We start from the raw sequence: 116,000 nt of genomic DNA on the forward strand, positions 1-116,000 counted from the left end.
AGAGGCAGGAGGGTCAAAAGTTCAAAGTCATACTCAAGCTACAAAGTAAGTGTGAGGCCCACCTGGGCTACATGAGACCCTATCTCAAATATAAAATGAATGAATGAATGAATGCAACTTTAGCTGGGGAAACTGTCCTGCCAGCTCCACAGAATGCACCAGGCAAGCCCACATTCTTAGTTGCTGTTGATCTGCACTCTCTGAAGCTAAAGGATAGAGGACCAATCACTGTTACTATATACCCCAGGATGGGTGGATGTGCTCCCGAGCCTATTCAAGATAAAGATGGGCTGGGTGGTAGTGGTGGCACTTGTTTTTAGTCCCAGCACTCAGGAGGCAGAGACAGGCGGATCTCTGTGAGTTCAAGGCCAGCCTGTCCTACAGAGGGAGTTCCAGGCCAGGCTCCAAAGCTACACAGAGAAACGCTGTCTTAGGAGGAAAAAAAAAAGATGAAGATGGAACTGGGTTTTCCATGACCGCCATCACCCCCTGCAAAGCTGTCAAGGTAGTGAGTGCTGCTGAGGCCACTTGTTGTCACCTGAGGACCAGAGAGGGCCTCACTTGGTGGCTTTGGTCAGGGCACCCCTTCCTCAGTATCCCCTTAAGAGCTCAGGGTCCTGGGACCCCAGGATCTGAGTTTGCAGAAATGGCTGAATGCTTAGACCTGTGACATCCCATCTGTGGCTCTCCGTTTAGGCCAACACAGAGCGGTTTGAGATGGAGAGCTGCGGGGTCAACCATGTCGAGGGGGGCTGGCCCAAGGATGTGAACCCCAGGAGCTGGAGCAGACCATCCGCTTCCGGAAGAAAGTGGAGAAAGATGAGAACTACATCAATGCCGTCATGCAGCTGGGCTCGGTTAGACTTCCCCCCAGCTCCAGCTGTCCCACCCCAGTTCCCGCAGCTTGGACGGTGCCCAGGCTGTGCCGGGCCCCAAGTAGGCTTCTGTGGCTTCCAGCCAGGGAAGGGGGACCTCACTGCTGGCTACAAAGGCCTCTAGCCAGACAGGTTTAAGAATGAAAGAAGAGGGCTGGCAAGATGGCTCGGTGGGTAAAGGCCTTTGTCACCAAGGCTGATCACTTGAGTTGGAGCCCTGGGACCCACATGACAGCTGGAGAGAACTCACTCCTGTAAAGTATCCTCTGACCTCCACACATGTGCAATGGTGAGCACATCCCCCCTCCCAAACACAGGCACACATGCAATAATAGTAATTAAATAAATAAGATGCAGGGAGACCCTTGGCAAAGGGTACCCCAAAAGAGCTTGTCAATCAGTCAGTAATGCTCACTCATGCACAGAACTGAATTTTAAGTCTCTGCCAGACACAGCAGACTGTAAACTGAATCTCACATGCTTCCTGTCCCAAAGAGTCTGTGATTCACTCTGAGAGTCCAAGACAGACAGACAGATTTTGCCAGATACCATTAAAAGAAACTCTGTCGGAGACATGGGCTTGCTCATTTGCTCCATAAGGAGTGAATTTCCTGCTGAAGGAATCAAAGAAGGCTCCTGGAAGGGTGTCGGCTTGGGCTAGACCTTGCTGAACATCAGAAATGACAGGGAGGACCTTTGGGGTAGTTTGTCCTTGACATAAGTGCGATGTGAGCCATGCTTGTATGCCTGTGTCCCCAAGAACCAATTGTAATTCTTTGGAGGTGATGCTTCCCCCACGGAACAAGGGCAGGGACCACTCCGTGTTTCTTGTCCTTCTCAGGCTGTAAGATAGCCCTGCTTGGCTAGAACAGAGCTCTCTTCACCCCTGAGATCTCCGGGTGTCTCCACAGATCATGGAACACTGCATCAAACAGAACAATGCCATCGACATCTACGAGGAGTATTTTGATGACGAGGACGGTGTGGAGGTGACCGAAGAGGCACCGTCAGCCAAGACCATCAACGTCTTCAGGTAGCCCCAGAGGGAGAGTGCCAGGTCCCCTAGAGCTGGAGTACAGGTGACCTGCTCGTAGGAGGATGCTGGGAACCATCTCGGGCTCTCTACAGGAATCTGATACCCTCTCTGGCCTACACAGGCACCAGGCACGCATGTGAGGCACATATGTACATGCAGGGAAAACACTGATATACGTACAATAAATAACTATTTTAAAAAGTCATTGCTCTTAGCGAAATTGAGTAGGAGTGCAGAGAGTTCTCACGTCCCTCCCACCCTGACCGCACAGCAAACCTCAGAATTTCTATCAAGCCAGTGTGGCGTTTCACACACCTGTAGTCCTGGCACTCAATAGCCTGAGACAGGAGGACTGAAAGTTCTAGGCCAGTCTGGGTTACAGACTTTGCAAAAAAAAAAAAGATGGTACACACATGTAATCCCAGCACTTGAGAAGCAGTGGCAGGAAGTTCAGGAGTTCAAGGTCATCCTCAGACGGATATGTAGGGAGCCTGAGGTGAGCCTGAGCTGCATAAGACCTTGTCTTGAAATAAATAAACAAACAAACAAACAAACAAACAAATAAGAATCAGCTAACCAAATCTCCACTATGCAGGGGCCATGGTTTCCACTAGGGGCACTCTTGGACCTCAGTCTGTAGATTTGGACCAAGGTCCAATGCAGAGCAGTTTTTTCACTGCCCTAAAAAGTCCTTCCTGCTTTCCCTGTTCATTCTTCTGCCTCCAACTCCTGGTGCCCGCTGATCTTTTTATCATTGCCAACTTCTACAGGACACACGATGCTGTATTCTCTGTGGTCCAGTTAGTCTGCCTTCTTTACTCACTAATGGGCTTGTTTCTCTGAACCTTTTCTTTCTCTCCCCCTTCTCCTTCCTTCTTTCCCTCCTTCCTTCCCTCCTTTTCTTTTCTTTCTTTCTGAGACAGGGTGTCCTGTAGCTCAGGCTAGCCTAGACTCACTATGTAGCCAACGCTAGCCCTGTATTCCTGATCCCTCTGTCTACCTCCCAAGTGTTAGGATTAAAGCCCTTGTTTTATGCTGATAACTGTGGAATCAGGCTCCCAGTCAAAACTTTCATCAGGAAAAAGTGTTTAAACTAGGCCAGTATGGTAGCACATGCCTTTGTACACTGGTGCATGCTATAATCTCTATACTTGGGAAGTGGAGGCAGGAGGACCAGAAATTCAAGGTCATCCTCAGTTCAAGGCTAACCTGGGGTACATGAGATCTTGCCTCAAAAAATATGTATATATTATTAGCCTAAACTTCATTCATTTGTTTCCCTGGCTGTTTCCTCTTACGTTCTAGGTAGAACCATTGAGACTGGTTTTCCATGTAAGGGAGTCTTGTCAACTTTGGCTTTTCTGTGGGGTTTGCTTTTATTTATTTATCCATGTATCTATTTATTTATCTATGTATCTACTTATTCGTTTATTGAGACAAGGCCTATCTACTCTGAAGACTAAACTGAGGCTGAGGATTACAGGCAGGAGCCACCTGTCCTCCAGCTTCAACCTTGTTAAAATAAGTTCCTAAGTGAATGTGGTTGCTTAGGTCCACTTGGATTTTTTGAAAAGAATTCTGATAAACAAAGATTTGGGGAACCCTACTCTCCAATCCCCTGCCTTCCCCGCTCTCCCTCCAGGGACCCTCAGGAGATCAAGCGGGCAGCCACACACCTCTCCTGGCACCCTGATGGCAACAGGAAGCTGGCAATAGCTTATTCCTGCTTGAACTTCCAGCGAGCCCCTTGGGCATGAGCCACGAGTCCTACATCTGGGACCTGGGTGAGAAACAGGTGGTTCCATCCACAGGCCAGGAGGGCTGAGGGCCAGGTCAGAGGTCAGCAAAGCTCAGGGAGCCGAGAGCACAAACAAGGGATCAAAGTCACTCCATGGTGGGGACCAGGTGCAGGAGGAAGGCTCTTGTCTCCTCCCTGTGTGGGAAGGGGCAGGCACACCTCCACAGAGCAAAACAGACCACAAAGTTCCCATCCACTCTACATTTACCTTCCACACTGGGGATGAATTCTACGGCCTTGTGAGTGTTAGGAGTTGTTACTCCCAGCCTAACTCCAGATTGTTCATCTGGGGCATTAAGATCCATGGGATCCCGGATCCATAGGCTCCCCGTACCAGAAGGATTCCTACTTGACCAAGAGGGGCCCTAGTGGAGGGAAACCATTCCCCTTTTCTGATACTCACCTTTCACCCGTGGCAGACAGCGACTAAAAGACCATTTTCTACAGGCAGAAATGGTAATGACGGTAAATGTGTAGGCACAACTCGGAACTGACACTCCGATCCTTTCTGCAGCTCATCAAATTCTGACAGCAGGCCACCCTCGCCCGGAGTCGCTCCAGTTTCAACCCTGGTCCTCAGACCTGGGTGGAAGAAATTGACAGAGAGTAGATTATTTAAAAAAAAAAAAAAAAAAAAAAAAAAAAAAAAAAAGGCCGGGCGGTGGTGGCGCACACCTTTAATCCAGCACTCAGGAGGCAGAGCCAGTGATCTCTGTGAGTTTGAGGCCAGCCTGGTCTACAGAGTGAGTTCCAGGAAAGGCGCAAAGCTACACAGAGAAACCCTGTCTATAAAAACAAAACAAACAAAACCCTACAGATCGATGCTGTTTGTGGGGAGGGCATGTGTGTCACGGTGCACCTGTGGAGGTCGGGCGACAACTTGGTGAGGTCATTTCTCTTCCACCTTTATCTCAAAGGACTCTTGGGTCACACCAGGCTTTGCAGCAAGTGCCTTTACTATTAGACCATCTCACTGGCCCCAAGAGTAGAGTTGATGTAACACCTCAGTGCCGTTAAATCACGGACCACCTGGGGACTTGGAGTTGGCTGAAGCAGCCAAGGAATGACAAACAGACAAACACAGAAAGACAGACACACACACTGAAAAGCTGAGGCAGGCAGTCTGGACTCTCTGCTGGGGACACCTCAGTGTCCAGGAAGCTCTGTGTGTTTGCTGTACAGAGTTGAACAGAGATGTGAGGTTATTGCATATGGCTGAGCAAGGATCTGGGGTTAGCACGTACAGCTGAATCAAAGAGGCAGGCTTAGGTAACCTTGGTAGGAGTGATCTCTGTAGGCGCGCTGTCTTCAGTCTGTAAATACTGAAGAGGAGAAAGCTACGGCAGACATTCTCTGCACACACCTCATTCTCAGTCTGCCTAAGGAAGCTTTACCGGTTCCCTCTTAGCCTCACTCCCAGCAGGGATGCGGGGGAGGTGAGGCTTTGCCCTTCCTCCCTAGGTCTGAGGCTCTGGGTCCTGGGCATGGCTGTGCCTGTGTCAACAGCACACACACACACACACACACACACACACACACACCACACACACGCACACACATTCACTCAGGACCTCACTCACTTGGACTTCCTCCACTCCCTCTGCCTTAGATCAAAATTTCATTTCATACCAACCTGGGAATGGACGAGAACTGGAATTCAGTGTATGAATACACACCCAAATCCTGATTCTCACCCTCACTGCCCCCAGATAAAGCCACTAGCCAAGATTCAGGCAAGAGAGGCCAGAGGAGAGGAAGCATGCTGATGCTGTATTTATCCCCCGCTGCAGCACATAGAATCAGTTAAACTGATCGGCCCGGTCCTTCCTCTGTGTAGGCCTAATGGATTCCCCCCCCCTCTTTATTTTAGAAAACCCCAACAGACCAGAAATTGTCCTGAAGCCGTCTTCCCCTCTTGTCACCCTGGAGTACAACCCCAAGGATTCCCACGTCCTCCTAGGGGGCTGCTACAATGGGCAGATAGGTAAGGAGACCCCCCCGCCCCTGGCCAGCAGCCAGGCAGGGCGCCGCTAACCCACAAGTCCACCAGGGCTCAACCTGGACTTAGCAGGTCATTCCGGAAGCTGACACTGCAGTCCCCTGGGAGTTTGCTGACACTTTGGGCTGGCCTCCAGTCATAACCATTCAGGTAAGTCTAACGTTAGCAGGCAGCAAGAAGGTTTTAAAAATCATAATTCAGGCCAGGGAGATGGCTGTTTTTAACAAAATCTCAGTCGTTTATTTTTACCACTCCAGATGCTGGGTGAAAGCCTGCTAGCTCAGAGAGGCAGAGAAAAGCACCCAGCTGACCTCCCTCCTCAGCCAAAGCCTCCCGCCTTGTCCAACCAGGCTCCTCAAACTGAACGCCCCCCTTTTACTTCCTGTGCGTCTCTCTATCCATCCTCCTGACTGCCTCCTATTCTCTATGGTTTTTTAAATAATCCTATATTCACATCCTGCCAACCGGTTGCTTGCTCTGCCTCTTGACCTTATGGTCGACTTTATTAAATTCCATTTACAATGAGCAGAAAGCTCTTGGATTAAAGGTGTGTGCTAAGGCTGAGCCACACCAAACTTGAAACAGGTTTTTCCAGTAAATAATGCGATCTTGGGGGTTCACAGTGTGATCAAATATCCTGGAACAGATGGTCCCATTGGTAAGGGTGCCTGCCATTAAACCTGATGACCTGAGTTGACCTGTGTGACCCACATGGTGGACAGAAAGAATAGTTGCCCGCTGACCTATACGTATTGCCATGGCACGTATGTATCCACACACGTATACATACATAATAAATAAATAAAATGTAGGGGGTTTTAGTTTGTTTGGTTTTTGGTTTTTCAAGATAGGGTTTCTCTGTGTAGCCCTGGCTGTCCTGGAACTTGCCCTGTAGACCAGGCTGGCCTCGAACTCAGAGATTTGCCTGCCTCTGCCACTGAGTGCTGGGTTTAAAGGAGTGCGCCACTACTGCCCCAGCAAATGTCATTTTGGGATTTTGAGTTTTTTTAAAAAGAGCTCAGATAAAGTCAAGGACCAGGACCCAGCCATGGAAGAATGTGAGGGCCATTGTGGAGCCCCTCTAGGGAGGGTGTCTGGGATGAGTGTGGGTGACGTTAGGGAAGCGTCACTCCTGTATTGCTGTGATATAACATCTGAGAGGCAGGACTTAGGGGAAGAAGGGTTCCTGAGGGAACAGTACTTGGTGCTGGAAAAAGTGGGCTGCTCCCTGGTGGTGGGAGGAGCTTGCAAAGGGGGCTTCTCACTGCAGGAGAAGCAGATGGTTTGGGCCTTTACATAAGGCGGTCCCCTCAGCAACACACACACTTCCTCCAGCTAGGTCCCCATAAACACCTGGACATGTTTTGTTTGTTATCACTTTATTTATTTGTTTGTTTATGCTACATTTACACACACACACACACACACACACACACACACCACACACACAGAGAGAGAGAGAGAGAGAGAGAGATAAAGAGAAAGAGAGAGAGAGATTCCTTTTCTATGGTCCCAGTGATAACCCGAGGTACAATCTGGGACATTTATTGGGCTTCCTTACAGAGCACAGAGAGAGGGGTTTCCTATAGGGAGTTTGGGTGCTCCATGCTCCTTTCCCCCAACAAGCCACCCCTGGAAAGCCTTTACCCAGCAAGGATGAGAACTTGCCCATAGCTTCACAGAGAAGCCCCTTCCCCAACTCTTCCCCCTGGCTGTATACTGCAGCCTCCAGCACATCCCCCACCCACCCACCCCAAGCAGTTAGGGCGGCAGCGCTGAATACAACAGGCCATGGGCAGCGGGATTCTCAGGGGAGGGTCTCCTGACTCCCTCCCCTGAGTATAAGCAGTCAACAAGCCCAGCTGGGATAACCCTTTTGTAAGGGGGCACAGCTGAACTCCCCAAGGTGGCTCTGATGGGGAGGTGGGGGTGAGGTGGGAGATGGGCACTTGAGTGTGGTGGTGAGTCTGTGAGAGTCAACACGTGGGAATCCATTCTCAGGTTTCACCATGTGTGTGTGTTCTGGGGATTGAACTCAGGCTTGGTGACAAATACCTTTCCCCGGGGACCTCTCTCAGCCCCCAGGCTTTTCTTTATTGGAAGCTAATGAATGAACTCAGTCATTCTGTTCTGCTTTGGCAGTGTCTGTTCTTCTAGGACTTTTCCATTTCGTCTAGGTCACCCAGCTCATTGACACATCATCTGCCGTCCATGATTCTTGTATGCTTTTAGTCTTGGGAGCTTTCTTATTTTTGTCTTAGTCGATCAAGAGAGTTTGTCAATTTGTCAATTTTTTTAAGAACCAACTTTATTAAATTTCTGAGGTTTTTTTTTTATCTTTCACTTATATTTTACTTCAATTGTTATTCCATTTTCTGTCTCAGATGTGTGTGTGTGTGTGTGTGTGTGTGTGTGTGTGTGTCTGTGTATGTCTGTATGTGTATATGTCTGTGTGTTTGTGTATGTCTGTGTGTGTGTGTATGTCTGTGTGTCGTGTGTGTCTGTGTGCCGCACGTGCCCAGGCTGCTGATTCTGTTGCCTCCACCTCCCAAGTGAGGGTTCGCTCTCCACTTCCAGCTTTTGTGTTTTATTTTGTTTGTTTGTTTAAGACAGGACCTCATTGTGTAGCCCTTGCTGACCTGGAACTTACTCTGTAGACCAGGCTGGCCTTGAACTCACAGAGATCTGCCTGCTTCTGCCTCCTGAGTGCTGGGATTAAAGGCACACCACCATTCCTGACTATTTTTTTTTTATTATTTTTCATTTTTTTGGTGAGACAGGATCTCCATATGAAGCATGTATTGGACTTGAACTCGCTGTGTAGCCTGGGCTGGTCTCAAACTTGCATTAATTCTCTGCCTTCAGCTACTGAGCTCTGGGATTATAAATCTGAGCCTCTGTGCTTAGCTTTGCTTTGGGTTTAATTGTTCTTGTTTTTCTGATTTACTTTTATCTTTTGTTGTGGGTATGTGCCCATAAGTGCAGTGCTCTTGAAGGCCTGAAGAGGGCATCAGAGTTACAGGCAGTTGGGTGCCATCCTCTGCAAGAGTAGTAGTATACACTCTTAACCACTGAGCCATCTCCCCAGCTTCCTGGTGTGTTTTTGCTTTAAAGACAGGGTCTTACTTTCTAGCCCAGGCTAGCCTTAAACTCCTGATTCCCTGAGGAAAAAAAAAGTCCTGGTCTGTCTCTCAGACCTAATGCATCCCCCGGGGAGCAGCCAGTCTGTGTCACAGCTATGGGCTCCATACATTTCCCTGCCATATCGTCCACTGTCTGCACCATAAAGACCCCAGCCAAGCTGCTGTCCTGACTTACTCAGCAGCCCTTCTCACTCATATTCATGACCCCTCTCAGTGGCTGTTCACACTGGCTCAGAACAGCTCAGCTCTGGGGTCCCCCTGCCAGAGGAAGGAGACTCCAGCTGTGACATCTGGGATCACAGGACCCACCCTGGAGTGCTGCTTTGCAGAGCAAGTTAGTCAAAAAAAGTGCATTTCTGGGCCTGGCCTGACCAGGACAAAAGTCTTGGCCTTGGGGGCTACTAGGTCAAAGCTTATGAGCAAGTAAGTATGTTTGCTGGTTCAGGAAATCACCTTTCCCAGAAATGGCTCTGGGTAAGCATGTGGCCCTTGATGGCCCTCAGGAGGAGGGCAAAGCCAGATACATCAGGGCAGGAAGCAGGCAGGCTTTATGGGAAAGATGGAGTCACAGTAGAGGCTTGAGCATGCCCGTGAGCTTTTCTTCTCCTTCCTTCCTTCCTTCCTTCCTTCCTTCCTTCCTTCCTTCCTTCCTTCCTTCTTTCCTTCCTTCCTTCCTTCCTTTCGTTCTCTCTCTCTCTCTCTTTCTTAATTTATTTTTAATTGTATGTGCATTAGTGTTTTGTGGGTCCTAGGAACCAAACTCCAACGCTCTGCTAGAGCAGTAAGTAAGCACTCTTAACCACTGGGCCACCTCCCAGCCCCGCCTTTAATTTAGCATTTAAAATCCTGTACATGTGTGTTTGTCTCTGTGCGGGTGTGCAGGTGCCTGCGGAGGTCAGCGGAGGTCAGCGCATCAGGTCCTCAGCAGCTGGAGGTTACAGGGGGTTGTGAGCCACCCAGTGTGGATACTGGGAACAGAACTCTGGTCCTCTGTGAGAGCAGCATACATTTTTTTTTTTTTTTTTTTTTTTTAAGATTTATTTATTTATTTATGTTCAGTGTTCTGCTTGATGTGTCCTTTCAGGCCAGAGAAGGCACCAGACCTCAATTCAGATGGTTTGGCCCGCCATGTGGTTGCTGGGAATTGAACTCAGGAACTCTGGAAAAAGAGCCAGTGCCTTAATCTGAGCCATCTCTCGGCCCCAGCATACATTCTTAACCAATGAGCCATCTCTCAGACCTCTTTTTTTTAACTTTTAATTTACATTTTTAAAATTTATTGTGTTGGAGGGTGTGGTAGTTTGAATGAATGTAATTGACCTCCATAATCTCATAGAGCATGGCAACTATTAGGAAGTGTGGCATTGTTGGAGTGGGTATGGCCTCGTTTGAAGGAAGTGTATCACTGTGGGCGTGGGCTTTGAGGTTTCCTATGCTCAGGATTACTGCCCAGAGTTCAGCTGACTTCCTGTTACCTGCAAGATGTAGCACTCTCATCCAGCACCGCATCTGCACTGCACGCCGCCATGCTCCCCACCATGATGATAATGGACTAAGACAGAAGGGGTACATGTATGCCACAGCTTGCATGGAGAGGTCAGAGGACAATTTGAAGAAGTTGGTTCTTTATTCCCATGTGGATCTCAGGAGCTCAACTCAGGTTGTCAGGCTGTGGTAGGCACCTTTACCTGATGAGTTACCTCACCAGCCCTCTTTGTTTATTATTTTGTTCATTATAAACTTTTTTTTTTTTTTTTTTGGTTTTTCGAGACAGGGTTTCTTGTGTAGCTTTGCGCCTTTCCTGGAACTCACTTGGTAGCCCAGGCTGGCCTCGAACTCACAGAGATCCACCTGGCTCTGCCTCCCGAGTGCTGGATTAAAGGCGTGCGCCACCACCGCCGCCATTATAAACTTTTTTAGACTTATTTATCTTATTTTTGTGCATCACGTGTATATCGAGTTGCCAGAAAAGGTATTGGTGGAACTGGATTTATGGATGGTTGTGATCTACCAGGTGGGTTTTGGGAATCAGAACCCAGGTGGTCAGGCTTTGTGACAACCTTTACCCCGGAGCCATCTCTTCAGCGGCCCCTGCTGAGTTTCTTGCAGCATCATGTTCATGCGCAGGGAGATCCGCCCACATTCTTACCTGGGGACCTTGCCTGGGCTTCTTCTGCCTTGGATCCTGGCCTCACCCTTTGCTTGGCCGGCTCCACCTCAACCTTAACTCCCTGCCACTTTCCCTACTGACCTTTCTGACGAGCCCAGCCTCTCTACCTTCCCGCCCGACTCCTTGCCTCTCGCAGTACTGAGCCTGGTCCATTCCCAGGAGCTTCACCAGGGTGTAGGGTGATCTTAGGACATGCCTGGGGCACGATGGAGTGAATGAAGCCTACACTCCAGGAGTTCCTGCATAGATTATGTGGGGATGGTAGAAAATGTAGGCTGGTTTGAATGTAGCCCTGATCCTAAAAATCCAAACTCAGAGAAGCAGCATTCCTCCAGTTTCAGCTCCTTTGGGAAAGATCCCATTCACACACACACACACACACACACACCACACAACAAACACCAACTGCCAAACAGCTCTCACCTCAAAAGGAAATGAGAGACCGTTAGTTCTAGAGTCAAATATGAATGACTGGTGGTCCAGAGCATGGACGTGTTACACAGATACTAAGTAACAATGCGAAAACAGTTCCACAAAGTTCTTCGAGCTGCACAACCGAAAACCACTAACCAAGGCTTTTTTCAGAGAGAGCTGTGGAGCCAAAACACAACCAATGAACACTCACCTCCCTCTGCCAAGTATCAGTGAGACTAACAGGCAGGTGGGTTGTAGCAGTACAGGAAGCCTGTTACAGGTCTCACGTGTTATCTGACGACATTCTTCTGACCGAGTCTCACTATGCAGCCCGGGCTGGCCTGGGTTTGCTATGTAGACCAGGCTGGCCTCGAGCTCGGAGTCTCAACTCTCCTCAGTCAGAGAAAAAGCTTTACCGCAGGTTTGTTTAGTTTGCTTTTGGGAACTTCAGTTCACAGCCTCATCTTTTCCCCTGTCAGCCTGCTGGGACACCCGGAAGGGCAGCCTGGTGGCAGAGCTGTCCACCATCGAGTTCAGCCACCGAGACCCAGTGTACGGCACCATCTGCTGCAGTCAAAGACGGGCACGAGTGCTTCTCAGCGTCCACGGATGGGCAGGTACCACCTGGCTGGACCCCGGGAGGAGGGAGGGCCCATGAAAAGCATGCAGAGAACGTTGCCTTCCAATCTGTTTTCCGTCATTTCTTTTATTGTATAGTGCCGGGGCTGGAACCCAGGGCCTCATGCATGGGAGGTGTTCTACCACTGAGCTACACCCTCCAGCCCTCTCCCCTTTTAAAAAAAGAAAGGAAGAAAGAACGAGCGAGTCTATTTGGGGACACTAGTGTGTACCATAGTGCCCATGTGGGTACCAGGGATCAAACTCAGGTCTTCAGGCTTGGTAACAAGTACCTTTACCTGTTGAGCATCTCACTGACCTAAACTTTCCCCTTTTTAACACTGAATAGTGAATAATCTCAAAGATTCAAGGGTCCAAATAATCCAGAAGATTCTGAAATGCCTCCTCTATCCACAGCCTCCCAGCCCCTCCCTGGGACGCCAGTTTTCTGATGTCTGCCCTGAGATGCTCTCTGCATAGTCCAGCAAACACCCATCTTTCTCTGTTCTTCCTCCCTAACTTGCACATTTACACCTGTGTGCACTTGCTGTGTTCCATGAGTCCACTCAGCAGCTGCTTCAACTTTCATGAAGTGTGATTTTGTGCCTGTTGACGGCTTGGTGTGGGTACATCATGCTTTGTTTAAGAAGATTTTCAGAAAAGGAACAGTGAAAAGTGCATTTGTGCCTAGATCCCTGCACACTTGCACAGGCTGATCTATAGCATGTGAGAATGCTAGCTCGATTTAGTTGTTTTTTGTTTTTTTGTTTTGTTTAGCGATACGGTCTCACGGTCTCACGTAGTCCAGGTTGGCCTTGAACTGATGGACTTACTGCCTCCACCTCCTGGATGCTGGAATTGCAGGCACGTATCACCATGCCTGGGTCCTGTGTTAGTTTTCATCTTGCTAGATATTGCTATATAGGGAGAGAGTTGTGCCTGCATCTGAATTGTACAGTTTGCCTTTGTGGTCTTACAAATACGTCTGTTTCTCATTGGTCTCACATCCTTTGAGGCCCTGGATGGCTTGGGGGACAAAGCCAGGGTCCTCCAGGTCTCAGTCACCTTCCCATGCCAGGTCATGTGGTGGGACATCCGCAAGATCAGCGAGCCCACCGGGTGGTCATCATGGGCATCTCCAAAAGGAGCAGCTGGAGAATGCCCTGGGAGCCATCTCCTTGGAGTTCGAGTCTACGTTGGTGGTGTTTCTTGCTCTTCCTTCCTCATCTTCACTTGCTGGGGGCTATGGGCAGGTCGGGGGCCGGTGTAGGAGATGCAGGGACAGAGGCCCCTCCCACCTGAGGCAGACTTACTCCATGCAGAGGCTTTACCGAGATGTTCCAGCAGGGGGCAGCGAACACCTCCAGAAAGACCGCCGCTCTCACTGGCTTGAGGCTGGCCCTTCCCAGCCGGGCAAGCTTTAAAACCAGAAAGCAGTTTCGGGGAAGGTTGCTGGCCAAGACCAGTATCCACACAGCTTTGGCTTCATTTGAGGCCCTAGGCTGATCACTTCCCTTTCCTCGGGGAACGAAAGAGGTGTTGGGGAAGGAAAGAAGAGCTGCGGAGCCTGGTGGGAAAACAGAGCACAGACAATTCTCAATTGCCAGGCAATTCTCAAGTTGACAAGTAATGATTAGGAAACCGCCAAGCGAGGAATGGCGGTGCATGCCTGTAATCCAGCACTTCCAGGCTGGAGGCAGAAAGATCAGGCGTTCAAAGTCATACATAACAAATGTGAGTAGGTCCTGTTTGAAAAAAAAAAAAAAAAAAAAAAAAAAAAAAAACAAACAAGGAAAATAGAAACAAGGGCTGGTGAGAGAGTTCAGTGGGTAAAAAATTTAATACACAAACCTGATGGACCTGAGTTCAATTCCAGGATCCCACTATGGAAGAAAACTGACTCCCGGAAGTTGTCCTCTGACCTCTATGTATACATAGTATGCCTGGTATTCATGTATACAAACACACATATCATGATGATGGTAATAAATTTTTTGAAACTTGCCAGGCCTTGGTGACACACCCTTTATCCGTACTGGGAAGCAGAGGCAGGCAGATCTCTGAGTTCTAGGCCAGCCTGATCTACCAGAGCAAGTTCCAGGACAGCCAAGACTACACAGAGAAACCCTGTCTCAGGGGGAAAATAATAATGAAATAAAAACTCCAAATTAAAGCCAGAAGCAGAAGAATCATTGAAAATTCAGGACCATCTGGGTCTATGAGTGTTCTAGGCAGCCAAGAGCACATAGTAAGACCATGTCTCAAATACACAAAACCAAAAACGAAACACAATCAAATCACAAAGCTTGAAGTTGAGCAGATCAGTCACAGGAAGGAGTCAGAAGCAGAAAACGAACACTCTCTCACTAAATAAGGCAAGAAAATCCTGTTTCCAGGAGGTTCCTGGCTTGGGCTGGCTCCTCCTCTGTATCTTGCTGAGGTTTTAGGCTTGTTCCCCCACCTGCACCTTGGGGGTGTCATTTGCTCAGGGTCCTATCCTATCATTCCTAGGACCTTGGGTGGCTCTGACCTCACACCTGCCCTGGGGACCCTCAGCCACTGACCAGAGTTCAACGCTGGGAGGATAGGTGGAAAGCAAACCAGGTGCCCTGCCCAGTGGCAGAGGAGGAGCCTCTGGGCTCAGGGCCTATGGGTGGGGGAGCTCAGTAAGACCTTGTGCCCAGTGCTGGAATTTCTAGGCCACATGCTGAATATAATGTTCCCTCTTCTCCACGCTAGTCCCTGAGTACACAGCCTTTGCCAGACATGGGCAGCCACCGTGCTCCTGTGAGACCTTGACTTTATCTGTTTCCCCACACACAGGAGGAGTCTTTGGTGACAGGAAACCCTGGCACACGGTAAAGCTGGAACTTGAGCCCCCGGCTCTGATCCTATCTCCACCCCAATGTGATGTCTGAGACAAGCAGGCTGGGTGGCTTGTCCCTGACCACTTACAGGTTCCCTGTGGCTGGCTTAATGGCTTTGTTTTGCAGAACCACCCAAATTTGGTCTTTTTATTTGATACCCAACTTAGTAGCTCAGTTTGTGTACTCATTCTCTTCCTCTGTCTGTCTGTCTCTCTTGTTACTGAATACTAAACCTGGGGCAACATTTAACACTAAGCCACCTTCCAGTTTATGCATGTTTTAATTTTTTTTGTAAAACTCATAAAATTACCACCTATTGTGCTCTCTCTCTCTCTCTCTCTCTCTCTTGATTTTTCTGAGACAGGGTTTCTCTGTGTAGCCCTGGCTGTCTGGAACTGGCTCTGTAGACCAGGCCGTCTCGAACTCAGAGATCTACCTCTTTCTGCTCCTGAGTGCTGAAATTAAAGGCATGCACCACCACCACCTGCCTCCACTTACTCTCTTAACTCTTTATTATTACTCATTTATTTTAAAGATTTATTTATTTGTGTGTGAGAGTTTTCTGCCTGAATTTGTGTGTACCACATGCAATCCTGGTACCTGAAGAGGTCAGAGGGGACCCTGGAGCTAGAGTTCCAGATGTTTGTGAGCCTCCACATCCACACTGGGAGTCAAACCCAGGTCCTCTGCAAGAGCAGCAAGTGCTCTTAACTGTTGAGCCATCTCTCCAGCCCCTGTTAACTTTTTATGTTGGATATGTCCCTTGTATCCCAGGCTGGACTTGAATTTATTATTTTTGCCAAAAACAACCTTGAACTTAAAAAAGATATTATTACATTTTAAGTGTTTATTTTGGTGGGGGGGCATGCTTGCGGAGGTCAGAGGACAACTTGGAGTCAGTTCTCCCCTTCACCATGTGAGTCTCAGGGACTGAACTCAGGTTGTCAAACTTGGCAGTTAGGGCCTTTATGCGCTGAGCCATCTCCCAGACCCACGACCTTGAACTTCTGATGCCCTTGCCTCCACCACTTAGGGCTGGGTTAGAGTGTGCACTGCCAGGTCTGGGCTGGTTTAACCACTTTGAAGAGCCATTCAGTAGTGTTTCCACCCAGGGTCACACAACCATCCCCACCACTGGCTCTGGAATTTTCCCGTCTTTCAAAGCTGAAGCTCTTTATCAAATTTGTGACATTTTATTTACCAGCCAGACAGAATAGAAAAAGCTGGTGGGGAGGACCCTGCCCTCTTTGTTACTGATAAATATAATTGTACTTCCTCATAGCTGTGTGGGTTCTGGTGACTCACACTTTTAACATGGCTCTTCCTCAAAAGAATTTGGTTATTTTTATAATTTCCAGGAAAGCTGGGCTTGATGGTTTATGCCTTAATCCCAGCATAGGCAGGCAGATCCCTGGGAGTTCAAGACTAGCCTGGTCTACACAGCAAGTTTCAGGAGAGCAAGGCTCTATAGTGAGATCCTGTCTCAAAAAAATAAATTAAAAAAAAAAGGAAAAATCCCATCAAGCCCCTCTGCCTAGCACTCATTTTAACTGATTTTCAAATGTTAAAATAGAGCATGTGATTTCCTCCCCAATAACCAACTTTCCTGCCAAAACAAATATAAAACAAAATTGAAAACCTGTGCCTATGAGAAAAACGGTTCCCTGTTTCCTTCTCCCTGAGACCTCCAGCAATTCTCATCACTTTTTCTACCTCAATGGCCTTGCCTACTCTAGGGATCTAAGGAGAAGGGTCATACAGCAATTGTCTGTTTCTTTTTCTTTTTTTAAGCAATGTCTCATTTAGTCCAGGTTGGCCTCAAACTTGCTAAGTATTTGGGGGTAACCTTGAACTTCTGATCCTGCCTCTGCTCCTGACTACATGATCAGAGCCACACTGTGTCCACTCTGGGCCTTGTTTATCTACACATAAACAAAATATCCAAAATCCTTATGACAGAATGCTGACTGGGGCTGAAGAGGTGACTGGGTGGCTAAAAGTACCTGCTATCCTTTAACTCTAGTGCTGTGAGGAAACCAAGGCAGGAGGATGATTGGGACTTGCTGGCTGCCAGCCATCGGAAAACAAGAACTCCAAGTTCAGTGAGAGACCCTGCCTCAAAGGAATAGGGCAGCGTGATAGAGAGAGACACCCAAAGCCTCCTTTGGACTCTTCACACCCACACATAGAAATGCACATTCACCACACACACACAGTGCATGCAGTGATGCCTGTGGAGGGGATTCCTAATGACCCTCTAGAGACCAGAAGAACTAAGGAAGCCCTTATCAATTATGAAGGCCTCAAGAATACTTGCAGTGAGGCTGGGAAGTGGGATGGGTCTCAGACTGAACAGAGCTGAAGTAGGCTGCAGGCCACGTGGATCCAGCCTAGAGCTAATGTCTCATGACACCTCTGCCTTTTTGTCACCCCCTCCACAGCCAACCAAGTTCATGGTGGGCACCGAGCAGGGCATCGTTGTCTCCTGCAACCGCAAGGCCAAGACATCAGCCGAAGATCGTTTGTACCTTCTCAGGTCACCATGGCCCCATCTACGCCCTCCAGAGAAACCCCTTCTACCCAAAGAACTTCCTGACTGTTGGTGACTGGACAGCCCGCATCTGGTCTGAGGACAGTCGGGAATCATCTATTTATGTGGACCAGGTGAGGGGAGGGATACAGAGGAGCAGAGAGGACACAGGGGCCCACTTCAGAGGCTCTGTGTGGTAGCCCATGCCTGTAATCCCAGCACTCTGGAGGCTAAGGCAGGAGGATTGAAAGTTTGAGCAGCCCGAGCTACATAGAAAGACATTGTCTAAAATATAAACAAAACAAAAACTACAACAAAACAAAAATAAAAAACATTAATGCCTGTACATATCATATTCCCAGTGAAATTTAAATTTCATTTAAAATGATTTTTTTTTCTTAAAGGATGTTCTAATGATGACCTTGAACTCCTTGTGTTTCTGCTTCTACCTCCCAAGTACTGGAGAGGTGTGTACTACCATTACTACCATGCCTGGTTAACAATGCAGATTTTTTTTTGGTTTTTCGAGACAGGGTTTCTCTGTGTAGCTTTGTGCCTTTCCTGGGACTCACTTGGTAGTCCAGGCTGGCCTCTGAACTCACAGAGATCTGCCTGCCTCTGCCTCCGAGTGCTGGGATTAAAGGCGTGTGCCACCACGCCCAGCAGATTTTTTTTTTTTTTTGAGACAGGTTCTTACTATGTAGACCTGATTGGCTTAGAACTCTCTATGTAGACCAAACTGGGATCAAACTTGCAGAGATCAGTCTACCTGTCCTGGTTGCTTTTTTTTTTTTTTGAACTTGACACAAGTTAGAGTTACCTGAGAAGAGACTTTGTTAGTTGAGAAAATGCCTCCATCAGATTGCCTGTACGCAAATCTATAGGACATTTTCATGATTAATGATTGATGTGTCAGAGCCAGTCCCCTTAAGGTGGTGCTTCCCCTGGGCAGGCGGTCCTGGGGTGCATAAAGAAAGCAAGGTGAGCAAGTCATGAGGAGCAAGCCAGTGAGCTCCGCTCCTCCAAGGCCTCTGCTTCAGTTCCTGCCTCCAGGTTCCTGTCGTGAGTTCCTGCCCTGACTTCCCTGGATGGTGGACTGTTGCCCACAAAAAGAGGAAATGAACCCTTTCCTCCTCAAGTTGCTTCTATTCATGTTTTGCCACAGCAATAGAAGCCCTAAGATACTTTGGAGGAGGGAGAATGATGAGTTTGAAAGTGGAGCAGAGAGTGGAGCAGGAATTCTAATTGGTCTCAATAATAAAAGCCCAGAGTCAGATATCAGGGTGAAAGCTGAGAGATCAGAGAAGCAGAGCAGCGAGCACTTGGAAGACTTCTTACCTCTACTGTATCCTCAGCCTGAAGAGCCAAGCTCCTGTCTCCTCCTGCCTTATACTCTCTCTCCGCCAGCCATCACTTCCTGTAGATCCCGAGGGCTGGGGTCAAAGGTGTGAGCCACCACTGCCGGCTCTGTTTCTCTTTTTGACTGGATCAATCTTGTGTAGTCCAGGGTGGCCTTGAACTCCTGATCTTCCTACTTCCTCCTCCCAAGTGCTGGGATTAAAGGTGTGGCCTCTAGGGTGATCTAGTGAGTGGCTAGCTCTGCCCTCTGACCTTCAGGAAAGCTTTATTTGTTAGGGCACAAACAAAATATCACCACACACAGAGAGAGAGAGAATTTTAAAAATATTCCACTCACTTTGACCCACTTTGAGGGATGACTCTTTGGCCTGGGAAGATATCACAGTGGATGAAGACTTTGCTACCAAACCAGACAGCCTGTGTTTGAGCCCCAGACCCCTCCTGGGAAAGGAGAGAACTGACTCCTGCAAGTTGTCCTCTGCCCTCTGCATGTGTGCTGTGGCCAAATGTACACACACACACACACACACACACACACACACACACACACACACACATACACACACACACATTAAAATACATGTTTTTAAATTATTAAACAGAGTTATTTCCTGTCCACCAAACAAGCTTTTGAAAATCCAAACGAGGGCCAGAAGGCAGTACAGCCAACCCCCATCTCAGAATTGTGAACTTCCTGGGCACGTCCTTCCTGGGACCCCACAGAGGACCCAGTTCCAGCAGGTCTGACACTGTGAGAAATACCATGCCCAGTCAGCCAGTGGGAGAGAGCCACACCCCCAGATCCCTGTGAAGTTCAGCCTGAGAACCAGAGATGAGTGAGGCTGGCAGGCTAGCAGTCAGGCCCAAAAGAGAACTTCCTACCCAGAAAGACTCAGAGACCCTGGACCCCGGAGAGCCTCAACGGGAGGAGCCTTGGACTGGCGAGCCTCCTGCTCCCCCAGCACAGGCTCTGACTTGCCACGCCGGCTCCGACAGGTACCACATGGCTTACCTCTCTGATGGAGCCTGGAGTCCTGTAAGACCCGCAGTCTTCTTCACCACCAAGATGGACGGGACCCTGGACATCTGGGACTTGGTGTTCAAGCAGTGTGACCCTGCCTCAGCCTGAAGGTCACATGTCCCCCCCTCCCTCTGGGGTCCTTCCTGGATGGGTCTAGGGTTGGGTACGTGTGTATGTGTGTCCTGTTGCTGCTCTTGGTAGGCGCACTTGGACAGGGTCACTCTGGTAATCTAATTGCTGCCCAGCTGCACTCTGGCCTTGGGAGCATGGGTTCCTGCAGAAGTGAGGGCCGGGGCACTTGTAGCTGCGATGATGTAGAAGAATCGTCCCAGAGAATTTAAACAGAAGGGAAGGGCTGGAGGTGCCAGTCAGTGGCAAGGTACTTGCTTAGTGCGCATCAAGTCTGAGTTCCATGCCCAGCACCACAAGAAACAAGTTCATTCAGTTGGCAGGACACTTGCCTGGTGTGCACAAGGCCCTGGGCTCTGTCTCTAGCACTAGAGAAACCAGGCGTGCTGGTGAAGCCAGAGGATCAGAAGTTCAAGGTCATTCTTAGTCTACGTAGTGAGTTCAAGACCAACCTGACATGAGACCCAGACTCAAACAACAATAATGCAGGGAGGAATTCAAGAGAAGTAAACATTTTCTCCTGCCCCAGCAGCGGCCCCCCAATACTCAGATTCTCTGCAGCTCCCCCATCACCGTATATTAGCAAATTGTAGCTGAGACCCACTGACTGGGGCCGTGGAAGGCCAGCGGTCTGTAGCATGGAGCTAGACCAACAACGAGGCTGGAGACCAAGGGTCTTGGCAGCAGATGAACTCCATCCGCCGTGGAAGCGTGTATCACTGGGGGTATTCCAACAGGGCCAGATAATAGGATATGCGTGAACTTGGTTTTTCTTTCCCACCCTGCCTGGTTCTGCTGACCTCTTCAACAGGTGTGTGACGAGGCCCTCTTCTGCCTCCGGGTTCAGGACACCGGATGTCTCATCGCCTGCGGCTCCCAGCTTGGAACAACCACTCTGCTGGAGGTGTCCAGCAGCCTCTCCACCCTGCAGAGGAATGAGAAGAACATAGCTTCTTCGGTGAGTGCCAAGGCGAGGCCCATCTGCATACATTGCGACCTGGCTGGTCACATAGAGACCAAGTCAGGAAAAATGAGTTGCCACTGTTGGCGAGGGCAGCATGGCATCCCCCAACTGTCAATCTGCCCTTGCTCCATTGCTAACATTCAGGAGTTCCGGCCAGGTCACTCAGCATGCCCAGGCTTTGGTGTCTCAGCTGTAAATCAAAGCAGTTTGACAGAGTATAACAATGGGACTTTGGGGCAGCAAAGCCTCTCAGTGGAAGGCTTGATGGCTGCCCACAAAAAGGACAATGGAAGTGATCTGCCTGATGATAGAGCCAGTGCTACCCCTCTGCCTACCCTGGGGCTCACTCCCCAGCAGGTGGGGGATGCTGGGATTGCAGTTCTTGATGCTGAAGCTAGGCTAGCCTCCTGGCTGTACCTGAGCTGAGGCCTCACCCCTGAGCTGGGGATCAAAGTCATCATCTTGCCTACCCCAAAGGGCATTCTTCACAGTAGCCTGTGTATGTGGGGCTCCTTGGAACTGAGTAGCTCAGTGGCCCTGCTCAAGGATGACCTTGAATTTCTGGTTCACCAACCTTTGCCTCCAAGTCCTGGGGTTGCTGGTGTGTGCCACCATACTGTTTAGGCAGCTGGGTCTCTGCCAGGCAGGCACTCTAACAGCTGCCCTACATCTCTAGTGCTGTGAGCAAGTGTGTACTTGTTTGTTTTGAGGCAAGGTCTTACTTTGTAGCCTTAGCTTGGCCTTGAACTCACAGAGATCCACCTGTCTCTGCCTTTTGAGTGCTGGGTTTAAAGGTGTGCACCACCATATCTGGCTTAGTTGTTTGTTTTTTTCCAATGCATAAATACAAATAAATGAAAGCAGATGTTAAACGTTTACATAATTGGAGTTGTATTTTCACAGTCACGAATTTATTTGATGTATAAGTATGTGCTGACATCTTTTTAATTTCATAGAAATAGTTCAATACACAATAAATCTCTCAGCTCTGCATAGATTTTTTTTTAAAGACGGGTTTTGCTAAGTAGCCGATGTTGTCAAACTTCCTTTTGGGACCACTAGCTCCCCAATGACATGGAAACTTATTATTAATTATGAAAGATTGGCCTTAGCTTAGGCTTGTTCCCAATTAGCTCTTATAACTTAAATGAACCTATTTCTATTAATCTATGTTCTGCCGTGTGGCTCTTTACCTCTCCTGAGTACCGTATGTCCAACTTCTTCAGTGTCTTGCTGGTGAATACACCTCTCTTCATCCCAGAATTCCTAGCTCTGCCCGGAAGTCCTGCCTAGCTAGCTATTGGCCGTTCAGCTCTTTATTAAACCAGTCAGATGCCTTAGGTGAGGTAGAGGTAAACCAGTGACATATCTTCACACAGTGTGGCAGAATACCCTGCAACAAGCCTAGGCTGGCTTACACTTCCAATAATCCTCCTGCCTCAGCCTCCTGAGCACTGAGATTGTAAGTTTGCACCGCCATTCCTGGCCTAGCCCTCCTTTCTTGATATGACCCCCAGCAGACCTCACCAGGGACAAATTTCCATAGAAGCCCAGACTATTCTGGGGTTTCCAGCCATCTCCCTGCCTCCCTTGCCACCAGCCTACCCTGTCTGTCCCAGATATTTGACGTGAGACCGGCGGGAAAAGATCCTGGAGGCCAGACACCGTGAGATGCGGCTGAAGGAGAAAGGGAAGGCAGAGGGCAAGGATGACGACCAGAAGGATGAGGAGTTGGCCCTGGACCTCAATGAGCTAGTCGCCAAAGCCGAGGAGGAGTTCTTTGAGGTCATCTTTGCAGAGCTGAAGAAGAAGGAAGCGAGGCTTTGAAAAAGAAAGCAAAGCCCGTAAGGACCTCAGCAAGGGGCCTGGGTGGGCTGGGGTTTGGGAGAAAGCCCTAAGGCCTGCATTCTGCCCAACTCTGACCTCTGGGTGACCTTGAGCCAGTAGCTTTCCTGGATGGATCTTGACTGTCCACTGGTAAAAAGGGCGGACTCACTCCTATCTCCTGAGGAAATTTGTTTCCCAGGAGACACCAGGTTCCTTGAGGCCGGAGCTCCATGCCTCCTGCTAGCCTCCTCCTCATGGTAGGCTCATCTTAACACGATTGGTACCTCCTGGATCAGGGCCCTGGGAATCTGTGAGTGAGGGCTTTGAGGCCCAGGGAGGAAAGGGCTGTGACATTTGCCCTCTGTGTTACTGCTCTGGCTTAGCCCGAGCAGGTGACAGGAGTGTGGAGTGTGACTGCTCCCCTGCCCCTGGCCCCAGCTCACTTTGTCCTCTGGCCTCTCACTCTGCTTCTCAGTCCCTCAGCTGCCAGCTGGGAAATAAGAATGCACTGTAAGATGGTGCCTGGTCACCATCTGGGGACAGAGGAAAAAAAGATCTTCTCTGTTCACATCATTGTTCTTAGGGGTCCAGGTAGGAAGGAGACGAGGGCCAGATACAGGAAAACAATGAAGCCAGGCTACTCCAGCGCCTGCTCTTCTGACTTGTGTCATGAGGTCTAAGGACAAAGTGAAAGTGTGGGGCCCTCATTTAAAAAGCATTTAGGGGAGGGGCTGGAGAGATGGCTTAGCAGTTAAGAGCACTGGCTGCTCTTCCAGAGGCCCCAGCTAACTGTCTCACTCAACTCAAGTTCCAGGGGATCCAATGCCTTCCTCAGACCTCTGTGGGCACCAGTCATGCATGTGGTACTCTGATATGCATGCAAGCAAAAACACATATGCATTCAAAATAAACAAACAAACAAATAAAAATGTTTTAGTGGAGCCATCAAGATGGCTTCATAGGTAAAGGCACTTACTACAAGCCTGATGATGAGTTTGATTCCTGGGGACCCACGTGGTGAAAGCAGAGAACCAACTCCCACAAGTTGTCCTCTGACTGCAAGAAGATGTTGTGGAATTCAGGTCCTGTGCATGATAACATATGTACAACACACACACACACACACACACACACACACACACACACACACACACGAATAAATATAAGAACTATTTAGAAGGGTCTGGGATGTAGCTTAGTTAGACTACCTGCCTAGCATTCCCAAAGCCCTGGGTTCCGTCTTTAATTCCATACCATAAGCCAGGTCGCATCATGAACACTTGTCATGCCAACATCTGTAGATCCAGGCAGGAAGGTGATGTCACATGAGGAGGGTGTCAGACCCCCTGGAGATGGAGTTCAAGGTGGTTACAAGCCACCTGACACGGGTTCTAGGAGCTGAACACAGATTAAGAGTGCTCTTAATCACTGAGACGTCTCTCTGGGACCCCTCATTCTGTCTGGTGACACTTGCTCTGTTTCTCTCCCACTGCTTGAGGACAGAGTGATTTTGTGATGCAATTTGTATTTAGAAAGCCCTTGACTGACAGCCACACCTGTGAGTGGAGAGGGAGCCACCCCCCACACCCCCACACATACCCCCCCGACAGCACAGGCAGGCAGGACCAGAGTCCTGACTCTGACCTGAAGCTCCAGGCTCTTCCCAGCTGCCACTCCTGGTCCACCCCATCCTTCAGAAAGCAAAGGTTACAGTGCTTTCCGGGGGCCGATAGGTGTGTGCTTGGTGCCCTACATCCTGAAATGCTTTCCTGGCCAAGTTTAAACATTCCAGATGAAGCCAAACTGGAGAAGGTGTTGAAGTTCACCGACTCAGCCCCTCTTCTGCCCATCCCATACCTCCTCTTCTCTTAGTCTTTGCAGTTAGCCTGAAATTCTGGGGGGTCAGAGAGCATCACTCAGAAGCTAGGAAGAATAATCCATACCTGTAACCCGAGCACTTCGGGAGCCCAGGCAGGAGAATCCAAAAGTTTGAGGCCAGCCTCTGTCATACTACAAGAATTGGTCTTAAAAGAACGAAAGGGGGCCGGGGAAAGGGGGAGAGGCTACCCCATGATGGAGGCTGTCTCTAGATGCTGTCTCCTTTCACTCTTACCTGTAAACCTAGCCCTCAAGATGTCATGCCTACATCACAGGTGAGGGTGGCAAGGTGCCCCATGTGGAGCAGGCTCAAGGTCACCCACTTCTCAAGTGGCAGAAGACTGGCTCTTAGATGCCCAAAGTCTTGCCCGCCTTCCCCCATCCCGTGGCTCTGAGCACCTGCTGGGCCAGTCTGGAGCGAGTGAGCGCTACAGGCGCCTAGGGACTTACTGTCTGGGCTCCCGACAGCTCCCTGCCCTTGGCCTTCAGGGTTTTACCTCTGGGAAACAGGAAGGGCCTGCCCCTCACCAACATTTCTGTTTTTGCTTCAAAAGAAAAAGCTAAGCTTAGAGGTAGAGGATGGAGAGGAAGTGTTGGAAGACCATGTCGGAGAGGAGGAAGAAGCGGTGAAGACGCAGGTGAAGAGAGAAAAGAAGATTTACCCACCTAGGGCGGCCTCTGCCCACAGCCCTGTCCCTTTGTGTCCCTTGCCGGCCTTCTCGACGCCACCGCTTCTGACAAGTGCAAGCTGAGTTTCTTTCTTCGATAAATTTTGATGGAGACAGATCAGGGACAAGTCACCGGCCCATACTGGGCCAAGGCCCGGGTGGGGGGATAGGGCTTGTCTCTGTGCTAGCTCCCTTGGCCTCAGCTACACTGAGGTTCACTCTGACTCAGGGCCCACACAGCCTTCAGTTAGACTCTAGAGAGATCCCTATTCTGCTTACCACAGGTTCTCCAATTAGTAGTTACCAATGCCTTTCTCTAGAAGCTTCCAGAGCTCAGCTGAGCTTGCCCTCATGGTACAGGGGCACCTACAGAGGGGCAAGTTTCTTTCTCCCTCTCCACTTCCCTCACCTACTTTCAAATAGGAACCCAAGTTTTGTTCCCCTTCTCCAATGCCTCTCCCAGCAACCCCCAGGGGCTATCTTGACATGCAGCTGCATGAGGGTGATCTTGAGGGAGTAAGTAGGATAAACCTGGCTTGCCCTGTATGTGCATGCATGCTTTTTATTGCTATGTATCTTATGAAAATTAAATCAGTGATAACAGCAATCAGTGTTTGTCATGAACCGCACGCTCAGGGCCTCTTGTTGATCTCATACAATTCTTTCAAAGTTCCTGAAAGGTTTGTGTTGATCAGTCCTTATTTTACCAAAGAGGAAACCGAGGCTCCGGGAGAGTTACCTGGTCACAGGTGCTGAGGAGTGGAGCATGGATAAGAGCTCAGGCAGTTGACTGGGGGCCTGGTGCTATGCAGGGCAGTAGGCCCTTTGGGGTTAACCCCTGGGCTGGCCCCCAAAGCCGTGGCTCCATACAGGAGTAAGTGGGTAGAGGGCACCTCAGAGCCAGCTCTGTACCCATACAAGTCCCAGAGGGTCATGGATTCTGTGGCTGTCAGCAGAGATTCAAAGTGCCTGCATTAAGAATAGTATTGGCTGGGCATGGTGGTACATGCCATTAATCCCAGCACCTGGAAGGTAGGATGGATCTCTGTGAGTTCAAGGCCAGCCTGATCTACAAAGTGAGCTCCAGTGCAGCCAGGACTACACAGAGAAACTATGTCTCAAAAACAAAACAAATAAAAAAACAGAACAAAGGCCTGGGAGCTAGCTAGCTTAGTCAGTGCAGATCTTGCTGTACAGGCAGGAGAACCCCAGTTTGATCCCCAGAACCAAAGTACGAAAGTCAGGCATGACACCATGTACTTGCAATCCTAGCCTAGGGGTGGAGGCAGCCCAGTCCCTGGGGCTCACGGCCTAGCCAGCCTAGATGAATCAGTGAGAGACGCTGTTTCAAAATAAGATGGATGCCATCCTAAGGAATGGCACTCAAAGTTGACCTCTGACCTCCACTAGCATTGGGATATTTTGTGAAGGGAAGACATGGGTCATTCCTTTTGCCCGAAACAGTGAGGGAAATAGAGTTGTTGCATTTGGCTAGACTTTGATGTCAGTAGTCCTTGTTCATGTTCACTGAGGGTCCAATCTTCACAAGAATCCTTCCACTCACACATCCCCAGTGTAGCAGGTGACAGAGCAGAGGAACTTGCTGGGTCTTGTAAAGCAAACGATAGAGCTGAGAGTTCAGCTCAGGGTTGTTCCTGATCCATAAGCATGTACCACACACCCTGAACTCTGGGCTCCTCCCTCCAGCCTCAACAGTGGGCTCAGCAGGGGCCCTGCTCCCTACCTGCTGCTGCAGCAGCAGGCAAAGGGTACTGGAGGAAGCAGAAGGCTCCTCACCATAAGAAGATGGAAGGAGACACGGGGACCACCCATGCTGCCCTAAGGGACTCTCTTCTCAAAGGTGTGCATTCCCTGTGGAATGGATTTTGCCACATCTGGCAACATCTGGGACATTTTGAATTAACACACCTGGTAAGTGAGTTATTCCTGGCATTTCACACAGAAAAAGCTGGTATTGTACTGCTCAGCATTCTAGGGTTATTCAGGAATTCTAGACCTCCACCACAAAAGAATGGTCTTGTCCAAAATGTCAGGAGAAGGCTGAAGTAGAGCCGTGCCTCAGCTCTGGATCCAATCCCCAGCACTAGAGAAACTAGGTGGTGGGTGGCACACCAGCAAATTCCAGCACTCAAAAAGAAGAGGCAGAAGAATCAGACATTCACAGTCTCTACGTACCAAGTTCAAGGCCACCCTGCGCTACAAGAGACTCTCACACAAACAGCAAAAATGAGATGGAGTCAGGGTGCAGCAACCCAATGTGGAGAGCAAAATCCATCAAATGGAGTGCTCTGGGGGAAAAGGCAGCTGCTTGCTGACTTGGGCACTGATGGGCCGCTGTGAGGGGCTGCCACTCTGCGCTCAAGGCAGAGAACATTCTTTGGCCATTCTGGAATGTTGGCCTTCGTCTTGTGCTAGCAAAAGTGGGCCACCTGCTAGGGCCGAAAATCCTTTCCGTGGGGTACCACTGTGACAGGAGGGCATTCCAGAATGAACTGTGTGGGAGACAAAAGCTGCGGACAGTGCTTGGGCAAGGGGCTGGAAGAGCTCTGTGCACATGGTTGTCCCGGTGCCAGCCTTAACCACAATGACCTTCTTTGGCCTCGTGCACCTGACAGCTATTGCCCAGTTCCCTCTGTGGTGGTCAATCTTTGTAGGATGAAAAGGGCCCAGGAAAAACACCCCTGACCTTGACTTGGGAACAGGGATTGAAATCCACCAATCCCTGAGCCCTGAGCACTAAATCCTACAGTCCCTGAGGCACAAAAACCCACCATCCCAAGCCACTCTAAAAACTCTACCCCATTTCTGGCCCACCCCCACCCCCCTTACCCACACCCCCTGCAAGGAACCCTATATAAGCTCTGTACTACCTCATTCAGTTTGCTGAGGCCTTACCTAGAGGGCAGCCACCCTCCTGGAATCTTCCCTCCAATAAATCTCTTGATTGAGATTTGGGTGAGGACCTTCTTGTACAGGAGTGAGCTGAGCAGAGAAATAACAACTTTAGCTGGAGCTAGAGCAGAGCAGAACTGAGAACACTCTGCTCTGGGGATGGGGAGGAGACTCGGGATGGGAAGGGACTTTCGCCTAGTGAAGCAGAGTTGTTACACTCTGGGGGACCTAACCTGAGCTGTAACACTTTCGCTGGGGAAACTTTCCCTTAAGTGCTTAGGTGGAGCAGGGCTGGAACACTTCACCAGACCTGAGCAGAGCGTGTAACAACTTCTCTGGGAAATCCTCCCCTTGCCGGGAGGATTTTTTTTTTTTTTGAACAGAGCTGTAGGCTGCTACACTTACAGTAACTCTGACTTCTGACTGCTAGGATCCCTTTCCCAGACCCCTTTCCATCCAGGCTGCAATGCTTACAGTCTTCACTGTCAACTTGACTAAATTTAGAATCACCTAAGAGCCATAATTTTAGATTTTTCCATGAGGGTGTTTTCAAAAAGGTGTAACTGAGAGAAGACCTTCCTTGAATGTGGGTGGCACCATCCCATGGACTCAGGTCTCAGAGTGAATGAAAAGGGAAACATGGAAAGCACCCAATGCCTGTATCCACCTCCCTTTTCTGCTTCCTGGTCCATCCAGCTGTGAGCAAGCAGCCTCACATACGTGCTGATGCAGCCACAAGCACATGTACTGCTATACATTCTCTGCCTTATGAAAATAAAAAATACATACATAAATAAAAAGATTTATTATTTTTTATTTTATGCATGAGTATTGCTTATGTATACATGTACCACAGGCATGCCTGGTGCCCACAGAGGTCAAAAGAGGGTCTGGAAATGCCATTTCCAGGCTAGTTATGGAGAGCCATAAGCTGCATGAAAGGTGGCCAGACCCCTGTGTCCACACAGTTATATGTCCCGTCCTCTGCCAGTGATAGTGTCACTGCAGCCTCCACAACCCTGTGACTACCAGGTCAAGCTGCCCACCATTTCTTCCATGAGGCCACTGGGTGCTGGGGTCCCAGAGCAGGGTGCTGAGGGAAAACCCTGTCACCCTTCATCTTTAACCAAATAAAGCGGCCCCTAGGCTTGATGGAATGGGCACAATGCTGAAACAGGGGATGACTGCTAGTGCCCTCCCAGGGTCAGATAGTCAGTCATCCTAACCAAGTCAAGAGAAGCATCTCTGAGTGCTAGGGTCTGTTGATGAGCTGAGAGACTGAGCTGGGAGCCAAGGACAACAGGGAATTTACAGATGGGACAGGAATAAATCCAAGTGGGGTGCTTACTGCCTGGCTAACAGTAACTTTGCTCAGCTTTGAGCTGGGTCCTTGCCATGGAGTGTTAAAAAAAAAAACAAAACAGATTTGAGCCCACCCTCCGAGGGCTAGAACTCACACGATGGTGGCAAAAGAATGAAGTTTTGTTTTGCTTTGTGACAGGGTCTCATGCAGCCCAGGCTGGTCTTGAACTCTCTATGTAGCTGAGGATGATCTTGAACTCCTAATCCCACTGAGTGCTAGAATTACAGGTGCACACCACCGTGCTTGTTTATGCAGTGCTGGGGATGGAAGCCAGGGCTTTATGAGTGCTAGGCAAGCACTCTACCAACTGACCAACATCCCCAGCCTCTGGGGTGACTTTTTTAAAAATATGTATGCAGTGTTCTGCCTATGTGTATGCCTGCACAACCAGAAGAGGGCGCCAGATCTCATTAGAGATGGTCATGAGCCACCATGTGGTTGTTGAGAACTCAGGACTCTGGAAGAGCAACCAGTGTTCCTAACCTCTGAGCCACCTCTCCAGCCCCCTGGGGTGACATTTTTAAGGAATACAGGGCATTATGGGAGAGATAACAGGAGGAAAGGTCCTAGATTCTCAGGACTATAGGGAGAAGCTCTCAGGTGCCCTACATGAGACACTGACAAGCTGAGACCCCAAGGGGAAGTGTGAGGCAGCCAGGTGCTGTACAGCATATTTCTGTACACATTTGCACACGTGTGCCTGCCCACTGTGTAGACATGCAATCATACATCAACCACGGTGGCTTTTCCATTAGCAAAGGCAGGGCTTGTAAGTAAGTGGGTGAAGATTTCAACAAACTCAGAAAGTCTGAGCTCAAGTCGGCTCATAGTGACCCTTGATAGCTGCAGCATCCCAACACTGCCCAGTCTGAGAACTCTCATGAAAAACAGGACAGGGTGTTGCCATGAGCTTCATCCACATCCCCTAGAGGGGAGAAGGGAGTTAGTGATGGGTGTAATGGGGTTAGCATCAGAATCAGTGTGGAAACTCACCTCTGAGTCGGAAGATGTTAACAGAAAGGTTTACCAGAGTAGAGAGGAAGCACCACGAATGTGGACAGCACCATCCCCAAGGGCTGGAGTTCAGGACCAGATAAGGAAAAAGTGAGCTAAACATATTCCCTCCTTCTCCTCCCGTCCTCCTCCTCCCCCCACTCCTCCTCCTCCCCACTCCTCCTTTTTCCCTCCTCCCCCCACTCCTCCTGCTCCTTTTTCTCATCCTTCCCCTCTTCCCCTCTCCTCCTTCCCCCACTACTCCTCTTCTTCCTCCTCCCCCCACTCCTCCTCCTCCCCCTACTCCTCCTCCTCTTTCTCATCCTCCCCCTCTTCCCCCCTCTTCCTTCCCCCCCTCTCCTCCTTCTTCTCTCCTCCTCCCACTCCTCCTCCTCTGCTTCCTTATTGTGGATATAATTTTTGCCTCATGCAACAGCCACCACCATTTATTTTCTTTCTTCTTTTTCGTTTTGTTGGTTTTTTGAGACAGGGTTTCTCTGTGTAACAGCCCTGGCCATCCTGGGACTTGCTCTGTAGCCCACAGAGATCTACCTGCCTCTGCCTCTCAAGTGTAGATTAAAGGTGTGTGCCTGGCCCTGCATGTTGAACTGAACTCCCAAACTTTGAGCCAAAACAAACCTTTTTTAGTTTCTCTTGTCAGGAGTTTGGTTACAATAACTGAAAAATAATGACTACAGCTTCAGTACAGAAGAGAATGTTTGCAAGTGGATATGACTTCGAGATGAGACTCCATGTTAGATGGACTGAGACCTCTAGCTCTGAAGTGATTTGTTTTGAGATGAGGTCTCTCTATGTAAGCCAGGCTGGCTTCAAATTCACTACAATTCTCCTGCCTCAGCTTCCTGAGTGCGGGGATTACACATAGACACAGCCATTCCTGCCTCCAAATCTGCTTATGTTTTACTCATCAGTCACGATGGGCCATCTTGGGTGGGTTTACAGATGTGGAGGAATAACAAAGAAAAAAAAACTAGACAAAGCCCAACAGAGCAGAGACCTTCCTGAGTGACCCAAAGAGTCTATCCAGGGTCTAAAATGCTAGCTGAGTGGGAAGTGGTGGCACATGTTTGTAATTTTATCAGTTGGGAGGCTGAGACAGGAGGATTGTGTGTTTGAGGCCAGTCTGGACTATCAGTCTTGGCTCTCCATCTCAGAACAAAATGAACAGGTAGGAAACACTCTGAACTCACAGCCAGTTCTCTGTTCCATACCACCCATTTGCAAACTGGCCAGTCTCCGAGGCTGCTGGGGCCAGAGAATTGGGCAAAGCTGGGGACCCCCTGCAAGAGACTTTGGGTTCCAAGCTTAGCTTGGATTATATATTTATCAAACTCGGGGCTGCCGGCTGCTTCCTGCTGCTGTTTATTAATAACTATCCCTAACACAAGCTCCTGGGGAAAGCCCAGGAAACCAGTCCCGAGGCACGGGTGACATCGTGCTCTGCCTCTGGGTGTATGCCAGGCAGCCACCACAGCCCCAAGGGATGGGAGTGCTGACTTTTCCAGCTTCTTCCCTGAATTGGAACCCCACAGAATCTCCCTCTCTGCTCTCTGCAGGCCTCTGGGCTCAGCTTTAGTGGAGACAGACAACACAAAGCACATCACTATATTCAGGAAGAATTCCAGCACCATCCAGGGGACACAATGAGGACGGAAACACCAGACTCCCAGAAGCTAGGCAGGTTGAAGAAGAAAGCCTTAGGACTAGAATTCTGCTTTGCCCAGGCCTCCTGAGGGAGGAAACTTTCCTGGGCTCCTCGAGTTGTGGAATTGTTGCTACTAACAATTGCAACTGTTTATCCATTGTTCCACTCGAGTTGGAATTGTTGCTACTGTTACCAACAATTGCAACTGTTTATCCATTGTTTCCACCCAGACCCAGTGTAGAACTGTTGCTACTGTTATGAGCAATTGGAACTGTTTATTCCATTGTTCCACCCGGTCACCTGGCCACCTGGTGAGCCTTTTGACATTGCAAAGTGATGCTGTCATCTACAAAGTTCACAGTGGAGAACTGTGCGATGCAGTTTTTATTTGGGGGGGGGGGGGGTTTGTTTGCTTTTTAATTTCAAGAAACTCTCCAACCCAGAAAAAAAAAACATAAAACAAGCTGGGTGGTGGCACATGCCTTTAATCCCAGTATTTAGGAGGCAGAGTCAGGGGGATCTCTGAGTTCAAGGCCAGACTGGTCTTTCCAGGACAGCCAGGACTACAGAGAAACACTGCCTAAAAATAAATAAATAAAATAAATAAATGAATTAATTAATTAAGAAACTTATCATTTAAAGGAATGACAAATTTTTATTTATTTATTTATTTTGAGACAGGGTTTCTCTGTGTAGTTTTGTGCCTTTCTGGAACTCGCTTTGGAGACCAGGCTGGCCTCGAACTCACAGAGATCCGCCTGCCTCTGCCTCCCAAGTGCTGGGATTAAAGGCGTGCACCGCCACCACCGCCCGGCTCAAAGACTCGTTTTTAATGGTGTGTGTGTGTTGTTGTTGTTGTTGTTGTTGTTGTTGTTGGTGGTGGTGGTGGTGGTGGTGGTGGTGGTGGTGATGGTGTGTGTAGGAGCCTAGGTCAGAAGCATCCGTTCACTGGTGCTAGAGTTACTGGCAGTTGTGAGTTGCCTGATATCAATGCTGGGAACTGAACTCAGGTCCTCTGCCAAAGTAGCATGTGCTCTTAACTCCTGAGCTCTTAACTCCAACCCCCTCCTCCCCCTCAAAAATATTTTACTTTAAAAAATTACTTTTATGTATTATGCATATGTACTAGGGTGCCCATGTGGAGATCAGAGGACAACATTTGCGAGTCAGTTCTGGCCTTTCCACCACGTGGGTCTCAGGAATTGTTTCAGGAATTACTCTCAAGTAAGGCTTGATCGCAAGCTTCCCTTACAGGACAAGCTCCCTTACAGGACAAGCTCCCTTACAGGACGTGCCATCTAGAGGGCCCTCAGAATGTTTTAAGTAAGCTTGACTGTGTTGACCCACATCCACAACTAACCTAAGTCAAATGCAACCTGGGGCCACGGTAGACTCTCCTGGGTGGTGCTAGCCTGGCAGGCAGTCTGGGTCCATCCATTTTGACCTAGATTCTGGGTTTATGCCTCAGGCGTGGTTTGTTAGTGGGCCAACACCAAGGGGACTTTTCCATAAGACACATCCCACCAAGCCAGGTGCCACAGGGTGCGGGCACAGCTCTTCACCCGCGGGCTCATCCTCTCTGCCTCTGGACAGTGGGTGCAGCCATCCACACCCTAGGGCACTAGCCTCCACAGCCGCGATGCCCGCATCGCTCATGGAAACCGAGGCTGCCGGGAGCGCTCTGGAGACGCCCCAGCAACAGTCAGGATGGCAGCAGATGATCGGGGCAAGGGTGCGTCCTCCCAGCGAGTCGCGTGCCAGGCGGATGCCGGGAGCGCAGAGGACAAAGCCAGGAGCCGCGAGCCTGGGCACGGGTGTGTGCGGAGGAGCCACCAAACGGACGCCGCTGGGCCGGAAGGAGGCCCGGACGCTGAGGCCGGAGTCCACTGAGTCTGACAGAGCGCTTCAGCACCAGCAGCAGTAACTGCAGCAGCAGCGCAAGCCCGAGGGGCGTTCTGGGTGGAGACATCTTGCTCACCCAGGTTCAGGGGGCGGAAAGCAGGGGGCGGAGCGAGCACAGGGGGCGGGGCTGAGCCGGCCGAGCCCTCCCGGCCCCGCCTCCTGGTCAGCGCCGGGCTGCAGGCGCGTTGTTGGTTTCGGGTTGTCAGGCAGCGGAGGCGGAAGAGCGACCCGAGGAGGTGACCACGGTGGAGGTGCGTCTCGGCCATGCCAGCTGTCGCGGCCTGAGGCTCTCCACCTGCCGCAATCATGAAGGACAATGGCGACTCCAAGGACCAGCAGCTCATGGTGAGACCCCCTACCAAGCTCCTTCTTGGTCCCCTCCACCAATCCTGGGACCTGACAGCCTCACACATTAATGTCCACTGAGAAGACACGTGAGAGACGGGGGTCTGGGACTGTGCAGAACAACTCTGCCCAAGTTCTAGACAACAGGTGGCCAGAAGTATGATGGCACCTCCTGAAGCTGAGAAGTTAGCACCCCACTTCCCTCCCTCCAAGAAGAGCCTTCTTTGGGCCAAGACTCAGAGGTCAAGACCCAAAAGAGGCCAGAGCTATTGCCTAAGAAAAAAGCTGGGAGTATTCAGTGAACGAGAGAACTTAAACCCAGCCAGGTCTTGCTTTAAAGAAGACTGGAGCCACAGATAAGGAAGATAAAAGCCCCCCACTAAAACAGAGCCAGCACCAAGTCTGGAGTAGCGAGTTACCAGCTGTAACCCAGGCTTTGTCTAAATCAGGACTCCAGATATTTTAGAGAAATGCTGGAAGCCACTTGAATAGTCTCTAGGGTCTCCTGGCCTGTGGTGGATGAAAATATGGCAGGGAGGATAGGGGTAGGACCATAGACAGAGAGAGATTCCTGGCTATCAGTGATGGAGGCTGAAACCACGAGGAGAAGCCTTGGTACTTGGGAGAGCGGTGGAGATCTTCCTCTCCTAGCCCCTAGCCTTTGATCTGTGCAAATGGTCCTGCAGCAGCCGAAGATGATGGTAGCCAGATGACAGGGCAATGTTACTACAATGCCGCCTCTATGTAGGGAACCTGCTTCTACAAAGAGAAGGGAAGCTTGCTTCCAGCTCCGGGGGCCAGTCCCAGACTCTGTGGCACTCTCACTGGCTGCAAAAAGGGCTTCTTTGAAAGGGTTTGCTTCAGAATGTTCATTGTCTTTAGGGCAGGGATGAGGGTTCTCCCTCCCGCAAGGAGGTCCAGCCAGGAGGCTGATAAGGACAATCTGGCAGCCTGTGCAGATGAAATGAACTGAGGACCCTTTAGGTCCACCTAGCATCCAGCAGAAGAGAATCTCCCCATTCCCTAACTCTGTTCTTCTTTTTTAAAAAAATATTTATTTTATATACATAAATATTTTGCCACAAGTATGTCTGTATGGGGGAATCGGATCCCTGGAAGAGGAGTTATAGACAGCTGTGAGCTGCCATGTGGGTGCTGGGAATTGAACCCGAGTCCTCTGGAAGAGCAGTCAGTGCTCTTAACCGATGAGTCATCTCTCCAACTCCCCCCCTCCAACTCTGTCTTTTGGGAGACACATGTATAGGGTGAAGACCCACCATCTCTCTCACTGGCCAGGAAATAAAGAGCAAAGAAAATCCTTGGTGACACTCTCCTGGAGTATTAGGATGCGTCTCAGGTTGTTAGGATAACAAGAAGATGTCTATCCCATCATAATTTCCAAGCCATTCCTGTCATAACCCACCACCCTTCCCAGCAGCACCTCACTCACAGATGCAGACAGTTGGCCCTGGTCCCCAAGACTCCAGATTTAAGCCAAAGGGAGTAGCAAGTGTTTAATTTGGGCATGTGACTGATGCAGCCTGTGTAGACAGTTTCTCCCCTGGGGCTCCCCCTGAGGTACAGGCTTTTGAAATGAGACATAAACTCAGACTCAGCCAGATACCCTATGGACCTGCTGCCCTCTGCCTTAGGCAATGCCCTCGACTCTGAGTCAGAGATGGCTGGATGCTGGAGAACACAGGGCTGTTGGGGAAGGAACTCAAAGACCTCCTCCCTCCCTCCATGGCCAAGTGTGGTCCTCCTAACCCAGGGCTCTAATCTTCCTCCAGGTGGCACTAAGGGTCCGGCCCATCAACGTGGCTGAGCTGGAGGAGGGAGCTACCCTCATCGCTCACAAGGTGGACGAGCAGGTACTTGGGGCCCCAGCCAGGCACCGCAGGGTGGAGCCCTGCTCAGCTTGCTTGGCACACCTGGCAGGACAGCAAGAGCTCCATATCTCACCACAGCAACTTCTGGGTGGGCTATCCACAGCATCACCAAGCTTTCTTCTCCCGGGAAGACTTCCTAAATCAGCCAAGGAAAGCTAAGGGCGTTCAGAGCCTGGTGGGCCCAGAACATAAAATATATCTTGGTGTGCATGGTGTGAATTTTCCCATCAAATACGCCTGCTATCCACAGAGCACATATTCAGGTGGTCTATCAGAAGCTCACCTCTAGAACATGCAAAGTTGGCAAAGCCCTTTACTGTCTGCTCTCCTGGTCCTCATGTCACCATGATGAGGGAGGGCATATGTGGCAATAATTATTCATAAGGAACCTAAAGCATGCTGGGAACTAGGAAAGCCCTCCAACATGAAAAAGCCCCGCCCTTCTTCTGTTGCAGAAGTTTACTATGGGGAGAGGCGCTCATAAGAATCAAAACAAATGAAGATTTGCAACCTAGGAGGGCTAGAAAAAAAAAAAAGAGCCTGGTGCCAGGAAAGGAGTAAGGGGCACTGGACCGAGGCTCCCTTAAGAGAGGGGTTAGGGAGACAGCTCAATGGTTAAAACGCTTCCGCATGGGCATGAGGAGTTTGGATCCCCAGAACCCACATGAAATGCTACAAAAATGTTTGTGGGTGTGGTGGCAGTCTTGGAAGGCAGAGACAGGGAACTCACAGAGTGAGCTAGTTGACAAGAGTAGCCATATCGGTGAGCTTTGGATTTGATTGAGAGGTCTTCATGTATGATGTGGAAGAGTGATCCAAGAAGGTTGAAGAGTAATTCAGGAGAAATACAGTAAATGTTGACATCAATTTTAGACGTGTACATGTGCATTCAATGCACTCATACCCACATACATGCAAAGGCAAATACATACACACACACACACACACACACACACACACACACACACACACACACGTGAAAAAGGAGAAAGAAAAAGACAAGGAGAGGTAGTGATGAACCCAGATATGGTGGCATGTGTCTGTAATCCCAACACTCATGAGGTTGAGGCAGGAGGATCAGGAATCCCATGCTACCATGTGCTTCAAATCAACATCCTGTCTTAACTGAAACTGGAGTGAATTATAAAGAAGAGATCTTGCTGGGTGGGGGTGCATACTTTTAATCCCAGCACTCAGGAGGCAGAGGCAGGTGGATCTGTGAGTTCAAGGCCAGCCTGGTTTACAGAGTGAGTTCCAGGACAGTCAGGGCTACACAGAGAAACCCTGTCTTGAAAATGATAATGAGAATAATAACATGATGATGATGATGATGATGATGATGATGATGATAAAGAGATCTTTAGGGATGTACTCAAGAGGGAAAATTGCAACCAGAAGGATTTGCAGTGTGCAAGACCCTTGAGGTGGGGCCACAGTGCAACTTCATCATCGAGAAAAAGCTACTGTGGCTCAAGGAAGGGGGTAAGAGGCATGAGGTAAGGTAGGCCCAAACCAAACTCTTGGTCAACATGGTCAAGATGTCTGTTTTGTATTGGTTTGGGTAGGTACTTGGAGACTCAGGTACTAGAGTGATTCTGGGCACAATGGTGGGGACTGGAACAGGTTTGGTGTGGCAGCCTGACAGTGGCCCTTGCCTGTGCTTCAGAGCTGTGTGGCTGGCTACTCTGAGTGCCAGGGCTCACTGCCTGTGAGGTGGGCTCCAGGGTCAGGGAGCATGGAGTGAGAGCTGCGGGGCTGAGAATAGCTGTGGACAGACGCTGCCCAGGCCAGGTCCTTTGGGCTGGGCTCAGCAAGGCCCAAATGATTTTCTCCTTTGCTCTTTTCCTCAAAGCCCTTGGGGGAAAATGGAGGTGCCTGGAAGAACCCCATATGGTGAGCAGGGGCAGAGAGAATGTGTGTAGACAGCGTAAGAGTCTCAACTCTGAGTGGGGAAGACAGCCCACTGTCTTCTTTTTCACTGGTTTGTGGTATTTGATGTTGTGTGTGTGTGTGTGTGTGTTTGAGACAGGGTCTCATATAACCCAGACCGGCCTTGAGCTTACTACATAACCAGAGATAACCTGATTTTCCTGACTCTTCCTCCCAAGTGTTAAATTTATAGGTGTGTACCACCTTTCCCAGGTTATGAAATGCTGAGGATTCAACCCAAAGTTCTGTGCAGGCTAGGCAAACACTCTACAACAAGATTTCTTTCTCTCTCTCTTCCTTCCTTCCTTCCTTCCTTCCTTCCTTCCTTTCTTTAAAAAAAAAAACTTTTATTTTTATGCTAGAGTGGGGCTAGGGATCAGATGCACGCACATCACGGTGCATGTCTGGAGGTCAGAGGGCAGTTTCGGGGAGCTGGTAATCTTCTCCCACTGTGGCTCCCTGGGATCGAACTCAGATCATCAGACTTTGCAGCAAGCAACTTCACCAGCTGAGCCTTCTTTCGAGACCCCCAAAAGGACTTCTTTGGAAGGTCTTTACTGGTGCCTGCCCAGGGCCTGGTGCACAGGAAGAGCTCCATGGATGTCAGTTCTGGTCTGTAAGGAGGGGGTTCCCCCAGAGCTGCTGTATGGGCTGTTGAGAGGAGACGGCTGGGAGAGTCGAAGCACTTGGGAGACAAGGCCACTCCCTATGTGTCCATCTGCCTCCAAGGATATCAGGTTCGTGGTCTGGGACAATGGTGTCTCTCTCGGCTGCTCCTGGCTCCGGCCACCTTGGGGGTTGATCAATATGAAGTGATGGGAACAGTCCCTGTTAAGTACCCACGCCTGCCAGACACTGGCTCCTTCTGTCTCTGAGGGCAGAGGGAGGGCTGCCCGGCCTGGCTCCAGCTTACCCCAGTGAGCTACACCTCCCACCAGGCCAGAGCTGGGCCAACCCAACAGTCTGTTTCTTTGTCCGCCGAGGCTCTCAGAGCACTGTCTAAGCATTATGGGCTCTCCACCCTGCCCCCTGCACACTTTGCCCTCAGCTCCCCAGGGGTTTGTACGGGAGGGCCTGGCCTAGCCCCTCTGGTTGCCGCCTGGGAGTGGCGACAACAATAGCCAAGTTGACAGCCTCCTGAGTAAGCCGCCGCTTGGCACCTAGGCCCTGGCAACTAGGTGTTTTAAGTCACGGGAATCCAAGAACCAACATGGAGGAGAGACTTCACTGCCTCCTGCTCTAATCAGCACCCTGTCCCCGTCCCCCTCTCAGAACCCTGCTGTTCGTCTGTCCCTCTCCAGGGATGCCTGGCCCAGAGGAGGGCTCGGGACTGTAGCTCAGTCAGGCCAGTTTTCTCTCTTTTCTTCTCTCTGAGGACGTCGGGCATGATGGCTGGGCAGTGGGATGAGCTGGGAGCTAACCCGGGACAGTATGGCAATGGTGATGTGGCTGGGCACAGTGGTCAGCACAGTGCCCTGCCCCTTCTGAAGAAGAGGTCAGGTATGGTGACTATCCCTGGGGCTGGGGCTGCCATGGCCTCTGTGTCCTGGCCCTTCTGAGGGGCTTGCCAAGCAGACTCCTTAGGGCCTTGGGTGGTAGGTCCTGCCTCTCGCTTCCTGTCTCTCCTCAGAGCTGAGTGGGTTCCTCCGTGGGTATCATCTCAGAGTAAGGTGATCCAAGGCTATAGTACAGTCCCTCCCAGGAGCTCAGCTAGCACATTGGTCATCAGCAGATAGTGGGTAACCTCCATAGCCCACGTGTCCATGGGGTCCTAAGTAGGGAGAAGTGGAGGGGACACAGTTACTCACTGATGTCAGTCACTGTGAGGGGTCCTGAGCCTGCCTTAGGACTGAGCATATCCTTTTGGGACATCTGGAGCTTGGTAGCCTGTAGCAATGAGATTTAACAGAAGAGGGCATGTCAACAGGCAAAAGTCCCTGAACATCAAGAGGCCAGTGTGGAATCCAGGGCTGTATCTTAGTTGTTAGGGTGTTTGCATAGCAACGCACAAAGCCGTAGATTCAATCCCCATCGCCACAAGAAAACTGGACATGGTGGCACATCTGTACTCTTGGCACTTGAGAGGTAGTAGAGGCAGGAAGATCAGAAACTCATGGACATAGCAAATGTGAGACCAACCTGGGCTACATGATGAGACTCTGTCTCATTATAAATTAAAATGAGAGAGAGAGACAGAGATAGAGAGAGACAGAGACAGACAGAGACAGAGAGAGACAGACAGAGAGAGACAGAGACAGAGAGAGATAGAGACAGAGAGACAGAGACAGAGAGAGAGAGATAGAGACAGAGACAGAGAAAGACAGAGACAGACAGAGACAGACAGAGACAGAGACAGAGAGAAAGGAAGGAAGAAAGAAAGAGGAAGGAAGGAAGGAAGGAAGAAAGAAAGAAAGAAAGAAAGAAAGAAAGAAAGAAAGAAAGAAAGAAAGAAAGAAAGAAAAGAAGAGAGAGGAAGGAAGGAAGGAAGGAAGGAAGGAAGGAAGGAAGGAAGGAAGGAAGGAAGGAAGGAAGGAAGAGAGCAGGCCAATGTACGTCTGGATTCTGGGAAAGTTGAAGCGGGTCTTGGATTTGTTAAGGGGCTGGTTCCAGTGGCTTCCAGGGCCTGAAATCACAGAGCCCTAGTGATCTTCCTGCCTCTGTTAGAAGAGTCTTCATCGGAGGGTCTGTATGAATGCTTAAACATGGCGGCTGCCCTAAGGAAGGGGGCATAAGAGTTACTTCTCTCAAAGGCTGAACTGTAGGGTGGCTCTGGCTGCAGGGTTGAGTAAACCCCTGCCAGAGCTCTCCTCAGTCCCCTGTGGCTGCCTCCCAGTGGGCGCCCTCCTGGAAGGGTGTGTTTGGATCTCCTGCCTTAATAGCAGATGGGCTGAGATGGATCCTGAAGCCAGAAACTGACCCCCCCCCACACACACACACAAGGAGGCCAAGAAATCAGAAGGGGTCTCGAAAGTATGCCAGTTAGGGGTGGTGCTCGGGACAAGTAGCCACTTTCTTCTCCCATACACCCCTCCCAAGGCCTCCTCCCAGCTCCCCAGACTGTGTTTATCTGCAGGATTTAAATCAACCAGTAATATGTATAATCCATAATTAGCACTTGTCCGACTGACTGTTTCTGGAGTCTTGTGGAACCACACAAGGGCTCTCCAGGAGGCCGGCAGAGGGGCCAGAACAATGGGGGAGGGGAAAGGGCAAAGCAGGAGGGTGGCATGGGGCACAAAGGCTGTCATCCCTGGCTGGGTGCCTGAGGGCCGCTAATGACTCCCTGGGCCTCTGTTTCCTGTCAGAGCACTGGAGAGAGAGCACCTGCCACCTCCCTCAAGAGCTGTGGAGAGGATTAGAGACCAGGCACGGAGGCCATTGTGAGAAACAAATACAGGATAAAGCAGCAGATTCCAAAGACACAGCTGGAGCTAGCCTGCTTGCTGCCTTGGGCACAGGGGAATATGAGGCTCTCCGTGCCATCCAGAGAGGCTCCGAGGCTCTGTTGTTCCTCGAGAGCAGAGCATAGTGGGAAACGAACAGGGGGTAGAGCCAGTTTTACTGCATCCCCAGGCAATCACAAGCTGCTTCCTATCTCTCTATCCCATTGTATGTCCATGTGATTGGATCAAACTCTCTGTGGTCTTTCATGTCTGGCTTCATTTCCTTAGTGTAACATTTTTCAAGGTTCATGAATATTATAGCCCGTACCAGAACAGCAATCTTTTTCATGGCCAAGTAATACTTTAGTGTATAGATATACCATAACTTGTTTACCCATTCAACAGTTGATGGGCATTTGAGTTATTTCTGATTTTTTTTTTTTTTTTTGGCTCTGGTGGATAATGCTACAAGTCTATAAGGATTCCTACACCTAGCAGTTGGGGGTTGGTATAAGGAGAGGGTGCTTGTTACTTCAGACTTGTGGGCCCACCTCTCCAAAGATTTTATGTAATTCTAGGCGGTACCTGGGAAATCTGTGGTTTACAAGCAGCATCCCTTGGGGGTCTGTGATAAAGGAATCAGCAGGTTCCCTGAGAGACATCACATCAGACTACCTTCTAGGTCACGCCACCCACCATCTGGAGCCTCGGGTTCCTCAGAGTCCTGGAATCAGATGAGGTCCTGACTAGGCTATCAGCCAAATGCAGCTGTGCCCTCCGCAGCTGGCTGAGGCTTGGTGGCCTTATGGGCCCAGTGGGCTCTGCTTTTCCTGGCACCAAAGTCTGCTTTTGTGAGGGCTCATTGATCTCTGTGTCTACAGCTAGAAATACAACCGGCAACAGATGTTCTCATTAGCAAACAAAAATCCGGAATCAGTCTTGCAGGTCTGACAGCCACCCAGAATCGGGGTTCTGTTCTATTTCCACCTGTCAGTATACAGGGACTGTGAGCCTGGGTCTCTGGACTGAGGATGAAGCCAGAGGCCACCTGAGGCTTCCTGAGTAGGTTGGGGTGTCAGTGTGGCTTCCTGTGTCATGGCTTCAGCCCTGATAGTCCCCCCTTTACCTCCAACTGGGCCAGATTCACAGCCCCCACAGAAGTGATGTCTTGGGCTCAAAGCACACTCAAGGTCACATGACACACTGTCTCTGAGATCTGAAAGGAGCACCTCCAATGGTGACTGTAGAACTCCTGATAACATACATCTGCATGGAGCGAAGAGCCAGGCCAGAGTGAAGACCGGGAAGGGGAGGCCCACAGCTGCCCTGCCCTCTGCCGAGTTAAGCCCAAGGGCTGCAGGGCAGCTGAGGCCCCGGAGGGGGCTACTTGGGTGTGTAGGGTGAGTGTCATTCAAGTCTGGGCAGGGGTTCACGGATGGGGAAAGAGACCGGTGGGCTGCCCGACTTCTTCTCTTACCATCTCTCGCCTGCGTCTTCAGTGAAGTCTCCTGGCCAAGGGCGTGAGAGGCCCTGGCGCCGGTGCCACACCAGCTTTGGGCTGTGGCCACACCCACTTCTGTAAGGCAGGGGAGCTGCCCTGAGGAACCCGTGCGTGCGTGAGCTTGCAATGTGTACGGAAGTGCGTGGGGGGCTGTGTGGCCTTAACGACAGTTTATTGTCTCCCAGGCTTGGTGGCCCGAAGGCTGTGCAGACCCCTCGGGTGGGCTCGTAGATGGCTGTGTCTTCCAGCTTCTCCAAACCACCTTCCACCTAGGCAGAGCTGTGGTTGTCTTGTTTGTTTCTTCCAGTCAGGGTCTCCCTGTGTGGACCAGGCTGGCTTCAAACTTCCTGTGATCCTCCTGCCTCTTGCCTCCTTCGTGGATGACAGGTAGGAGCCGTCAGGTTTGGCTCCCTGGCACTTTGTGGCTGGGCTGCGGAGACGTGGACCACATTAAACTGTGCTCTCAGTGCAGGGCACTGGTTGGTTAGATGCAAATTAATTCAGTTCCAAGGACCCGGGTTCCTCCTCCTCAGCTCACCCATCTCTGCTGCCCCCAGTGAGTGACTGGGTGGACAGCTGTGGGGGGCGGGGGTGAGGGGGAAGCCCACTCACTAGAGGTTTAATTGTGTCCCCCTTCTCCACCCCAAGTTCATATGTTGGAATCCTAACTCTAGGATCTTAAACAAGGGCTTTTTTCAAGAAATACACACCCATGGATGTAGTTACTTAAGTGAGGATGAGATCATAGTAAGAGTACGGTGGTTCTGGGCGGTGGTGGCGCACACCTTTGATCCCAGCATTTAAGAGGAAGAGGCAGGTGAATCTCTGAGTTCGAGGCCATCCTAGTCTATGTATAGAGTTCCAGAACAGCTAGGACTACATGGAGAAACCCTGTCTAGAAGGAAAGAAAGCCACAGAAAATGAGATGCCAAGTCTTTAACGTGGTGCCTGGTACACCCAGACTGCCTCCAAGAGCAGCCTTCTTCAGCAAATGTCCTTGGGCATACGCTGTGTACCAGCCAGGGTGACATTCAAAGGGTCATTGCGGGCTCACAGCAGGCCCTGGGTCAGCACGGTGAGGATACCCAGCAAGAAGGACCAAAGGCAAAAATAAGGCTTTCTTCCCACCATGCATTTCTCTCTAGAGACTGAAGACCATGTCCGGCTTTGCACCTCTTGACCTTGTTCATGTGTTTCTCTAAAATGTTCTTCTCCCATCCCACCCCACCACCTCTCTTGGATGTTTTCGTTCATCCTTGAAGATACAATACCAATGTCATCTCTTCCAGGCTGCCTTCCTGTCCAGGCAGGATTTGGGGGGTCTCTCTTCCATACACCAGCTCTCTCCTAGTCATGAATCTGAGAGCGTCAGAAGAGCAAGACACCAGGCCTCATGGTTCAGTTTCTCTAAGGCCTTTCCCATGTTTGGGGCACACTGTAGGTGCTCCACAAATGAGTTGCTGTAGTCTGAACCCCCCAAGTCAGTCTCCATGGCAGCCCAGACTTCTTGCCCAATCCTTACTGGCTCAGCTCTGGTTCACCTGGTCAAGGGGCACAAGGGCTCCATTGTGTGCTGTGGTGGCCAGGCACAACAGTGATATTCTGGGGCTTGGCATGGGAGGGGGGTCCTGACAGATGGAGCCCAAACAAAGCCCTCATTAAGTGGGGTGGTGGCAGGTGGGATGACAGTGCTCTGCTGTAGGAACATTCCAACATCAAAGAAACTGGGTGTCCAGGCGAACTTGGCAATGTCTGAAAGTTATATAAAGGCCATGTGTTATGGGGGGTGACAATACATGCTGTTCACCCTCCCCTAATGAAAACCCCAGTTTGAGGCTCTGTGTCCACAGGAACCCCAGTACCCAAGATGACAGTTGTAATAGCTGGTTCTGCTCCTGTTGCAGCCCTTGGAGACCCATGCCAGGGCCCTCAGAGCCGGGGTTTATCTTCATCTGGGTCTGAGATCTGAGCAGGGCTCAAGCTGCTGATAGCCGGGGATAGGAATCAAACCCTACAGAAGGCTTGGAGAGCCTTAGGGCTGATGCCCTGAGGAGAGACCAGCGGCTGAGGGCAGATGAAGTCCCCAGGGAGCAGTGCAAGCCCAGTCATTCTGCACAGAGATCACAGTGGCTGCTAGCCTTTAGCCACCTGGGAAGGGCCACCAGAGTTGGTGGCCTTTCCCTGCACAAAGCCACCACCCAGCCTGTCTGTGATCCTCCCCTCCAACCAGCTCACCAGGAGCCCCATCTGATTGGCAGAGATTTCTGTCTCCTGGGGAGTCACCCTCCCCTGGAGAACCAGAGAAGGGGTCCTGCAGATGTTTGAGGTCAGGTGAATTCAGAGAGCCCATGTGCAGGCTAATCCAGGTGACCAGTGTGTGGGGTGTATGTGTGTGTGTGTGTGGGGGGGGGGTGTTATTGATCCCAGCACATGGAATGTGGAGTGGAGTCTATTGGGAATCCCAAGGCCCTTGTCCTCCTAAATCCTTCAGGCCTGACTGGGGGACTCGGATAGGATCCACTTGGGACCGTCCTGAGCTCCTGGGTTCAGTTGAGCATGTAGGCTGGTCTCCTACAGCCTTATCTTCAATCTCATCATCAGCCTCGGTCACCTCCGCATCTCCATGCCTGGCCTATTCACAAGGCCTTTGGAATAGTCATGAGCCCTGGCTCTCCTGCTGTTCCCTGGGAGGGGTGAAGTGGGGGCATGGCCACTGTCTCCACCTTCTTTTAATTGCCCTGTGAAATCCAGCCCTTCCTGCTTGGCCCTCTGTGAGGACTCAGTTTACCTCCTTGTACTGCATCATATTCCCTCAGATGGAATGAGCACTAATGTGAGCAGAAGTGGAATGGGGGTGGGGGCTGCTTAGACATGAAAACTGCTAAGGCCCCCCACAAGCCCCTGTGACAGCAGAGGAAGCAGGAGAGGTTAGGGAAGAATTTCAGAGAATGCGCTGGTACCAGCCTGGGAGCCAAGTAGCCCAGAATTCCCAATCTCTGGCTCTGCCGTTTCCAAGCAACGAGATGCCGGGCTAAGAGTAATAATGAGAAATCCATGTTGAGGGGCTGGGTATGGTGGTATATGCCTGTCATCCCAGCACTCAGGAGGCTGAGGGCAGGAGGATTGCCCTATGCTCAAAGCTAACAAGGCTAACAGACAAGACAAGAAGGAAAAAGAGAAAAAATAAAGAAACAGTGCTTGACTGGGCGGTGGTAGTGCACACCTTTAATCTCAGCACTCACGAGGCAAAGCCAGGCAGATCTCTGTGAGTTTGAGGCCAGCCTGGGCTACAGAGTGAGATCCAGGACAGGCACCAAAACTACACAGAGAAACCCTGTCTCAAAAAACCAAAAACCAACTAACATTTGCCCAAGACCAAATGTTAGTGTGCACCAGGAGTACTGGCGGTGTGCACTGGGAGTGAAGGTCCCTCCTCTTTTCTCCTTGCCCCTCCCCTCCTGGTAGAGGATGGACTCTAAGGCAAGACACCATCTGGCCCCTGGGAACAGCCCCACCTCATTAAGTAAGGATCATGGGACGGCTTATTTCCCCTGGCTGTCTGGCAGAGTCTGGTGTCTAGGGAACCGTGCCCGGCACTCCAGGTGCCAGCAGCTCTCAGGGGTACCTACACTGTGTAAGGGAGCCACCGATGTTGCCCGCTCTCAGCCTGTCTTCTGTTTGTTTCATTTTTACCACCCTCCGCTTGATAGCAGCGTCTTGGGTTAAGGCAGTTAGTGACTTACCCTCCCTGCCCCTCCCCTGCCTCCATGCCCACTCTCCTCCTTCATAGCTCCTAGAAAGAGGGTCACTGAGACTCGGCGTGTGTCACACACTTTGTCTCAGGGGCTCTGCACAGCCCTGAAGGAGATGACACACCATTTCCTCCCTGGGGAGGGGACAGAGGCTCAGGCAGGTCCCCATGCAGGCATGAGGCCACTCCGCTAATGAGAGGCAGGGCTAGGATCCAGAGCATGTCCCTAGTGTCCTCTTCTATGCCTACTCCCTTTGTCCTCCCCTGAAACTCAAACACCCCCCACCCCAGAGTACCTGAGTGCTTTCTGATGTTTCCTATCTCAAAACCCTACCCTAGACCAGGAACCCTAGCGAGAACTCAGCCGCTTGCCTTGTATTCCTGCTCAGGGCCCTCAGCAGAGCTCAGCACAGGGACCTGGGCAGAATGCTTGGCCAGAGTGAAGTGGGCTCAGAGATCGTTCTTAGAACAGGGGAGAAACCCAGCCAGCCCGTTCTGCACCTTGGTGCATGTGTATACACACATACATGGAGTACAGCTACCCTAATGCACAAGGCTGGAATGCCAGCCTAGGGTCCTGCGGTCTCTCTAGCCCTAGGTCCTGGCCAGGGATGCAGTTATTTTAAGCTCACGTAGGAGAGACCCAAGCCCACCTGCTCTTTTCATACATGTCACCCAGCTGTCAGCAGCTCTTAACCTGCCTTGTTCTACAATGATCTAGAGGCTAGTCATGGAGGGTCAGGCAGGGTCCAAGGGCCACCGAGCTGCAGAGATGCAGCTAAGGCTACTGGATTTGCAGAGTGGTGGTGGACACGCCTTTAATCCCAGCACTTGGGAGGCAGAGGCAGAGGATCTCTGGGCTCAAAGCCAGCCTGGTCTACAAAGAGAGTTCCAAGACAGCCAGGGCTACACAGTGAAACCCTGTCTAAGGAGGGGAAAAAAGTCTTCTGGTTCAGAACCCAGGTCCTGGGTTCTGAGTTCTGTCCTCCACAAGCTAGTGTGTAGCCTGAAAAGTATCTCTGGACTCTGAATTCCTCACCTGGCAGGCGGGAGTATGTGCTTTGCTGCTATTGAAATGGGATAAAGCAAGGCCGTGCTAGAGATGGGGTGTGGTAGGCAACATGGATCTTGTCACAAGGTGTGTTGTGACAACGAGCAGTGTTGCAGTTTTTCCATCAGCAAAGACAGCATGGGAAATGTACTGTGGTTTGTGGAAGAGGCCTTGGATCTGGGGTTCACATGCCACCCCTCACACACATACACAGCATTCTCTGCTGCCTTTGGGATGGTAACATCTTCAGGCGACAGTCACTCATCACCAAAGAGGCTTTGTCTCCTGCAGCCCAGAGAGCAGATAGTGCTGGGCAAGGTCTCCAGACTGTGGGAACCCCAGGTGACTGTGGTCTCCCCGCTCGGGGACATTTGCAGATGGTGGTTCTCATGGACCCAATGGAGGACCCTGACGACATCCTGCGGGCACACCGGTCCCGGGAGAAGTCATACCTTTTTGACGTGGCGTTTGACTTCACTGCCACCCAGGTGAGGGAGAGCATGGTCTGAAAAACACAGGAAAGACCCCTTCACACTTGGCCCTGCAAGGGAGGATTCTCAGGGGGCCCTGCCACCTTTTCTCCAACATTCACTCAACGATCCGCTTTCTGGAACTTTGCCCATTTGTGAACGTCGACGTGTACTTGCGTGACCTCCCCTGCACATCTGCATGGCCTGACCCCGCATGGCAGATTGCCTGTACACCTGCAGAGCCGCACACCTGGCTTTCTGCAGAAACATGCTCGGTTAGCACTCACATACCAATTTGCATACAGTAGCCACTGAGACACCCACAGCTGGCCTCCGTGGGCCAGAAGAAGGACTGTGAAGCCCATCTGGACAGGGAGAGCAGGTGTAGGAGAGGCTCGAGAAAGCTGACACCCTCCCAGGGATCCCATCTTGTCTGTCTTCCGGATGCTCAGATGCTCCCAGGGGCTGACTCTGCACCCTCAGAGCAGGGGTGGGGTGGGGGAGCCGCCTGTAAAAGAGGCTTCTCCGGTGTCCTGAACCTCTTGCAGACTGGTGTCACCCTGAGGGGTGTAAGCAGAGACTCCCTTCCTCCACTTTGCCCACTCAATTACCTCTGGCTGAGGGCTCCAGAGACAGACACTTACCTGTTCCCAGAGAGAACCTGGTCCTGTCTCAGACCTCCAACAAGTCTCTTCTCCCCTGCAGGAGATGGTGTATCAGGCCACCACCAAGAGCCTCATTGAAGGTGTCATCTCAGGGTACAATGCCACTGTGTTTGCCTATGGCCCTACAGGTGAGGAGGAAACTCAGACATAGTCAAGGACTGCCGCACCCTTGTTGTCTCCCCTGAAAACCAAGCCCCTCACCCTTCGTCAGAGCACCAGCCTGGCCAAGTAGGCTCAGGAACAGGGCATGGGAATGATCCAAACCTTTTTCTCACCCAGGACCCTTCTCCCACAAAGGCCCCCATTTCCTCCGCCATCTAGGAGGGTGCATCCTCACAGACGACAGCTCAGGGTTTCCAGAGTACCCCCAAAAAAAATAAGGCTTCACCCCTGGCTCCTGCCCTGCTGACCACCACCCTGTCCTATCCAGGCTGTGGGAAGACCTACACCATGCTGGGCACTGACCATGAGCCGGGCATCTATGTTCGGACCCTGAATGACCTGTTCCGAGCCATCGAGGAGACCAGCAATGACATGGAGTATGAGGTGTCCATGTCCTACCTGGAGGTAAGTCCCCCTAGGCTTCGACAGGAGGCCTATACGATAGGATGGTCCACCTCCCTAGAGCCAGTCACTGGCAGTTTCCTGGGGTGCTCAGTATGTCTGCTGCCCACCCCACATGTATAGCATTAGCCCCACTTGATAAAAATTAAGACTCAAGAGCCAGGTCTCAGGGTGCATGCCTGGAATCCCAACACTTGGAGGGCAGAGGCAGTCTAATCTCTGAGTTCAAGGCCAGTCTGGTCTACAGAGCAAGTTTCCAAGACAGCCAAAAGCTACACAGAGAAAACATCTCAAAAAATAAAAACAAGGGGTTGGAGAGATGGCTAAGAGGTTTAAGAGCACCAGCTGCTCTTCCAGAGGTACTGAGTTCAGTTCCCAGGAACCACATGTGACTCACAACCATCTATAGTGAGAGCTGGTGCCCTCTTCTGGCATGTAGGTATACATTCAGGCAGACACTATATACATAATAAATAAATAAATCTTAAAAAAGAGAGGGAGAAGCCGGACGGTGGTGGCGCACGCCGCCTTTAATCCCAGCACTCGGGAGGCAGAGCCAGGCGGATCTCTGTGAGTTTCGAAGCCAGCCTGGGCTACCAAGTGAGTTCCAGGAAGGCGCAAAGCTACCTGTCTCGAAAAAAAAAGAGAGAGAGAGAGAGAGAGAGAGGGAGAGAGAGAAGAGAGAGGGAGAGAGAGAGAGACGTGGAGAAGTTAGGCAACTGCCTTTATGGTACACGATGATGACAGAGCAGAGATTCCAACTTGGGACCCTCTGGCTCTAACGTGGTTTTGCACTTCACAGTAGCCTGGGCAGCAAGCAGTTGGGCTACCATCCTCAAAAGCTTACCTGTCCTAATCCTTTGAGCCCATTCCTTAAGCCAGTGGTTCTCAACCTGTGATCTTAACTCCTTTGGGGGTGGAATGACCCCTTTCCCAGGGGTCGAATATCAAATATCCTGAATATATCAGGTATCATTATGATGGCATAACAGTAAGCAAAAATTATAGTTATGAAGTAGCAACAAAAATAATTTTTATGGTTGGGGGTCACCCAACATGAGGAACTAACTGTATTAGAGGGTCACAGTATCAGGAAGGTTGAGAACTGCCTTAAGCAAACGTCTTCCCATTAAGGACTTTGTGGGTTGAGAGGTGGTCACAGAAGGGGGGGGAGGTGGGGGAGGCCTCTAAGCCAGCAAGCCAGCCTCCATCTGGCCCCTGGGAGCTGATAATCTCCGGGTGACAATGGCTCTGAAGGAGTAGGAGGGAAGCAGCCAGCAGGTGTTGACTCAGCCAGCTGGGCTTGCCTTGATTGAGGTGGGGGATGGGCACCTAAGAGAAGCAGCCGGAAGGTTGCCTAGCAAACAAGCTGAGCTCCCTCATCTGGCTGGCAGGGATCAGGTCCATGTGTCCAGCCGGAGCTGGCCTCTCTGCAAAGGCAGCCCCGGGTGATTCTGAACCCCCCTGCCACACTGGCTTTGAAGCCTCTACCATCATGGAAAGGAAGTGCTTCTCCGGCTTAGGATTTCTCTCCCACACACACTGGGCCTGGCTCCAGTGAACAGAAGCGCGTGGTCCTTCCTTTCTTAGGGGAGAGGGAACCCCTCGGCTGCTCCAGGCCTGGACCTCTTGTCCTTCATCTCCCTCCTCCTTCCCCCGCTGTCCATCAGATCTACAATGAGATGATCCGGGACCTGCTGAACCCGCCCTGGGGTACCTGGAGCTGAGGGAGGACTCCAAAGGGGTGATCCAGGTGGCCGGAATCACTGAAGTCTCTACCATCAATGCCAAGGAGGCAAGTCTCCAGCAACTGGCTAGGGACTGTAGGCAGGACAATCACTCTAAGGGGAGCAGGACAAGGGACCAAACCTAGGGAGCTACTGAGACAGAGATACCCTAAGCGGTGGCAAGAGAAGTCACAACCCTCATCACGCCCTAACATACTCATCACACTCTAACATACTCACCCTAGTAAGTAGCCAGGCCACACAGCTTCTCCATTTACACAGAGAGCTGCCTGGAGAGGACTGTCCAGGTCCCTTAGCCCACCCTGGAAAGCTAACAGGTTGGACTTCTCCCACCAACCTCAGGCTTCTCTCTACAGGGTCCCCCCAAAGTCACCTCCATCTCTCCTTCCCAGATCATGCAGCTGCTGATGAAGGGGAACCGGCAGAGGACACAGGAGCCCACGGCTGCCAACCAGACGTCCTCTCCGCTCCCACGCAGTGCTCCAGGTGGCAGTCCGCCAGCGCAGCCGGGTCAAGAACATTTTACAGGAGGTGCGGCAAGGCCGCCTGTTCATGATTGACCTGGCCGGCTCTGAGCGTGCCTCCCAGGTGAGGCCTGCTCCAAGGGTACAGAGGAGTGAGGGCCCCCCAGAGAGAAGCAATCAGGGGAGGGGTGATAGCCCTCCAGGTGAGGCCAGATTTCAGAGGAGGAAGGTCTTCAGGGAGAGGCTAGCTTTGGATGGGGCAGTTGGGAAGGGAGGGTGTCTCAAGGATGTCAGGGTGCAAGTGGAGTCCCCCAGAGTGAGGGGCTGAGCAATGGGCCTGACATCTTGAAGGGACAGGCTGCTCCGGGAAAGAGGGACGGGGAGAAGAGAGGACTGGCTGAGGAAAGCCTCCTTCCGTGCCCTGTCGCCTCTACCATCAGGGACCTCGGTAGAGAGGCCGCGGTTCTGTAACCAGGGTCACTGGGGTGTTGTGAGGGAGCTGAACGAAGCTTCAGTGGGTTACCCCCAAGGCCATGGCTGTGTCCTCTGCTGTCTCCCCAGACGCAGAACCGGGGGCAGCGCATGAAGGAGGGGGCCCACATCAACCGCTCTCTGCTTGCCCTGGGCAACTGCATCAACGCACTGAGCGACAAGGGCGGCAATAAGTACATCAACTACCGACCGACAGCAAGCTCACCCGGCTCCTGAAGGTACCCAAACAAGCTGGGCCTGGGCACTGGCCCTAAGAGTGGGCCTGCCAGACCACACATAAACAATGCACAGCCATCCCCACTTGGATTTCAGATGAATCGCCAAGTTTATTATGTATCAGTATGCCTCGTGCCATATTTGAGACTCCCTTAAGCTGAAACAGCGTGTGCCACGGTTGATCTGAAATTTGATTGCAAGCAGCAGGGGCTGTCTATATCCCTGGGTAGAGAAGGAATAAGAGCTGTGCTAGGACCTCCTCCCAGAGCTGTGAGTCAAAGAGAACCTGGATCTGGGACCTTTGTGGTGGTCAGCCTTATTACCTACCAATGGAGCTGCTTTGGGGGACCACTTACTCATGACATGGCCACTCTTGGCTTTCAGTTATAGACTTGGTATCAGTGAGTTCCCATGCTTTGCTGTATTTAAGGGCTTCTTCCCACCAGACCAAAAGCCTCCCTAGTGGCTTTGTGAGTTAGGAAGTATTACATTTACAGATGAGGAAACCCGGGCACAGACAGGTTAGAGAGTTTCCCTGTAGGCTTAAACTATGACATCGTTGAAACAAGATCCCAGCAGAGGCCTGTGGTTTGTGAAGGCCCACATCGGCCTGCCATGACATGAGGACTGCATCCACAAGCCAGGAAAGTGGGCATAATTGAAAAGGACCACCACTCTATGCATGTGTTCATGTCGTGCCTGCATGCACGTGTGTGTGTGTGTGTGTGTGTGTGTGTTCATGTATGTATTACCCAGGGAAGCCTTCTAGCTACATCTCTGTCCCCCAGGACTCATTAGGGGGGAACAGCCGCACAGTGATGATCGCCACACATCAGTCCAGCGAGCACTGCCTTTGAGGAGTCCCGGAATACCCTGACCTAAACGCCGGCAGAGCCAAGAATATTAAGACTCGGGTGAGGGCCCTTGGACTGCCCCAAGCACACCCTCCTGGACCGAGATTTGAAGTCCTGTGGGGACCCTTGCCAGCACTCCGCTCTCTCTGCACTGACTCCTTACCCAGGCCCTTTCCCTGAACCCCCCAGCCCCTGACTCCCTGCCTGGAGCCCTTGGCCCCCAAAGCCACTCTTGTGCCTCTCACTCCGGGCTTGTCCCCATTCCATCCCTCTGCTCTCCTCTTCCTCTTCAGAGGTTGCTCAGTCCTCTGTATGTCCAAAGCATGTCACCACCGTGGTCACAGTAAAAGGCTCCCTTACCTAGTGCCACTCTGAGCCAGGCAGGAGTTACAGCTTCCCACCATACAGTTTAGGATCATGAAGCTTAAGGATATAAAGTGACTTCACAGTTAGTTGAGGACAGGGCAACAGGAGCTGAGTCTGCCTGGTTCAAGCTCATGGTCAAACTCATGTTCTCTGGTCAGGAAGTCAGTCTTAGCCTCTGTGAGCGTTGAGCGAAGAATGGCTAACTTTGAAGTGGTGTGCAGTGAGCCCTCTTCCAATATCTACAACTCCCCCAACATTGTCACTCGGTCTCGGAACTTCACGGGGACAGGTCACCTGACTGTGACTAGCCAGGCAGAAGCCGCTTACCCTGGCAAGCTAGTGAACGCTGCAATGCAGCATTAGGAGGTGGACACAGGATAGTCAGGAGTTCAAGGTCGTCCTTGATTACACAATGAGTTTCAAGGCTAACCTGGGCTACATGAGACCTATCTTTAAAAAAAAAGCAGGTAATTATTTAATTGATGCTATCAGTAGGTGCCAAGGCAAACCAGGGAAATGAGAAGTGGAGATGAGCTGTCTGTTGTGGCTGTGGAGAGACCAGCAGAACTGCCTACTAGAACAGGACACGCGTGCAGAAACAGAATCCAAGAAGAAAAAAAATATCATGAGGCCGGAGTGATGGTTTAACGGTTCAGAGCACTTGCTGCTCCTCCAGAAGACCCGAGTTCAGATCCCAACACTCACGTCAGGCACTTAACAATTGCCTGTAACTCCGGCTCCAGGAGATCTTACACCTTCTTCAGGCACCCACACTCATGTGGCACGCACTCCACACAGACACACATGTATACACATAAAGTGAGAACAAAAGATAAAATCTGGAAAGAAAGAGAAAAGAATCCCAGTGGCAAGACTTCACTACAGGAGAAGGTATGGCTCCTTAGGCCATAGGGAGCCACTGAGGTTGACAGCAAGAGCTGGAATTTTAGGATTACAAGTCTAACCGAGGCATGCAGATGTGAGAGCAGGCCTGTGGTGATGGAGGCAAGGAGGCCATGGATACCATTGAAAAGGACTGGCAAAGGGGAAGGAAGAGAAAGGGAGGTCCCACAGGCAGGCCTGGCTCCTGGGGTGACTGTACCCCCCTCACCCCTAACCTGGACTCCCTGCAGGTGAAGCAGAACCTGCTCAATGTCTCCTACCACATCGCTCAGTACACTAGCATCATTGCTGACCTGCGAGGTGAGATCCAGAGACTAAAGTGCAAGATCGACCAGCAGGCAGGGCGGGGCAGGCCCGGGGCCGACTGGAGCGAGGTGACATCCGCCATATCCAAGGTATGCATATATATGGTCCTGTGGGTCTGGAGGGGGAGATGCTCCCAGCAGCCCTCTCGGGGCAGCCTTATGAGGTTCTAGGACCAGCAGCAGCATTAACCCCTGGCTCCTCTGGCTGAGTGGCCTCGGACTAGTTACTCCACATCTTGGAACCTTCCCCAGCGTTAAATGGGACCCCATCTCTGCTGTGCTGGAGATGGGATGGGATGATCTGAGGCTCTTATACGGAGGGCTGCCCTGCGAGCCGCTAGGAGGCGTACCACTCACTGAGCCTTGCTGTGTGGCTGTGATGGTTTCCCAAAAGACAGCAGAGAAACAGGGACACCTTTTGTAGTTTGGCACAAGGATGCTGTGAGGGCTACTAGCACAAATCTCGATCCACGCAGAAGATCCAGAGCTGTCTTTGGGCAGCCGTCTGAAGATACGGGTGTGGGAGGGGAGGGTGGGAGGAGAGGAATCCAAGAAGTTGGAAATGGAAGCAGTGACCTGGGAAGGAACTGGGGGGACAGAGCCCCAGGTCCGCCTGAGCTCACACCCCTCCCACTCCCCAGCTGAGGTACAGCTCCACAGCGGGCAGGAAGGGCAGGAGGGGCAGGCAGAAATGGGACAGCTTCGGGAGCAGCTCATCAGCGCCTTCCACGAGCAGATGGATGTGCGGCGGCGTCTGCTGGAGCTGGAGAACCAGGCCATGGAAGTCCAGATTGATACCTCCCGTCACCTACTCACCATCGCGGGGTATGCTTGCCCTGTCCCGGGACCCTCCAGGCCCAGCCCAGGTTCAGGTTTGTCATGGAGGAGCCTGGAACTGAGAAACACGATGCCCCGCCCCCATGAGCTGAATCTTGTGTCTCTCTTGGGCGGGGACCGCTGGCAGCTGGGAGCACGAGAAGTCACGTCGGGCTCTCAAGTGGCGGGGAGGAGCGAAGGAAGGAGTCCTACACCAAAGAGGACAGTGAGAAGGACTCAGACACAGGAGATGAGCCAGATAACCTGGAGCCACCAGACGTGGCCTCAGCCCGGGAAAACATCGCCGCCCTGGTGGGTGAACAGAAGAAGCTGCGCAAGCAGAAGGTATCCTGGCTTGGGGGCAGGCAGGGGGAGTGAGGACGAGGAGGCTGAGGGTTGGCTGGGGAAGAGGGAGGCCTGAGAGTTCAAGCCACAAATCCCCGGGTGACCTTGGCAAGTTTCTACGTCTTTGTATGTATCATACTTCCCGTTTCTAAAACGGGAGCACCCATGGTGATGCCCAAAAGGAGTCTCTGGAAGTTAAGTTAATGCTTGGCATAAAGCAAGGATTAAGAAGATGGTAGTCAATATAATAACAGATTTTTTTTACCTTCTTGTGGAGGAATAAGGGCTGTCGCAGGGCATGGTTGAGTCACGTGGGCACATAAGCGCCGAATAGTTGCAAGACGCAAAATAAGTTTTTGAAGGCCAGTCAGAAAGCCCAAGAGCAGGGCCTGGCTGGGCCGGCAGGACTGGCCCAGCGCTGACCGGTGCCTCCCTCCCTCCCAGCTGGCGCTGGAGCAGCGCTGCCGGGAGCTGCGAGCGCGGGGCCGGAGCCTGAAGAGACGCTGCCGCGGCGCATCGGCTCGGAGGAGCAGCGCGAGGTGCTCAGCCTGCTGTGCCGAGTGCACGAGCTGGAGGTGGAAACACCGAGATGCAGTCGCACGCTCTGCTCCGCGACAGTGCCTGCGCCACCGCCGCGAGGCTGTACGTCTCCTGGAGCAGCCCGCAGCCTCTGCGAGGAGATCATCCAGGGCCAGCGGCAGATCATCGACGGTAGGGCCGCCCCGCCCGCAAGGCCTGGCCGTTGTCTGAGGGCCTTCGAGCCCATGCCGAGCCCTCAGCTCCCCTCCCCCCCTACAGACTACAATCTGGAGGTTCCTCGGCACCTGGAGGAACTCTATGAAGTCTACCTTCGGAGCTAGAGGAGGCAGCCTGGAGCGGGCCACCATCATGGACCGCGTGGCCTCCAGGGCCCTGCAGGTGGGCGCTTGGGCCGGCCTAAATGCGCTGACATGGGGATCCCATCAAGCCAGCCAAGTTCCAACAGTTGGCTTTTGTTTTTGTTTTTGTTTTCTCTTTCCCACCTTCTGCTTGCCAAACCTGGGTGAGGGTTCCCATTTCTGGGCGTTTACTATCTGGCCTGACACTTGTCCAACCTAGGGTCACAAGGTCAGGACTGGCCATCTGAGATCTCACAAGTGATCACTAGTCAATAGAATAGTTTTTAATCCCAACACTTGGGAGGCTGAGGCAGGAGGATTGAAAGATACCCAGCCTTGTCTGTACAGCAAGATTCTGTCTCAAACAATAAACAGATGGAATATTAATTAACTGATTTCTAAAAATCAAGGAAAAAGTGGACCTAATGCTCTAGTTGGACCAGGCTATTGAGCTGTGCCACCTGAGACTGCCTAGCAGAACCCAGCAGGGGACCAGCTCATAGGCGCCGGTGCCCTCCGGTCACCCAGCCCATCTATAGCTTGTCACTCTGTGTTGTTACTGAGTGACAAGGACTTGTCATTGACCCACCCCCACCCCCAATACACCCACAGGACAGCTCCTTGCCTAAAATCACTCGATCGGGGACCACACTGACCCCGGACTCTGACCTGGAGAGTGTGAAGACACTGAGTTCTGAGACCCAGCGCCCCCCAAAACAACGCCCTACCCCCACTTGGCACAGACAGGTGAGACTTGCTGATAGCTCCCTAACCTGTGTGAGGAATGTCAGCCCTGGAAAAGGGCTCAGTGGGGATGATGGAGCCAGAAGCATAGTGAGGTGGTGGGCACGGGTCTGCAGCCAGGATTTGTGGGTTCTCTCCCCTTGGCACCAACAGTTTCTCTCTAGGGTGGGGTTAGACTCGGGATGACTAGCCTGGTTAACAGCTGCCTCCTGTTCCTCTGCCAACTGCAGTGAGTCCTACCATGTGTTCAAGGCCAGTCCCAGGCCTGGCAGGCAAAGAATTCCTCTGTGCCCACTCCACCTCCCATCCAGGTGGGCACCCTGGTGACCCAGCAGGTGAGCTCTGGGTGCCCAGCAGTGGGTGGATTTCTTCCAAGGCTAGCACACCCCCAAGGCCACACAGCCTCTGCAGAGTGCATTGTGGGGTCCCTGCTGTCTTCAAGGCCTTCCTCTTTCCAAAACGGTTTATCCCCTAGGCCCCTCCACGGGACAGCCTGGGCAGCCAGATCACCTCTTCCCCGGACAGCAGTGAGAACCTGTCAGAGATCCCTCTGTCCCAGAAAGGTGGGTGTGCCCTTCACGTCACATGCCCTGGCCCCCACTGCCTGACATTGTCTAGACTGCTCAGATGACCAAGCCCAAAGCTCCTTCCTCTTCTCTGCCCCTGCTGAAGGTACCCATCTGTTCATTGGCTGTACCAGAAGGACTGGCCACCTGCCTAAGGACACACAGACGATGGGGAACAATCAGAAATTAAAATAGGGACAGTTGTCACCCCTGCCCACTGGATTCTAGCTAATTCTATTCAAATCTCTGCCCCTAGACAAATAGACTAAAACCACTGTCCAAACTGTTTGGGGTTTTTTGGAGGAAGGGAGTTAGTAGAGATTGAATTTAGGGTCTCACATACAATAGGCATTTTTACCGCTAAGCTTATCCCTTGTCCCTTTTTTCGCTTTTTATTTTGAGATTAGGTCTAAGTTGCCCAGCTGGCAGGCCTTTTTTAAAGACAGGGTCTCATCATGTAGCCCAGGCTATCCTGGAACTCACTCTAATAGACCAGGCTGGCCTCAAACTCACAGAGATCCACCTGGCTCTGCCTCCCGAGTGCTGGGATTAAAGGACATGCTGCACCCACCATGTCCAGGCATCCTTGAACTTCTGATCTTCCGGCTTCAGCCTCCTGAGGAGCAAGATTACAGGCTTACGACACCAGTCTAGACTCCCAGTGTCTCAGTTAATCTCTGAAGCAGCGCCCGGGAGTTTTCATTTTTGCAATCCCATTTACAAGTGAAATTCAGGTTCTGAGGGGGTGCTCCAAGTTTCTCAAAGAGCTAGTGAGTTAGAGTTCTGGGGGTGAAATCTGTGAGTCCTGGCTCTGCTCACTTTTGACCTGTGAGGAAGGGGTGTGGGAAGTGGCCTTGACTTTGGGTTGGATATCTGCCGTAGAGAAGAAAGAGATCCTGACTCGGACCAAGTGTATCTCGGTGAAGCTGCCCAGCGGCGCTCTCGGGCCCTGGGATCGGAGGGGCGCCACCTGCTGGCACCTGCCACAGAACGCAGCAGCCTGTCCCTGCACTCGATGAGCGAGGCTGAAGATGTTCGCCCGTCTGGTCCACTGGCTGCAGCGGCCGCCCAGCCCCACACTGCAGCACCGCTGTCAGCGAAGACAATCTGTCCAAGCAGCACTGGCGAGGGCCCTCTCGGGCAGCAGAACCTCGAGGTGATGGCCCTGGGCCCTGGGTGCGGGGTCAGAAGAAAAACCTCAGCAAGAAAAGGGAGGATCGCTGGAGCGAAGAGGAGGAAGCGGAGGTCTCGGTCCTTCGAGTCACAGGACAAGGGGTGAGGCAAGACGCAGGGATGGAAATGCCTGCGCTGGTTCCTAACGGTCGAGGCCCTGAGGCTAGCTCCCCCAAGAAGGTACAGGGCACTTCTAGCCCTTCACTATGCCCAGAGGCCCTGATCTGAAACACAACTGTCCCCAGCCTAATAAAGTAGCTAGGGGATTGGGTTCTGTAGCTGAGCGCTGAGCTTCTCTCCATCCAGTTCCACTATTTTCCAACTGTACAGCTGTCTCGTCCCAAAACACACCTGCTGGGACCTCATCCCTCAGAGGGCATTCAGACCGGAGGATGCCAGTGTGTGGGCGGCCATCCCCTGGTGTCAGACGTTTGGGAAAGGTCACACTGCCTCTGGCCAAGATCAAATTTCCTCCAAGCCAGAATACAGGTCAGTACCGATCAAGAAGGATTGGGTAGGAGGGGCCTTGACCAGCTCAGAGGGGAAATATACAGGGCTCTTGCCCCTACTGGAAACATGATTCGGGGAACAATATTGGTGGGGTTAACAAACTGGGATTGCTCCGCTAGGAAGTTCAAGGCCAGTGGGGAGGGAAGGCGTTCCTCAGCAACTGATCCTGGCTTTTTCCCTGTCATAGGCTCTGGGAACCCCTCTCCCTTTTCTGTTCCCCCAACCCAGCTGGTGTTTCCCGCAGAGCTACGCGTGGGCCCAGCCTGCCCCATGGTTCCAGCACTCTTGGCAAAGATGGACGCCTCCGGCATAATTGAGGGACCCCCGGCGCCTACTGTTCTGCCCCCAGGACTGAGCAGGGTGCAGCAGGGACTGGGAGGTGGAAGTTAGGCAGATGGAGATTCCATGGAGCAAGAGCTTGGAGAGTTGGGCTCCTTGTGACCGGAATCGGTGGGGTTGTCTGCATAACTCTTCCATGCTCTCCACGCCCCTAGAAAGGGAGGGGGCCCAGCAGGCTTGGCCTCTCAGCCTTGGACAGAACCTTGTTGCCAAAAACTTGCACACAACCTGGGGTCAATCTTGGCTTCGGCAATGGGGAAGAGGAGCTGTTAGTGAGACAGGACTCCACCCCTGGGCAAGGGTGAGCTTGGGATAGGGAAGGAGCCCACAGGACTTCACACAGGGTAGGAAGGGATGGGGAGGGATTCTGGTTTTGTAAATTCTCTGTTGCTTTTTTTTTTTTTTCTGCCTTTCTTTTAAATAAAGTCATACTGGGGTTTTGATGGTTGTGTATGGAGTTTTTTTGGAATGTGTCATGTCTGGTTCTAAGATTCACCCAGTTCCTGGCCCTTTCACTCCCAGCAGCCCATCTCCCTTGGCTCAAACATACAAAATAACTGGGGATGGGTTTTTTTTTTCTCAAGATGCCAAGACTGTCCCTCCATAGAAGGATGGAGCTAGATCAAAGTCTAGTTTGTGGCAGTCTCCCAAGGACCTTCCGACTAGCCTGGACCCCTCCCCAAGAGGCCAGGGACTTGATGCAGGCAGCGGCAAAAAGCCTCACAAGCTATAGGGGCGGTTGCCCACTGGAGCTTGCAGCTCAAGATGTGAAAGTTCCTATTCAAGAGGGAGACTGCCCAGGCTGGCTGTCAGTCGCCGACCATTATTAGGTCGTCTTCCCTGCTCTAACTCATGTCTGGGTGGGAACTCTCAAGGAAAAGCTCAGTGGAGGGCATGTGAACCCCAGACTTTTGAGACCCCGGAGTTGCTTCGGCCCTGCGCCCTCTGAGCATGCGATTTATTCTGTACAAGAGCACGCCTTTCCAATCAGCTGGGAAAGGCGTTCCTGAAACCACAGCCATCTTGTCTACCACATTCACCTGCCTTCCACCCCAGCCCCAACCAGCCGTACCTGGTCGGTCACCCACAGTCACGTCCACCTCCAGCCTACCCCTCCCCAGACCCTGGAGTGCCATCCAGGCCAGGCCTTTATTTCTCCGTCCACAGGCTAACTGGGAGTCCTGATGAGGGTGTGGTAACACCGGGCCTTGACAATGAGATGGAGATGCAGTGCGTTCTCCACCAGGTACTCTGAGTTGCGCCTCTGCAGGTCTGCGTGGGCCAGGAAGTCGCCAGCCTCCTCGCTGCTCTGATGGAAGCTGTAGGCGTGGCGGACCAGGAGGCGGCCCTGATGGCGCGCACCCACCAGCACGGTCTTCTGGAAGCTCACACCCGCCGCATCGCCTCCGCTGCTAGCTGGCGTGACCACCAGCCGTGGCCTTCCGTCCTCGGGGCGCGCGGCAGGCAGCGCAGTGCCCGCAGCGTCCGCGTAGACGGGCCGCAGGCTAACGGGCAGCCAGCGTGGGGAGAAGAGCACGTTCCAGGTGATCCGGCGACCCGCGTCGTGGCCGCTCGGACCCAGCTGCGTCTGGAAGCTAGTGCTGCGGTCGTCGCGAGCCGGGTTGTTGATGACCCACGGAGCGCCCCAGGCGGGCGCGAGGTAGTTGCGCGGCAGGAAGGCGCTGCTGTTCACGTGGAAGAACTTGGCATAGTGCAGCGGCGAGGCGGCGTGGAACTGGTAAGCTTGCAGCAGGAGGTCTGCCACCGCTGGGCCGTGGCGCGCCAGCGCGGCCGAGCGCGCCTGCAGCTGGAACAGCTGTGCCGGCGGGATCATGGGGTAGCGGATGGCGCGCAGCGCTTTCTCGGCCACCGTGGGGGCGGCCGCGCACGACCCAGCCAGGCCTCCAACGCGTGGAACAGCTCCAGCTCATCCTGCAGCACCAAGGTCTGAGCGCTGCAGGAGCTGCGCCAGCAACTCGGGCTCACGGCGCTCCACTCCGCACTCCCGGCCACGGCGGAAAGGTTCCAAGCCAGGAACTGCAGGCAGCTCTCACGCAGAGCCTCATCCCGGTGCTCACTTGCATAGTGATACAGCCCACAGCTGGGCCCGCGCCTCCCGCCAGATGCGCAACGCATGTAGTCAGCCACACCTCGCTGCAGGATGCCACCCGGTACTTGGTGGCCAGCCTGTGCAGCGGGATAGCCTGGGGCCAGCAGGACTGTCAGCTCACCGCAGTACAAGTACCTATGAGAGAGTGGAGAAGGGACCGTTGAGATGGCTCAGCAGTTAAGAGCACTTGTCCAGGGGACTAGAATCGGGTCCCCAGTATCCAGCCCTCTTCTGGCTGGAGGAGGGCACCCATTACACATGGCGTATACACTCACACAGACGTACAAGTTAATAATACGATTTGAAAATAAAAATAGAGGCCAGGCGGTGGTGGCGCATACCTCTAATTCCAGCGCTCTAGAGGGAGAGGCAGGGGGACCTCTGAGTTTCAAGACCAGACCAGCCTGGTCTACAGTAGAGTGAGTTCCAGGACAGTCAGGGCTACACAGAGAAACCCTGTTCTCAAAAAAACCTAATGATGATGATGATGATGATGATGATGATAACAATAAACATAAAGATAGGAAGATTGGCAGCGCTGGGTCTGGACAAGGCCACCCACTCCACCCCAGCTGGTTTTCCCAGAACACGGCTTTTTTGTAACCAGGAACAAACAGGATGAACGGGTCCTGAGGCTTCCTGTCTTTCCCTCTTAAGTTCCCTTCCAGCTTGTTCAAAATATCTTTTAGCTTCTGGTGCTGTGGGAATCACATGGATTTACTGAGCATCTCCTAGATGTCTAACTATAAGCCAAAATGAGAAGGGGCTGTTGATAACCTCAGAGTTCAGTCTGGATTTAGATGCCATCTGGCCTCCTCCATGCCACTAGACAAGGCAAGTCCTTTCACTTAGATGAATCTTAAACATATCTAGGAAAGGGGGAGAGCCCCCCCCCACCCCACCCAGAATGTTGTCACGGTGAGAGGCAGTGGAAAAGTCTTGCTACCGAGTACACAGCCAACCCAGGCTACTTCCTATCACCGGATCCCCTTTTCTTTGCAATGGGGCCTTTCTTGTTGCCCGGTTTCCCTTCTTGTTAGCTGTTTCACTGTCTCTGGCTCTCTTACAGTGACCCCACCCCCACCCCCACCCCTCCCTCATCTTCCTGGTAGTCCCACTGGCACACAGCACCCCACTAGGCTCTATGGGAAACAATCTGTTTTGATCCCTCTTCCTGTTGCCTGGAACTTGGAAGTAATGTCTGGCTGGAATCCTGCAGTCACCATGTCAAAGTCATCGGAATAGGGTTGGTTACCTCCTTAGACTATTTTCCAAGTCTTTCCCTGTGCAGGGACCAGAGAGGTGACACAGACCTGGCTGACCTTTCTACTCCTTAGCCCTGTGGTTCCAAAGCCATGTGCAGGTTTAAGAAATGGCTGGTCTCAGGCTGGAGAGATGGTTAAGAGCACTGGCTGCTCTTCCAGAGGTCCTGAGTTCAATTCCCAGCAACCACATGGTGGCTCACAATCATCTATAGTGAGATCTGGTGCCTCTTCTGCATATATCCAAGCATATATGCAGGCAGAACACTGTATATATAATAAATAAATATTAAAAAAGAAAGAAAGAAAGAAATCCATCCAAGAATCTCTCATTTCTATAAGTTCTCTTGGCCTGGGTAGACTCAGAAGGGGATACCAAGGGCAGGAAGTGGTACACAGGCCACAGGAGGGCAAGAGGGCAGAGGAAGCAGGGATAATGGAGGTGTTGTGTTGTGTGTCACGCTATGACTTTGGAAAGTAGGTATAATAACCTCTAAGGCCAGACCTCTGTGCCCCTGGAGGTGGAGAAGCCGGGAGACTGTGGACGGGGTGCAGCTCGGTGCCCTTCCCTACACACCTGATGAACTTGTCAAAGACAGCCGCGCAGTCCCGGGGCCTCCTGCAGCAGCACCTCGCTCTGGTTGCTCAGCAGCTCCCGGAAAAGCTCACTGTGTAGCTCCAGCAGCAAGCGGTGGGTGTGGAAGGCTCGGACCTCGTCGGTGCCCACAGCCTGGACTCGCAGGACGACATCGCTGGCGTTGCCCTGCCGCAGCAGGTCCTGCAGTCGCTGGAGCAGCATCTGGGAGTGGTTGATGAGGTGCCTGCTGCCTCCCCACCCACGTCGGCTTTCTGAGCTGCAGCAGGAGGGGGCATAAAACAGCCTGAGAAGGCACCCGGCCTGGGGCCTCCAACTAAGGCCGCAAAGGGACCAACCGGTGACACAGGTGCCAGCCTAGGGAGGGGGCTGTGTGCACACACGAAGTGCGTGAGTGTCTAAGAGTTCGTCCTGGTTGGGCATGGTGGCCCCATGCAGACTCGGGAGGGAGTCCTTAGAAGCAAGGTGGGCTCTGGTCGGGAAGAAGTCACTGAACAGCTGTTGTGTCCATGATACTAGACCTCCAGGGGAGGGTGAAGAAAAACTCTGGGTCCCCACCTCTCTCACCTCCTCAAAAACTTGTCAGAAGTTTTTTACTTGTGTAGTGAGCACTTGTTATGAGGCTGCTGGGTGGCAGTGAATGAGCCAAACCCAGTTTCTCACACCCAGGGAAGCTCAAAGGACCAGAATTAGATGTATAACAAGTATACAAATGAAAGGGTCAGATACAGAAGGATTGTCCCAAGTTCAAGGTCAGCCTGGGCTACGCAGAAAGGATCAGATCAAGTGCCACTGTTTAACAAGACTCAGTATAAAAGTGGGGGACACCAGACGGCTCAGCCAGTCAAGGTACCTGCTGACAACATGAATTTGGTTACTGGGGAACACACATAGTGTATGAAGAGAACTGATTCCTGAAAGCTTGTCTTTTGACCTCTGCCTGTGTGCAGTGGCACATGAGCACACACACCCACCACCACACACACAAGGTAAAATAAATAAAGTGTGACTAAAGAGGGGAGCGTTCCTAGAGAGAACATCTAAGCTTGAGGACCTGAATTCTATCCCCAGAAGCCAGGTATACTAGCTGGGTGTGGTGGCACATGCTTGTAATCCCAACACTGTGGAGGCGGAGACATGTGGACCCCTGAGGCCCTCTGCTCAGCCAGCTCACCCTAATCAATGAGCTCCAGGTCAGTAAGGGGCCCATCTCAAAATACAAGGGAGATGGACAGAGGGTACCCGAGGAACCGTACCTTGACCTCAGGCTTCCACATGCACACACACACACACACACACACACACACTAAAGTAAATACATTTAAAAAATAAATAAATGCACAAGTGAGTGCTCTGAAGCCAGCCCGGGAAAGGCGTACACAGAGACAAAGGGAGAAGCCACGAAAAGACCCTTGGTGGGAATGGGCTTGTGGGGCTGGGGTCAGGGACAGGGCTGGGGAGACCAAGGTGAGATCAAAGCTGAGACAGCAGGTATGGGTTTTTCTCTCTCTTTCCCTCCTCCCTCCCTCCCTCCCTCCCTCCTCTCCCTCCCTCCTCCCTCTCTCCCTTCCTTCTTCCTTCCCCACCCCCTCTTTCGTTTTCTTTTTAGTTTTTTAAGATAGGGTCTCTTGTAGCTCAGGCTAGCCCTGAATTCATTACTACCTGGGATTTGCCTTGAACTCTTGATCCTCCCCCTACCCATGTGCTGGGATTACAGGGACACACACCCACACCCAACTGGGAAGCACAGCCCAGCTCTGTTCTAACTGGGTTCCGGGTCTGTGAGACAGATAAGGGCCTAAGGAAGTATGGTGGACCAACCGGTGAAGGAACAGGACTGTCTGGGTAACTGAGTGTTGAAGCTGGCGTCCCCCTTCCAGGGAGGCCATGGGGTCAGATGGGGACACAAACTGAGTTATAGAAAAGATAGCCCCCAGCCAGAGTGTGCAGGGAGCCTTGCAAAGTGAGGAGAAAAGGGGGGTGTCTAACAGTTAGAACTGCAGAAGGGCACCGGCAGACTGCTCCAGTGCGTGTGGACACACACACACACACACACACACACAACACACACACACACACACAACACACACACGGTTGGACATGCGGCTTATGTGTGGATTGTTGAAAGGAAGGCTCACAAGAGTGAGCATCTGTGTGTGGGAGAGGGAGACCCGAGAAGAAAGGGAGGCAGCTGCTGGTGAATTTCCCAGCCCTGCCTCCCCAGCTGTCACTGGGAAGGACCTGAATGCTGATGACATCCCCGTGCGGCCTCTGCCTTGGACCCAGCTTGCCTTGAGATAACAAATAGTGGCCTTTTTTGTCATTAAGACCCCTGCCTGCTGCCCAGCCCTCTTCCCCTGGAGGCAGTCTGTCCATTCTCCCTTCTTGAGGACCTGTCGGGTCTCTCCAGTGTTCTCCGTGGCTGGCTGGACCACGCCACACCTCCTGGCTGCCCTATGTAGCTCCTAGTAGAAGGTTCTTGTCCCCACCCCTACCTTACTTTTTCCTTATCAGGCACCTAACCCCGCCTCGGCCTACTCCACCTGCACGCGTGACCAGTCCCACCAGGGCCAGGGTAGCCAGAAAGCTTGCCCCAGGACCCAGGCTTGCGGTGGCCTTTCCTAAGCATCTTTGTGCTCTTGCCCCCAAGTCCACTGCAGGGACAGTCAAGTCCAGGGCACTCCGATCCCATCGCTCCTCCTTATATAGGACCCAGCAAGGGGACAGCACCCCTTTCCTGCCCTGCCTCCCTCCCCTACCAGTCTCTGCCATGGATTGGTGGAAGCTGGCCCCTGCTGTTGCCTAGGCAACTACTTAAGCCAGAGTGTGGCAGCCCCAGGGGCTATTGTGCAGGCCTGGGCCCCCAAGGGGAAGAGATCCGGACACCCTCCTCCCCCACCTCTCTGGACAACCCAGCAAGGCTAGCTGTTCCTCTCCGGGGAAGTTTTTAAGCTCTCTGAAGGGCAAGCAAAGGGCTTCAGGAACCCCTGGGCAGCCACCAGCCCCGAGGCCCCAGCCCCAGGCCCAGCTCCATCCTGGCACAGAGCATACTTGGCAGTGTCCTGGTGAGCAGGCTGCAAAGGGAGAGACTGCAAGAGGCAAGGAGGAGCTGGCTCGGGGTTCTACCCCTCCCCCACTCTCATTTTGGGGTGGGCCGGTTCTCAGAGGAGAGGATAAGGACCTTGAGTAGGGGTATGGAGTAATGGGGATTGTTCTCAGGCTGTTTGTTGAAGAGAGTGCCTGTCACGCTCTGGAGAAGGTGATGAGCCTTTTGGAAATCAGCACAGGGACTGACCATCTCCTACCAGGGACACTGTGGCCCTTGCTCTAGGAACACAGCCTGTTTCCCTACCCAGGCGGCCCAAGTCTTCAGTTCACCCCATGCATGGCCCCATGTCTCAAGAATTCCCCTCCCTAGAAGGTGTCTTCAGCAAACCTGGCACGGTAGTCCACGTATAGGGAAACTGAGGCAGGGAGCTAGATTTCGGTTTCAGTTAGCCAGTACAAAGAAATGTTCTGAGAACAAAAGTAATGGAGATGGGGGGGGTCTAGAGTCCCGAGTTTGTGTGTGCATGTCTGTGTGGGGTGGTGTGTGTGTGTGTGTGTGCAAGTGTGTGATGTGTGTGCACATGCATGTGTGTTTTCATGTCTGTGGTGTGTGTACAGGTGTGTGATGTGTGTGCACATGCATGTGTGTTTTTATGTCTGTGGTGTGTGTGTGTGTATACAGGTGTGTGATGTGTGTGCACATGCATGTGTGTTTTCATGTTTGTGGTATGTGTGTGTACAAGTGTGTGATGTGTGCGTACATGCATGTGTGTTTTCATGTCTGTGTGGGTGGGGTGTGTGTGTACAAGTGTGTGATGTGTGTGCACATGCATGTGTGTTTTCATGTCTGTGGTGTGTGTGTATGTGCGCTGTTGAGACCTCACCTTTGCACAGAATCAACAGGATTTGCCCCAGTTCCTTGTGAGAGACACTCCCTTGGAGTTGACACATGGAAGTCAGTGGATCCCGGGAAATCTGAGATCCTGCTCTGAGGATGTGTCGGAACTTCTTGCCCTTGCTCTCTGGATCCCCGGGACCAGCTTTCTGCACTGAGTTCTGTCCCTTTCTGGTGCAGAGAGACCCGACAGCTTCACCTCCTCCTGGAGCCACAGAGAAAGCAAGAACTGGGTCTGGCACCAACCTTGTCCGGGTTGGCAAAATCAGAGCTGCCGGGCTTAGCGAAACCGCCTCCCGGCTCTCTCACTCCTGGTCTCCCGTGTCCAGATGGACCTTCCATCTCCCGCTGGCTGCCTGCCTACCCCTTCCTGTAGACTGTACCACACCTAGCTCCACTGAAGCTTCAGACACACTTGAAGCAGTCTGAGCCTGTGTGCAGCGGGGCAGTCCAGCCTTGGAGGCAGCCTCGCTTCCATGCACAATGCCCATCAACAAGAGAGACTGTTATTCAGTGGTAATGCTTCTCACCCCCTTCCATGGGACCCTCAGTCCCTCCTCCTCACCAGTGCCTCCTCACCAGTCCTCCTCCTCAGTCCCTCAGTCCCTCCTCCTCCTGTCCCTCAGTCCTCCTCAGTCCCTCCTCCCCGTCCCCCTCCTCCCCAGTCCCTCCTCCCCAGTCCCTCCTCCTCAGTCCCTCCTTCCCCAGTCCCTCCTCCTCCCCAGTCCTCCTCCCCAGTCCCTCCAGTCCCTCCTCCTCCCCAGTCCCTCCTCCCCAGTCCCTCCTCCCCCAGTCCCTCCTCCTCCCAGTCCCTCCTTCCCAGTCCCCTCCCAGTCCCTCCTCCAGTCCTCCCCAGTCCTCCTCCCAGTCCCTCCTCCTCCGGCCCTCCTCCCAGTCCCTCCTCCTCAGTCCCTCTCCCGAGTCCCTCCTCAGTCCTCCCTCCTCCAGTCCCTCTCCTCAGTCCCTCCTCTCAGTCCTCCTCCCAGTCCCATCTCCTCCTCAGTCCCTCCTCCTCCCAAGTCCCTCTCTCAGTCCCTCCTCCTCAGTCCTCTCCCAGTCCCTCCTCAGTCCTTCACCAGTCCTCCTCCCGTCCCTCCTCAAGTTCCCTCCTCCTCAGTCCCTGTCCTCCCCAGTCCCTCCTCCCAGTCCCTCCTCCTCAGTCCCTCCCCCTAGTCCCTTCTCAACCCTCCTCCCAATCCCTCCTCCAGTCACCTCCTCTCCTCTCCAGTTCCTCCTCAGTCCCTCCTCCCCAGATCCCTCCTCATCCTCTCTCAGTCCCTCCTCCCAGTCCCTCCTCCTCAGTGCTACTCCTCTCCTCAGTCCCTCCTTCACCTAGTCCCTCCTCCCCTCCTAAGCCCTCCTCACCAGTCTCCTCCAGTCCTCCAGTCCCTCCTCCTCCGGAGTCCCTCCTCCTCAGTCCCTCCTCCCCAGTCCCTCCTCACCTCCAGTCCCTCTCTAGATGTCTGGCCTACTTGCCCAGTGTTCCCAGTGGCGGGCCTGGATGTCATGTTTCCTAAGCAAACCAATGGATGGTTACAGACACCTCAGGCAATGATCTACCACTAGAAAGAGGTGATTGGCATTTCCAGTGTGAGGAGCCAGGATGTCTCAGGCTACCCAGAAGACTCCCCACCCCCCACCTCTGACAGGCCCTTCCCATGATTCTAATTCCCTTCATCCCTCCCTCTCTTCTAATGATTTAGAAACTGACTTCCTGGGCGAAGCTTCCATTGCCACAGTGTGTGCAAGCATGTGTGCATGTACATGCTGTGTATTCACACATGTCTGGAACAGGATATGTACAGCAGAGTGCTTCAGGTGAGAGACGGACTCCACACATTTATTCCTCATCCTCCACTCCACCCCCACCGTGGTCCTGAAGCTTCGTCATTCCTTGAGCACAAGTCTGAAGATCTCACAAGCAAGAACAATCCCCAGAGAGGAGTCAGCACAGGGTGACTTCCTGCCCAGGGTACGTGTGCATCGTCTAAGGGACTTGTCTATATGCTCAGCAGAGCTGGTACAGCCAGGGCATACGTGTCCACAAGCTCAGGATAGCTTTCCTGGGAGCACGATCTTCTTAGTGGATAGCAAGGTATTCTCAAGAGGGTCTAGAAGCAACCAGAAACTTCTACAGTCATGGACAGGAGGGTTTGTTTAGAAACTACAAGGTGAAGATCTCTCTGACACTGAGCTTGGGGAAATATGGAGGAAGGGTGGACCTGAGGCCCAGCCTGCTCCTACCTAGCAGCGTCCTCACACCTGTAATGTCTTCTGTCCACTCACGAATGACTCAGTTCACTGGGGAAGAGGGACTCTTGTGAGTTTGGGTCCCAGGCTAACACCCCCAGTAGGCTCACTAACGATAAACAAAGAAAGCCTAGGTGAGGTCAAAGCAGTTGGGAATTCAAGGTCAGCTTCTGCTACCTAGGGAGCTTAGGCCAGCCTGGGCTATAAGAGACCATCCCCAACGGGTAGAGGATCTTTCCCTAAAGTCACTACCCTGCTAAGGACAGCTCACAGTGTCACAGCTTCTTTCCTGTTCAGCACCCTTGATCATGTCCTTCACCTGACCGGAATGACCTCTCCATCCAACAGTCAGCCCTCCGGGTCCACAGATCCCTTTTCCCTGGAGCTCAGCTGACAGTGTCCTCTCTTTCCTGGCACATTGTGTGAGGGAGTGAATAGAAGGCCTGGGGAGACAGAGGAGGAATGAACCCGAGTTTGAATCCAGCTTCCACACCTGTGACCCCCACCAACGTGCTTACCGTCTCTGATCCTTGGTCTCCTTGTGTGTTAGTGCCGGTAGGCAGATATCTAACGGGGCTGCCATAAGGATGAGCAGTGGAGGGGTAAGAGGTGTGTGACCCACATGCTGCTCCACCAGGTAGCTCTGGATGGACGGGTGGTGGCTGAAGTTGTTGAGGACCACGAGACTGAGGTGTTGCTGTTGGTTGGTAACACCTTTCACCTTACCCAGCTAGGTCATAGTACCTGCCTAGAGGGCACAGCCCTTCCTCTGCACTATCGCTGGCCCACCCTGGCACTGACACAGACACGGTCTAGGAAGGAATCTCCCTCCCCAGGAAGAGGCCATTTACCTCCGAACAGGCTCTGTGCCTGGTGATGACTTGGTGGCCCCTTCCCTCCACCACTAGGTCCTGTCAAGTACTGCCATCCCCTGGGACAGTGTTGAGAGTGCTGTCCCCCTGGCTGTGGATCCTGCAGATCCCAGCTCTTGTTGTGTGGACCTCAATGCTATCGACAGGCATGACAACTTCAATGGGGTGTGAAGGGTCCTGGGACCCACATGTCCCTGAATTATGGCATTTTCTGTCTAGAAAGCCACACCATCACCATGAGGATTAAAGGCAATTTTTTAAAATAGTTTATTAATATTTTATATCCATGGATGCTTTGCCTGCATGTATGTCTGTGCATCATATGCATGCAGTACTCATGGGGGCCAGAAGAGGGCATCAGACTCCCCTGGAACTAGAGTTTACAGATAGTTGTAAATTGCCAAATGAGCACTGGGAACTGAACCCCTGTCTTCTGGAAGGGTAGCTAGTATTCTTAACTGCTGAGCCATCTCTCCACTTCCAAGGCAATTTTTAAATTTTTTACTTCTCTCTCTCTCTCTCTCTCTCTCTCTCTCTCTCTCTCTCTCTCTCTCTTCTCTCTCTCTCTCTCTGGAGGCCAGAAGAGGGTGTTGGACCCTCTGGAGCTGTAGTCACACAGAAGTTTGAGAGCCACCAGACACAGGTGCTGGGAATTGAACTTGAGTCCTCTGCAAGACCAAATAGGCTATAGTTATATAGATTTTGTATAGAAAGTCCCTTCCACGGGGAAGGACCCAAGGGTCAAGGTCAGGCTGGAGGAGCTAAACTAGCTGAAGACACAGATGAAGAGGTTGTCCTTCTTAGCAGATGGAGCTTCTCTCCTCTACCTGCCTTTGCTCACCCCTGATCCAAAGGCTCTGGTTATCTGTATAGGTCATAGAAGAGCTGTAATGAAGAGTATTGGACTCTGTCTGAAGAACACTTAAGCTTCCCTATAAAGTTTGCATCCCTCAAAAAAAAAAAAAAAAATCCCAGCATCTTGAAGCAAGGTCTGCCTCTAACTCACTCCTGACTCACGTGCAGGGAGGTGGAAGTCTTCAGGACCTGTCTGTGGCACTAGATTTTTTTTAGATATATTTTATTTATTATGTATATAGTGTTCTGTCTGCATATATGCTGCACACCAGAAAGGGGGATCGGATCTTATTGTAGATGGTTGTGAGCTACCATGTGGTTGCTGGGAATTGAACTCAGGACCTCTGGAAGAGCAGTCAATGCTTTTAACCTCCGAGCCACCACCTCTCCAGCCCCAGCACTTGCTTTTTCTGAGCTGAATTCCCAACACCACTGCCCCGTGCAGGCCGCACCTGCCCCAGTCTCCCTGCTGCCAAGGAGGCTTGGTGGATGCTTGCAGGACCCTGTGTGGCCACCAGAGGGCAGGCACAGAGACTTCTGCTATGAGTAAGGACTGTGAGCCTTGGGGTCAGGTGGGTTGGCTCCAGCCCCAGACATGGGCTCTAACTTAGGGAGTCAGAAAACGCCTATCATTCCCTGCCACACTTTCTGGTACATTTCAGAAACTAAGCCACTACCACTGTGTATCTTGAATGAGAATGGCCCCCGTAGGCTCATATGTTTGAAAGTTTGGTCCCCAGTGAATGGAACTGTTTGGGATGGATTAGGAGGTGTGACTTGTTGTAGGAGGTGTGTCACTAGGGGTAGGCTTTGAGGTTTCCAAAGCCCAGGCCAGGCCCAATCTCCACTCTCTGCCTGCTGCCTGTGGATCTGGATGTAAAACTCTCAGTGGCTACTCCACCACCATGGCCTGTCTACCCCCACCATGATGATCATGAACTAACCCTCTAAGACTGTAAGCAAGCCCCAGTTAAATGCTTTATTTTATAGGAGTTGCCTTGGTCCTGGTGTCTTCTCACAGCAATAGAGCAGTGGCTAGGACAGTCATGGAAAGTGACTCCAGAGAGTAGGTCTCAGTTCTGCACCCTGGGCCGTCCCCCTGGAGTCTGTGTCCTGACGCACACGGTAGGCCAACCTGGTTACTTCTTCACCAGGTGCAGGAGCTGCCGGCCACAGATTCCAGCTTCTTTGGAGCGTTACTGGCACCGGTGGTGTTTATTTTACCATAGAATGGTGTTCCTGAGAGCTGCTTGGCTGCGCCACGTCCAGGAAAAAAAAAAAAAAGGAACCAGCTTGCTAGAGCACAGGGTCCTGCGCGCTCCACACTGCCAGCAGTCTGCTCAGCCTTCTCCTGGGAGTAGCACAGCACATGGCTTCCTGCTGGCCTTTGTCCCAACATCCCTGCTCCTTCAGGTAGCCTGGACCTCATCCTACCCACCACTGGGTGTCTACAGGTAAGAATTCTTTTGAACCTGATCCCTGGGACCTCTCTGGGGATCTAAGCCCTGCCTGCCTTCCTCTAAAGCTTGGTGCTAACTCCCTGTTTCCGGCACACAAATGTCCTCCTTTCTAGAAGCATCATTGTAGGTGCCCCACAGAATCAGCCCCCTGTATCCTTCAGCTTTCCCCAGAGCCCCGACTCCAGGGTGTGGCTGCCCCCACTGATTCGGCCAGTTTTGCCATGGGCCCTTGAGCACAGGGCAGCTGTCTAGAGCTGGGCACCTCCTGGATTTTCACTCTCTTCCCTTTCCCTCCAAGCCCAGACATACCTCTTTAAGCAGATCCTGATCCACAGCCTTTCGGTCCCGAAGCCCCTACCCCGCGGACTTTCCCATAGGAGAAGTCACTGTGTTTCCCACTGGATCCGCTGGAGACTCTGTGGCTGGGACCCTGGCGCTTCCTTCCCCTTCTCCCACTTCTTCATTGTCTCCTTCCCACATCCACTCTCCCCCTCTCTGCACCAACAGACTGGAGAGTGGAGGCAAATAACTCCCTCCCTCAGAGCGCCAGAGTGAGGGTCACGCCTGTGATGCCGCAAGGTGCTGTGGAGCTCAAGGCAAAGCTGCTGGTGACCTGGGGCCCAGGACTCAACACGAATGGGGCTTGCAGACCAGAGACAGGTAAAATATTTTCCAATGGGGAAAGGAGCATTAAGATAAAGGGCAAGTGCGGGACGTGAGGTGGGGGTGGGAGGGGGGGATGGTGGAACTGGGAGGTGGGAGGTGGGAGGAGTCTCCTCCACTCATCTTCAGCAGGGAAAGAAATGCTGTAAGTAAGATGTGTGTAGGGACCATCATTCCATACTAGCCCTAGACAACTGTGCCACCTTACTCTGGGACTCAGTTTCCCCAGGGGACAAGCTGAGTTATTTGAGCATCAGTAGTGGGAACCTGTGAAGAGGACACTCTTGGCTTAGGAAGGAAGGAATCCCAGTTAGTCTTTCCTGAGAGGGGCTGGCTGGTGAATGGACCTGAGCAGCTGCTGGGAGCCGCCGCCGCTGGTCAGTCACGCAGCATCCTTATTAAGTGCAGCCACTCCGGTCCATTCCAGACCCAGGCGTCCACAGCTACCACAGGGCAGCAGTTTCCTTAGTGGCAGGGATGATGATGCAGAGGAGGTCGGCCCTGCCAAGGGCTCTTCCGATTGATAAGAGAGCAGATGGGGTGGAGGAGGTGAGAGGGCCGGTCCCAGGGCTCTGCACGGAGCGAGTACTGAATAGAGGGGCCTTAGGGCAGATGGGCTGCTGTCAATCAAGCCCCTATCTTTTTTGTTGTTTTTGTTTTTGTTTCGTTTTTCAAGACAGGGTTCTTCTGTAGCTTTGGAGCCTATCCTGGGACTAGCTCTGTAGACCAGGCTGGCCTCAAACTAACAAGAGATCCACCTGCCTCTGGCCTCCGAGTGCTGGGATTACAGGCGTGCGCCACCACCGCCGGCTCAAGCTCCTATATTTAAAAAAAAAAAAAAAAGTAACTGCTGTCACTCTGCCTTTCCATCCTTCCTAGCTGGGCAGCCACAAGTGACTCCGCTGCCTACACTCAATGGGAGTAACCCAAGACACGATGATGTGGATGGCACTGGCCGGAGATTCCAGAGAGTCACCATGCGTTGGCTGGTATCATCCCTGTCATCTATTACAGTGTCCTGCTGAGCCTGGGTCTGCCTGGTGAGTGGAGAGCTAGGGTCTGGGACTCAGGCCCCCCTTCATCCAGTCCAGATTCTCTCAAGATGGCTAAGTTACAGAGGATCAGTGCAGGGCTGTCTCAATTCCTGTGTAACCTACTGTGCAGACTGGAGCCAGAAGAGGGGCCAGCATGTTGATGTAGGAAAGGCCAGTGCCTTGTTTAGGGTGCACTCCCTAAGTCTAGTAAATAAACCTTACACCTGGCTCCCAGGCTACCCCTCTGCTCTGAAGGACATAGCAATCCTGAGAAAGATGTAGGCTGGAATGCCAGCATGTGGGTGCCCCCCTAGATGAGCCCATCTGTTACCAACATGGCCCATGGCCGGGGATGGGGGGGGGGGCGATGGGGCAAGGCTGACTAGATCACCCATCTTGACGGAGTCTGCTTGGTTTTCGTTTGACTTGGTTCTGTGCTTACTGGGGACAGAACCAGGACCTTTGGTGTGCTAGGTAAGTGAGCTGCCACTCAAACTAGACTTCAACAAGCTGGAGGGCTTTGGTGGTATGCACAAAGCCCTGGGTTTGAGCCCAGCACCACATAACTGGGTGTAATGGTACACAGTTGTAATCTCAGTACTTGGGAGATCCAGGCAAAAGGATCAGAGGTTCAAAGTCATCCTCAGCCCTACAGGAAGTTTGAGGCCAGCTGGATCTGGGAAGGCAGAAACAGAAAGTACAGGCGGGGCGTACCAGGATACCATGTGAGTTTCAAGCCAGCCTGGGCAACTTAGACTCTGTCTCAAAATACAAAGCAATAAAAGGCTACTAGACTAAGGATGTTACTGCGATAGTATAGCACATGTCTGGTCCTGAGTTCAGCTTCCAGTACTGCAGGAAGAGGTAAAGAGGGCCTGAAGGCCAGAAGAGATGGCTCAGCAGTTAAGAGCACTGGCTACTCTTCCCGAGGTCCTGAGTTCAATTCCCAGCAACGGCATGGTGGCTCACAACCATCTGTAATAATATCTGGCGCCCTCTTCTGTCCTAAAGGTATACATGCAGACAGAACATATACATATTAAATAAAATAAATCTTAAAAAAAAAAAAAAAAAAGAGGGAACTAGAAACAGAGCACACAGGTGGGAGGGGCCATGCCAGGTGGGAGGGGCCACACAAACATCTCGAGAAGCCACTACTAACACCCCTTCTAATGCTTTGTTTCTCCCTTCCATGACCCGGGTCTCCACCAGTCAATGTCCTGACTACAGTGGCCCTGGCCCGCCTCGCTGCAGGACCAGGAAGCCTCCTATCACTACCTCCTGGCACTCACAGCCTCAGATATCGTCACGCAAGTGGTCATCGTGTTCGTGGGCTTCCTCCTGCAGGGAGCCGTCCTGGCCCGAAAGGTGCCCCAGGCTGTGGTACGCACGGCTAAACATCCTGGAGTTTGCTGCCAATCACGCCTCAGTACTGGATTGCGGTCTTGCTCACAGTGGACCGTTAACAACGCCTGTGCCGCCCCATGCGCCATCGGGCCACCTCGTCCCAAGGCACGGTCCACCGCGCCATTGCCGCCGTCTTTAGCACGGCCCTGCTGACCGGCATCCCGTTCTACTGGTGGCTGGATGTGTGGAGGGACGCAGACCCCCCCAGCACTATGGACAAACTCCTCAAGTGGGTTCACTGCCTCGTTGTCTACTTTCATCCCCTGCAACATTTTCCTGCGTCACCAATTCAGCCATCGTCCTCCGGCTACGGAAAGAAGAGCCATCGAGGGCTGCAGCCCTGGGTGAGCAAGAGCACAGCCATCCTCTTGGGTGTCACCTCCCTCTTCGCTCTCCTTTTGGGCACCGCGCATCTGTGTCATGCTGTAACCACCTGTATGTGGCCCGGTCCACCGGGACGCGTGGAGGTGTCCACCTGGCCTTGGACATAGCCAACATGGTGGCCCATGCTCAACACAGCTGTCAACTTTGGCCTCTATTGCTTCATCAGCAAGACTTTCAGAGCCACAGTCCGACAGGTTCATCCACGACGCCCACATGTTTTGTACCTTAAAGTCAACCGCCCAAGGGCACAGTAGTAGAACTTGTGTTGAAGTCTGTAGGGCCAGAGCTGTAGAGAAAGGGGACCAGGCTAGATATCCCAGGGGCCTCAGGGCCACTTGCAAAAAAGACCTTTGCAAACTGTTTTGTTCTGATTTTTTTAAGACAGGGTTTCCCTGTGTAGCCTTGGCTGTCCTGAAACTCGCTCTTGTAGACCAGGCTGGCCTCGGACTCAGAGATCCATCTGCCTCTGCGTCCTGAGTGCTGGGATTAAAGACGTGTTTCCCCACTGCTGTTGAGACCTTTGCAGTTGTATCCACCAAAACTTCACCAACTTTGCAATCTGGGGAGAGGAAAAAGGCTCCCCCTTTAGGTGATTCCAGGTAGAAAGAAGAAAAAAAAATTAGCCACCCTATAGGCTAGCTTCACTCCAATTCCCATTTTCTGGGGGAAAGGATAGGGCTCTGCTGGCCCACACATCAAAACAGCTGCTGGGGTACCCTTTGTAAGGGGCTTCCCACCTGGCACATACAGGGAAAACATTAATGTTAGTTGAATGGAGGAATGGGATGATGGATGGATGGACAGATGCACATAATTGGTGGCCTCTTTGGCGTCCAGTGATAAAGTTGGAGTCTGAAAAGGAAGCTATCAGCAGAGACTCAAGGCCTTTTCCTGGGCTGAGGGAGCCAATGTTTTTGGCTGAGCAATGGGAGGTGCTAGATGAGAAAGAGAGGTTCCCAGTGTCTTAAAGCAGAGTGGGTGTCCTCAGGCCTACCTAACCCAGCCAGGGAGAAGCAATCAATCCCTTTGGTCTCAGACACCCTGATTTGATTCTGAATGTCTCCTTGCACCAGCACCACAGTGAGTCTATGGGTCTTGCTTTGCCCTTTCAGCCAGGGTGCTAGAAACTAGTGTATGTGTGTGTGTTGTGTGTGTGTGTGTGTGTGTACAGGTAACGTCAACCCCAGAGCCTTGGAGGAAGATCTCTCTCCAGCACAGGAAAGAGAGGCAGAGTGACTGAACTAATAGGATTGGAAGTCTCCCCCCACTCCCTGACCCCTGCTGGGCCCCCTCTGTTGGCACTGCCTCCCCCTCCCCATCCATGGGGCTCAGCAGGGAGAACCCAGCAGATGGACTGCCCACTGCTGCAGGCCTTGGGTAAACACATTAGCGGCCAGCTGGGGCCCTTTGCTGCTTCCCATTCAGGCTGAGTTGACCTCTCTCCTAAATAGGTGCTTTGGTCTGAGCTGCACCTACCTTCATTGCTACTGTCTGAAGAGCTGATGGCGAGGCCAGGCACACAGTTGGTGCAGAATAAATGCTCAGCTTTCCCCCCTTCCTCTCTCACCTGTCAGGAGAGCAGTTGCACTCAGACAGGAGCCTTCAACCACTTCTGGAAAGAGGACAACGGGAGTTGTCACTCTTATCCCTCAGCACCGTGCTCAATGCCCATCAAGCTCTGAAAAAGCAAAATGTCCCCAAGGATGTCACAAGCATGTCGTGGCAGCGCGACTTGAACTGAAGATGGCTTCTAGTCTTGATGCAGCTTTTGGTGTGTGGTGTGCTAGGCTACTGCTCTAGGCCTTTGGGATGGGGGAGGGAACTTCTGGCTACACCCTGTGAGAGCAGATGCATGCATGCATGTTCTCAGCCACCAGCTCTGCTTCCGAGAACACACACAATACTGAGATGAGAGAAGAGGCTAGGAATACTGGGCGCTGCCTGCATGTGCTCTGCCACAGTGGGCACTGAGTGCATCAGAGTCCAGTGTGCACACACAGATGTGTGCAGGGCAGGGTGATACATGGGGAGGCTCTGTTCCCTGCTTAGGGTACAGGGGTGCAAGTGCAGGGCAACTAGGGAAGAGGGAACCCCAAGAGGAAATGGATAGTGTCTGTCTCAGCTCAGACTAGTCCATCCCTACATGGAGTCTCTGGAGAAAAGCAAAAGTTGCCTTGATATAGAGCCAAATGAACACTGGTTCCTTCCTCTCCAGTGGGAAACCTTTGAACCCTACAAGGAGTGCAGGATCAGGACAAGCAGTTGTCTTCACAGACAGCAACGACAATTGTAACCAGAGCTTTTTCTGTCCCACCCCGTCCCACGGCACTTCAAAATAATCACTCAGGGCTTATATTAATATAAATGCTTGGCCAAATGGTTCCAGCTATTACTAGATCGCTCTCATTTAACTTAACCCATATTTCTTATCTATGCTTGCCACATGATTCGTGCTCTTACTCATTTTCTGCAGTCTTGCTTCCTCGGCGAACTGCTGGCGGCTGCCTGACTCAGCAGCTCTCTTCCCTTCCTTAGTTTTGGTTGTCCTGCCCACGCTTCCCACCTGCTATCAGCCAATCAGCTTTATTATAGCAACGAGAGCAACACATATTCACAGTGTCCAGAAGGATACCCCACACAGACAACCACATCAGGGACTGGGCCAGCTACAGGACCCTTCTTCCAAATGCCAGGTGCTCCCATTCCCAGGGAGACCACAGAAAGCAAATGCTCTTCACCTGTTCCTGAGCACTGGTGAAACCAGAAACAACCTTCCCCAAAAATGGCTGGATAGGTACTGTTGAGGCAGGTAGAGATCAGCACTCGGTGGCGATCTTTGAGCCACCAGAAATGAGGGTGTATAATGCAAAGACGACCCCATTTGTACTCTGTAGTGGGTAGCCATTTCCAACCTTGATCTGGAAGTTCCAACCCCTTTGAGGCTTCAGTAACTGTCACGCCTACAAGGTGGGCCAAGAGAGGACCCTGAAGACCTGAGATCTAGATGTGCGTCTCTCTTGGTTCCCGACCCTGGATGCTGGAAGTAGACTGAGCAGAGTTCTCCAGAGAACACTGCCAGACTGCGCTACGTCTTCCCAGACCCTGCAACCTACCTATTCCTTCATTTATAGTTACACCACTAACTCAAAGGATTTTTTTGAATCCAGGAAGTGGAGAGCCACTGGGTAGCATATCCAGACCCTGTCTAAAAATAAGTTTAAAAAAAAATGTGAGGCTGAGGAGAGGCTCAGTGCATCCCACACATGTACATGAAATATACACAAAATTGCACATCACACACAATTACACACAAAAGAATTAAAATAAGGTTTTCAAAATAAGAAGAAATGCATTGGTCACAACTTTGAAACATTTTTGTAACGATAGACGGAGTGATGACACAGGGCACACCTGTAATCTCAGGACTGGAGAGGTGGAGACCGGAGTATCGAGAGTTCAAAGTCATCCTGACTACCTGGGAGTTGAGGCCATCCTGAGCTATGTGAGACCCTGCTCTCAAAATAAAAATAAAAATAAATTTAAAAAATTAATCAGCGATCATTTTGTTAGTATAACCTTGAAATATAAATGACAAATGCCATCACATATCTGCTCTCAGCTTGGCATGTTGACACACACCTGTAATCCAGTACCTGGAAACCTGAGGTGGGAGGATCATGAGTTTGAGAGGCCAGCATGGTTATATAGCAAAAACAAAGCAACCAACCAAACAAAACAAAACAAACCCCCCAAATGATCTGTTCTTGCTTCTTTGTGAACTTTTAAGTGTTTTTGTGGGGGCCATTGGAACCAGACCTCACTATGGAGCCCAGGATGACCTGAACTTAGAGCGATTCCCCTGCCACAGTTGCCGAGGTCACCATGTGAGCCGCATACCTTCCTTGAAGCATTTTCTTGTTGATTAACTCTCAAGTGGTTTTTAGAGGAGAAGAAGGCCTCTCCCTAACAGTTTTCTTGTCCTTCCCTGTCCCTTCCACCCTCTACCCGCCCACCCACACTCCTGCTGAAACAGCTGGACTGGTGGGAATCCACTGTGGAGTCATAAAATCCTTCCTTGGGGTCTTGGCTTCCGGGTGACCATGCGTCAGTCAGTCATAACAGACTACCACTTAACTTCGTTAGCTTTGGGGGACGGTCACTTGTCAAGGGTCTCCCCTTTCTTCCCAAGCGTTTTTTTTAAGGGGTGCTTTGAGACAGGTTTCTTTGTGTATCCCTGGCTGTCCTGGAACTTAATCTGTAGGCCAGGTTGACTTGGAATTCAGGGGTCTGCCTATCTCTGCCTCCTAAGTACTGGGACTAAAGGCGTGGGCCCTCACTCCCAGCTCTTCCAAGTCTTATATGGTTCTTTGCTGGTTTGATGGAAGCTGGCTTGGAGAACGATTTTCTGGACCGATCCCTTTTGTTTTCTAAGACTGACATCACAAAATCAGACAGTCTGGGGCTTGAACAACAGAAGTGAATTTTCCCACAGCTCTGAAGACACTTGTCTTTTTGTTTTGTTCTTGAGACAGGGACTCATGTAGCCCAGGCTGGACCTAAATCCATTGTGTAGTTGAGGGTGGCCTTTGAACCAGCCAGCATACCCCGAATTAGTTCCCATGGGGCTCATTCACCCTGGAGCACGCCCACACGTCCTACTCCCACTGAAGCTCGGATCCGGAGCCTCACTCATCCTAGGTGAGCACTCTGCCCTGAGCTGTCTTCCCAGGCTTAATTTCTAAACGGAGTCCCGGCTGTCCGGGATGCCGTTCTGAAACGACCATGGGATGAGAGTATCTTAAGACTCTTTTAATCACCTACTGGGTCTGTCCTGTGGCCTCCAGGAGGAGAGTCCGCTACCCCAACACCCCTGTTAACTCCTCCAGCAGGGGGCGCTGCAGGACTGTCTGGCTGTCCTATCTGGTGCAAGAGCCAGAGGCCCTATCTACGGGCTTTTTATTGGAAAACCCAAATGACTGCCTCAGGGCCCACAGCCAGCAGGGACTTAGTGGACGGGAGAGTTCAGCTGTCCCCCTGTCTTTGAAGTCCCATTCCCTCTGCCACACCAGGGTTGGCCAGCCCAGAGTCCCCGGGCCTTTCTCACACGCAGCACTCTGGTGATTTCCTGAGCAGGGCTGTATGGAGAATGCTCCTTTCACTACCTCTTCCCGTCCCCCCCCCCCCCGTCCCCTCCCCCGTCCCAGAGCCGAGGACCAAACCCAGGTCTTGCACTTAGCGCTCTACCACTGAGCTAAATCCTCAACCCCCCCCCTTTTTCCCCCACTACCTCTTCACTAGCAGGGTCCAGGCCCTCTTGCTGACCCCAGCAATGCTTGTCTCCCTTTCCACCATGGGAGTTTGGTCCATCTGGGTCCAGTCCATGTCTCTGGGGGTCTCATTTGCTCCACTCCACTCCATCTCCACCAGGACCCTTACCCCTACCCATGAGAATGAGTTCTGTTTGGGCAGCTCTTGGGCATTTGCCCTCCAAGGGAATTTGACCTGACAGGAAGTGAGTCCCGACACAGTGCGCTATCACTGCATCCCACACCCTCCACTGTTGCCCCTAGAGATGCCCGCAGAGTCTCTGCTGGGACCCTTCCTCTTGCCCCAAAGCAGGAACGAGTCTTCTGCCCACCCTGCCAAGTCTAGGCTGCGATGGGCTGCTGAGTTCTGGAGCTCCTAGTGTGGGAAAGCATTGCAAGAAGACTCAAGCAGAAGGACGGGTGCCATCCAAGACCCTCTCCAGCTGAGACCTGCTCCCGAGTCCCCAGCTTCTATTCAAAGGGCCTAGAAGGCTGGGCATGGTGGTGCATGCCTACAGTCTTGAGACTGGGGAGATGGAGGCAAGCGAATCAGGAGTTCAAGAAGTGCATGGGCTAAAATAAGTTTGAAGCCAGCCTTGTGGGTGGTGGATAGATAGATAGATAGATAGATAGATAGATAGATAGATAGATAGATAGATAGATATAGATATAGATAGATCGACAGACAGATAGGGACAGACACACACACATACACACACAGTACTGGGTATTTAGCTATTAGCTTAGTCAGTAGAGTGCTTGCCTAGTGTGCAAAAGCCCTGGTTTATCCCCAGCACTGAATTAAAAAACAACAGGGCTGGAGAGATGGCTCAGAGGTTAAGAGCACTGGCCGCTCTTCCAGAGGTCCTGTTCAATTCCCATCACCCACATGGTGGCTCACAACCATGTGCAATGAGATCTGGTGCCCTCTTCTGGCATGCAGGCATACATGCAAATAGAGCACTCATACATAAATAATAAATCTTACAAAAACAAACAACAACAAAGTCATGGTGGTGGTGGACACTTTAATCCCAGCACTCAGGAGGCAGAGATCTCTGAGTTCAAGGCCAGCCAGCCTGGTCTACAGAGTAAGTTCCAGGACAGCCAGGGCTACACAGAGAAACCCTGTCTTGCAAAAACAAACAGACAGGTACAGTGTAGCACATGAGCACATACCTGTAATCCCAGCGATTGGGAGGTAGAGGACCATCAGGAGTTCAGGCTAGCCTTGCTTACATAGCAAGTTCAAGGTTAGCCTGAGATACAAGAGACTCTATCACAAAATAACAATAAACAAATAGGAGCCAGAGAAGAAGTCTACCTTTTTTTAGTTTTTTATCAACCTGACACAGGCTAGAGTCATCTGGGAAGAAGGAACCTCAACTGAGAAAATGCCTCCCTCAGATTGGCATGTGGGCAAAACGTCTGTGGGGCATTTTCTTGATGGATGATTGATGTGAGAGAGCCCAGCCCCATGTAGACAGTGCCCCTAGCAGGGGGTCCTGGGCTGTCTAAGAAAGCGGGCTGAGCGAGCCACGGAGAACAAGCCAGTAGGTAGTGCTCCTCCACGGCTTCTGCTTCAGCTCCTTCCTCCAGGTTCCTGCCCTGGCTTCCCTCAGTGATGGGCTCTGATGTGGAAGAGTCAGCCAAATAAACCCAAGTGGCTTTTGCTCATGGTGTTTATCACAGCTACGGAGAGCGCACTGGGACACCCTGCTAGAGAGAAGATGGTCATGGTCTGTCTGCTTCTCTTGGAAAGAGAGCTGTCGCCATGCCAATCTTTCTAGAGTAAGTGGTTTTAGATCTTTGAGCAGCGGATCCAATCTGCTTTTCTAACTCTGATTCTTTCCTCTCAACTTTGGAGGTCAGAAGAGGGCAATGAGGCACAGATTGTCTCCTTCCTACAGGCCAGGCCTCCTCTGCAAACCCCAAGACCCCATTCCCCTGCTCTGTGTGTGAGGAACCTGGACACCCCATCTCCCCAGCTGGTTTGGGGATCTGAGAGTAACCTGGGGCCCTTTCCAGCCTGCCCAGCTAGCTGCCTCTGTGACTGTGGCCAGGGGAAGAGTTAACCCTGTCTGTGGTGGCTCCTTCCCAGATTCCTCGAATATATATTTAGCAGGCCAGGAGGGCGAACATCACAGGAATGCCAACCAGGATGTCCTGACTTGTCTCGCCAACCAGAGTGGGAGCAGGCTGAGTGCTCCTGAAGCTGGGAAGGATGGTGCAGGGAAGACTAGGGGGTACTAGGAGCAGGTACTTAGGGGGTTACTGAGCTGGCTTCAAGCATAGGCTGTGGTCTCAGACTTTGGGGCCTCATGGGGGAAGGCACTTGTTTTTCACCCAAAGAACCCAGTTCCTCGGGGACATGAAAGGATTGTGAGAAAGAGGTGTGAGAATGAAAGGCCAGGGTGCATTGACCAGCCTGGACTGGTTGTGGGAGCTCCTGCAGCTGGGACAGGCAGCTGGACAGCAGCCAGCTGGGCAGCCAGCCTAGGGAATGGGGTGGTGGTGAGGGCATCTTCCTTGAGCATCCCTTCTGGTCATCAGTGCCCAGACTCTCAGAGCTATGCTTTCATTTTGGAAGGTAGCCAGCTCTAGGTAACCAACAGGAACAGCGGAAGGAAGTTCTGTGTCCTTCAATGAGAGTACTCAGTAAAGGCACTTGCATACACTAGAAGCTCTGACGTAACGGCCAGCGGTGACCTCGTTGACAGCGTGGAAACTGATGAACCACCTGAAACTCACCCAGGAGCTCCAGGTGGCAAAGAGCTGGATGCTCACTTCACAAGGAAGATTGTTTATTTACTAGAACTGCCTGCACCCTTCCCCAGAACCCACATATGATGTACATCTTGGCCTCAGGGACCAGAACAAAGGGCTTGCGTCCTGTTGGTTCATCTTGCCATGGCTTTGTTCTCCCTCTTTCAAGTGAAAGGAACAGACCAGCCAGATCCAGACAGCCTCCCACTGCTCTGGAGTGCGTTCCCTGACTTAGTGGCCCCATCCAGAAGTGATCCAGGAACTACCTGCCATCAATCAGGCCAGGCCCATCCTGGACTGAGTTTATATTGACTCCCCTGATGACGGGAACATTTACTTTTTCTAGTTAGTGGCAGTGTGGTGGCACATGTCTGTAATACGCCAGCCTTGTGAGGCAGAGGCAGGAGCGCCACCATAAGTTTGAGGCCAGCCTGCATCATTTACCAAATTCCAGTCTAGCCAGGGCTACCTATTAAGACCATTTGTAAAACAAAATAAAAAAGAAGGAGCCTGGGGAGATAGCCATTAACAAGGAGTTTGACCCAGTGGGAACTCATAAAACTTAAGACACAAGAGCATGTGGCGCCTCCGTAGGACTGGACTAAGGCACCTCCTGCATAAAGCGAGACAGTTATGTAGCTTGATCTGCTTAAGGGGCCTCTGGCAGTAGGGTCAGGATCCATCCCTGGTAAATGAGTGGGCTTTTTGGAGCCCACTATCTGTGGTGGACACCTTGCACAGCCTTGATGCATGGGGAGGGCTTGGATCTCCTCTACTGAATGGACCAGGCTCTGCTGACTCCCCATGCGAGGCCTTACTCTTTTGAGGAGGGAATGGGGTGGGGGGGCTGGAGGGCAGGAGGAGGGAGGAGAGAGGGATCTGTGGTTAGTATGTAAAATGAATAAAAAAATTCCTTAATAAAGAAGAAAAACAAGGAGTTTGCCTGGCAAGCACAAGATCCAAGTTTGTTCCCAGAATCCATGTTAGAAAAATCTGGGTGTGTGGCTTCTACTTGTAGTCCCAGTACTGGGGAAGCGGGAACAAGCAGATCCCGGGCCTCATGGCCACCAGAGCAGCCTAATTGGTGGAGTGCCAGGCCACTGAGAGAACTCATCTCAAAAAGGAGGAGGAGGAGAAAGAGAGAGAAAGAGAGAGAGAGAGAGGGAGAGAGAGAGAAAGAAAGAAAAGAAAGAAAGAAAGAAAGAAAGAAAGAAAGAAAAAAAAAGAAAGAAAGAAAGAAAGAAAGAAAAAGAAAGAAAAGAAAAACTCGTGAGGGGAACGGAGCCAGGGAGGTGGCTCAGTTGGTAAAGGCACAACCCTGATGCCATGAGTTTGATCCCTGAAAGAAACCACATTAAGGTAAGAGAACTGATCTAACATCACAAAATCATCCCCTGAGTGCCACAAGCAGGCGCGTGGCATGTGTATTTGTGACTACATCTCCAAATACACAATAATAATAAATACAACAAATTAATTTTTTAAGACGGTATGTGAATGCCGCATCTTGCTGGTGGGGCTCGGGAGGACAACACTTTTCGGAGTCAGTTCTCTCCTCTGTACTTTACCAAGAGATTCAAAGGACTGAACTCAACATTGTCGGGTCTGTGTGGTAAGCGCCTTACCCAGCCAGCCAGCTCACCAACCCATTGAAACAAATACACACAAATGATGCCTGAGAAACAAATGACACTCACAGTTATCCTTTGGCTTCCATACTGACAACGGCATGTGTGCACATGGTTCATACACACACACACACACACACACAACACACACAACACACACACGAGCCTCTGGTTCTGAGCTTGTTAGCTTTTAAACCATATCCAGGCTTTCAGGACTGGTAAGGTCCGCGTCTGCCTCGCCCCTGTTCAGGCCTTTGGCTAAGCTCTCAATACCTGAGTTCATGATCCCAATGAGAGAACCTGCTAGAGATGCAAACAGAACGGGAAGCCTGGGATTAAAACAGCAAATGCTCTTGGACACTCACTCTGTGGCTTCCTGGACCAATCAGAGTGAGACTGAAGAGGATAAATCCTCTTCAGACCTCGGGGAGAAGGAGGTCAAAGCAGTCAGATACAGGCCCTGCGTCCTACACCGACCGACGCAAAACAGTGGAAGAAGAACATCCTGCTAGAGGCTGGCCTGGGGTTCTGGCAGAAGATAATCTGGAGTGGTGGCTCTCAATCCCTCCTAATGCTGGGACCCTTTATTTAACACGGCTCCTTATGCTGTGGTGAGTCCCAACCATAATTATTTGTGTTGCTACTTCTTAACTGTGACTTTGCTGCTGTTATGAATCATAATGTAAATATCTGATAGGCAGGCTATCTGACATTTGACTCCTGGGAAAGGGCCATTCCACCCTCAAAGGTTGAGAAATCACTGCTCTAAAGAGTTCCATGAGCCCTTCCCTGTGACTCATGGACGCTATGGTTCCCCGAGAAACCGGAATTTCCCTGGAAATCCAGTGCCAGGCAGAGGAGGAACGTTGTTCCCAGGAAGAGACTTCACACAGCTCTGACAGCTTGTAGAAGAGACTGCAGCCCGGACGATGATGGATGGGACACACTTTGCCCAGGACTGCCAGCTGTACACACTTCTTGCCCTTTCAAATCTAAACATGAGAGCAGAAAATGGAGGGGAAATTATCTAATGATGTAACTGTATGACAATCTCAGAAGTGAAAGAAAGTAAAAAACAAACAAACAAACAAACAAACCAGCTAAGCTAACCCTCCTGCGGGACCTGAAAGTGAACTTGGGGGAAAAGCCTCACTGGTCCTCTGTTCACCTCCCCACTGTAGCCCAATTGAGTCAGTCTCCTTTTTCTGCTTTTGTCAACTTGTCTAGTTGGCCTGGTGGGGACGGGTGATGGAGACTGGCCTGTGAGAGCTGACGGGACCGGGCTCCGCATCTTAACAACCCTCAGGAATGGGAGGGACTCAACCCTCAGACATCGGAGTGGAACAGAACTCCGTGATGCCCCATATCTCTGTGCTGACCCATGTGATTCCTGAGACTCTATTTCATCTGTCGGTTACACAGTAAAGGAGTCTTACCCTGTAGGCACCAGCCACAGGGAGCCGGTGGTGCCTGCGGTATCAGGTGACCTTAGGGGCAGGTTACCTGACTTGTCCTGCCATGGCCATGTGGCCTAGGCCACCATCCCTCCTCAAGGCCCAGTTCTGGGAAGCAGAAGCAGGCGCTGACCCAAGTAATCTAACCCAACCTTTTGTCTTCCGAATTCTTTAGAGCTCAAGAGAAGCTAGGATTAAGGCCGGCTCCCCTGGGCTCCCGGGCTCCCCTGGAGCTCCCCTGGTCAGGTGCGCGCAGGCGCGCCTTTGGTTCTGTGACACATAATTTAAAAAAAGCAGAAACCACTTCCTATGTGGCTACAGTGTGGGCAGCCTTTTAGATTCTCACTACTTCGGCTCCCTCCTCCCCGGTTCCCCTAAGAGTGACCTCAGCGGGGAGGAGCTCAGGAAGAGGAGCACACCGAGGAGGAGAAAAGATACCTGGTGAGCAACAGGTGCAGGCCATTGATTTTTCCCAGAACTCCAGTTCCGCTTACTGCTGGCTGAACACCTCCCCCAGGCCATGCAGAAGGGCTGTGGTGGCAATCTGAGGAAGGCTTCTCCAATCCCAGACCATAGTGAGGACATCCAGCCAACCTCCTGGTCACACAGGATGCAGCCCATCACGCTGAGTGAGTCCTGGCAAGTGTAGTGCCGGACACCCCACCATAGCCTTGCGGACAGTCACACAGGGCGTTTGTATGCAGCCTTTGGGTAGGTGAGGCTGTTGTAGGTGGTCTCTGTCTAGACCAGCTGTTCTTTGGGATTTTTTTGGAGTCTAGTTCAAAGAACTGAAGGAGTACACGCAAACAGCAAAGCATTAAGGGGTTTTTGTTGGAAAGCAAAGTGAGAATCCAGAGTGGATCCACTGTGAGCAAGCAGTGGGCTCTGGGCAAGCAATGCAGCAAGGTGTGTAGTGTGTGTGTGTGTGTGTGTGTGTGTGTTGTGTGTGTGTGTGTAGGGGGTCTGTAGTAGTTAGTGTCGATTTAACAGACTCTAGACTCACCTGGGAAGGGAGTCTCAAGGAGGGATTGTCTGTATTAGGTTGGCCTATGGATGTATTGATGAGGGAGTTTCTCAGCTAGGTTAAATGAACCCCCGCCCCCGAGTATGGATCACATTCATTTCACAGACTGTACCCTGGATGGAATGAAAAGGGGAAGCCAGGCATGGTAGTGCACACCTTTAGTCCCAGCACTCGGAAGACAAGAGGCATGTGATCTCTGAGTTTATGAGGCTAACCTGGTCTACGGTCTACAGACTGAGTTCCAGAACAGCCAGGGCTACACAGAGAAATGCTGTCTCAAGAAAAAAGAAAAAGAAAGAAAGAAAAGAGGGAGAGGGAGCTGAATACAGCGGTCCTTGCTCTCTGCCTCTTGACGATGGATGCAATGTGTTGTCCAGTTGTCCGCTGCCACTGTGTGGAACTTCCCTTCCAGTGATGGTCTGGAACCCGGAAGTGTGAGTGGGGTGGGGGGTGGGGATGGGACTTTCTCTCTAGGTTGCTTTGCTCAGTATTTTATCATAGCAACAGAAATGAAACAGGATCCCAGGTACTAAGTGCTCCGTTAGGAAAGGAACGTGTATGGAGCTCAAAGCAAGGGGGTTCTGGGGTGGAAGCTCCCTCTCCAACTGCCTGCTTTACTGACGTCATTCACCCTCCCTCCTCTCTCCTTTTCTGCAGAAAGTTCAGCGAGGACTGAGGGGGGAAATGCCGAGTGCTGAAGAGGCAGAGGAGGAGAAAGACAATGGAGAGGTTTAAGGATGCCAAGAGGATCGGATTGCAGGAAGACAGGGGTGGGGGTGTGGATGTTTGTCGAGAAGCCAGAAGGCTTAGTGGAGACAGGATGACAAAATGCAGTAACAGCAGACTCGGGTGGCAAACCAGTTGCTCGGTGCCGGACTCAGACTGGCAAAGGGTGCATTGCTGTTTCCATTACGAATCCATAGTGGATTATGGGTGCTTATGGGGAGAAACCTTGCCCGTGGCCTCTGTCACAGCAGCAGGATTTTGGTAGCAGGTTCTCCTCTTCTCTGTGGTCAGTCATTTTTCCCGAAGCGTTCCTGACCCTGTCACAGCATAAAGTCTTCTAGTGGCTTCTCAGGCCTCCGGGATGAATCCTGTAACCAGTATGGCCAACCCTGCTTTCCTGATTTCCCAGCTTCTCATCTCCACCTCTCCCTAAAGCAGCTCCCAACAGACTCTGAGCCTATGGATTGCCCATTACAATTCTCAGCACCTAACACAGCACCTGACCAATACATGAGTGGTAATGAGCTATCTGGCAGGTAGGACATCTATCCACCACTGTCCTTGTGGCTTTGAAGTGCAGCAAAGGCAAGACACACACAGACACACACACACTCGCTGCTGAGGTTGTATGGCCTCCTGTCCAGTCTGGTTCTGCAGTCGATGTATCAATCCTGCAGAACTTTGGGTCTGCTGGGGTCCTTCAACTACCTTGGTCCTCTTCTCTTCAGAGAATTCTGTCATGCCTCTTGCTGCTTTCCATGGCATCCAGAGAAAGGTGTCTCATGGGAAGTTAAGCATCAGGTATTTGGTACAAAGAGAGGGACCTTGTCGAAATTCCCCAAGACCCAAAACCCCCAGGGAGGAGAGAAGAAGATAAATGTGAGAAGGCAGCTCCGGGCTGGACCGAGAGAGCTACACAAAGGCGTCCTTTAGCTCCCTGTCACCCCAGGACAGCGCCCCCTCCGCCCCCCTCCCCTGCAGCTAAGAAAACATTCCTAGAGCTTGTTGCTACAGGTGCCCACATTCTTGTGTAACTACAGGGGGCAGGCCCAGTGGGAGAGCAGGGCTGGCTGGGGAGGAGCTAGAATCACGCTTGGAAAACCCCTGGAGATGCTCTAAAGGGCCTTTAAGGAATCTGGAAGCCAATAGTCTGGCAAAGAGACCGTGCTGAGATGGTTGTGGGGGAGCCTCACAAGCAGGGTCATCCAGCTCCCCGTCCTTCCTAGTGTTGGACCATGTATGGGAACAAATCGGGAGCTACCACTCCGGACTAGATCAAAAGTAGGCCAGTCAATGCCCGGGAGCTGCCAAGTCCTGTAGTCACTGAGTCCAGGCCTGCCTTAAGAAGGAAGGAGTGTCCAGTAGACCCCCAGTGGCAGGGCAGGAGTGTTTCCCTGCTGGGGTCAGTGTGTTCTATTCCATCTTGAGCCTCTTCCTGAGGGAGTCTGGTCTCTATGAAGCTTTAGAGAAGAGGAGCTTGCAGGGGGAAGGGACATTTCCTCTCTGTTCCCAGATGGCCCCTGTATATGGCACAAGGCTGTGGCCAGGCCCATCTGTCACTCCAAGTGAGTAGCTCTTCAGGCAGAAAACAAAAAGTCAGTTTAGCTTTAATGAACATCGTCCTGGAACTGGAGTAATGGCTCAGCAGTTAAGAGCACTTGCTATTCCTCCAGAGGACCTGGGTTTGATGGCTTAACACACACATGGCAGCTCATAATCCACTTCCAAGGGATCTGACACCTTCTTCTGACCTCTGGGGCACCAGGAACATGAACATGCAAGGCACACATCCATCTGTACCCACAGGGAAAACACTCAAACATATAAAATAATCGAGTAAATCTTTAAATAGGATGGTTGTTTGGGTGGGCCTGATCTAATCACAGGACTTCATTAACAGCAGGGAATTCTTTAGCAGCAGAAGTCAAGAGATCCAAGCACAGTAGAGATTTGAAGCACCTTAAGTGGGCCACATGGAACATTTTAGATTTCTTCAGCCAATATCAACACAGGAACAGGGACCTCAGGCCTCCCATCTCAAGGGACCTTGAAAGGGGATTCTTCCTTGTCTTTTAAGTTTTTATGGCTGTGAAGAGACACCATGACCATGGCAACTCTTAGAAATGAAAACATTTCATTGAGGGTGACAGCTTACAGTTTCAGAGGTTCAGTCCATTATCATCATGGTGGGGAGCATGGCAGCATGCAGGCAGACATGATGCTGGAGCTGAGAATCCTACATCTTGCAGGCAACAGGAAGTCAACTGACTGTCACACTGAGGGAAGCTTGAGCAAAAGAGACTGCAAAGTCCGCCCCCACAAGTGACACACTTCCTCCAGCAAGGCCACACCTCCTAATAGTGCCCCTCCCTTTGGGGTCATTTCTTTCAAACCACCACATTCCTCAAGACTGCAGGAGAACTCAGCCAAACCAGTGCCTAGATCTTGACCTTGGGATGCCCTAAGGATCCTGTAGAACCCTCTAGAGACTCAACCAACCGGGAGCTCATAAAATTCCTTTTTCTTTCAAAGGCTTATTCTTAATCATGTGTACATGTGGATATGTGGATGTGTGAGTGCAGATGCCCTCAGAGTCCAGAAGAAGGCATTAGACTACCTGGAGCTGGAGTTAGACTGTTGCCAACCACCTGATGTAGGTGCTGGGACTTGAACCTAGGTCGTCTGAAAAAGCCACACACACGGGGAGCTGGAGAGATGGCTCAGAGGATAAGAGCACTAGCTGTTCTTCCAGAGGTCATGAGTTCAGTTCCCAGCAACCACGTGGTGGTTCACAACCATCTGTAATGAGATCTGGCGCCCTCTTCTGCGTGTGCAGGCAGAACACTGTATATGTAATAAATAAATGAATACATCTTTAAAAGAAAAAGCCACACACACAAGCGCTAAGCAGCTCTTCAGCCCCATCAATCCTTCACAGAAGCCAATTCTGTTCCAGTTAATTCCAGCAGGACTTCCTAACTGAAGCAGAAGACTCCTTCTTAGACACTTTCTTAAAAAAAATGAAAAACAGAAACAAAACAAAACAAAAGGCAACAGTGCTGCAGAAGCTTCTGGAACTCACTCTGTAGACCAGGCTAGCCTCAGACTCACCAGAGATCCTTCCTGCCTCTGCCTCCCGAGTGCTGGGATTAAAGCATGCGGCCACCGTGCCTGGCTGAGAGAAACTTTCTTTCCTTTTTTTTTTTTTAATACTTATTTCAACTTATGTATATGAGTGACCTGTCACTTCTTAACACTGGGGACAGGTTTGTGAATAGAGACTCAAAGGTAAAGCTCTCCTTTAGCACATGTGAGGCCCCAGGCTCTCTCCAGCTCCCAAATAAACCCAAAGAAAGCAAAATAACAACAATCAGGCAGCAAAATGCCTCAGCGTGAGTTGGCTCTTCCTTGGTGCCCTGATGGCCCTGGTCTAAACTGTCTGTCAGAACGTCCACTCTTCTCCGACAGTCCTCACTGAAGAGCAAAGACTGCATCCCCCACCACTCCTGTGACTGTGTCCAGTCACGTGACTAAGTTCTCCTCACGAGACTGTGAGCGGACACCAAGCGCACCTCCTCTGAGCCAAGGCCATAAGAAGGCATCTTCCTCCATAGTTCCTCTTCTGCCAGTTGTGGGTAACCCCCAAGATCAAAAGATCCTGGGTCCCCCAATCACAGAAAGGGGGAAAGTCATCACCCACTTCTTCTATTATGTAAAGAAAAGGGTTTTGATTCTATTTGCATTTTATTTTGATGTGTATGAGTGTTTGTTAGCATGTGTGTGCTTGGTGCCCACAGAGTCAGAGGAGGACACTGGATCCCCTAGAACTGTAGTGGGTGCTGGAAATTGAACCCAGGTCCTTGGAAGAGCAGCCAGTGCTCTTAACTGCTGAGCCGTCTCTCCTGCCCCAGAAATAAGTTCTGAAGTGGTGGTTCTCAACCTGTGGGTTGCCATTCCTTTGGCAAACCTCCATCTCCAAAAATATTTACATTATGATTCACAGTAGCAAAATTGCAGTTACGAAGTAGCAAACAAAAATAATGTTTATGGTTGGGAGGTCACCACAACATGAAGAACTGTACTGAAGGGTCGCAGCATCAGGAAGGTTGGGAATCACTGTTCTAAGGACACTGCTGAACTATTACACAGTCAGTGTCTCTTTGTGATTCTCTTTAGCCTGCCCTTCCTCAGACACATCCCTCTCGGAGGCTCTCAACTACATCAAGCTTCACAAGATGCTGACGAAGCTCTTGGGATGCAAACCTCCAACCAGCCTGATGTTCCGCTTTCCTCGCTGCTCCTGTCCCCATCCTGGTTCAACACTGTCTGCCTGCGCTGAAGTCTGGCCACTCAGCCAGCCTGGGCCACCATCCATCTGCTGTCGATGAGTGCCTGGCTCTAGCAAAATGCACATTTATTCCCCAAACATAGGGTTCTTTTTTCAGCAGAGGTGGTGCGGGCGATGTATTTGGGAGAAGCAAGCTGCTATTCTGCACATAGCTGCTGGTTACTTTGGGAGGCAGCCAAGGATCTGTGAGCCTCAGCCCAGCTCCCCAAGCTAGAGCCTCCGGAGGTTGGGGGCAGGGCTAGGGAGGGCAGTTTGGGGGGGGGGAGCAAAAGAAGGTGACAATTCTCTCAGAAAGCAATTAAGCATTTCTTGGAGCCCAGGACCACTCAACGTTTTGTGCTTTTCCCCAGGGAGGCAAGGGTGGGGATCATCTCTGCCTGCAGTTCTAAGAAAACTCTGCTTTGAACTGTGGTTTGGGAAGCTGGGGAAGCCAGCTACAGAAAAGAGCCCACCTGCCTGCTTTACCCCTCCCTCCATGGGGTACCATGGGGCCAGGCATAGGTGGGGCCCTTGCCACAGGTACCACCCATTCCCGGAGTCTGGCTCTGGACCTGACAGAGGGCTGGATTTTAGATAGGGTCTCCACTGTAGCTGGCAGAGACAAAGGCCCGGCTTTCTCCAGAGTCAAATGCTCGAGGGTTACAAAGTGACATGGCCCATCCTTCTAGGGCTCTGGGAGGCTCTGCCTCAGCAATTTCAGAGCAAATTTGCTGCTTGTTTGAGTCAGGAAATAACAGGCTGCAGACTCCCCAGGGGCAGGAATCCAGCCACTGGCTCCTCCTGTCTGTCCTTACATTGGCAAACTCAGCCAGATGTATAGGACAGCACCAAGGTCGAATTACATGGGCCTGACCTCGGCTGCCCGGAGACACGGAGACACGGAGACCCACTCAGAGAGGGCCAGTGGGTAACCAGCTTCTCACTGGTCTGTTTGCACAAAGGGCCTTGAAGTCTCCCCACATTAGCTATGGAGCATCTCAGTCCCTCCTGCAGGCAGCTTGTAGGGTTAACCCTGCATCAGTGATGAGCAGCGGAGCAGGCATGGAAAATGCATCTCCTGGGATTTCCAGGGAAGATGTTTCCTAAGTACCCCTAACCTTGCACGGAGGCTTCCTCAAGCTCCCAAGAGACTCTCTGTCCACTGACACCATTCTCTACCCTTAGTCTGGTTCCGTTCCTTCTGTTTTACAGCTTAGGACTTTGCTCATCGATTTCCTTTCCACTCTTCCTGGGTCCTTTCCATGCCCGAGTTCATAAACACACCTGGCCGGATTCCTTCCTGTAGCATCTACCTCTACCAGGAAGCCTAGGTTTGACAGGCACACTGACCAGGGTACTAAATGACAAGGAATGCCAGAGTCCAAGGTCTTCCCCCAAGCCAGAAACTCAAGTGGTTCCCAGGGGAGAAATAACCTGAGCCCACTGCCCTTTCCCTCTTGGGAGTGACTCAGCAAGAAGCTGGGAGATGGCGACACACATCTACTCCTGCTTCTGGAAGGTGGAATCGGACACAAGGCCTTGCCGTGTATGGGAGGTACTGGGCTGGTCAGAGGGACGAGAGCTGAAAGATATTTGGTGTCCTTGTTGGTCAAAGAAGTGGAAGGAAACTTCATCTGGGGCCCATTTTCCACGGGGAAGATTGACGAAGACTTTGAGAGGTCTGACAACACACTGAAAGGGTGCTCTCCACTGGCCGGATTGTAAACCGATACAGCTTCTGTGGAGGCAATTTGGCACATTCTACCCAGGGCACACAAACTCGAAGACCCCGGCATTCCTCTTCCCGCAGTGGAAGCATCCACTTGTGTGTGGATGTTTGGGAACTGGCTGGTGGCGTTTTTTTTATGACAATGGAAAGGTAGGAGGTCCACCCTTGGCTATACACTCCCGTGAAAGACCGCAGTTGAGAGAGAGACAAAAGAATTAGATCTGCGAGGTCTGAATACAGAACCAAGCTCTGGAACACAATGAAGCCACGAATCAAACAAGTGAGGTCATGGAGAACCAGGCTGTCCGGCTTTAGGTCCCAGGGCAGGAATGAAACGGGCCGCTTCCACAGGGTCAAAGAAGAGCAACGCACACACACTTGTCCGCTGTGTGTTATAAGAACATCTCTGGATGGCTACCTGAGAAGCAGGGTGCATTGGTTTTACACGAGTCAGTATTTTGGCAACAGACATTGTTATAACTTCAAACTGTGGAATTGTAACCTGTAGGCTGTAACCTCTAAGTTCCTCCTCCCTGAGTTGTTTCTGGTCATGGTATTTATCATAGCCACAGAGAAGTGAACTAAATGTTGAGATCTAGTTTAAAACGGGCCAGGGTGATGAGATAGCTCAGAGGATATAGTATTTGCAGTACAAAGTGTGAGGAGCAGAGTTTGGACCCTCAGAACTCAGCGGGCTCCTACCTGAGTGACTCTGGGCAAGTTTGCCTAATGGGGCTGTGCTGGAATCTGAGTGTTTGTGTCTCCCCAAATTCATGAATTGAAACTTAATCCCCCGTCTTTTTTTTTGTTTTTTTTTTGTTTTTTTTGTTTTTGGTTTTTGAAGACAGGGTTTCTCTGTGTAGTTTTGGTGCCTTTCTGGAATTCACTCTGTAGACCAGGCTGGCCTCTAACTCACAGAGATCCACCTGGCTCTGCCTCCCAGTGCCGGGATTAAAGGTGTGTGCCACCACCGCCCGACTGAAACTTAATCCTTAATGTGATGTGATTAAGAGGTAGGGTATCTGAAAGGCAGCAGTGTCCTTATAAAAGAGGCCTAATGCTTAGGAGTAGAGGCAAGAAGATCAGAAGTTCGAGGTCATCCTGTTTAAGGTCCTATCTGAGAGAGAGGGAGAGAAAGAGGGAGGGGAGGGGAGGGAGGGAGGAAAGAAGGAAGGAAGGAAGGAAAGGAGGGAGGAAGGGAAGGAAGGAGGGAGAGAGGAAAGAAGGAAGGAAGGAAGGAAGGAAGGAAGGAAGGAAGGAAGGAAGGGAAGGGAAAGGAGGGAGGAAAAAGGAAGGAGGGAGGGAGGGAGGGAAGGAAGAAAGAGGGGAGGGAGGAGGAAAGGAAGGAAGGAAGAAGAGAAGAGCCAGAGAGACAGCTCAGCGGTAAAGTGCTCACTGCATAAGCTGGCAGTCTGAGTTCAATTCTCAGAACCATGTAAAGGAGGAAAGGAAATTTCTGGTTGTACAAAGTCGTCCCCTGCCCCACACCTGTTGTGCCATGGCACACACAGACACAGACACACCACACATACCCTAATAACAACGGTAGTAGTAGTAGTAATAAATAGATTTCTTCAAAGAAAAAAAGAGGCAGGCTGGAGAGATTCTTGCAGAGAATCCTGGTTCTGCTCCCACAACCCACATGGTGGCTCACACCACCTGTAGCCTCAATTGGGGTATTTAACACCCTCTCCTGGCCTCCTTGGGCATCTCTGCACACTTAGTACATATAAATTCATGCAGGCACACACACATACACATAAGTAAATAATAAAAAATGTTTTAAAGAAGGTTCCATCCATCTGAGAAACCAAAAGTCTTCACAGGCTACTGAGTCAGTGGGCACCATGATCTTGAACTTCCCACCCTCCAGAAGTGGCTGCTGTTATCTTCATGTCCCTTATAAACTGCCCAGCCTAGCTTGGTGGTGCGGCACATGCCTTTAATCCCAGACTCAGGAGGGAGCCAGAGGCCTATGGATCTCTGTGAGTTTGAGGCCAGCCTGGTCTACAGAGCAAGTTCCGGGACAGCCAGAGCTACAACAGAGAAACCCTGTCTTGAAAATCAAAACAATAAAAATAAATTGCCCAGCCTGAGGTATTTGTTCTGGTATCCTGTATGGGCAAACGCAGGCTTCCCATATCTCCATCTGTGAATCAGGAGTAACATCTGCCTCACAGGACGGCATGGGCAAAGTCTAAGGAAAGAGCAGCCCAGAGGCGCACACAGCCCAGGTTTCCCGCTCTGCTGTGGGCTGTTGTGGAAATGAGAAAGAACATTCTTTGCGCTCACTGGAGCATGTTTTTGCATTGTCAGCTTGCCAGGGGCTGCCGGATGCTCTTTTCTCCTCCCCGGCTCTTGTTCCCACTTTCTTCTCGCCCTCAGCTGGACCTACACAGTCTGAAGGACGGACCGACTCTCTGACCTTCAAGTTCAAGTTCGTTTCTTTGAGTTAGTTTTGTTTTGCTGTTCCCACCCTCATTTTCACGTGTGTGTTTGCATGTGTGTAGGTGCAAGTGTGTGTTGTAGGTGTGAATGCACACATGGTGAGCATGCCTGTGGAAGTCTGAGATTCGTATCATCAGTTATGCACCCTTCCACCTCACTTAATTAAGTCAAGGTCTCTCAGTCAAACCCAGGGCTTGCCTATGTGGCTAGTCTTGCTCTGGGGATTCCATCTCTCACCTTCCAAAACTGGAATCACAGGTGTGCAGCCACAATCACCAGGCATTTACAGGGGTTCTGAGCATCCAAAGCCCTGTGGTCCTCACGCTCACACACTTTAAGCACCAAGACCTCTCCTCAGTAGTAATTTGGCCTTTTGTTTTTAGTGGTTTTTGTTTGTTGGTTGATTGATTGGTTTTTATTCAAGACAAGGTTTCTCTTTTTAGCCCTGGCTGTCTTGGAACTTTCTCTGTAGACCAGGCTGGCCTGTCTCTGCCTCCTGAGAATGCTGAGATTAAAGGCCTGCACCACCACTCCCGGCTCAGAATGGACTGTCTTAAGGGGACTCAAGAGATAACTCAGCAATGAGGAGCACTGGTTGCTCTTGCAGAGGACCCAGGTTCAGTAGTTTGGTTTTTTGACACAGTTCAGGCCTTGAACACTCCCAGACAGTCTTGTGACCACCTCCTGAGTGCCGGGATCACAGGTATGCACCACCGCTGTGGGCTTTAGACTGAGGACAGGGACCCCAACCAGGCCTAGGGCGAGCAGGAAGGAGGGAGGAATGTCAGAGTCTACTTCTGCCTTTTCTCACCCTTTCAACAACATAAATATCCAAATATTTGTTTTGCCTGAAAGTTATGCTCAAATAGAAACAGGTGTGAGAGGAACAGGATCAGAAGAGACACGAGCTTTTCTTCCTGTAAAAAAGAAAAAGGGACTGGAAAGATGGCTCAGTGGTTAGAGCACGGGCTGTTCAGGCAGAGGTCTGGGGTTCAGTCCCCAGCATCCACAGGGCACACACAACCATCTATAATTTCAGTTCCAGGGGATCCAACGCCATCTTCTGGCCTTTGTGAGCACTGCATATATGTGGTACATATTCATACATGCAGGCAAAGCACCCACATATGTAACATAAAAATAAATAAATGTTTTTAAAAGAAAAGCTTGGGTGACAACTTGCTGGTCACCTAAACAGAGATCTGTTATGACCAAGAGCAAAACTTAAGTTTTTATTTTCTTTTTGAAAAATATTTTAGAAGCCAGGTGTGGGGGTACACATCTTTAATCCCAGCACTCAGGAGGTAGAGGCAGGAATATCTCTGTGAGTTTGAGGCCAGCCAAGGTTATATAGTGAAGAGAAATGCTGATCTAAAATAATTTTTTAATGGTTTTCTTTTTTTTGGTGGGGGGGTGTTGAGACAGGGTTTCTCTGTGTAGTTTTGGAGCCTGTCCTGGAACTCACTCTGTAGACCAGGCTGGCCTCGAACTCACAGAGATCTGTCTGCCTCTGCCTTCTGAGTGCTGGATTAAAGGTGTGTGCCACCACGCCTGGTAATGATTTTTTTTTTAATGTGCATTGGTGTTTTGCCTGCACATGTGTCTGTGAGGGTGTCAGATCCCCTGGAACTGGAGTTACAGTTGTGAATGAGAAATGCTAGTTTTTTTTTTAATGGAAAGTTCTTTGGGAATGGCCATTCACCTGCCTCTGGTGGAGCAGGTTGTAATTTGCCCGAAGGACCATGAAAAATGCAAATTTGCTTTCCTCTACTCACTTGGCATTGATCCATGTTTATAAAAAGACTCAGACTACGAACCACTGTGCTGGTTTGCCGTGGTAAGTTAGTTAGCATTTGGGTTTTGTCAGCAAAAATGGTGGCAGTCTTTTGTCGTGTCCTGTAGAATATCACTTAGCTGTTGGAAATAGGCTTTTCTCTTCTTTTTATTTTTTTGTTTGTTTTGTTTTGTTCTTTTTGAGACAGGATTTCTCTGGCTGTCCTGGAACTCGACTTTGTTGACCAGGCTGGCCTCGAACTCACAGAGATCCACAGAGATCCACCTGCCTCTGCCTCTTGAGTGCTGGGATTAAAAGTGTGCACCACCATGCCTGGCTCTGAAATATGCTTTTCATCAGGTCTAATGACTTGACTAAAATTGCACAATTCTCCTACAGGTGCTGTGGGAATGCAACCTGTCTTGTGATTGTCGGGTTGCAATTCAATGTGCTCCAGTTTTCTGTTGAGGGGACTCATTAAGAGGGAATAGGAACAGCTGGCTCTGAGGGCCTTGCTAGGGCCACCAGAGGTCCCATCGGCTTTCTTACTGGCACTGGAGTCCACTGTCCTGCCCCTGGCCTCCAGCTCTTCCTTTCTGCATGAGGGAGGACTCTTCAACTCTGGCCATGCCTGCTAGCTGAGGCCTTCAGGGAGGTGGCCACTCTGTGTCAGTGCTACACTGGTGAGTGTCTTGGTGCACTCACTTATCATCTCAGCACTTGGGAAGTGGAGGTCAGAGGATCAGAAAATGAAGACTATCCTAACGTATCAAGTTCAAGGCCACTCTGGGCTATGTGAGGAAGGTCTCTGCGTTTGTAGCTGTGGGGCCAGATGATCTACTTGGGGAGATGAAAGCATTCATCAGGACCAACCTCAGGGGCAGGAGCAGCAGGCCAGGCTTTGGTTATGTAGTGGGAGTGACATGTTTAGTCCTGGTAGCTTGCTCTTAGGCCCACACAGAGAGCCTGACTTCCTTGGGCGCCTTTTGCTTTCTTAACGGTTGTTGTTTGCGGTGGGATTTTTTGTTTTGTTTTATCTGTTTATAGACAGAACTTTCAAACTTGTTATATATTCTGACCCTCCCCCCTCCACTTCCCAAGTGCTTAGATTATAGGTGAGAGTTTTTGTATTTGTTTTTCGAGACAGGATTTCTCTGTGTAGCCCTGGCTATCCTGGCACTCGCTCTGTAACTAGGCTGGCTTCGAACTCAAATCCTCCTCCCAGTGCCTCCTAGTGCTGGAATTAAAGGCATGCGCCACTATGCCCAGCTTATAGGTGAGTGTTTATGTGATGCCGGGGAATTGGACCCAGGGCTCCATGCATGCTAGGCAAACACTCTACCTCCTGAGCTATAGCCCCGACCTCCTTGGTTCACTTGTAAACCAGCTACTCTGTGTTCTGACCTACTCATCTCATGGGATTATTGCAAGATGCAAATAATTAAGCACAGGAAATTTCTGGAAAGAGACTTCCCTAACCAGTGGTTCTCAACCTTCCTAAGATGATCCTTTAACGCAGTTCCTCGTGTTTGTGGTGACCCCCTCAATTATAATATTCTTTCATTGCTGTTTCATAACTGTAACTTTGTTACTGTTATACATCATAATGTAAACATCTGATGTGCAGGATGTGTGATGTGACCCCCTGTGCAGTCTCAACCCACAGGTTGAGAACCACTAGCTGAAACTGAAAATTCAGGTGGCTTCCTGGGGAACACAAGCAGGAAAGTAGAGGGAGCTGAGGAAGGTCTGCTTTACCTTCAATAAAATCTGACTGGGTTTCAATCTTCCAAACAGCTGTGGATTCCCTTTATGATTTAAAAATGGTGTTTTAAATGATTTAAAAAAGGGCTAGGGATGTGGCTTCTGTTGCCTTGAAGACTGAAGGTCCTGGGATCCCATCCCTGGTGCCAAAAAACAAAAACACACCGGACACCCCAATGTGTAAGTATTCACGGAGCTTCCAGCCCTGTGAAACTGTGCCTTCGTCTTTGAGTCTATACTGAGAACTGCTTGGCTCGGGATTTATCAGACTGATTTCACAGCCAACCACAGACTTCCCAGGCCCTGGAAATCTGAGGGTGACAGTGAACCAGGGTGGTAGGAAGAGGCCATGGGCTCCAGTGGGACCCCATGTTCCGGAGGGATAAAGGTTCTTCTCTTCTTGCTCTTGGCCTCCTAGGCATGGGGCATATGCTGCTTCCTGGCAAGCTGGCCAGGCCAGCCAGCAGGCAGGCCTTGTGGTGCCAGAGAGAAGGACAGAATACTCAGCACAGAACACATTAGAAAAAAAAAAAATCAATGGCTAGAGCAGCAACCCACCATAGTAAGGTGACTGGATGCCAAGGCGTCCTCCCCAGGAGCCAGCTGCAGCCGGAGTTCTGGGGACGCTGATGGCTCAGCAGGAGCTGTGGTCAGCCTGAGCCAGCAGCTCTCTGCACCCAAAGGCACAGCCAGGGCTGGCACACTTCACTGGGCAGGGAGGAGGAGGGGCCCCGGGTCTATGCACTTGTTTATTTCCTGTTTGAAGCCCGAAGCAGGTAAGGTGCTTGGATTTTCCTCTGTGAAGTCCCTGAAGAGCAGGCCCGCCCCCACTTCCTCAGACCTCTGCCAGCTCCGGAAAGCTGCAGGGGTCACAGTCCAGGAGAATCCAGGACACCCGGAAGCAAGAAAAAGGGACCAAGTAAGGAGATCGCTGTTGCTCCTAATCAGGCAATCCTGGCCAACTGTCATTCTGACCAATAACAGGAGAGCAGCCTCCTAGACCTGGCTCTTCCTGGAGTGGTAGAGAGGAGAGGAATGGGGGAGGGGAGTGCCAGACGGCCACTTCAACCAGGTCACACTAATACAGCGATCTGGTTACAGCCCTACTCAGTCTCAGGCAGGGAAAATTCACCTTCTGCCCCAGGCTCGGCAGTCAGTCTGGGGCAGGGGTATGAGGTGGGGAATTCCTGTGTGTTGTGAACAAGTCCTTTCCTGTCATCCTGGGCTGTGGGATACGGGGCATGGAGTGGTGGTGGTGGTGGTGGGGGGGTTGTTCTGGTTGCTGCCCAGAGGCCAAGGTAGCACTTTGGCCGATTGAGTACCCAGTGGCAGTCTCAGGACATCAGTGAAGGCAGGGACACCTTGGTCCCTAAGTGGGCTCTGGTCCTGAATAAATCCTGACACCAACAACATCCTCGCCAGCTGATTTACAGTCCTCAGGATACCATTGTAAAGAGGAACCTCTTTGCTCCTCTGTCGCCTGATGGAAAGCCCTGTCTGGTCTGTGATGCAGAGGGCAAAGCCTGGCAGAGTTTGGCAACGGCCCTTATTCGGGTGGTCAAAGTTTCTATAAAGGGCCAAATAGCAAGGATAATTTAATTTCCCAGTCAGGTGATCTCCACCACTGCTGTGTGATGTAGCGTGAAATCAGAGGTAGGCAATAGTCAATAAATCCACAGAGCTTCGTAAGGACAAATGGTGGGCCCAGGGATGTGACTCAGTCACTCAGCCTGCTCAGCATGCACAAAGCCCTGGGTTCCGTTCCCTTACCCTATAGAACCGGAAGTGGTGGACATGCCCGTCATCTCAGCTCACGGGAGGTGGAGGAAGGAGGATCGGAAGTTTGGGGGCATCTTCTGTGTGCACTAGTGAGCTTGAGCCAGCCTGGACTACACTGTGAGTTCCAGATCAGCCTAGAATACAGTGTCAAGAGATCCAGGGCAGAGACAGCAGTTAGAGCACTGGCTCCTCTTTCAGAGGACCAGAGTTCAATTCCCAGCACCCATGTGGTGCCTCATACTCCAGGTTCCTCTCCTCCGACCTCTGAGGCGTGTATGTGGTATATACATACATACATACATATATGTGTGTGTGTATACATATATGTGTGTATATACCTATGTAGTCAAAACACTCATACACAAATTAAAAATAATATTTTTTTAAAGATCCCCATCCCTATGACCAACACACACACACACACACACACACACACACACACACACACACACACACACACAGGGTGGGGATGGAGTTGCAGTGGGGGCAGACAAGATTTGCATTTGGCTCTGGGTTGAGAAAGATAACACCTCTAAGGTACATACCACAATACCTGGTATGCACACAGGTGGGGTAGTAGGTTACTCATTGGGTACCTCCCACATCTAGAAAAGGCCTTTGTTTCTTTTTTGAGGTGCTGGGAGACTTTAATCCAGGGCCTCACATATGCTAGACAAGTACTCTACCATGAGCTACAACCTTACATCCTTTTTCTTGGTTGGTTGGTTCTGTATTTTTGAGATAGGGTTTCTCTGTGTAGCCCTGGCTGTCCTGGAACTCACTGTGTAGACCAGGCTGGCCTCAAACTCAGAGATCCCCCTGCCTCTTCCTCTAGAGTGCTAGGATTAAAGGCATGTACCACACCGACCAGCTACATGGTTTGTTTTTACTGAGATAAATACTTGGCTTCTTAGTCCAGCCTGGTTTCAATTTTAGAATGATATGCCTGCTTCAGCCTCTAGAGTGGCTGGGAGTAAGGCATGTGCCATCACGTCTGGCTCCTGCCCTGCATCTTGTTTGAGACAGGGTCTCACTATGTAACTCTGGCTGGTCTAGAAGTCACTGTGTAAACCCACAGATGCCAGAAGTCTTCAGCATTCCTTGGCTTTGGTAGCACAAAAGCATCACTCCCATCTCTGCCTCAGTCATGTGACCTTTCCAGTCTCTAAGTAGCCATGCTATGAGGCACCGATCTTGGTTTCCATTTTACAGAGAGGAAACCCAGGCTTAGGGAAGCAGTTAGTTGTCCGAAACCACACAAATTTAACTATAATCAGAGGGGAACTGTGAATGCTGATATACAAGAAAAGGACGGAGTGAGGAACCCGGCCGGGGTCCTGCTTCTGCAGAGAGTAGGCACATTGGTAGCTTGCAGGGACTGTGGTTTCAGTTCATGCAGGGACAGAGAGCTCAGCTGCCCCTGAGCCACCATATGCTCAGCTAGGGTCCTACTGGTCTCTCCTGGGAAAGCGGAGACTGTCCTGGGTGAAAGACCTTTGGGCATTAGTGGGATAGACACCCAGAGGCTGTGTATTGTACAGTGTCCCTCTGTGGGTCTCAGTGTGTTTGAGTGTCTGCTGTTAGGCCGTGTTTAGATAGCAGTCCTGTACCACCACACCCTTATTGGAATCTGGGCCTTGATAAATATAACTAAGTATTGAGATAAGATTTAGATGGACCCAGGGTGTGGTGTGGCATACACCTATAATCCCAGCACCTGGGGCTGACTCTAGATGGATCCTGAGTTCGAGGCCAGCCTGTACCACACAGGGAGACCTTATCTCAAAAGAGATTGTGTTTGAGCTGGGCATGTAGCTCCATGAGTCAAAGGCTTGCCTAGCATGTATGAAGCCCTGATTTTGACTCCCCAGCATAAATCATGCATGTGGTTTATACTTGTTTTCCCAGTATTTAAGAAGAGGAGGCAGGAGGATCAGAGGTTCAAGGTCATCAATGACTATGTAGTGAGCTCCAGGCCACCCTGGGATACATTTGACTCTATCTCAAAAACAAACAAAACAAACAAAAAAATAGACTGGAGGAGAGATGGCTCAGTGGTTAAAAGCACTGGCTGTTCTTCCAGAGGACCCAGGTTCAATTCCCAGCACTCACATGGCTGCTCACAACTGTCTGTAACTCCACTTTCAGGGAATCCGACACCCTCACAGAGACACACATGTAAAACACCAATGCACATCAAAAAAAAAAAAAAGCAAACAAACAAATAGCAACCAAAATAATAATAATAATAATAATAATAATAATAATAGATTAGAAGGAACCCTAAGTCTGATGAAGACTGTCTGAATTGGAACCAGTGATGGCTAGGAGGCTACTTAGAGACCTGGAAAGGTCGGTCACATGATGACTGAGGCAGAGATGGGAGTGATGCTTTGTGCTACTAAAAGCCAAGGAATGCTGAAGCCTTCCGGCATCCGCTAGCAGCTGGGAGAGAGGGGAGGACTGCATACTTTGTGGAGCTACCAGAAGGAACTAGTCCTGTGGACATTTTGATTTGGGTTTCTGCCCACCTCCCAGACTGTCTAACTTCTGGTCTAAAGTCACCAGTGTGTCACAGCAGCCACAAGAAACTAATACATTCTATGTGCTCTTTGCAGGGTCATTCCGCCGTCTCTTACAACCAGTCAGCTCTGAAGCATGCACAATGCTGGTAGGATAAGAGGGTGAACAGGAAAGGGGGCAAAGAAAAGGAGAAATCAGCTGGGATGGGAGGGGGTGGCTTGAAAAGCTGAGGCTACAATGACAGTTTGAAATCAAGGTCATAGACTGTTAGGAGAGGCGTGGCTGACCAAGCACAGGCTCCTCCCCTCCGGCCCTGAGAACTGCATACAGAACTAGGGACAAGTTCTTCACTGAAGAGAGCAGCCAGGCAGTCATTTGGTTAGCCACGGCGTTTAGGCCTACACAGCTGTCCAGTGGACAATCAGGTATGCCCATGTAGCCATCACACTGAGTGGATATGGCTGAGGTCAGGACACGGCAGTGGGACAAGGGTGGTGCTGCCCAACTTCAGACACCTGCATCTTGGTGCCTCCAGGACCATAACGCCCATTGCCCTGGTAACAGAACCAGACTCCAGGAAAGGGATGCTCAATGGTTTTTCTGTTCAGGAAATGAAACAGCCTTTATCTACATCCTCCACCATAGCCAGGGCTTCCATGTTGCCATAACAACAGCTCTGATAAGCTAGGCAACTCAGGAACCTTAGAAATGGAGGCTGTCTCTGGTTCTGGGTAGCATTTGTCTCTGAAGGCATCAGATTTCACTTTCTTCCCTCTGTCACTGGTCCATGGGTAGAGGAAGTCCCTTCCTCCACCTCCTTCAACATGGACTGACTTATGAGTGCCTCCTACAGAATGTGGCAGTGCCAACTTGGGACACAGTTACATCCTCTTGAAGACTAGCTGAAATCGGGACCTTGAGCTGCCATTTAGAGGTCTGGACTGTCCTGTTGGACAGAGGCCCTGGGGAGAGACCACAAGCTGCCATCTTGTCCATCCAGATAAGTTGGTCTTCAGATGACCACAGCCCTAGCTATCATCATACTGCAAATGCATAGTGACCCAAGGAAGAGCCTACCTGCTGAGTCCTGCCAACTCATAGGACCATGACAGACAGAAATAAACCAATGGTGCTGGAGTCACAGATCAGGTGGGAGATTATTTGCCCAGCATGCATGCACAAAGCCCTAGATTTGATTCTCAGCATCGTAGAAAACCAGGCACGATGCTGAATGCCTTGTAATGCTAGCACTCAGGAGAAGGAGATCAGGAGATCAAGGTCATTCTTGACTATATGTCGTGCTGAGCTGGGGGCTAGCCTGGGCTGCCTAAGAGTTTATCTCACTAAATAAATAGATATTATTGTTTTACGGTGCTAAATTTAGAATATCTTGTTTATATAGCCACCGATTCCTGGAATAATGTGGAAGATTTACCATCTCTGCCATCCTTGTACACTGGGTCCTTGGAGGGAGGAGGGATAACACATTCATGTCCCGCCTTAGCGGTTTGACCCAGTGGTCTCCCTAGCTTTGGTGACCAGCTGTGGTTACAGAGCAGAATGTAAGGGTGGCCTTGCTCCTTCTGGGCCTGGTAGGAAGCCCTTTTACTGAAGCCAACAAATATTTGTAAAGCAGCTGGACACTCATGGCTCTCCAAGGACTCGAAGGGGCTGACAATACCTTTGATTTGAAGAGCATCAAACAGCTTTCTGAGCACTCTTAACATGAAGACGTCCTCTCCACCCAGGACAACCGGCACAGGGAGCAGGCAGAAAGGCTGCCTTTGTTCCTGGGCAGGAAATGACATCATGGGCCCCACAGTCAAGGAATAGCGGAGCCGGTTGAGTGTCTACTGTCTGCGGGTCTCTTTTGCATGGCACCCTAGCTATCCCCAGCCATCGCGGGGAGCAGTTTCGGACCCGGTCAGGCCTGTTTTTGTCAGGTTGAAGGAACAGAGCTAGGAGCACAAGGGTTGTTCTGGGTACCGGCGTCACTTCTAGGAATCAGCGGTGGCTCAGGCATTACTTGTAATGAGTAGTAGTTAACTTTTCCAGGTCTCAGTTTCCCCATCTCAAACTTAGGGCTTCTATTTCGCAATGAGATACCATGACCCAAAAGCAAGTTGGGAGGGAAAGGGTTTATTCAACTTACACTTTCCCATCACTGTTCATCACTGAATGAAGTCAGGGCAGGAACCCAAGCAGGGCAGGAACCTGGAGGCAGGAGCTGATGCAGAGGCCGTGGCAGAGGGCTGCTGCTTACTGGCTTGCTTCCCCCTGGCTTGCTCAGCCTGCTTTCTTATGGAACCCAGGACCACCAGCCCAGGATGGCACCGCCCACAATGGACTGGGCCCTCCCCATCGATCACTAATTGAGAAAATGCCTTACAGCTGGATCTCATGGAAGCATTTCCTCAACTGCGGCTTCTTCCTCCCTGATGACTCTAGCTTGTGTCAAGTTGACACACAACCAGCCAGTACAAAGGGTGAACTGTGGAGAGATCTGTGAGCCTGAGGGAAGGGACTGACTCTGGGACTGGACTGACTACGTAGGAAGTGGCTCTGTGGAGGAATGCATGCTATTGCAGATCAGGATGCCATGATATAGGAAGAGGACAAACCTGAGCTCCCTGCACCTCCAACCAATGGCTCCAGAAGCTACTTTCTGATTCTTCATTTCCAGGCCGACATGGCTAGGTACCACATTTGAAAAGGAGTCAGTGAGCACCAGGAACAAGGGTCTGGGCAGTGTGCCTTGGAGGGGACTCTGCTCAAAACAGAACATTTAGAAAACTAGTGCTTTGGTTTCAGAAACTCAGAGGAAGACAAGGGCCAAAGAAACGTTAGCCAGCCTGGCCTACAGAGTAAGACCTAGTTTCCCAGGGTGCCCTCCTCCACCAGAAGGGACCGTTGGAAGGGGCTAACTAACATGTAATAGGCTGGGAATGTAGCTCAGTTGGTAGAGGGCTTGCATAGCAGGTACAAAGTCTCGGGTTTGAATCCTGGTATTGCATAAAAAAAAAAAAAAAAAAAAAAAACTGGATGCTGGGCCTGGAGAGATGACCCAGTGATTAAGAGCACTGGCTGCTCTTGCAGAGGACCAGGGTTTAGTTCCCAGCACCCACTTGGCAGCTCACAACTGTCTGTAACTCCAGCTGCAAGGGCTCTGATGTCCTCTTCTGACCTCTGTGGGCACTGCACACAAATTGCACATGTACGTACAGACAAACACACACTAAAGTCAAAATAAGTAAATCTTTAAAAGCAAGAAAAAAGAAACCAACTGGGTGTAGTGCATACGCCCACAGTACCAGCACTCAAGAGGTGGAGGCAGGAAGATGGGAAGTTCAATGTCATCCTTGGCTGCATGTCAAGTTCAAGGCCAGCCTGGACTACTTGAGATCCTGTCTCAAAAATAATTAAGAACAACTAACGTGCTGCTGGCAAAGAGCCCTTTATACCTTGCATGAGCAGGCGGAGAGGGAGGCGCAGCGCCTCCAAGGCCAAGAGGGGCTCTCCTGGATCACATTTCATCACCAAAGCAGGTCCGAGGACGGGGAAGTTGCTGAGCAGCTGCTGTTTGCAGGGCCTAGTTAGGAAATGCCCAGTGAGCAAGACAACTGTTTTGAAATGCAATATGGTATTAGGGCAAAGGGCTGTCGGAGTAAATCTCTACTGTTCCACTGCTCTGGGCTGGCTGCTTTAGTGTGAGCGATAAAAGTGACCTTGAGAAGCTCAAGGCCTGCATGGAAAAACTGCCCACTCTCTTTTTTTCTTCTAAGTCTGAGGCTCCTGCCTACCACCTACAAGCAGGAAGCGGTGAGTGGTTGAGCGACCGAGGCAAAGGCCGTCGGGGTCGGGGCAGAGGCAGGAAATCCCAGTAGTTAGTGGCATTTGCCTCTGGGATCCTTATAAAAACTGGATGCAAAGAGCCTCTAGCTGTGCTCCCAGCTTTCTGGTGCTCCTCCCAGCCAGGTACGCCTGGAAGACATGAAGAAAGGTTACTGGTATGCCGTTCCTGAATTGTCATCAGGCTCTAAATCAGCTCTCTCCTTCTGCTTTTACACTGGTCCTGAGGAACGAATTCAGGTCGCCAGGCTTTCACAGCAAGTGCCCTTATCCACTGATCCGTGTCCCAGGCCTGATAACAGCTTTTGATAACTAGAAAATGTTTATGAGGGTTTCACTGGCCCGTGATCCCACCCCTGCTTCCTGCCCTGGTCATGAGCACATGATGTGATGTCAGATGTCAGAAGGAAAGAAAAAAGATGGATGCATTCATGTCTTCCCACAGTGTCAGAATTTATTGAATAAAAATAAATTCAGAAAATACGCCAGTCTCGTCAGCTGCATTTGTTGAAGCGTTCCAGTTTGCCGGGATAGCTGGTCATTGGCAAACAATAGCTCTTTTTTCCGGTCTTAATTATTATTAAATTAATTCTCAGATCACAGATTACATATGCAAAGTAATGAAGTTCTCATATATATAACCGTGTGTCTGTGTGCCTGTGTGTGTGACTGTGTGCTGTGCGTGCGTGCGTGCGTGCGTGCATGAGTGTGTAACAGAATGGCTACAGATGACCTAAGGATCCTAAAGAGTTCAAGTTGCTATAAGAGGCAGAGAGCTGATAAAGATGGAGGCGCCTGTGTTGATAGAGATAAGATACGGAGAAACTCGGAGCCTAGCTTCTGGGTCATGGGTTAAGCCAGCCCTGGAGGTTGAGCTGAGCCATAAGACAAAGTGCAGAACTTCATCCAGGTAGCTGGATGGACAGGCAGATGGACAGCATTCGACTAGGACACATCAGCAGTAGGGACTGAGCTGAACTAAAACCTAGGGACAATTGTGTCTCTACCCACTGGTTCCTTCACACACACACACACACACACACACACACACACACACACACACACATACACACACACACACCCTGCATTCACATGACCCATTGGTGGGAGCTGTTACCAACATCATATTTGATGCCTTCCTCTTTAGGGCATCCAGTGAGAGTGCTGTTGCCTTCCTGGGTCTGGAGTGGTTGGTAAGTCTTAGCCTGGTTATTCTGTTGTTTTTGTTTTGTTTTGTTTGTTTGTTTGTTTTTTGGGGGGGGTTCGAAACAGGTTTCTCTGCGTAGCTTTGCGCCTCTCCTGGAACTCACTTGGTAGCTCAGGCTGGCCTTGAACTCACAGAGATCCGCCTGCCTCTGCCTCCCGAGTGCTGGGATTAAAGCGTGCGCCACCACGCCCGGCTTATTCTGGTTTTTATTTTGTTTTATTTTTATTATTTTTATTTATGTGTATGTGTGTCTGCATGAGTGAATGCCAAGTATGTGGCTTCCTAGAGAGGTCAGAAGAGGACACCAGAGCTGGAGTTACAGAAGGTGGTGAGCCACCATGTAGGGGCTGGAACCAAACCTGGGTCCTCTGTAAAGCAGCCGGTACTCTTAACCTCTGAGCCATCTCTCCAGCCTCTCATTTAAAAAATATTTCTGTGTGTGTGTGTGTGTGTGTGTGTATGCGCGCGCGCGCGCGCACGCGCGCACGCACTTGAGGATACCTATGGAGCTTGAAGAGGGTGTTAGATCTCCTGGAGTGAAGTTATAGGTAGTTGTGGGCCAACATAGGTTCTGGAAACAGAACCCAGGTCCTCTGGAAGAGCAATATGTGCTCCTAGCCACTAAGCCATTTCCCCAGCCCCTAATTTATTCTATTTTATTATGAGACAGGGTCTCACTATGTATCCCTGGCTGTTCTGGAACTCACTATGTAGACCAGGCTGGCCTCAAACTCACAGAGATCTGCCTGTATAATTATGCCTAGGCCGATACAGTTTTCACATGTCCATGTGGGATGTGAAAGTGACTTGGCTACAACACGTGACTCCACTGACTAGCTGTCAAGGCGGGTGTCTGCTTGTTTCCTCTCTGTTTCACCCATGTTCTTTCCTAAGCTGCATGCCTTGGGGTCCAGGAATGCAAGTAGCCGCATTCTCCTGCTAGGACATCCAAACATGCTTTGATTAGCCCATGTGCCCATAAGGTTCCCAATCGACGTTGACAGGTTTGTAGGTAGAAATCTTTTTACTTTCAGGGATGAGTTCTTTATCAGTCTGTGTCTTACAGGTGATAGTGTCTATGTGCTTGACACACAGCTCCAACCAACCCACGTCTACATCTGCACAATGCTGCTTTGTAAATGAAGTCGCCCAGGACAAAGCACAATATGGAGTCACTTGGAGCAGATCTCCTCAGCTCCCTTCCAGGGCCTTCCCACTGTAAACCAAAGCTTCTCACTTCAGGCTCTCCTCAGCTTACTCTGGGGTGAATTTCTTATTTACTTGGGAGACTTATTTTCCCCATCGAAACTGTTCCCCAAATGACTTCTATGGATGAGATTGCCTTCGCCCACACACCATCCACTAACAGCCCACAGCTTTGTCACCTTGTCAACTCTCCCCGGAAGTGTCGCGTCTTAGTGACTTTTCTATTGCTGTGATAAAACGCCACACCAAGACAGGGGCAGTTTAGAAAAGAGAGAGTTTAATTTGGGATTTATAACTTCAGAGGGTTAGAGTTCATGGTGGTACAACAAAGTCAGGGTAACAGGAACAGCTGAGAGTTTAGACCTTGATCCTCAAGGAGAGAGAGAGAGAGAGAGAGAGAGAGAGAGAGAGAGAGAGAGAGAGAGAGAGAGAGACGGACGGATGGACGGATGGACAGACAGACAGACATTAGAATGGCTTTTGAAACTCAAAGCCTGTCCCCAGTGTTACATCTTTTCCCACAAGCCACACCTCCTATCCTTCCCAAACAGTTCCACCAACAGGGGACCAAGTACTCAAACATAAGAGTCTACAAGGACCATTCTCATTAAAACCACCACACGTCATTAGTATCCAAAATGGACTTGAATCTCAGGGCTGCAACCTTGAGTGATCTCACAGTCACCTTGCCCTCAATAAATGACAGATTCTGATTGGACAGGTTTGGGTGGGCTCAGAAATCTACAGTCTCGGGCTGGTGAGATGACCCAGTGAGCAAGGTGCTTGCCACCCAAGTCTGACAACTTGAATTGGATCCCCAGAACCCATGTGGTAGAAGGAACAATGTCTGCAAGTTATCCTCTGGCCTCTACACTTAAATACATATTAAGAAAAACGGCTGGGTGGTGGTGGCTCACACCTTTAATCCCAGCATCTTCCCAGGCAGAGGCAAGTGGATCTCTGTGAGTGCAAGGCTAGCCTGGTCTACAGTGTGAGTTCCAGAACAGTCAGAAATGTTACACAGAGAAACCCTGTCTCGAAAGACAAACAAAACAAAAAGAAAAACAGAAATCTATAGCATATATATATACATATACATACACATACATATATACATATACATACACACATATATATATGTATATATATATATATACTGTTTGTTTGTTTGTTTGTTTGTTTGTTTGTTTGTTTGAAGGCAGGGTTTCTCTGTGTAGCCCAGACTATCCTAGAACTCACTCTGTAGACCAGGCTGGCCTTGAACTCAGAGATCCACCCACCTCTGCCTCCTGAGCCCTGGGATTAAAGGAGTACACCACCACTGCCCAATTTAAAATATATTTTAAAAATTATTTTTAATTCTATATGTGTCTGTGTGGTATGTACACATGAATGCCCATCAAAGCCAGAGATGTTGGGTCCCTTTGCTGCCAGAGTTACAGACAGTTGTGAGCTCCCCAAGGTGGGAGCTGGGAACCGATCTTGGGTCCTCTGTAAGAGCAGTTTGTGAGCTTTCTCTCTAGTATGAGAAGTCTATAGTCTTAATCAGCTCCTGGATGACAGAGGTGAGCCTTGTACTCCAAGGAACAATGTATTTTTCATTGTTTTGACACAGGATCTCACTATGTAGCCCTGGCTGTCTTAGAATTCACTTTGTAGACAAGGCTGGCCTCGAACCCTTGAACTCACAGAGATCTACCAGCTTGTGCACCTGGAGTGCTGGGACTAAAGTCATGCGCCACCACATCCAGCCAAGAATGATGTGTTTAACTGAGATGATGTCAGAGAGTGCTGGAGAGAACCCACAGAAGGGAACACCAGGGCGGGAGACACAGGAGACCCAACCCACCAATTTCCTGTTCTTAAGAAACGTTTTAAAATTATATTGATTTATTGAGCGCATGCATGCTTGTGTGTGTGTGTGTGTGCCTGAGCACACATGTGCATGTGCATGCTAGATCATATATGAAGGTCAGAGGACAACTTTCCAGAGTTGGTCCAGGTCCTCAGGCTTGGCAACAAACCAACACCCTTACCTACTGAGCCATCTCATGGGCCCAACTTCCATTTAATCTTCTCCTTCACAGAGACAGAGGAAAGACCTACCTCGGGGAGGAGCAGAGAGAAGGGAATTGGTGGCCGGGATGGGTTGAGAGCCCACCCAGTGTCCCACTCTGATGAACAGAAAGCTCACAGAGCTGGCAGGATGGCAGAAAAGCCCAAAGAGCACACAGCTTGCTCATCTGTAAAATGGGTAGCAGCCCCTGCCTCTGGGGACCATTGTGGAGGTGTGGTAGAGTCACCTACCCGGGGAACCGCTGCCATTGGGAGCTCTGAGCCGGGCCTCATCTCCCCATCTGCAATACTGTGGGGAGGTAGCTGGGGAGGAACTGGTCCCTCAGCGCACAAGTTCTGGGTGGATTTTGCTGCTTGGCTGACTTCTCCCCGCTGGCCTCAGTTGTGAACCCCTTCTCAATTTCCCCTTCTGATCATCTGCTGCAGTCTCCGGAGTGGCCCAACCGGCAGGACCGAAGGCAGCTTCTCGCTTTCTGTGTTTTGCCTGTCTCTCCTTCCTTCACTCCCAGAGGTTCCCATCTGTTCTTCTTTACTTGGCCTTACCTTAAAAAAATGTACTTTTGCCGGGCGTGGTGGCACACGCCTTTAATCCCAGCACTCGGGAGGCAGAGCCAGGCGGATCTCTGTGAGTTCGAGGCCAGCCTGGGCTACCAAGTGAGCTCCAGGAAAGGCGCAAAGCTACACAGAGAAACCCTGTCTCAAAAAACCAAAAAAAAAAAAAAAATGTACTTTTTACTGTGTGTGAATGTTTGCCTATATGTGTGCATTGGCACTGTGTGTATGCCTGGTGCTTGTGGAAGCCAGATGGGAGCATGGGAAGATCCTCTCTCTGCACTGGAGTCACAGATGGTTGCGAGTCACTGTGTGGTACTGAAAACAGAACCTTTGTCCTTTGTATGAGCAGCAAGTGCTCCTAACCATTGAGCTATCTCTCCACCCCTAACCTTATTTTTTTTTAATTTTTATTATTTTTAATTTTTATTTTTATTTTTCTGGTTTTTCGAGACAGGGTTTCTCTGTGTAGCTTTGCACCCTTTCCTGGAACTCACTTGGTAGCCCAGGCTGGTCTCGAACTCAGAGATCCGCCTGGCTCTGCCTCCCGAGTGCTGGGATTAAAGGCGTGTGCCACCACCACCCGGCTATTTTTATTTTATTTTTTATTTTTTTTTTTGAGACTGG

General features: G+C 51.1%; 2 protein-coding genes and 2 pseudogenes across 2 annotated transcripts; 3 read left to right on the plus strand and 1 right to left on the minus strand.

The window, feature by feature from the left end:
* Positions 1 to 696: 696 nt before the first annotated feature.
* LOC114690497 (dynein intermediate chain 2, axonemal) lies at positions 697 to 22,750 on the plus strand (the record flags this gene model as incomplete). Its single annotated transcript, XM_037201808.1, is given in 16 exon segments — positions 697 to 772; positions 775 to 857; positions 1,787 to 1,908; positions 3,554 to 3,657; positions 3,660 to 3,695; positions 5,580 to 5,693; positions 11,915 to 12,008; positions 12,010 to 12,052; positions 13,132 to 13,168; positions 13,171 to 13,188; positions 13,191 to 13,252; positions 17,362 to 17,432; positions 17,434 to 17,584; positions 19,696 to 19,845; positions 20,771 to 20,917; positions 22,571 to 22,750. Coding segments are annotated over 16 exon segments (1,488 nt in total), but the record flags the coding sequence as incomplete, so codon positions are not given.
* An 11,566-nt stretch (positions 22,751 to 34,316) lies between these two features.
* On the plus strand, positions 34,317 to 59,657 carry LOC114690498 (annotated as a pseudogene).
* Positions 59,658 to 61,379: 1,722 nt separating this feature from the next.
* Positions 61,380 to 66,996, minus strand: LOC114690486 (BTB/POZ domain-containing protein 17). Its single transcript, XM_028865321.1, is given in 9 exon segments — positions 61,380 to 62,272; positions 62,275 to 62,562; positions 62,565 to 62,607; positions 62,609 to 62,645; positions 64,350 to 64,387; positions 64,389 to 64,588; positions 64,591 to 64,626; positions 66,911 to 66,956; positions 66,958 to 66,996. Coding segments are annotated over 9 exon segments (1,431 nt in total). The 3' UTR covers positions 61,380 to 61,568.
* A 7,320-nt stretch (positions 66,997 to 74,316) lies between these two features.
* On the plus strand, positions 74,317 to 77,527 carry LOC114690499 (annotated as a pseudogene).
* Positions 77,528 to 116,000: the final 38,473 nt, after the last annotated feature.

This window comes from Peromyscus leucopus, unplaced genomic scaffold, assembly GCF_004664715.2.
Source record: "Peromyscus leucopus breed LL Stock unplaced genomic scaffold, UCI_PerLeu_2.1 scaffold_146, whole genome shotgun sequence".
Lineage (NCBI taxonomy): Eukaryota > Metazoa > Chordata > Mammalia > Rodentia > Cricetidae > Peromyscus > Peromyscus leucopus.